At 37.2% G+C, this 144,179-nt stretch overlaps 1 protein-coding gene across 1 annotated transcript; it reads left to right on the forward strand.

Annotated features, from left to right (window-relative positions):
* Window positions 1–38,665: 38,665 nt before the first annotated feature.
* On the forward strand, window positions 38,666–77,916 carry LOC149803664 (uncharacterized). Its single transcript, XM_089953432.1, has 7 exons — window positions 38,666–39,680; window positions 43,520–43,803; window positions 58,909–59,096; window positions 67,152–67,357; window positions 67,958–69,041; window positions 72,884–73,547; window positions 74,765–77,916. Exons 1-7 carry the CDS (start codon window positions 39,488–39,490, stop codon window positions 74,957–74,959), a joined length of 2,814 nt encoding a protein of 937 aa, XP_089809558.1. The 5' UTR covers window positions 38,666–39,487; the 3' UTR covers window positions 74,960–77,916.
* Window positions 77,917–144,179: the final 66,263 nt, after the last annotated feature.

Raw genomic sequence — 144,179 nt, forward strand, 5'->3', positions numbered from 1 at the left:
ACAGAGATGTGTCAGAACTGATTACCAAACATATGGTTATACATTGTGTGTTCCAATGGCTTGCAAATACCGCGATAGAATATTTTACTCTTGATAACACTTTTCGGGTATTATTATTTTGAAAAGAATTTAGGGCGGGATGAAGATAATAATAGTGGGTCAGCTTTGATTAGTTTCTCAACAGAAAATGAACAAAACACTGCGGCGAAACAGTAGCATGTATCCATCCGTACCTAAAGTCCGTCTTTTAAAATCTCTTCTAATTTCGTTTTAGAGCATCAACATATCGGGTCACATTATATAAGCAGCGGTAATTAGCCCAATTTTGCAAATCACCAGCGAGGGATAAATACAATCGACGGTTTCCGTCATATAAAATTCATTAGACTGATAAGCTTGTATAACCAAGTATAGTATATGAATACCAAAACAAACAAAAAATACATAAAGGTGATTATGCAAAATAATGACGATAAAATAATTTTGTATTGATTGTGCATATAGTTTGGTTCTCTAACAAACTTCGCGGTTCAGTGAGGAAAAGTTTACAAAAAATAACACGATTCTAATCGAATCTATGAACATGACAGCAAGTTTCACGTGTGTGTGTGTGTGTGTGTGTGTGTGTGTGTGTGTGTGTGTGTACACGCTATATACGTCGGCATTGGAAATGCAAAGGGAAAGCACACCAAAAGCAGAAGTGTGTGCCTTCTTTCAGAAAGTAACCTTCGGCATTTGATTTAAACGAGACAATTTTTTCTGACCGTATCATAAAAATACCAACCGTAAGTGACAAATCGTCTAGCTGCATTTTAAACTAGTATCACCTATTGTTCCCTCTGGGACCCGATGCGGGTTGTAGAATCGTCTACAAATGACAAAATAAAAGCACATTATTGCTAAAATTTGACTGAAGTGATTGCTTTCTTTCAAAAAACTTAGAATTTTTAAACCAGCTTTCTGTATCTCCATGCAAACACTATCGTATCCATTTCCATTCCAAGTGAACGATCTGGCAAGTGTTAATCAGACGTCATGAATTTAGAACCCAAAATAACTTTTGGTAATCTTGACTATCTTGATCCAAATGAATTCTGGGATTGCTGGATCGATCTGTTTTTGAGAAGGATGAATACTTTTGGAATTAACCATTTTTGCTAAACAATCACTCTGAAGGTATCTGACGGAACTATAAGAAACATCTCACACATGCAGCCGCACATACGATGATTTTTCCATCGCTTTCAAGATAAATAAAAGTCGGACGTAAATACTGACATACATGTTTCGAACTCGTGATGATTAATGAGAACATTGTTTGCACAAAGATTAAATCCAAGCTTCACAAAACTTTGCAAGTTTATAGGAAAAAGACATTTCTACGACACCTTCCTGCTTCGAAAATGCCGCTGAAAGTTGAATTTGGTGACGGTCATAATTATTTGTAATACTGTATAGAATTACGAAATGTGCTCAAAGTTTAAATCATCTCTATAAACCAGCACGGGATAGAGGGTTACAAAAATTTCAAAAGGGCCCTAAATTTCCTCAGAAGTGCACAAGGAGCAAAGGTCTATATGTCTATTTACTCAAAGTGTGTATAATACCCGATAAACTTGCTCAAAAATGAAGCGATGTACGTTTGTGTGTCTATACGGTCTTTTGTTTGTTTTTACGGGGTGGGGGGTAGGGCAGAAACCCTGGAAATCCTTCTGATCCGGCCATGCAACTGCTAATTTGTTAAATGCGTCATCGCATTTTACTGCCTATGTTGATATTAGTTTATCTGACTAATTCCAACCATATATTTAAGACTCAACCTGCATTATATATAATTAAAGACTATTCAACATGTGATTATTCCGCTCATTTATTTACTGTCATCTTCATAAACAAAAAGATGACGTCATATTAATTCCTGGCTAATAATTGCTCTGTCTATTCATCTTGGTTTATGTACACTTATCTAATATCTGCCACGATCAATAATGTAATCTTTCTTTCCCCGTTCTATCCACCTCCCCCTGCCCCGCACCATGCCCGCTTTTCCCTGAATGTTTACATATAACTGTATGAAACCGTATCAATTGTTTTGCCACTATCCATGTAAATTTCCAATCCATTCTAACTGTGAGAACCATGAACCCGACTCAGTTTGTCAACATTTATTTATAAAATATGTTTAAACAGAAATATGTTACTGAATTATTAAAAGATTGATTGATCTGTACAGACGTTACTGTGAAATGCGAACCTAACAACACGGATCTCTGCGTGCTCAATTTAGCTATAATCCCCAGATATGTACTTTACTTCAAACAGAAGGTTTAAACTAGTGTGTAAAGATATTTGTGAGAAAAAAATGAAAAAAATATTCAGACGGGGAGAGACCAACTGATTTATAAAAGAGCTGACAGACAAACAGATAGAGATATCTATAAAGCTACCTCTGTCTATCTTTATATATATCGATCGATCGGTTAATCGATCGATGGATCGATCGATCAATAAATGTGTCGATATATACAACCATTCACTGAGGGCACAATTCATGATTTAAGGGATATTTGTACTGGTACTAGTATTTATTGAGTGGGTGGGTGTTGTACAGCCAAATATCACGTAAGACACGCAATACACTGAAAATTATAAATTATTAACTAACAAAAACAACAACCTTTCATTTAAATGTGCAGGTACAGTTTGTTCTGCGGAAAAGGCCTTTATAAGAACTTTAATAGACATTTGGATAATGCATTTTACGCGCAATAGATCAATATACTAGGAACTGAGCTATTGCATCGTAAGTATTGTGTTGCAACATGACCAAGCTAGATGCAATGAGCGTTGCATTTTTCATTTACACTGCGTACACTGCACATAACAAATAACACGATGCCATGTGACAGGGCTGCCATAATGGTCTTCTTGCAGGCGGTCCAGTCCCCTAAATGATAATTTTATTACACGCATACCTGTAACCCAATAGCTATCCAACTTTCAAATGAAGTACACTTGTATGCAGTGCTGGTAATAGCGACACGGCCGTAGTGTGTGATCACGGGCCCTGGGGTAAGAAACAACCGGGCCTATCCTAGTTCTTGTTCAAACAAAAGATTTCTTTTGCAAAATTAAAACGTGTTGTTCACCCCACCCCCCGCCCATTGTTAGCCCAGAATAGCTTAGACGATTCCTAAACATTTCTGAAAATATATCCTATAAAATAACTTAATTGCTTGTTTACATTTGACATCTTTTTTTGACTTCTTACACCGCGTATAGTTCTGTAAACATTAATCCACCAAAGTTTATATCATCGGGAAGCATCAGTCCATCGTTCTTAACACCCATCTGAAGATAATGATAAGTTCTTGATATCAGCTAATTATCCTAAATAAACCATAAGTATAGGCATGAAGGCATAAAGGCATAAATGGTGTATATAATATATATATATATATATATATATATATATATATATATATATATATATATATATATATATATATATATATATATATATATATATATATATATATATATATATATATATATATATATATATATATATATATATAATTTTCTTGTCATTACGAGATCTGTTATATGTGTGGTTACTGTGGTAAGTATTTCTGACAGTTGTCAGTTGTGTGAGAAGGACATCAAGGTACAAATGATATGGAAGAATCAGAACCAGTAGAGAAATGGACGAAGATAAAACGCAGTATAATAATAATAATAATAATAATAATGAGGACTTTGTATAGCGCCTAATCTTTAGAAGCTCTAAGCGCTTTACAACATTAGACAACACCTATAAGATAATAAAAAAACATATAATAATATTATTACAAAAACAAACACCATGAAATTAGAAAAACATTAAAAGAATAAAAAATATTCTGGATCGAATGGATAGCCAGTTTAGGGTACAGAGCAGCGGGGAGGTGTGCTCTGATCGTGGTACTCTAAGTATGATCCGAGCAGCTGTGTTTTGAACTTTTTTAAGTTTCTGGAGTAGATATTGAGATGAACCAGACATAACTGAGTTACAATAGTCCAGTCTTGAAAGTACTAATGAACACACAAGTGTTTTAGTGGCATCAACTGAAAGATATTTGCTAAATGAGCTGATGCGTCTCAGCTCAAGATATGCAGCCTTGCATATGTTCATGACATGTTGGTGCAATGTGAGAGTACTGTCCAGAGTAACACCTAGGTTTCGTACTGATTGTGTGAATTTAATGTTGGCGTTGCTGATATTTATTGTTTGAGGTAAAGGATCTAAGTCTTTGTGTTGTGATCAGAATGGCCTCAGTTTTATCATCATTCATCTGCAGCTTGTTACATGTTATCCATGATTTCACATCAGTAATGCACCTCTCTACACCTTGGATGGTAGCATCAACTTCAGTTGGGTGGCTACACCTTGGATGGTAGCATCAACTTCAGTTGGGTGGCTAGATTTGTATATTTGGGTGTCATCAGCGTACAATTGGTGAGACACTGGATGATGATATATGACACTTGAGAGCGACTGAGTGTACAAAATGAAGAGAACAGGTCCAAAAACAGACCCCTGTAGAACACCACAACATAGATCAACTGGGCTGGAGTGTATTCCATTTGCAGATACAATTTGTGTCCTGTTGACCAAGTAGGACTTGAACCACAGTAAGGCTGTATCATGAATGCCAAATACATGCTGGAGACGGTGAAGTAATATATCATGGTCTATTGTGTCAAATGCTGCAGACAAATCAAGGAGGGTGAGGACTGTAATCTTTCCGCTATCCAATGCAGAGAGAATGTCATTAACTACTTTTGGAAGAGTAGTTTCAGTACTGTGGCAAGGGCGATATGCAGATTGTACATTGCTAAAAAGACTGTTTGAATTTAGAAGAGATACATGCTGGGATAGAACAACCTTTTCTAAGATTTTTGATATGAATGGGAGATTAGAAACTGGGCGGTAGTTCTTTAAATCGTTATGGTCTAGTTGGTGGTTTCTTCAGCAGAGGCTTTACAATGGCAGTTTTGAAAAATGATGGGAATTCCCCCGATGAGAGAGAGGTATTAATAACATCAGTTAGTGAAGGCAATACTGGATCTAAGCACTCAAGCAGCAATGATGTTGGAATTGGATCAAGTTTTTGAAACAATATATATGTATTTGCCTGTCCTGGATTGATTAATATCAATAATATCTAAATACATTTTTAACACCAAGTTCGTTCATAAAAATACAAAACGACGGACCTAAGAGGGACACATGCAAATACAAAATCTTTTCAACTGGGGTGATTTCTCAAAGTCTTACCAGCTGATATAGCTGGAGTCTGCGAGGAGCCCACACATAACGGACTGCGAGGAGCCCACACATAACGGACTGATCAGTAATGAAAACAAAAGTTTAGTAAAAAGAATCCTTTTGTAGCTTATCCTCTGGATAAGCAGTCATTATTTTATTCATGGAATTTCAGTCTTTTGCAAAATTGAGTTTGGAAAACTTATAACTGAAATTAACAATTGACTCTTTGGTAAAGAATTGAAAGCATGTGTTTCAAACACATGTAAATCCAGAAAATGCCGTGGTTCAGCAGTTTTTCCCTATACGGTACATTTTTCTACACAGAAGCTGTCGTCAAGAATGTGTCTATACTGATACATATAGGTTGGATCACAAGCATTCAGAAATGTAAATTTATTGAATTTTTAATGTTTGTTTTGGGATCATTATAATGTGTGTCACTGAAAATTATTATTACTATTATTATTATTATTATTATTACTACTACTACTAATACTACTACTACTACTATTATTGTTGTTACTATTATTATTATTATTGCTATTATTACACATAAACAACTGTGTTATTGTCTTCATCATAAAATGTTGCTTATGGCTATTTCAGGTTTTCTTACCTTTGCTTCGAAACTATTTGCAAACAGTATGGGCAGAAAAGCAGCCCATGTTCAATTTGTCCAAGTTTTATATATAAAAAATTCCACCTTCCACTAAATGGAATATTCGCCACCTAGCCACTGTGTCTTCTTGTAGTGTGATGTAGGAAAGACGGGTGCGATAATGATATTTAAGATGCATCGCTCGTGCATAATTACCTCAATAATCATTCGAAATTAGTTTGAATGAACATTGCCATAATTATTACCATTTATGATAAATTGATAATTACTCATATTTTAAATCATTAAGTCTATCGAAACCTTTCATGACAATTTCCGTACATTTAAACTTGCTTACGTGCCTGTATAATAAAACAGTTGCTACATACATTTACGCTGGAACGTTCTTCCATATTTATCTCCCCCTGATAACTAATTGTAACTGCAGGTGGCCACCTTTAAGGTCCTGTTTACGGGTACTGATTATGTATGTGCCCGACCCGAGAAAGACTGAATAAAATAAAAAGCAAACACTTTCTGTATTTCTTTAATATAATGAATAAATTTTATTCCTGCAGAGAGTGTAGAATTTGTATTCTCAGGCACTAAAGTATGCAGTTACATTATAATATCGGTAAACAAAACATAAACCCCTCAAACATGACATCAACGTTCAATAAATTCAACTGTCCGTATTACCAAAAAGGCATCGTGACAATACCCCAACTGTACTTTTAATTTAAATAAAAGTTACACGATTATTTTAAACAAATTTTCAAATTTTAACTTAAGTAGGATAAAAGAAATTTGACAAGTTTTCAGTTAAAATGGATAAGTCATTCAGTTCAAACACATGTTGGTCTCATTCTTACGTCTTTAATATATAATCGAAAACCAGAAACAACAATAATGCACATGTTTATTATAATTAAATTTATTCGTTCCTTGATAATTGTTGAAATCCATTTAACAGACTACAGTATTTTGCTTAAGTTCTTTGAAATGACTGCTTTTTGATGCTACTTTGTTATAACAGTAACTTTTGGAAGAAATATATTTTAACACGCTGTTTATGATAAGTAACTTATCATCATTACGACTGCTAACTCAATACAGGAATTCGATAAAAGACGAGGGAAAACAAAAAATAATAAATATATTTTTTTTTCTTAAGCTGAAAATAATTTTCACAATATCGCATACAGTATAGTGAATAAACAACGAACTTTGAAAGGCATATAGTTTATATTTTTTATTTGACATTTGTTTTATCTATGCTTGGATTGATTAATATATTGTGAATATAATTAAGGTTTCTCTCTCTAATGTAAGAAACTATTAAATTCATTACTTATAACTGATATTTCTCTTGGTATATTCATTCAGATACCAACGTTATACGTTTGTGATATTTTCACAAAAACTTAAAGGGTCGATGAACAAAAATATACGTGGTCAAGTTTTTCTTTAAAACAATTTTTTAAATCTGGGCAACTCATTTGGCCTTTTTCTATAGCTTTTTTTATATAAACAAATTGAACACAGATTTTGGAAGATGTAACGTGTTCATTAAATTAACACGAAAAATGTAAGTAAGACAATCTAAGGGTCGTTCAAAGCGATTTTCAGAGAGAGAGAGAGAGAGAGAGAGAGAGTAGTAGTAGTAGTAGTAGTTGCAGCAAGCAACACCTTCTTTTGAATGTAACTGGCTCATTCTTTCAAGTTCATTCTGTGTTGACAAATGGCTTTCAACATTTCAGGAATCACCACTTTCAATAAATTTTCATCAATAATTTCTATCTGTGCTATTACAAATCCGTCACTTAATTTTGATTTATATTATTATTGAACTCTAGTCGCCATACATATTAACCCGCTATGCATTCACAATCTCTTTCTTCCATACCTGTCGCTTCGAAAACATTAGCATCGTTAAATTCTAACGGAAAGCCTGCAACACAGTGACAAAATGTTAGGCTGTGAACATCTAACGATATTAAACTACCGAAAAGCGACTAAGAAGCGCTAATATGATATGCGATTCAACGTGTCTATCACACAAATAATGCCCGAAGTTCTCATCATTACCTACACGACCGTACATTATACGTAAACCTGTTTGCTTGCAAACTTTCCAGTAAATGAATTCCATTCAAATCTATTTGTACAGTATTTTTGTGAAATATGTAAGGTAATATTATAATTATCAACAATATACCTTTCGGATAAGTCATACATATATCGACTATAGCCTTCAACAACAAAAGTTCCGTGTGTTGATGTCCAGGCATTAACATCAGCTTTACGATGAATTTTAAATCTTTACTTGAATCACTTTCTATTGTCACCAGAGACTGCAAGAACGTGCCAAACACAGATTGCCTACTAGATCAGTCGTGTTCAATATAGCATAGACAAACAAATAAATCCAAATTTTGCACAAGTACTGAACCTTCAAATTTACGCCATAATACATTATCTTATAACCGAAAAAGAAGGCATTGTCCAAAACAGATTGGTCTCAAATGTGTACAATTATTCCCACAATGTTCGTTTTCCTTTTTGCTATTTCTTTCTTCAGTTTTCTGTGCACATCAAACGATTAAAATTTGGTAAAGACAAAACGAGACAATCCAAGTTTCTGTAAGAAGAAAAACGTCATTTTTTATAGATATTTTATTTAGCGCTTTACTTTGGTTTTAGCTTAGATACTCTTCCTTCCACTTTGCCAAATTTTGTACGTTTCCTTGTACAGACGGGATTTTCATCACCACAGTTTTCTAGTGCCCTGTCCTATGGTGTCCTGTTTCTGTACCAAATGTTACTGGATATTGTCCTGGTTACAGCTGGTTGCATGACACCATTGCTGTTTTTGTTGATCTATTGTCTTTTATGGCTGACGAAGATGGCGACACATGACCCTGATTAGTGCAGTACATCGACATCGGCTTGTTGAGTAACATCACTTTTCGTATGAGATTCGCGTCCAGATATGTTTGATGATGCGTTTCTCGTGGAATGCTGAGGTGCAGGTATGTTTTCTAGCGCGTTTCTCGTGGAATGCTGGCGTCCAGGTATGTTTGCTGGTGCGTTGGAGTGTAGCATAGATTGAATTCCTGTTAGAAGTAAGGTATTTTTAGGAACAAGTCGAGTGATAGTCCGAGTTTCCTCTGACCCCTGTCACCCCATTTTTGATAATTGGACATTTATGTTTGGGTGTAGGATCAGAGTCCGTTCCCTATCGAAAAGTTGGAATTAGCCATGGTGTCGGCATGGGGTAGCCACTTACTAGCCGGCCCAGAAAACTTGAACGACCTTTCATCGAGACAAATCTGCATGAAATCGATAGGAATATGATTTATTTTCTCAGAAATTGCGATCATAGCATTCGTCATGTCTTTAATCCGCTGACAGACGAGACGAAAGTGCATCGTTGCTGAAATTTGACAGGGATCTTGCTATTTCCATTCCTAGTCACGTGACTACAGAACTTTCGCAACCTACGTGTCCATGACATCAGAGGTCAAACAGTCACGTGATATCAACAATAAACCATTTCTACTGTTCCTGAAGGAAAACAAATCGAACATATAAATGAAAGTCATGTAAAAAAATTATAGAAAAAGGATAAAACAAACTTCTCAAAATATTTATTGTGAAAACAACGACCGAAAGTCTGTAAATGTAGCAATTTGAAGAAAACCAAATTCACTACGCAGAGAGCACATGTCTATGTGATAGTCACGTGGCAACAACAAAAACATCGCTGACACGTGCTCGGTACTTCTTCAAAATGTTTTTTTTTTCACCCTGCTGCGATACCGACAGGTTTTTGTTCGTTATTCTCAGAACAAATATGATGAGAATTAAGTGTGCATTATATTTATTTACAAACATTAAGTTTACTTCTATATAATATGTCCAAATTCTATGTGCAACAACTTTTGAAATTTGTTTATTATCGATATCACGTGACTATATGACGTGTGAGATGTGTATAGTCGTGTGACTCGGAATGCAAATGGCCAGATCCAGGTCAAATTTCAGCAGCGACGTACTTTCGTCTCGTCTATCAGCGGATTAAAGACATGACAAATGGTATGCTCACGAGTTTTGAGAAAATAAATCATATTCCTATCGATTTTATGCAGGTATATTTCGATGAAAAGTCGTTCAAGTTTGCTGGTCCAGCTAGTAAGTGGCTACCCCATGCCGACACCAAATGGTGTCGGCGAATTCCAGCTTTTCTATAGGGAACGAGCACTGGCCCAACACGCCAACATAGATGTCCAAATATCAAACATGGAGTGATAAGGGTCAGAGGAAACTCGGACAAGTCGAGTGCGTAGTACATTATTTGTGTCAGAACTGACTTGAATATCCAGTTGTTTCCCGATGGATACATTGTAAGTATGCTGATGCATCGATTGCAATGAAATAATACCGAAACCCTTGTACATCGTGATCAACAACTTCTACTGAAGTACCCAACTGCTGTTGCATTTATGTTGTCGTGCCCTTCACTATTTCGATACCAGTCACTCGCTCTAGACTCAGTGGCATGCGGACATAGGACACAATTAATTTTACTATATGTTCTCTACATTTGTTTCTCAGTACTGACCTTTCCACTGTGTGACAATCAATACAAATCATATGTTAATCTAAAATACCTTCAAAGATGACTTCACGGTGAAGTTCTTGTCAAAGGTTGACCTGCTCTTTTTACATATGCTGGACTGTCAATATAGCAGCACGTAAACAGAACACAGATTTCACTTCCGGATCATCACCAAGGCCTTATTACTCACTGTGCACTGTCACCGAAATACACACAGACAACAACACCCTGAGCTCATATTATCAAGAATAAACAGTTACCTTTAAATCCCTACCAAAAATGCATAAATAAAACTCTTCTATCACCACCAAAATGAGAGAGGAAAAAATGTTCTAAAAATTGACTAGAACTGCATTCGTGGGTACTGAACTGGAAGTATTAATTGTAAACCGATTCCATGCAGCAAGAATATATTGACTTCATTTTAAACTTAATAGGTTAAAAAGTTATATTTTATTGACATTTTTCGGCAATACTAATTTGCCACCATGCGAACAAAAATTTGTTAGCTCCGTTAGATATCCATATGTTTTTGTAGAATTGGATATAGCTTCTATGCTTGCTTATAAGTCGAGTCAAACTGCAAACAACAAAGATCCTGATTTGCCGAGGCATAAAGCGTTTTCAGATCTGAGTATATGCTGTTTATCCTACAGATTATTCCTATCAAACTGCAAAGACCCAGGTCTGCCGGCGCATATTGCGTCGGCGGATCTGAGTCTGTGCTGTGTGCAGTTATGTCCGTCTTATAAGCGAGTACATATGGTAGTCGATGTGTTTGGTTGTAGACAATCTTGAACGACAGAATAAACAAATATAAAGTTTCTACGTTAGAAAAATACCGAGAGACAACGCATTCGTAATGTCATGAAGCAACATGTATAACTTGCTTCATGTACATGATACGTGTGAAAAGAAAGGAATTTAATTTGTTGCATTGAAGTTTTTCTTGCATATTTTTTTTATTAGTAAGTAGAACATACAAAAATGTTTTATAACCACATAAAGAAGAGCACGATAGAATCAGAAATAAAAGCACACGTGTAATTACAGAAGGGGTAGGTGACTATTACCTTTGCTGCCTTCTAAACGTATACTTATTCTATAAGGAACACATTTATAAAATAAGAGCTGAATGGAAGAACTTAACAAATGTACATAAAATTCCAGAATAATATGAGGCGACGATAAAATATAAGCATGCCTATGAAGTATAAAGAACATAACTGGTTCTGACATCATATTTCATATTTCAATTCTAAGTGAGTTAATTTTTTTAAATTCTTACAAGACATGACTCATCAAGTAACTTAAACAGACCCGATGTTCGAACTTTTCTTTTACCCAGTAACAGTAACACCAAATAAACTTTGGAGATGCCTTATGATACGAACTTTTGCAACACCTCATGTCGTTTATTTGGTAATTTGTGAAACAGGAATGTATTGGGACAAACCCGTCAGCAAGTATATTAATGCAGGTACAAGTACAGATTTCACATAAATAACTTTATCGATCCATATCTCCACACATATTAATGTTGGCCTCCGTAACTGGCAAGATATTTCATAACGTCTCGTGTTGTAAGTATTCAATAGGTTTAAATTCTAAGGTTACATATGAACTCTTCTGGTACATTTATTGTATATGGTCACTTCTATTGTTATAGATATTGGTCGAAAACCTTTTTTCAAAACTTTTGAAACTTGCACAACTCATGACAATTAAACGAAGTTTTATAAATGCAGGGTTGCGTTTATTATTTTTAGAAGACTGGCAAATTCATTGTGCAATTAAAAAGTGTCCTATCCCCTCTATACTGCTTCACTGAACTATTTCTTTATCAGAATACTAAAAATAATTAATTTCATTGTTCCTAATTCAAGAATATTAACATTCTAAATTCTTTCAAATAGTTCTGCAATAATCACAATAAGAGGCGCAATTCAATATCAGCCCTGACATGGAACGTAAATTAAAAGAAACATTTGGATTCACCGTTCGGGTAATGTCGAATATATCTGAAAAGTTCTATTTACAAGTTTATTTATAATCTTCATTGATAAATGTATACTATTTTAATCAATTAATTACGCGTCATATAAAGGGAATTAAAACCGTTTGTCTATATTTTTTATATATATTCTGCCAATAAATAAGAACTTGCATCTACCTACACCGTTTTTGTTGGCGAGTGCAGTTGCACTGTCAATATGCACAAAGCCTCAGCTCACAAGATTCAGTGCTGCGCATCCTCGGCACGAGCATTCAGCAAAGAAAACACTATAGGGGATCAGGTATTCTGTATCTGTTGGCTATTCTATATAATTTACGCGGCTTACGATGAGCACGGTATACACGTTGTTACATTATATCTTTTTGTATAAGTATTAAACAGACGAGCAAAGGAAGTATTCTTCTACTTAAAGAATAAAAGCAGGCCATAAGCACTGGATGATAAAAACCAAATCCAATAAAGGAGCAGGGTTTAAAAATAGAAAGGCATATTGCCCATAAGCCGGATCCAACTGCAAACAGCACGGACTGATCTACTGATTACTAATGACAAATTATATAGACCCTCATTTACTGGTCCATTATGCGACGGCAGATCACGATCTGTGTCGTTTGCAGTTGGACTCTGATAATATAGCGAATAGGGTACAATTATTCTAAGAGCATCTTATCAAAACATTTTTATAAACAAATCTGTATCAAACACATTTTTAAAGAATGGTGCAGTGGTGAATTATGGGATGGACTGTGGTGATACAGTGTGGAATTGTGGCATGGATTATGTGGATATTGTATGGAATTATGGGGTGGCTTGTGGAATACAGTGGGGGAGATAAGGGTTAGATTGTGAGAATACAGTGGGGAATTAAGGGATGGATTGTGAGAATACAGCGAGGAAATTAAGGATGGACTGAATGTAGGATCAGACGGTGACTGATGGCTAATGTGTTTATCGTGAATCACGTAATGATATTTAACATTCTTTTTGCAATTCAAATAAACAAAAAAGATACAGTTTATTGGAGATTTCAAGTTATATCTATATCTATAATCTATGATTTTCTTACGTACGGGTCAGCCAATTTGATATTGCGAAACCAGTCTGTGAAATGAGACAGAGTTTTAGGTCAGTATAAGCTAAAATGGATATCCTCTGCGAGATCATGAAACAAGCTAGAATAGTTTTCCTTGTATAACGAATTTTGTTATTTCAAGAGTACTCGGATGTGAGAAAAAGAAACTTGTTAAAGAGTACCCGGATGTAATCAATGAACTCGTTGGAGACGAATTGGATGTGGTTAATGAAACTCGTTGGAGAGTACTTGGATGTGACTAATTAAGCTCGTTAATACTTGGATGTGATAAATGAAGTTTGTTGAAGAGTACATGTATATGATACACGAAGCTCCTTGAAGAGTACTTAAATGTGATATATGAAGCTCGTTGAAGAGTACTTAGATTTGATATGTGAAACTCCTTGAAGAGTTCTTATATGTGATAAATGAGGCTCGTTGAAGAGTACTTATATGTAATAAAGGAAGATCGTTGAAGATTACTTAGATATGATAAATGAAGCTCGTTGAAGATTACTTAGATGTGATAAATGATTGTTGTTGTTGTTATAGGGTTTAACGCCATTTTTCAGCACAAAATAGGCTATACATGGCGGCCAGTATAAATGGTGGAGGAAAGCCCGGAAAGAACCACCTACCCACAAGAAGCTACCAACAAGCTTTCTCACATACCCACATTGGCTGAGCCCAGTACTCGAACCCACGCATACCCACATTGGCTGAGCCCAGTACTCGAACCCACGCAAAGAGAGAAGAGATGGCAGCGATGCGTAACGGTGAGCGCTTTAGACCACTCGGACACTCGGGGCCCCTAGTGATAAATGAAGCTCGTTGAAGAAAACTTAGATGTGATATATGAAGCTCGTTGAAGAGTTCCTACATGTGATATATGAAGGTGGTGAGGAGTTCTTAGACGTGACATATGAAGCTCGTTGAAGAGTTCCTACATGTGATATATGAAGGTGGTGAGGAGTTCTTAGACGTGATATATGAAGCTCGTTGAAGATAACTTATATGTGATAAATAAAACTCGTTGAAGAGTACTTATTTGTGACACATGAAACTCGTTGAAGAGTACCTAGATGTGATGAATGAAGTTCGTTAATGAGTGCTTAGATGTGATACATGAAGCTCGTTGAAGAGTACTTGGGTGTTATAAACGAAGCTCATTTAAAATTGCACTAAGTAGATTTATAGCAGTATCACACAACTTGAATATAGAACTGGTTCTTTATAAAAGTGTACTAAGGAACTAGTGCCTGTTTAGCAGGTGTATGTCCAAATGACTTGCGCTTGTTTATCCCTTTAACAAGAAATTGAGAACACATTTACCACGATGTTATTGTTCATGGACCAAAGATAGAACAATATTATATCTGAACATTCAAAAAGAATATTAATTGTATGTTCTAATTGTATGTATTTGTGAAAAAGGATTGGTCAGAAAATGACTAATTATGCATTGGCAATTATGATTATATTGCATTCCAAGACTAAAAGAATTATATATAATTTGATCTTTACATTTGATTTAAATTTAATGGTATCATTTTTTTTAAAAATTAAATGAATGTTATATTGAATACTCAGTAGAATACCATCAGCAGTAATATATGTCTGCATCCTCATGTTTGAAGCTATAAACTGACTTTGCAATTAATGCTAAATAATGTGTGTTCTGTTCTGATATATGTATTGTTATATATCAGTAATTCATACATACATACATACATACATACATACATACATACATACATACATAAATACATACATACATACGCACGCATGCACACACACACAAAAACACACACACACTTACATACATACATACATTCATACATACTTACATACATACATACATACATACATACATACATACATACTTACATACATACATACATACATACATACATTCATGCATACGCACGCACGCACGCATGCACACACACACAAACACATACATACATACATACGCACGCATGCACACACACACACAAAAACATACACACATACATGCATACATACATACATACGTACGCATGCACACACACACACATACATGCATGCATACATACATACATACATACACACATACATGCATACATACATACATACATACATACATACATACATACATACATACATACATACATACATACATGCATACATGCATGCATACATACATACATACATACATACATCATACATACATACATACATACATACATACTTACATACATACATACATACATACATTCATGCATACGCACGCACGCACGCATGCACACACACACAAACACATACATACATACATACGCACGCATGCACACACACACACAAAAACATACACACATACATGCATACATACATACATACGTACGCATGCACACACACACACATACATGCATGCATACATACATACATACATACATACATACATACATACATACATACATACATACATACATACATACACACATACATGCATACATACATACATACATACATACATACATACATACATACATACATACATACATACATACATGCATGCATGCATGCATACATACATACATACATACATACATACATACATACATACATACATACATAAACAGCATAGAACAACAACGTAATAATCTAAAACCGCTAAATGCATCAAAGTACAGTAAGTGTATATATCGATGTAAAGATTATTACGAAAGAAGCTGCACGGAATCAACCTTTCTTTCTGATAGTTCCACAGCCAGGCGAATGCGATACTGATTGATAAAGTTTTAATTATTAGGTATCATTGTGCCGATAATCAATGCATCCAATAAAGACACAAAATCCTGCAACGAGCATGGTTAAACGGGGAAAAAAAATAGATAAGCCAATATGTCATTTTTATTAGTCCAATTAAAACCCGCGGTACAAGGTTCTGATACATTAATATTTCTTCTCTCAAACTGTCACTTTGATTAAAATGAACGGTGTCTAAAGAACGTTTAGGTCTGATATGTCTTAAACTTATAAGGGTTTATTGGTTGATGATGATGATGACGATGACGACGACGACACTGATGATGATGATGATGATGATGATGATGACAGATACTGAAGAATGTTTCAAGCACTTTGGAAAACCATTTACATATGAGGGCATAGAACTGGTCTCTGTGGTACTCCAATCGAATCGTTAAAATCCAAGACAGTACCTCTCCAACTCACAGCTTGTTATCTGCTGTTTCACATGATTAAACCCGTCACGATGCGGGTCATGCAACAATATATGAGTATATTTTATATAACAAAACTGTAAGATTAACAGTATCAAAAGTTTAAGATAGGTCTAAAAACAATACTCCAAATAATTTCATCTATTACCTTTCTTGACAAGTGATCAAACAAACCAGTGAGAGCTTTATCGCACGGGCGATTGGGACAGAAAGCTGATTTAATAAGGGGCAATAAAAAAAATTTTTCAAAAGATCATGAAATTAATTGAAAACGCGTCTTTCTATACTTTTGCTAACAATACGTAGAACAGATACGGGTCGATAATGATTCACACTTGATTCGTCTCTGACTTATAAAAGGGTGTACAATGTTTCCAATCGTCTACAAAAATGTTTGCTGTTGCGGTTCGAGTCAAAGATTCAGCCAATGTGGGCATGTGAGAAAGCTTGCCAGTAGCTTCTCGTGGGTCGGTGGTTCTTTCCGGGGTTTTCCGGGTTCTTCCTCCACCGTTAATACTGGCCGCCATGTATAGCCTATCGTGCTGAAAAATGGCGTTAAAACCCCACAACAACAACAACAACAATAAAAATGTTTGTGCCTATGGACGAAAGAAATATGTCAGTGGTTGACAATTTAGACTGTTGTGAGGATAATTGCCCAGGATAATTGCCCACATTTATTTGTCATCTATTTGTCGCCTTTACAGCAAAAACGAATTTTTTTACAAAATACCTTTCCGTAGGTAATGGTTTCACAATAGAACTATGTAACAAAGTACTTGAAATAGATCGTTTTTGAACCATGTTTTTCTCACTTACATTACCTTCAGCATCATCATCAAGTATAATTATGACAAAATAGAACAACAATAGTATTTACTTCTTAATCTGTTTCAGTCAAAATCACTTTGGTTTGTTCAATCTTGAACAATACTATGGCAGGAAACTCAGTTATGTCTAGTGGAGGTGTTTATTTATCAGACGCATTCTACATTAATTTTCAGTGCAGGTTTATAGAGGCATTTCCTCTTATGATTGCGTTTCCTTGGTCGCCATAAATTTATCCAAAAAACAGTGGTAACAGATTTATTCCTCATGTCCGAAAGATCTTGTACGGCGTGTTATAAAGTACACTTGACAATGAGTGTCATCTCTAAATGTTATTACATAGAAATTACTATTTTATCATTTGTACGTAGAATAATAGCTTTATGTGTATTTACAAATTCGTCATTGTGGCATAAACCTGTCTTTTGAATTACACAAGGAAAAGTGCATGTTGATAAAGGAACATTTTCAGTACGTTACAGTTACGGCATCTTCGCTAGCCAAGGTTCCGATAACCCTATCTACACCTAGGCGTATCGAACAGATAGTTCTGTGCTTCGGGTCTGTGAATTTCCTTGGATGCGGCGGCAAGCCACCGCATCCAATCAAAATTAAGTGTTCAGATTTGAACACTGTTCCTACGTGAACGAGTCAAAGGGAGCACACAACTTGAATGGACTGATAAATAAACAATTTTCCACTGTCACCCAGTGTTTGTAAAAATACCTTTTATTCAAATACACCTATAATAGCTTCCCTCTGGTAAATAGTCATACTTTCGATGTTAAGCTTACAAAGTATCCTTTTTAGGTTAATTGCCTCCACCGTTTTCAGTCGATGTACAATGCACAAAGCTATTGGTTAGTTGGCATAACCTACTAAGGGAGGCAACACATGATATACAATAGATGTCACTAGGACAAAGCACCAATATGGGCCCAGAAAGCAGTTAATTTTGCTATATATTTTCTACATTTGTTTCTCAGAACTGAACTTTTCACTGTGTGACAATCAATACAGATCATATGTTAATCTAAACTACCTTCAAAGATGACTTCACGGTGATGTTCTTGTCATAGGTTCACCGGCATCTTTTTGAGAGGCTGAACTGTAAACAAACCAGCGTGCAATGGAACACAGATTTCACTTCCGGATCATCACCAAGACCTTATTACTCCATGTACACTGTTGCCGAAACACACACAGACAACCACACCGTAAGCTCATATTCTAAAGAATAAACAATTGCCTTTAAATCCATACCAAGAATGCCCAAATCTAACTCTTGTATCATCACAAAAAGTAGACAGGATAAAATGCTCTAAAAATAGATTGGGACTACATTTGTGGGTACTGAACCGGAACTATCTATTGTGATCTGTTTCCACATAGCTGTTCGATCCGCCAAGGTGTAGATAGGGTTATCGGAACATTGACTAGCGAAGATGCAGTTACTGAGACTGCGTCGGTTCTCAGCAACGGGAAGCATGCGCAACCAGATCATAAGTGGTTAATTATTTCCCAAGGTTTCTTGTATTTTCCATTGACTTTGTCATGTTCGTTTTAATTTTTTTAATTGCAGTATATTTAAATTGAGTAAGCAAATAAATATTTCAGTTTAAATAAGAAACATAAGTCGCAACTACGTCAGTTTACGTCATCTCTTTCTCAGAATTCCTAACGCTTCGACACAGGTAAACAATAACGTTATATCGGTGATATAATTTTTTACTGAAAACTTCATTTCGAGCCGTACAGTATAGCCGTGAATTTGAAAGAGTGAAAATAGTTTATTAAGGGCTGAACATCCGACAAAATGGTGTCAACTCTCAATATCTGACCAGAATAAAATTCTTACGACATCAAAATCCATTGACCCATGTACCAATATACTATGGGTAATTGTTCTAACTTGCATTCAATGGAGAAATATCTTTTTGTTTATTTTTGTATTGTCAAACATCGCCATTTACCTTTCGGCGATATCATAACCTAACACAGTTAAGGTTACTAGAAAATTTGTTATTTTGAGCCAGTCGTCAGATCGGATATAGATCTTAGATTATACTTTATGTTTGTGTCGCAAGGTAAAGCGGATTAGGCGGAATAGGAGTGTACTTGTCTAGGTGAATTTGATACACACGCTTTTACGCTCCATTGGATATAAAAACAGGCATTAATGAACTTGCAATGGTTGGAAAACGTTTACTGAATAGCTTTTGCTAAGATTTTGATCCTTTGGCAGACAAATTAAATACAGTTTAAAGATATTCTAAAAAGACTTAGACAATCATAATGTATATTATATTACTTATCTCGAAAGAAATCCTATATAATAAATCAACTTGTTACTGTATTTAGTATTTATTTGCGATGCATATCCGTGTATTCACGTTCTGGGGTTTGGTTTTGTGCTTTAACAAGAAACTGGGGTTCACCTTCAGTTGTTGTCTGGATGTGTTGGTGCCCTTAGTTACAAGGAGGCGGAACGGATTCATGTGTGGGATTTATGACTTTTGAGTTGTCATATAGGTTGAACTACTTCTGGTCACGAGCAAAAGAAATCTACACACAAAAATATTATTTGTATTGGTATCATTCAACAACAATCAACAAAAAATCGAATTCAAAGGGTTACTGAGAGAGAGTCTATACTTGTACATGGATATAAACATGTTACCAATATGTCAAACGTTTCGTCCATATGTTATTTTTCTAGCTTCCTCGCTTGGGTTTGGAACGTAAAATAGTTTCGTATATGACAATGCATTTCGTGCTTGCACTCAAGGAAGAAGAAACTATATCCACCCCTAAATCTTGCAAAAGAACTGGTCAGTGAACCCCGAATCTGGCAAGATTTGTAAAGCTGGAGATCCACTGTTGTTAATTATTTGTATTTCAGAATAGAGGTTGTAACGAATGACACTGAGTCAAAATTATCACTATCAGAGTTACAAAGAGCATATATTACAATAAAGGATAACGAATTCAAGAATATTTCATGGCATCATGTAGGATTACGCTCTAGTACTTTAAAGTTACGCTATAGATATATTGGTAGGTAATAGAGTAACTGTTCAAGGATTTAACGTATTACGCAAATTTTATTTTAAAACTTCATTTTATGAAAACGCTTAGATTTGTTAAATTATGTAATTTTTGGCGGTTCTCATTGACTGAAGTGAAAACTTATCACTCATCCGCAGTGCTAAGTGCCGTTTATGAGTTTAATGAATCGTACTGGCCGTCTCACGTACTTAAACAATATTTAAATGCGCTATAAAGTTCCGATTCTGCAGAAGTTTCAAAATCAATGAATAGAACCAGAATATTAACGGAAAGTTTTCTTGTGTTCAGAAGCAAACTGAAAAAGACGAGTGTTTCGAATGTGACTTTCTTCCGTGAAGCAAACAGCAAATAATGGAGCATTAAGAAAATTGTCCTTTTGAGCTACACTACCATCGCCATAGCATGCACGATGGTGGTCTGTGTATGCAAGTGCGAAGGGCCGGATTAAGGGAGGGGAGCAGGGGGCGCATGCCCCGGCCCACTGCCAGTCATGATCCCCCCCCCACCACCACCGTTGCCTGGTTAAAATCACATTTGTTTAAAAAAACTATAATAGATCGAAACCGTCTGACACATAGCATAATATAGCTATATCAAAGTATCTGTAGGCCCATACCCCGCCCCCCACCCCCGCCATCTTAATATCCTAATTGTACCGGACATCAAATCCTTAATGTGTGTGTACCTGTGGTGTTTTTTTATATTCTAACTTTATGTAGTTTTTGTTTGTATCTGCAACTATGGCCGTAGAGAGCAAGCACGGGCCCTTGGGTACGAAACACTAGGGGTCTTGTTCAAACAAAATTTTCTTTTATAAAATGAAAAAGTGTTGTTCGGCCCGGGCCCCCTTATGGCCCCAGGTCCCGGGGATATATCCCCGGTTGCCCCCCTCCTTTATCGGCCCTAACTGCAACTTTATTATGCAAACGTTGTCGCCCTGAAAAAGTTTTAGGTATTAATTATTTATGATTATTAGGATATTAATAAACTACAGTTTTAAAAAAGTCTCTTTCAAATAATAATAGTTACTCATACGATAATCTGATCTGCAATTCGGTAACTATATAAAGGTAAACGGCAAACTGTTCGTTCATGTTTATTGTGTTTAAGTCAACACTTTTCTATCTGCTCAAAACGGGTGTTTCTTCCCACTATATTATGCTATACTTCCTTACGGCTACGTGTCGATACGATTTAATTGTTTTAATGCACCTATTTCACTGATAAGCGCTGTTATCCATGACTTTAAAATATGGACTATATCAGTATTGTAGTTTCCTCGGTCTTATCGTTCAGGCTATAGTTGTAGAATTTCTAAACATTAAACACGGAGAAAGTTTTTTTTTTATTTACATAAAGATAGATGATACACGCATGTAATACATACATCTTGGTACAATATTTCTACCACAAGACATGCATGTATATAGTTCTACACAATATTTTCAATCACTGTGGGATGCAAGGAAATGATGAAAGGAAGGAAGGTAATAAAGAAGAATGAAAATAGAGAATAAAAAAAAAATAAAAAAGAAATAATTTTTACAGAACACATTTTTAGACAACATTATATATATATATATATATATATATATATATATATATATATATATATATAGAGAGAGAGAGAGAGAGAGAGAGAGAGAGAGAGAGAGAGAGAGACCTGCTTGCATATATTTTTATGTACGTTACATCTTCGATAAACCCGTGCTTTGGTATTTTTGGAGAGAATTGAGGGGATATTTTTTAAGACATGAAAAGCCTATGCCATAATTGGAAAGCGAAAATGTACAAACACGCTCAAAACTGCGTAATTAGAAGATTTCAAATTTCTCGTGGACTTGTACCAAAGTCACCAATCTTTAATTATAACCGTTTGTTTCTTTTTATGAAGGGGATTAAACCCAATTTTTCATCGCATGATAGACCTTGCATTGCGGCCAGAATAACGCGAATGAAGAACCCTGGAAAACCCTGGTATGAACCACCGATCCACAAGAAGCTACTGGCAAACTTTCTCACATATCCACAAATGACCGAGCCATGACTCAATCTCGGATGTGATGGTAGTGATCGGTGAAGGCACGAGTTTAGACCACTCGGCCACCAGAGGCTCCGCAATCATAATTTACCATAAGGTGTCATCTCTTCTGCGTTGCACAAATATCATAATCTGTGTTTATGAGGGACGATGTTTAAACGTGAAGGTGATATAGTACTATTTCTGTGTGGTTGGAGTCTTTTCCGTTACAATGGATAATATAATTTAAGGGCCGTTAGGTCTTACACCTCAATGCATTTCAGTATTACCATTAGAAATTGTCGACATAACGGTAGGTCTCAAACTACATTTACTTTTTTGAAATGAAACAATATATATTAAAATGACAGTAATATGCAAAATAATGGACTTTTTTTTTTAATAGCAATCCATCCACTCCCTCTACCATGCTATCCATACAAAAACAGGTCAGTCTTGAAGCAGACTTTAGTCCCAAAGGATGGACACTCTCCTATACCTGACCATGTGCACATAATTCGAACAGTTCAGGATGGAAATGCTTATGGTTATTTCGGCAGTCTAAGGAATTTCAGTAAACTTTGCAAAAATTGTTGCGGAAATTTAATTTTAATTGGCTTCCATGGAAGTGTTTGAATTTTATAGCCATAATTATGTTTCGGTCTTTAAAAAAAAAAAGTTAACCTACATAATTGTGTTGCTTGTAAAAGCTATTTGCAATTTACATCATTCAACACAAAATCGAATTAACTATTGCAAGGTTTACATAACCGCTCCGGTAGCCTAGTGGTTAAAGCGTCCGCCTCGGATGCGGGAGGTCGTGGGTTCGATCCCCGGCCGAGTCATACCAAAGACTTACAAAAATGGTACTAACAGCTGCCTCGCTTGGCGCTCAGCATTAAGAGATTAGTGTTAGGACTGGTCGGCCCGGTGTCAGGATAATGTAACTGGGTGGGACATCATGCTACATGTCTGCGGCATGATGCCCCAGTGCTAGACATCACTGTAAACTGCCACAATGCAGACATCGTAGCGATATGACTGAAAAATTGTTAAAGCTACGTAAAAATTCAAATCACATCACATCACATCACATCACAGCAAGGTTTACATTTGTTTTAGAACGAAGACACAAAAAGTTACTAGATGTTCGCGCTTTAGATAGGAAGTGATATTTTATGGACTTCTCAAATCAGTTGCAGTCAATCTGATTTCTTGTGAATAAAATTATTAAGAACTGCAATTGTAAGAGTTTAATGTCTTTTTCTGAGTTTATCGTGGTATAAACTGTCAGTTGCCAACTCACACAGCTTACGTAACGCCCTTCGGGCAACAGGAAAAAAAAAACAACATCAAACTCTTACAAATACGTAATAGGTCCAGGGTCTAATTATCCAATAGGCACAGTAAGCGTTGTGTCTAGGGCCTACGAAATCATGTTACTGAAAAGTGTAAACACAAGGAGGCAGAGTCATGCCAATGTCAATCGTGTTATCAAATGAGTACCTAGGGCCCATCAAGGACCTTAGTCCGGTCCTTAAAATAACATAGGGTCAGCATCTATAATACAGTACCAATTTTATGTTGTTTTTTTTGTGTGTCTGAAAATCAAACTCTGTTATAGAGAAAATCGGCGCTAAAGTAAGGGATGTACTCAAACAGTTTACTTTATTTATTACATCTGTAAATTTTAGCACACAATTTGAGCCATCAGTTTAGGACAAATCACCCTATAATTTCCCAATTGTTTCCCGCAACGCAAAATTCGCCTTTATTTGTTAGGAGCGCTGAATGTGTGACATGCAGCTGGCTCTTCCTGTTATGACCGCTCGTAAAGGGTTCTGCATTGATCGGAGAAACCTCTACCTTTTCCGTAAGGTTGAAAAAGGAACCTCTCATGTTATTAGCTGCCATTCATTCAGACCACATCGGCTATTAATGCGAGACAAAAGTGTGCATCGGATGTAGAGAAACGCAGTATTACCGATATACCGGTATTTGATTCCAGTGGTATTTACCGCAGTACTTTTCCATTGTACCTGTACATCTGTAGTTTCCGTCAGTATGGCATGTACGGAAAATTCCCGAGTAATCTTCTGACAAATTTAATGATATTAAAAGCATGTTTCATTTTTCATGAGAAAACAACTGCAGTTTATTTTTATAAAATATATATATTTGACACACATTAATTTCGAATGTGTCACCTATGCCATCATGGTAGCCGAACGGAATATTGTGAAAAATATTCAGACCACATTCAAGGTTTGGAAAAATTACGAAATAAATAAGGAAAACAAAATGTCATTGTTTTTAGTTATTTGCGTGCACATGTTAATGTGATACTCCTTTGTAAGATTGTGACACATAATGAGATTTTCAGAAGAGCAGTTGCTTTCTGATTGAATTGTACCTAATTTCTCTTGTCGACTAAATATCGTCTTCTTTTCAGGAGTCAGTATGTTTTCTGTTTACTGTTCCTCTCTGATAAATATCTTGCCCGGATGTTAGCATCCCACTCAACGTTTCCCTGCCGATTATATCAACAGTGTACCTACTAAACTACTGGCTATGTCAACACTTCCCACTGTTATCAACAAGCCCTTTAATGTCAGCACAAGTTCTTTAATGGGGTGTTAGCTATAGTGTAAGCTTAATCATCGCATATTAGTCTCCGATTTCATATGACAACTTATACATCAATTTACATACATATAGCAAATTCACTTACTATAATGTACTAAGGTACTAACCTTTTCATTATTTTTTTTTTGGGGGGGGGCTGAGATTTTCTTTCGTGCAAGATGTTATTTCCTTTATCTCAAGATAATTAATTTGTTTCAAATAATGTAATGGATATAACATGGTGTTACTTTGCTATGAATCTCTGCAATATATTGTTCCAGATATTCGAGAGCCGTACATTTATTTACAAAGTCGCAGGCCGTTGCCTTGGAAATGTAAATTGCTGCTCCCTAATATAATTGCGATATACCGTGGTACGTATCTCGGTATTTCAGAAATACCGCGGTACAAAATCACTCTGCACTATAGGCTCTAAATAAGCGATTCTGGAATCTGATGATTTACTATCCAATTCTGGATATTATCCCTCTGTCTACCAATTCGGAGGTCACGTCTGTATCTTAAGATTAAAAAAATAGTCCCAAACACTTGTGTCAATTTCTTCATTTATATTTATAACTCACTAAAGTCATTCTAATATGTCTCTTATTTATTTTTTAAACTAAGTTCAGTTCTTCGCAAACAAAATATGTTAAACTTGTGTTTTTGCGTAGTGAAAAATTACTGATGTGTAATGGAGCACTTTCATTGTCAAATCTTTAATTCTGGAGGTGCGTACATTTGGACGTTGTTAAGTTCTTCAATTTCGGAGGTAAGTAAATCTTGCATATAGCCATCAATCCCAGATTTCCTAAATAAAAGTGACCAATTTTTAAAAACACCGGAACTTGTAGAGTTTAGGCCAAAAAGAAACAGCAATATATTCGGACCACACCGGCTACTGTTACGACTGAACTGATTGAAAAGTTCTGAATAAAACAAAATTGTACAGTGCATTCACTTCTCGGTCAGTGATTGTTCCCTAAAACGCAGAGGGGATCAGACTGGCATTTATCGGCATACTTTTGAGGTATGATTGGCAGGATTCACCTCGAAGTTGTTAATGACTGACTCCTAGAACTATATTTTGAACTACTTTCGTTCCTATCGCACAATAGGATGGCCGAAGGAGACAAAGTCAGAATCGGAATATCACTGTCCTTTTTTATGTCGCTGAGAATGAGGTGCACTATACCTGAGGCGAATCACTAAAGCCGTGAAATTTGTGCATATTCCTACAGCTACATCTGAGGTTACGAGTATGGAGGAGGATTACCGCCATAATTATATGCATGTAGTTTTCTAATATTCCTTGATGCATTATTGTAAATGGCTGCTTGCAAGTGCTACTTTCATAATTCTATCAATGTATATTGTGTTCTTCATTGATGCAAATTGTACGTGGCAGTTTGCAGGTGTTATTTTCCTTCTGCACTATTATTAGTGGTTGATTGCAAGTGCTACATTCATAATTCTAGTCCTGAATATTATATTCTTCATTGATGCAAGCTGTAAGTGGCTGCTTGCAAGTGCTTAAATCTACTTTCCTTCTGTGTCTTTGTATCTTGCAATTTGCCAACTACTGAATTGATTATGTAGTTTGTCGTATGGCAAATGCTGTCAGTTGTTACTAGTTTTAATATTCCATTTATAAACATGCTAAATCACAAGATAGTTTCCTCTCTGAGGGAGCCACTAGAGGCGAGCCTGGTTTCCTGGAGGGCAGCTATGCTGATATTTAGTCTGGTGAGTTCTCTATCGATGATGGCCGTCTTTCTGGTGTCGTCCACTTCTCTGAGGTCGTCGGAGATGCCTGTACACATGGTGCGCACATTCCAGCTTGCAAATCGAAGAGCTGTTGTCTTCTTTATTGGTTTCTTGTTTCTTTTGTCTGGTGTGGAATTACCGTCTGCTTGTCATACTGAACAACACACTGAGCTCCAGACACCCACTGGAGCAGGCAGACGATGGCGGGTCAACGCCTTATTGACCGGGGGCTGCCCGGCTTGAGGCGGGCGGTAGTTGGCCAGTAGGACACGATGATCCCTCCCAACGTCAAAGCTGACCCGTGGCGCCCCTTCCCTACGCCAATCGGGTGGGACTTATAACCCGTAAACTGTCAGGTTCCGTGTTGTTTCCTCACTCAGTAGCGAGACTGGAGTGTCCTCTCCAGTGCGCAAGCCTGGGCGTGGAGTATGGAGATCCTGGGCTGCCCAGACATCATGATCCCCCTCTCGTCCTTGCTGGCGGGGTCCAAAGGAATGCTGAGGATGGAAGACCGTGTTCCACACAGCGAGATCCTGCAGCGTGCAAGTACCCCGAGTATGTACTCCCTGCTGAGCAAACGCCGCCTGCGATGGATGGGATACGTCCGAGGCATGGAGGATGGAAGGCTGCCAAAGGACATCCTATATGGACAGCTGGCCACTGACATGAGAAGAGTCGGCCGCCCCTCACTCCGTTTCAAGGATGTATGCAAGAGGGACATGAAGGCATGCAACGTTTCACCCGATGGCTGGGAAGAGCTGGCCGAGGACCGAGGCACCTGGAGACTGACGGTAAACAATGGCATATCAGTCGCTGATGCGAGGAGAGGTCAGTTGGCGGCAGAGAAACGTAAGAGAAAGAAGAACGCGGCAGCAACCACAGTAACGCAGACTTCCCAGTATGTTTGCACCAACTGCAATAGGGACTGTCACTCACGTATAGGCCTGCACAGCCACAGCAGACAATGCCAACAGAGATAGACAACACCCCAAGGGCGCTATTCGCATGGTTTTTCGAGACTGAGTCGCCAATGATGATGATGATGATGATATCACAAGATACATATTGCACCTTCTAAAATCATGATTATACTGTAGCATCAAGCATGTTGCAAGTTAGCATCACGGAAGTTAGGATAATATAATGCCTCATTATGACAACAGATGGTGCTGTGACACGTCAGTTTCTTACAATACGACTACTCCCCTGAGCCTAGTAACAAGAGGTTATACCACTTTACGGCATGTTTGGGCGTCTAATTTAAAATATCATCACAGTCAGCTGATTTCTCAGCGTATTAACATTCGGGAAAAAGGTGGCTTGCAAGAAGCACAAAACAAATTAAATGAATCAAACTGTATGCAATTAGATGTATTTACGCAATGTTATATTTCCTCTGACCTTTCCCACACCATTTTTATTTGAACGTTTTGCGGGTACAATTTACCGCTACCGCACGGTGGCATAATAGGGTAGCCGCCTACAAACAAGGTTTATGGTCCTAATTTGTAAATTAAAATGTTTTCAATTTACAGCATAATTATTATTTTAGAGTTGCAGTGCAAATTCTGCTTTTTGTATCAGCAAAGACCTCATAAGGTTTGAGGAAATTGCAGATAACTGAACCTCAAGGCCATACTTTCTCTTTCTTGTTTATTCACGAGAGAGAGAGAGAGAGAGAGAGAGAGAGAGAGAGAGTACATCACAGAGATGAAGATTCTGTTTATTCTCTCATCCCTATGAAATTAAGTTTTACTGCTAATCTGTAGTTTACGGTGGCAGTTTAATTATATATATATATATATATATATATATATATATATATATATATATATATATATATATATATATATATATATATATATATAAGGCCAATATTCAAATTATACAGATTTCTTATATATCTATAGCATGGATGATTGTGCAATAGCCAGCAAGTATTGTCACCCACAAAGCATATACTGCAGCATAGCTATATGCCACAAAAATATGAACTTATTTCATTATATAAGAAAATAAATTCTAACAGTATGAAATATATTTTCTATATCTAAACATAAATAATATTTCCATACATTATGAGATGCTTTATTTCCACAAATATCAAACTGAAAACTACTTTTTCTTAAATTTAAAATTGTATTCATCCATGTGTGAAGCTATATTTATAGTACAGATAAGATGATTGATAAAACATCAGACTCCTTTGGTAACAATTATAAAAATAAAATATATTGAATATAAATAACGTTGCTACTGTTACCAGTAACCAGCTCAATTTATTGTTATTATTACTGCCACAATACAGTACCAAGCTTGCTTGATATATTTGGATATGAAATTAATGTAAAAAGATTAATACAAATTTTTACACGTATCTTCGACAGATGTGATTGTTTTCTGTTAGAAGAGTAATAAACACACACCCAAACACGTAATGTTTTAAAACACTTTAAAAGTTTTTAAGGCTACTTACAGCTCAGGCTGTTGTAGCATCCGTCGTCTCCCCACCCCACCCCCAAAAAAATCTTCATTTGTTTGTGATTTTATCATTATTTGATCCTGTTTAAAATATAAGTTAATACTGTCATGACACCAACAAAAAATATCAGCAAAATACAACTATGCAATAAAGCAAAAAAAATAAATAAAAACTATATTCAATCCTGTGTTTAACTTTTCATAGGAAATATTAGATAAAAGTAAGTATTTAATGTAAACCGGCATTCATAAAAACAATATTGTTAGATGATTTAGTCTAAAACAAAAATTATCATTCAGGTAGGCAATTATAAGGAACAAATACCTGGACTGTCTTGTCCTGAAGCCAAAAAAGTACCAGTTTGTTACTTTTTGGAGACCACCTGATGGACCTGCGCTTTTGATGAGTGGTCAGTGAGCAATCAAATTGTTGTTCCTAAGTAGTATAGACAGGAAATTCATAGTCTAGCTGGTCATTTTGGTGTCAGTAAGACTTATCACAAGATCCTGAATCATTTTTATTTGCCGAAAAGTAAAAGTGATGTTTATAAGTACCATAGATCTTTTCACACCTATCAAATGCTAGAAAATCCCAATCAGAAGATATATAAGGTACATCTGCAACCTATTCCTGCATTTGACCACTTAACAAGCCATTTAGCACAAAAATGGTAGAGTGTCGATTCCTTGCCTAATACCAAGTCAAGCAACCAATACCTGTTGACCATAATGTGTGCGTACTCAATATTTATATAGGCTATTCCTTTTTATGAATATTAAAACAAAGACTGTTCTAAAAGTTTAGGCAATGTTTTTAACAGTTGTTTGCCTCCCCAAATCTATCCAGCAATTTTATGTTTGATTATTTCCAACAACTTATGCACGAATTAGACATCCAACAGTTTAATTTTTCTGCCGATCACCCTGAAAGTCATGGGGCTAGCACAAGACTGTCCGAAAACACTCTCACCTACCCATGATACATATATACAACTATATTGAATAAAACCTTAAAAAAGACAGTTATCAGTAAAATCCTGTGTTGTATACTTATCGAGTAAGAGTTCTTTTTCCCCATGTTTTCAATTATCACCAAATGAAAGACCCCATGATCACCCTAAAACAGCAAAAGACTGTCCCAAAACACTCTCGACTACCCAGGATACGTGTATGCAATTAAATACAATCAAACCAAAATAAAAAGACAGTGATCGGTAAAATTATACCCTGTATATTTATCAAATAAGGTCAGTACAGGTTTTTCTCATGTTGATACTTGCTGAAGGAAAGACCCTAAGACTGTCCCAAAACACGCTCATTGACCCAGGACACGTGTATACAATTACAATAACTTAAATACGCAGTTTTGGTGCTCTCTCTCTCTGTCTCTCTCTCTCTGTGTTTGATCATAGATAATTCACAAAACTACTTTTATATTGCAAAAAGCACCACACTTAATAACTCGGAATCATACGTTACTACATTCATATTTCAAAAATTCTCTTAATTTCTTTTAAATCTTTAATGTGACAAACAGCAACTGAAGAATTGAAACCTTAGGGTGCTATATTTATATCTTTTAAATTCTTGAACCAATTTATTATTTTTAATTGGTTTGATATTGGAAAGAATTACAATAAACAAAAGTAAAATCTCCTGTAACATAATGTCATTGGTCTCTAATTATTTCCACTTATAGAGACACGAGTTTTAAAGGATGCAAACCGCTTTTAAGGCAGTTTTTTTTATAAATACATTCAAAGTTTAATGGTTGAGGTTCTGTACATTAACAATGCAAATTAAGTATTGAAAAATAATCGTACACTAAATCTAATATTTCTAATCGCAAGTAAACAGTGTTATCACGATACGAACACGATTTTCCACAATTTGATTATTTCGGCTTTTGCGAGAACATATCTTCCAAAATGAAGATTGTGAAAAGAATAAGAAAATCCTTAGGAATTCTTAATTTCTTTTTAATGTCATTTTACCTATGATTTTTTTTTATTGGCTAGTGATATTGCTATGAAGTACATTATTCTCCCTTGAGCTTATGTAAAATAGTATCACAGAACAGGGTGGACGTTTGTGAGGTGCGTCAAAATGGGTGACGTACAATACGATCCGTACAACCAGGGGTCGTCTGATGAAAGCTCGTTAAAAAGAGTTACGAGGGAATATATCATTGTCGTTTCTGATCCTTACTTTGGTTAAATAACGTATGTTTCCACCTGTGATTATACATATCACCAAGAAGTAGATTTCTTAAACGGCGAAAGTAAATACTTAACTGCGTCAAAAAAAAAAAAAAAAAACAGGGGTTGAAGAGGATGGACCACACTGCTGTAATAGTATGCGTTTTTGTTTTCGTATGGTGCTACAGATCACTTAAATCTTCGAGAAAACATATGGTTTTAGAGAACGATTAAAACTTCGTTACTAACGTACACCTTCAAAAAAGGAACTGAAAATAGTACAATGTTTATCGACACAAAATGAATGCCGTAAAGTTCCGTGGGGAGCATTGTTTATTTCTGGTGAAGGAAAAACTTTATAAATTTAGAGCGCCGTCTGTTGTCATAATGCCATGCTAATCTCTAGTATGCCATTATGACATCAGATGGCGACACGAGTTCGACAACAAAGACGATAAAGCTTAGCATTTATATTGTTTTAAGGCCAATCTGTATGAAAACAGCAGTTGGAATGATATAATTGTAATATGGCAAGTATATAAACAGAATATAAAAAAAAACTTGTAATAAATGACAGCATACGACAAACTACAGAATCAATTCAGTAGTTTGCAAACCGCAAGATACAATGACGCAGAAGGAAAGTAGATGTAAGCACTTGCAAGCAACCATTTACAGCTTGCATCAATGACGAATAGAAAATTCATGACTAAAATTATAAATGTAGCACTTGCAAGCAGCCATTGACAATAACGCAGAAGGAAAGTAACACTTACAATCTACCACGATCAATTTGCATCAATGAAGAATACAATATACATGGATATAATTATGAAAGTAGCACTTGCAAGCAGCCATTTACAATAGTGCATCAAGGAAGATAGAAAATACAAAAATATAATTATGGCGGTAATCCCCCTCAATATACGTGTGTGTGTGTGTGTGTGTGTGTGTGAGAGAGAGAGAGAGTTTTGTTTGTTTTTATGGATTTAGGCTATAGTCTATACATACATACATACGTACGTACGTACTTGCATGCATGCATGCATGCATGCATGCATACATACATACATACATACATACATACATACATACATACATACATTTGCAAATCAAATGACTTTTATTGTTTTTGTTGCAGTAGTTATTGGCGGATTTGAGTTTGAAGGTTTTGGGATTTTATTCAGCGGGGAGAACGTTTTAAGTGTAACCAGGCATTGACATCGTGTTTTCAATTTACACGACAACACGGCATCCTTAAGATCACGACAGAACTGTCTGTATTATCTTATAGAAACTTCATATATAAGTCCGGTTACAACCCGGACATAGTATTACAATAGAAATCGGATCGTTGGAATCAATAGCGCACTTCTTATGATCATCATGTGGTACAATTGCCACACTTCTTATGGTTTTCATGTGGTACAATTGTCACACTTCTTACGATTATCATGTGGTACGATTGTCACACTTCTTATGGTTTTCATGTGGTACAATTGTCACACTTCTTACGAGTATCATGTGGTACGATTGTCACACTTCTTACAATTATCATGTGGTACGACTGTCACACTTCTTACAATTATCATGTGGTACAATTGTCACACTTCTTACGATTATCATGTGGTACGACTGTCACACTTCTTACGATTATCATGTGGTACGATTGTCACACTTCTTACAATTATCATGTGGTACGACTGTCACACTTCTTACGATTATCATGTGGTACGATTGTCACACTTCTTACAATTATCATGTGGTACGACTGTCACACTTCTTACAATTATCATGTGGTACAATTGTCACACTTCTTACGATTATCATGTGGTACGACTGTCACACTTCTTACGATTATCATGTGGTACAATTGTCACACTTCTTACAATTATCATGTGGTACGACTGTCACACTTCTTACGATTATCATGTGGTACGATTGTCACACTTCTTATGGTCTTCATGTGGTACAATTGTCACACTTCTTACGAGTATCATGTGGTACGATTGTCACACTTCTTACAATTATCATGTGGTACGATTCTTACACTTCTTACGATTATCATGTGGTACAGTTGTCACATTTCTTACGATTATCATGTGGTACAGTTGTCACATTTCTTACGATTATCATGTGGTACAATTGTCACACTTCTTACTATTATCATGTGGTACGATTGTCACACTTCTTACGATTATCATGTGGTACGATTCTTACACTTCTTACGATTATCATATGGTACAGTTGTCACATTTCTTACGATTATCATGTGGTACAATTGTCACACTTCTTACTATTATCATGTGGTACGACTGTCACACTTCTTACAATTATCATGTGGTACAATTGTCACACTTCTTACGATTATCATGTGGTACGACTGTCACACTTCTTACAATTATCATGTGGTACAATTGTCACACTTCTTACGATTATCATGTGGTACAATTGTCACACTTCTTACAATTATCATGTGGTACGACTGTCACACTTCTTACAATTATCATGTGGTACAATTGTCACACTTCTTACGACTATCATGTGGTACAATTGTCACACTTCTTACTATTATCATTTGGTACGACTGTCACACTTCTTACAATTATCATGTGGTACAATTGTCACACTTCTTATGGTTATCATGTGGTACAAATGTCACACTTCTTACGATTATCATGTGGTACGACTGTCACACTTCTTATGGTTATCATGTGGTACAATTGTCACACTTCTTACAATTATCATGTGGTACAATTGTCACACTTCCTAAGATTATCATGTGGTACAATTGTCACACTTCTTATGGTTATCATGTGGTACAAATGTCACACTTCTTACGATTATCATGTGGTACGACTGTCACACTTCTTATGGTTATCATGTGGTACAATTGTCACACTTCTTACAATTATCATGTGGTACAATTGTCACACTTCCTACGATTATCATGTGGTACGACTGTCACACTTCTTATGGTTATCATGTGGTACAATTGTCACACTTCTTACAATTATCATGTGGTACAATTGTCACACTTCTTATGGTTATCATGTGGTACAATTGTCACACTTCTTACGATTATCATGTGGTACGATTGTCACACTTCTTATGGTTATCATGTGGTACAAATGTCACACTTCTTACAATTATCATGTGGTACAATTGTCACACTTCTTACAATTATCATGTGGTACAATTGTCACACTTCTTACGATTATCATGTGGTACGATTGTCACACTTCTCATGGTTTTCATGTGGTACAATTGTCACACTTCTTATGCTTATCATATGGTACAATTTTCACACTTCTTACGATTATCATGTGGTACGATTGTCATACTTCTTACGATTATCGTGTGGTACGATTGTCACACTTCTTATGGTTATCATGTGATACAATTGTCACACTTCTTATGGTTATCATGTGGTACAAATGTCACACTTCTTATGCTTATCATATGGTACAATTCCTGTATTTATTCGTAAACATTTTTCCTACACAATGAATATATAACATTGCTCCTTTGCAATAAAGACTTTAAAAATACACAAATTAAAAAATAAAATTAAAACATTGTGTGTTTCGCATGGTGGGTGAATATAATTTTTCCATTAGCATGTACAGTAGATACTAACTTAGTAGATACTTAATTGAAAAGTATTTCTGGAGTAAACCATCCAAGTATAGGTACATTCCGGTAGTAACTTGTGGTAATTATAAAACAATAAGTTAGCTATCTAAATTTGTTTATCACGTGTTTAAAAGTAAAGATAAATTATTATTTTTACAGTAATTTAACGAAGCGTTTAAAATAAGGGAGAGATTTTTTAATATTTTGCCATCCTCTCTTTTCCAGCTTTTGTTCACTACCTTTTGTGACTTTCAGTTTCAAGTTGTATGTATATCATTTGTAACAACTCAGTGGTTGTTGTATGCTGAAATAGATAAGAAACGTCTTAAAAATTCTCCAGCACAGTGTAAGATCGAAACTTTTAAACTTTGAGATATAATCAGGGTTTTTCGCAGATGTGCAAAGCAGTTTTGGAATGGGATACATCCTCTAGCTGCAATGCTTGAATGGGTAGGAACCCTCATTCATACATGTGTCAAAGTGTGGTTGCGGTGGGTGGGGTGAGGGTGGGTGGGGTCATGCCGTTTAGTTGGAGACATCTCGTTAGATATGCAGCAGCGTACATTTTACTGTACATAGTTTACTTCAGCACATCTATCTCTAGACTGTATCTAGAATTATCTACAATCCATAATTTATTATCATCGTCAGAAAAACTCATTGTTACTCATAGATTTAAATGTAGTTTTTCATTAATAAATAACGGAGAGAACACAATCGAAAAAAAGAAACAAAAACGAAAAAAATGCCATGAAAAATCAAGACTTCCTCTGTGATTTCCGTTTGATTCTGATCTTACTGTCTGTTTTGGTAAACAATTTAGGATTTTAAAATAAAAGACAATTTCATGATCATTGGTAATGATAAATAACAAAATCAGCGTAGTTACTGTTCAGGTACCTGAGCAAGCGGGGGTAGCGGATGCCGGCCTGGCGCGTACAAAAATTTCCCATTAAACAACTTTTTCATTTTTGTTGCGAGAGGGTCCCAGCTTTAACATTTGCCGCGTGAATAGAGGCCGGCATCTTGATACGTCACTAAACGAGATAAGTGCATATTTTGCTCTTTTTTTAAGGCAACGGATATATAAAAGCTCAAACTAATTATTTGCTTTGGTTACTGACATTTCTGACATTTTCGAAAATTTCTTTTGTAGAATATTCCGTGCGTAATTTATTATTTACATCAAAATTATTTCCAACATGTATGCATGTAGTAGCGTGAAAGACACGCATCAAAGGAGTGTCCGTATGGTACCAAGCAAAGGTGAAGTTCAAAAAATGTAAAGTTGAACTGAAACAAACAACAAATGGAAAACAACCCCTTCCAAATAAATGAAATATGAAGTACAACCTGATCAAAATATTAAATTTAGTAAAATGTATGTAAAATAAAATATATTGGTAACACATTTAAAATCCTTCAAACACGTAGTTATTTCCAATACTTTCTCTTTATACGCCATTAATTGGACAACGTGTCAAGTACGATTGCTCGATTTAATTAGAAATTCATCTATGAAATGTGACGGAATACAATTCGAGTCCATAGCGAACCGGTTTAAAACCGCAATTGTCACGAAATCGCCTTGGTTACATCAACAGTCACATCCGCGCTTAACAAAGGACGTTGTCTTCGATCAGCCATACTAATTAATTAGCCATCGTACCGAGTAAATTGTAAAGAGGGGAATATAAACGATAGCCTTAGTCCATGCCTACTATGTGTTTCATTCTAATTGCTGAAAATATCGTGACACTGTAATTTTAATCTAGACAAATGTTCGTAGGAGGAAGCGTCGCGATTGTAAGTTTACCGGGAAAAATCGATAAAATCTTCAGCTTTGATTAAAGTTATGTATGCATGTATGTATGTATGTATGTATGTATATATGTATGTGTGTATGTATGTATGTATGTGGTTTAATTACACCAAGAGCACTATTATAGCTAAATAGTCTGAAGAGATTAACGACATCCCCAAAAAGGCATACAAATCAAAGATTAAAGGAAAAGAGGACAACATGCCGAAAAGACAAAAGCAAATTTGAATATAAACCTTACTCTCGTAAACTGTTTAAAAACCCACCTGGGAGATCATATATAAAGTATCCCAGGGCAAAAAGTCGCTTTTTACTACATACAGGATGTTCCATCGAGCCTCTTTTACATCCCCGCGCCTACGGGTGTGTGGAAAAGACAATAGTTTTGAATTTGCGCGTATCGTTTTGCATAGTAAGAACGTATTTTATATTATCAAGAAAATCAAATCTGGATATTCATATAAAGAAAAAGGAGGAAAACAAACATGAGATTATCGATAGCAAATTTCCGCCACGTTAATCAGCGGAAATACAGTTTTCCGTGCATTGACATGTCTACGATGGATATTTCACCATAAATGAGAAAAACGACCAAATATCCTTCTTATCGGTAACTTAATAGAACGTCGCTCAAATTAAGCTGAAACTCTTCAAACTTTCAAAATAGGGGACACCACGTAGAAACAGCATTTTAGAAATACCTTCAACAAAGGCAATAATTAGTTAAACTAATTTCGTTGTATAATTATTGGTTGATGCATGTTACTTGAACATAAAGTTAACTTATCGAAGAAACGCACTGGACATACAAATATGTTCCACACGCGCTAAATTGTTCAACGATTGTTTAGACGATTATTCATACATGAGATGCCGGCTTGTTTTTGTCACGAATTCTGCCGGTTTAATCTGATATGCTTAATGTACAATAAGCACACACACACACACACACACACACACACACACACACACACATTATATATATATATATATATATATATATATATATATATATGGTATAATGAATAGTGTCGCCATATTTTTAATCCGTGTGCCTCATACGGATTCTCTCTCATTGCTATAATATCTCACACATATCCAGATCGCATGTCTATTATTTTGGTATGTAGCTGTAAACCAATATGTTACGTCTAACTTTAGGTCATTTAAAATGTGCAGGTCTGACAGTAAGGACGTTTGACAGAAGCATTTTCTTATTTCGCACACGCAAGGAACTTTACAACTTTACAATGTATTTATCATGACGGATGCAACGAGGTTATATGTAGCGCACGGATCATTTACGACTGCGTCATAGATAGATTCGGGTTTCAACGCGCGCCAGGAAAGAATGAAATATCGGGGTTTTAATGATGAAAGCTTGCTTGAGTGTTTGAATAAATATATCCGTATACACGTATTGAGTGATAAAGTCTAATCGCTTAAGTTTGTACTATCGATCAAGAGAGAGACACAGTCAAGTTTGTAGTCTGTACATAATTACAACTTCCGTGCTCGTGCGTGCATTAAGAAAAGCAAGTGGAGTGGACGTGACTAGCCGATGAACACAGCAGCACTTGCCGAATAAAATTAAATACGATTACCAATGCATGTGGAGTAGTCCACCAGACGATATTCACAGGAAATTTCCACACGGCCTAGGGCTCTTATTTCAACTTTTTGTCTCTCGTTTAATCATCGCATATCATTTCCTCCCTAGCGCTTTCAACTGGGGTTTGTGTGATCGACCATAAACACCGTAAGCTGCATAGCGAGACCACTGACAAACGCATGAGGATAAACATTCGTTAGAGCCGCGAGTTATTTGCGGAAAAAAAGATCAATTACCGCGCTTAACGGCGACAAAATATATTGAGCAGATATACTTATTTAGTTCACATCGCAAGGAAGCCTACACAAAGAACTCGACACATGTTGGGCCGGCGAGGAAGTTAGTTCTATTTCGCTGTGAAAGGGCGGTGTTGTGACAAAATATTTAGATAAGTGTATACATGCAATTGGCTCATATAAAACTATTTATTGTGTACATGTATGCTCTCTGAAGGTAACCCTTACGCCGCTATTGGCGATTTACGTCTTGGGAGTTGAATTAGCGTGGTGAAGGCGGAATATTTAGTGTGGAGTTATCGGACGATTTGAAAAGTATAGAAAGGTGATTTCTTGACGGATATTTGATAATAATGCCTCGTAAGCGCAGTCGTACGAAGGAAAATGGGGAAAATGTATTGGCCAAAAAAATTAAAACAGATCGCACTGAGGAGGAAGTGTTTGATGAAGATTGTTTCAAACCGATCGAAAAGGATGGAGAAGCTGTATTAGCAATTGAGTGTGGCCCGAACAAAGCGCACATGTATCTATCCAAGTTATATCAAGGTAAGAAAATTTAATTGTCAATTTATTAGACGAATCTATATATTATATTGTGATCTTTAGATGTTACGATTATGCGAAAGTCGAAAATTTTCTTAAAATCGTAACATCGATTGCACAAATATATATATATGTACTGTTGATGTACAAAAACGTTACATATTTGTTTACACACAAGCTATCACTTTCTTATATTATATAGAGGTATATACACGCTTGTCCCAGTTCATACATATAAACTAACATTTCTGCATTGTTTCATTACGAAATAGCTGTTTCAAACATAGTTACAATCGTTTGTATCGATTATTTTATGAAATGTATAGGAACATGTGGGAATACAATATACCTACTTTCGTATGCGGATATTCACTTGTCAATCTACGGTCGATGTATAGACAAGTTATTCAAAAGTCAGACGAGAAGTTTATCGTATGGCGGGCTTTGCTAGCGTGGCGCCGCTTGAGCGGGGTGGGTGGGGCGTTACTCATGTACATGCGGAAGTTGTACAATATTTTACGTTATACATGTCTGAGTCTAGAGTGGCTCGTTACGAACGAATATATTTGGATTGGGAATCAACTGGGAATGGCCAATCAGACATGGTGGTAAAACATCCTACTGATATGTTTTAGATATCAACAACGAAACTTGAAACAAAAAATGTAATCTCCTTTCTCCAAGTGATTAAACTAGTCATCTTATGCTTCTCTAATGCCAGTAACACAACACACACATACACTCTCTCTCTCTCTCTCTCTCTCTCTCTCTCTGTAATTTGTCACGTAGTCCAGGTTTCAAGGAACTGGTTATTTGTTCTTGAACCGAAATATTATTTATTCCTGAATCGAAATATATATTTTTTAAGTACTTGAATCATATTTGAAAATGGGATCCACCCTCTCCCCCATTGTTACCATGTTCGTGAGTAATGTTATAAACATTATTGGTCAAAAACTTCTGCTATAGATATGGTATTGACATGTTTTGCATTTTGTCACTGATACTGTTTATTAAACATTTTTTGTTTCAGTTTTACGATTCTTGTTAATAATTAATTTAAATTTTATTTTTCCCCAGTATTTTGAAAAGAGGTTTCAGGCGGAAATATGAAACACAAAAATAAAACGTTTTGCGAATCGTAAGAAAAATGTTCAGTCAGCTTTGGATGTACTTAACATACTATTTCCACAAGAAGTATTTGTCTGCTCCTAAGAATAGTCACAGACAAGTTATTCTTGACACGTATCGTGTTTACAGGACGTGAAATGGAACGGACTTCGAAACAAAAGCGTTTCCATAGGCGAAGCCACCCAGGTTAACGTCAAAAGAATGCAAGATAATTCATTCGCGGTATCGCAAGTTTGGGACAAAGAATATCCGTACAACCACATATTTTAATGATTACGGCACATTGCAGTTAATCGGCCTACGAGCGAACGCCCCTTTGTGTTTGCGTTTCCGCCACGCTAGGAAAATGTCGTTGGTCTAACATCGTGCATATTTCTAAGTAATCAAATATTTGAGGTAGATAAGTAATCGCGATTCGGCGTTATCCCGGCCGACCGCCTGTAGGGCGGTTTCAGATAAATGAATTATTGACCCGCGTTGGAGCATATACATGTATATAGTTCTATACGAAAACATCAGTTCGTAACAAAGATGTTTATGGCTTGGCGAGAGAGGAGTAGAGTCTTTAAGATTTTGCCGCGGAACATTTGTTTTCAATATCCTATTACAGTCTATCGATTCAATAGTATTCAGAAAAACGTGCTGTTACTAAGCGTTGCGCCATTATCCCTACGATGCATTGATATCTCTGGCGAAAAGATTATCGTTGATAAAACCGTATATCGTCAACGTAGGTATTCTCTTGGTGCTTGTGGCAAATTTTAGGATTTATTAAGACTTTCCGCTGGACTGTACAGGTACAAAGATCAATGACGTTTGTTCTTGTATGGACTCAAACAAAACCCATAGGTTTAATTGAACTGGTATTGACTTTGGTGCCTTGATCGATATAAGAATATTGATCGCGCGCGACTTAAATTTATACATAATATATTACATACATTAATTATTATCGATTTTTGATTAACAACGCAGCTGAAATCGCATTCATTTATTGATTCATATATCGTGAGCCTGGACAGTTTGACTCCGAAAAATGCGGCCGCCAGCTTTAAGTCCTTCGTGAGTCATTTCAACTTAGGCGAACCGATTAGATATGCTCTGGAGACCAGTTACATTCCCGTAGCAAGGGTCATCGACTTTGCGTCATTCTAGTCTGGCACTTAATAGTACTACGATTTTCGTCACACCTGACATAGCTGTGGGTATATACGTATATTGTACCGTAACTCTTGCAAGTTACCTTCTTCGATACACGTTCCTCTTGTCGGTTCAAATCCACGTCACACATTTCACTGTAATACAATGGAGTTCGTGGCACCTACCTTGATTATTATATAACCTAGGTATTGCTCTTTTCATCTCCGCGTCTAGTCATTTTTTTATATATATATTTTAAATAACGCGATGTAAAAGTTGGCAAGCGTTCTTGACAAATGTTTCTCTAAAGGTGATCGGGTGTAGTATTAACCCTGAATAGTCAAATTAGGCGGACATTACCAACCTTTAATCTAAGGACTAAACCAGCAGCTGCTGGCAACAACGTACACTATAGTAATCATTAAAGCTGAAACGAGATTACGATTTTACTTACAAGATTACATATATATCAAAAGTCGATGAATTTTGTTTTAATATGACAGAAGGAAGCTAATTATTTTTCGCCTTCTTGATATCCAGGTGGTTTCTTCAATTCCGTAGGATCTTTTTGTTTTCTTTGCTATAACAATAGAACTAATGTCGCATGCAGCCCCTTCGCGCTGCGTCTATAATCTAATTTGCGTGGAGCGTATTTTTTTTTATAAAATATTTATTTTTATCGCCACAGAAATTCGATAGACTCGTGAGAGATAACGTGTATTCTTTTACATGTCCGCCTCTAAAACCGCCTTCACGGCGACTTGACGCATGCCTGAGAAGAGTCATATTAACGTGTTCAGACATGAAATCATGAAAGCGAATATGAATTTATTAAAATATATAAGTGATCAATACATTATTTTTGGATACATCTGATGGAAGCAATTTTATTTATGATATCCACAAGGTTTCTTTATTTTCGTAAGACTTTTTTTATTATATCATATTAATCATAATTGTTGAGTACTTCAATTTCCACCCCACCAACTTCCAGCGTACTCATTAAACAATTTGAGGCAAACAATATTGATGAAATATTTGTTCTTCAAATAAATGTGCGGGCGTAATGTATGACACCTGAGGTCCAGAAAGTCTTTGGTATGACTAGGCCGGGGTTCGAACCCGACCTCCCGTATCAGAGGCGAATGCTCTAACCACTAGGCCACCGGAGCGGTGGGACGATCGTGAAATGACTAATATTTACATATAACTTGCGTACCTTCTGTTTATATCGAGGTTTAAAGTAATTACTATTTAGGAAATTAAATTAGAGAGATGGTATCCATGAGAAAAACATTTTAAGCAAATACTTTCGTTCCCATTAACCATGTTATATTTTTTCGCCATCAGTTATTTCCAAGCAGTTTATTTATAGGAATCGAACGTCAGCGGAGCATTTATAAATTATGATCACGGAAAATCCTATTAAAACATTTAAATAAATTTTCTTTTCGTGATGACACAAAAAAAGAAAATTCTGCTTCTGATAATTTTTTCAATCTCCGAAGGAATGTTGTGCACCCCAGTGCTCTTGTTCTGATTAAAATCGACCAGTGCTTGTCACTTTTCAGGAAGCAAGGGTTCGTGTGTTTCGTTTCAAGGGTCCTGGTTGACACCCAATGAGTTCCAATACGTCAGTGGAAGAGAATCGGCCAAGGACTGGAAGCGTTCCATCCGTCACCAGGGACTTAGCTTGAAGATTCTTTTCACCAGGGGAATTCTGTCAGTCCGCAAGTTACGCGAGAACGAGGAAAATACCACTCCAACAGGGCAGCAATCTCCCTCTACCAGGGATCAGTCTGGTGTCACAGATACGACCAAACAAACATCCGGTTTGCATAGCCGGAAATCCAATGTAAGCACTTACGTTTTGTCAGTCTTGTAAAAGGGGCTTTATTTCTAGTGAAAAGTTCTGTAGTCTGTAAGGGGGACGTATCTCTATAGTCTGCAGCTCCTGTTTACATACTAGTGGGGATAAAGTCATGCTACTTGTCCGTACGTGTTACAGTACTTGTGTACACGTGTGCATACAATATTAATGTTCCAACGTTAAATGACAATATTAATCAACGAAATGTCATGATGTTGGCCATTTGTTTTTAAAACCCAGATATGTAGGGGTTGATGATTAATTTAGGTTTTTGTATTTATCGCTTTGAATTCAATAACACAGAAAAGGGCAGTGTGATCGCAATCCTGATAAATAATTACAAATAAAGTATTGCGTCCTTTTACGCGTAGTATCCGTTTGTTTTTACACTACTGTATATGTTTCACTGCATGAAGATATACTGGGCAGAGAATGGGGACCAGCATTTAATTAATGCATGATTTCAAAGTTGCCCGTGGTTTCGTAATACAACGATTCCTCACTTTAGCTTTGACACTTTTCGTTAGTTGGAATATGTCGGTTGCTTTCGTTTTTAAAGATAATTCGTTGTGACAGCTAAAGATACAGAAGCGGAAAGCTACCTGCAGTTTAAGAAGAAATATTTCACCAGATATATGCGTAACAACTGCGTCATTATTATTTATGATGGCTGCACGTTTTTATGTATTTAGCACACTTACCCCGCGACCGGTCAGAAACTCCAGATAAATTAGTTCCGTTTCAGCCTTGGACATTCTTGCTGCTGCAGTGTTTTTAACATCACTTATATATATATATATATATATATATATATATATATATATATATATATATATATATATATATATATATATATATATATATATATATATATATATATATATATAGTTTTTGAAATGTTTTGGCCTTGTCTCACGTGGAACTTCATGAAATTTGTCTGATATTTGTACCTTTATTTTCTTTTGTCTCGCAAAGTAAACAGTTATTAATCTGGTTGAATAAGCACAAATTATTCTAAGATATTTTCGTGCCTTTCGGTTACAAGATCGTATAGGACTGCTTGTTGCAGGTTGCCTAGATAGAGTATATACTGTAATCTACCGATTTACGGGGCAATCTTCAGTTGTTTAAATCGTCTACGAGCTTACTCTAAACGTAAAATCATGATCACGATGCTGAATTATTTATTAGAAGTCTAGCTTGTTGCAGCATGTGTCGAAAAGCTTTTTTTTTATAAAAAGAAAGTTTAACTTGGCTAGTACATGTTCGCTTCAGCGCTTTTCGTGTCGACTTTGAAAGAAACAATGAACATGCCAGGGAGAAATATAGTTTTGTTTGTTGAGGTAGCGGAGGTGACAGCATTGATGCTCAACTTAACAGCCATTGCGCCGAGCATACAATTGTGACCTTGATCGACAAATTAAAACTGTGCAGAAGATAATATTTTCGGACAGACTAGAAGCCTTATTTCTGGATCCAATTGGTTGATTTGTGATGTAGCGGTAATTTCAGACAAATATACTGCTAATTATGTATTCTTCAGCCAGCACTTTATATCGGAGAGTGTCTAACAGTGGATGATTACGTTCCAGTTTTAATATTCTTTTTAATATCATAATCTTGCGTAAATAAAGCATATGCTGAAGTTAACTCGAAAATGGCTGAGCTTTTATTATGTTTCTGTCCTTCGAACAATACACTATTTTATTCATCCATTTCTTTTCTTACTGTTGTGATAGTTTTCATCATCGTCGACATCACATGTAGTTTTGGTAAATCGTACTGTTTTCATCAAGGTTGGTTATGATAATAAATTTCGACAACCATATGATGTTCTCATTTGAAAGTCTTGTTTCGAAGCTAAATTACTATCATCTCGAAGTATGTGTAAAAGGAATCTAGTCTATATTTTATTTTTCAACCTCCCCATAACCCCTCAATCAGACCACAAACATATTAGGTGATGATAGCTGAAGAAACATAATATTGAAATCTCGTAACGATATTTATTTACATCTGTGAATCAATACTTTTCTAACTCTTCTCAAACACACGCATCTGCAATTGTTTGCTAATGGGAGATACTAATCTATCTCGGGTTACTTCCCTTTATTCCAGTTATGCAATCTTGATAGTAAAACAATTTTACCAACAACAAATATTCTTTTATTAGATAGACAAACCTTTGACCATGTAATTAAATATCTTTAATATAAGCTGAACATCTAAAGGAGATTTTTCAAATTAACAAGTCTTACTAACAGCTTTTCAAGGCAAACTATGCACCGTTTTCTTATTATTGTGAAAGTTATGAACTATTAAATATGTTGTTAACTCCAAAATTATTTGTTAGGTAATAATAAAAATAATAATAATAATAATAGTAATAATAATAACAAAATATTTTCTTTGTTTTTTTTTATCCCTTGTCTTTTTATTATTATTATTATTATTATTATTATTATTATTATTATTATTATCGAAAAAATGAATTTGTGGGTATGAACAGAAAATGGCATTAATTTTAACATTCGTAAGTGTAAAATTAACACTTCCTATCCCTAACCTTTCCATATCAACGAGAAAAGGTTGGGAAATTGTTACATGAAACACAATATCCAAGATGAACAAAAGATGCTGACGCTTTGACTTTATTGCCTTTTACTGTTTATAAAGCACACAGTTCTTTCGCTTGTATACAGCCAGGGATCAGTGTAAGTATCGTAATATTGTAACGTAAAAATCAGATTAATATTGGCTGCGAAATTTAACGGAAGATTAGTAAAGATAAATCTGTCCTTGGTATTAAAGACATGTTTACGATGACATTAGATGCAATCTAGAATGATATGGACGGGCTATTTCAATGACGCAATCTAAGTGGGAGATAACTAGTAATTGATCCGTCATACTTCAAACTATATAATATTTCAGTACGGTGCGGTGTCTTATTTACGAATTGATTGGCGGTTCTTTCCATTTTGCAGGCATTCCTTCGTTTGTTTGCTTCGGTTTGCCGCGCGTGGTTTGGAGGAGAAAAAAATAGTCCAGATATTTAGATTACTTCTTGGGGAAACAAATGTAGCTAGATCCCTCCTTCCTGATCATTCACTTATCTTTTATCGATGCTATTCTGCGCAAACTATATCATGCAAAATTACCGACTCCGCACACGGTCGAATTATGTCTAGAACGTACTCCTGTTTATATTATTGGTTTATCTGGGTTTTTTTTTTAAAAAAAATTATTTATTTACGCACAGCCTACAGGAGGCTTGTAAGTGGCGTCACATGCATAGTTAGATTTGTTGCTTTTGGTTACGAAGAACTCATGAGGAAACCAGTCTGTTGATACAAAGCTTGTCGTTGAGGATAAAGTTGTGTGAAAAACTTTTGCCCGGTTGACACATATACCTCAATAAAATTATCACCGTCTAAACCTCAGATTATATTTTGGGAAGTAAAACTAATCGTGCTAAGTCTTCCTTACCGAACTTAGTTGCGTATGAAGAAAGTCAATGGTTTCGATTGGGTGACGATAAAGAACTGACTTCGATAGAATGAATTTCGCAGTTAAATGTGGTCATAATTTATTGGGCTACGGTATAATTTCTAACAAGGGCATCGAATGATGCATTATTATCGTGAAAAAGGTCAAAAGGCTAGCAGCTTTTCTGGATTTTTTAACGGAACATCCTGATCGCCCTTGTTATTAGATTTATTTCTTACGTGTACTTTGGTGCTGTTTTCATTTTTGAAGTTATAAAGGGTACGTATTACACATTCTCTCTCAGCTTCTTACAACAAAAGTGCACTGTAAATAGAACGGTGTACCCTTTTCACGCATGATATAGATAAAACAGAGTGCCGGATAATATTGAACTCTGATTTGCTGTTTCAAAGTCAGTCCTACGGATCATACCATACCTAAGATGGCCGAGTGGTCTTAATCACTAGCCTTTACCTATCACTGCCATCTCACTTCTGATTGCGTGGGTTCGAGTCTCGGGATGGGCCATTGTGGGTATGTGAGAAAGCTTACTAGTAGCTTCCGGTGGGTCAGTGTTTTCTCCCAGGGTTTTCTTGGATTCTTTCTCCACTAGTTATACTGGCCGCCATGTATAGCCTATCATGTGCTGAAAAACTGGCGTTCAACCCAAAAACAACAAAATAAAGCTATGCTGGTATTGATCTCCTCGACTAATAAGGAAACAAAGTTTACATGAGAAGTTGCGAATGCATCGAACTATGTTTCATTTCGTAACTTTCCGGTCAATCCTACAATCAGTCTTGCAGTAAATACATCCGAATTCGTCCGAATATATTGCGTTCTTTTAAAAAAAATTGCGGAAGATTATCCCGTAAACAAACTATGATTCTTGGTTTTTAAAAACACTACGTCAAAGGAAAAATTTAGTCTATCAGAAATATCCGAGGGCATTTCAGCTGGGTCTGTGTTATCTTTCTTCAAAAGTTTGATTGACTATGAAAGAAAACTTGTTTACTCGACGCGTGCAACACAAAGAAAACGGTGTACATTACATATTTTTTTTATTCATGATATACCGTCTTTGTTCTTATAGTTAAGGAGGGGAGTGACACTAATTGTACAAGTATTGGTCATTATACTATATTGATATTGAAATAATGGACGTTGGAATTTTTCGTTACAAAAACACTATAATGGATTCATACAAATGTTTACGTAATGACGCCATTATACTTTCGGTATTATTTAAAACTAAACTTGTTGCACGTTGACATTCTCGCTTATATGTGCATTTTAATGTGATCTTAACTTGTAATCGGTGTTATATGGCATAAAGTGTGCTGACGTATCTTGACATCTAACAGACATATACAGTTACCTATATTTGTCGTGTTAAAATTAATATATTGATTATTGTCGGGCATATGGTTAGGACAAGTTATTTGTATAGGTTTGATTGATGAGAAATTCGCTTTAAACAGATGTTAATGACGAAATCTAGTTGTCATTTTACCTGCCGGGTGGCCGAGTTTTCTAATGCGTTCGTCTTTACAGATTTCTCAAACATCTCACTCTCTCCGCGCGAGTCCAAGTTTCAGCTCGACCAAAGTGGCTATGTGAGAAAGCTTGCCGATAGCTTCCCTTGGGTTAGTGGATCTTCTTGGGGTCTTTCTGGGTTCTTCTTCTGCCAAATTTATACTGGCAGCCATTATAGTGTATTATATGGTGAATAAAAAAGGAGTTAAACCCAACAAAACAAAACAAATCATCTTAGATGCCAATTTTTCGTATCAGACGTTTAGGAAGGAAATACATGCACCAGGTAAAATTTCCTAATGTCACGCAGACACTCATTCGGCGACATTTATCACAGTTCGGAAGGCGTATGTCACGCAGTTCAGTTGACGGAAATCCTACGGCGAAGGTCGGAACATGATTAATAGAGATAATAGGCGAACGACCAAACAAACCTACGACACCGAGGCTAACTTTGGCTTTTATCACTGATCCAACTCTGTTGACTTAAACTGTGTTTGTGCATGACACCCATCCAGACCAGCTCGGGTTGGCTTGCTCATTCTGCCGTTGGGACAGATAGGTACTCCTCTTCCATGTAGTGGGGATGGTTCAGTATGGTGTTAAAAGTACTGCAAGCTCAAACATAGACAAAAACGAGCCTGTTTAGCATCACATTTTAATGGGCCCTAGAGAAATGGTATTATCGACTACGCACGACCTGGATAGAAATGCGAGGTGTCACCTCCATGATTATTGAGATAAACGGTGCTGTTTTTGTATGGAAGTATGTTCCAATGCCTTAAATGCAGAGCGATAGATTGCTAAATCTTGCACTGTAACGATTAGCCGTGGAAAAAAACTAATCTTGCTTTCGCATGTCTTAGGAAATTTTTTGTTCCATATTCGCAAATATCAAATTAACTGGAATATTACACGCAATGCTGACAAGCCGGTAGTATATTTTTTTAAACACACAAATGATTTCAAAATTGTCCGTTTTGGAGCTTATGGTATAGAAACCATCTATTCGACCATTTTCTCAGAAGTGTTAATATATTTGCTTAATTAGGGCCATCATTTATTCTTTTTCAACTATATTACCCGATTATATAGTATGCTAGGAAAGCGCCCTCTGCTTTGCAAATCTAACACTCTTGTGCGAACAAAGACGCTAACCACGTCGTTTGGTCTGTTTTTAGCAATAAATATACTAAAATCCGTTGGCATATCGATATAGATTGGTTTCTCCTTGGATAATGGAATTCACTCTCAAATCCTGTTATCCGCCAATAGCTACCTGTTCCCGTGCATGACCCATATTGTAGTAACTCTTCTGCGCGTGTTTCTTCTTTTTCTCTCGGAAGTTGTAATTTCTGAAGCGAAGCTGTATTACTGGCATGACGAATGACAGGTGAATCGCAAATCCAGTAGTGCGCAGTGATGCTCAAATGACCGTACAGTCGCTTTTTTTTTTTACATCATCGTGGAAACCGTGGTTAGATAGAAATAACTCGCAAAGAAATTCGATTCTACATTTGAAAATCACAACTTCCAAAAGCATACAATCTTTAAAACGACGTGTGATGAACACGCTTTCGCAAGAAGTTTCCATTATGTGCCATCTATCAAGTTTGCACGATCCTTTGTATTTTAACTTGTATATTCGCAAAACTTCAATTATGCTTTAATATTGTCCTTAAGTTGACGTTAAGAACAAATGAATACTGCACATTTAAGCTGAAACCATTTTAGGCCTCGCCTAACGTTTGATATTTTTTGACTTTTTGGCTTGTTCAGCTGCGCCATTACCTTTGGCCGTATTGCTCTTTGTTCCGCTTACTGTCAGTACAGTTATTATGGTTTATAATAGTTTTTGTTATAGTTTATAAGACAGACAGTATTATGGCTTACAACGCAGCTGTTTGTATGGCGTACAATACATTGTGACCTTTTAATATAGTTATTGCTTATAATACAGTTGTAGATATAGCTTATGATACCGTTAATATGACTTATATTATAATACATTTAGTATTATGGGTTATAATTGAGCAAGTATTATGACTACTATGACAGTTACTTTGGCTTATAATACAGTTAATATTATGGTGTATAAGACCGTATTATAGCTTGTAATATTTAGTATGGCTTATGATACAGTTAGTATGGCATATTATACAGTTAATATGACGTCTACGGTTATTATGGCTTATCAAACAACTGTGGCATATTATATAGTTGATATTATGTTGCATAATACAGTTATTATAATTGCTAATATACAGTTAATGTGACGACTTCTGATATCATTATTTCTTATAATGCAGTTGATACATTTATTATTGATTATTATACCGTTCATGTTTTTCATATAATGCTTGAAGTCAGTGTTTTTCAAACTTTTTTGTCTTGCGGGGCACCAGAAAGATCTAAAAAATTTCACGGCACACCTGAAAAGATTTAACAATTTTTGTGGTGAAGAACGTATTTATTTTTACATATATATGTAATTTTAAATTTAATGTGAAGGATGTGCCTGCTTTCGAGAGCAAATCAGATTGAAGCGAGGCTCCAAAGTCGACAAACAAGCCCGCATTTCATCGTCGATGTTAAGAAGTCTCTCTCTCTATTTCGATTTGATTTCAGTCAGTGCTGAAAATCCAAACTCACAAAACCACGAAGACACAAATGGCAGAATTACTTTGATTGCTTTTGAACTGATTGCAGGATATAACTTCTTGATTGAGATCCAAAACTCATCCAGGCTCTTTTCGGGAAATGTTGACTGAAAAAATGTATCGTTTTTTAAATCAATGAGCTGTTCTTCTTCTTCGGTTGTAAGATTTGTAGTTTCGTTGTTTCCGAATGGATTGATCACCCATCCATATTTATCACTTGCATGTGATGGGAAGTAATGCTGCAGTGCCGATTGTAGGTCTCTCAGTGTGTCCAGAATGTCGGGGATGAGATCTCGCACAAGTCTCGCGTTACGAAAGGAACCAATGAATGACAGACTGACAGATATTGCGTTTTTATATATGTTACTTTTTTAACTTTTGCGACATTGATTTACCATTTAATTTTTCGATACGTTCAAGGTTTCAAAACGCTAGCAATTTTAAATATTTTTCAAAACTCCCACGGCACACCTGCAAATCTCTCGCGGCACACAGTTTGAGAATCACTGCTTTAAGTAGTATAAGACACATGATAAGTTTTAATGATTGTAGATATAAAAGACAGATTATGTGCTTAATATTAATCATGCAAGTACCGATAAAGCCCATCAGTTTAAATTTCGTAAGCACCATGGGGTTTGATTTGTACCGTATATGCTAGTTTATGAGACAAGTCCTAATGTAAATAACAAACTCTAATTTGCCGTCACATAATTTCCATTCAGGAGGAAATGTATTGTTTTGTTTTTTTTTGCTTTTAACAAAATCTTTATTGATTGATTTATTGACTGTATTATATTGAGGAAATGGGAGCTACGTGCCTTTTCCAAGGGGATACAGAGGCAATCGACACAAGGATTCCTGGGCAGGGTATCGAACCATTGACCTCTGGATTACGGATTTGACGCTCTACTAACTGAGCTGCCGCATCTCCCCGTGTTTCAGAGCCATGTTTCGACAGTAAATTGAATAAAGAATGACTCACACGACTGCACTACCTTAGTTATTCCGTTTATTGGATAATTAAGAATATATAGTCTTTAAGTGACGTCATATTTGAGCCCCTAAAATCACAATAAGTATTCGTTTTCCCTATCTTCTAATATAAAATATAGATTACAAACTGGCTTCGTAAAGAAGACTGAATGAAGTATTTCTAGGAGTTAACGCCATGGATAGTTTATATCAAACTGTCGCCCTTTGATAGAATGTACCTTAGACTGGTTGCCAATCATTTATTCTTGACTTTCTCGCCTGGCAAGTTTTAGTAAGTGAATCGCGGACGTTTAAGAATTGAGACATTTTATATTTTTTTCGGGAAAGTTTGCTTTGTAGAAAGAAAACTTCTCATTACAATAAATACATTGGAGGAAGAACAACATAAATCCCATGTTTACATAGGATGAAGCTGTCAGTAAGTGTTCTATTGGAAGGCAATTATATTTTCTACTTTTCTCATTTTGAATTAAGATTTAATATTGCACAAAAATATATCAGTAAAAGAAGAAGCAGCAACATTTTCGCTCCATTCGAACGTATTGTGTGTGATTTTCGGATAGAAAGTGAAAAGTTAATGCAAGTGAAAATTATCATTTTGATAGTGTCGAGTTTATCTTGAGTTTCAGTTTTAGCATAACAGATTGAGGATAGGAAATACAAAATATTGTGTGAACACGTGCAGCAGTTTATTTTCAATGTTCTGAAACTTCATAAATGTTCATTTTAATAAGGTTTATTGCATACAAAATTTCATGAAGTGCTTTATAAGAAAAGTGTGTAGATTTTTTTTTTTATGAAGATTCAGACTTCATCTTCTCCCTTTCATTTTCCCCCAGTTTTATTTAAATGTCTAAAACAATTTACACCAGTGCACTTAAACATCTTTTGACAACGAAGGAATACCTATATTTCTCGTGTTTGTGACGAAATATATGTGCAGTGTGTTTTACAAAGTATGTACCATGACGGAACTCACCTGGCCACTTCAACATATTCACCGTAATGTTTACAGTGTACATGGACCCTGAGTGGTCTAAAGCGCTCACCGTTCCGGTTCACTGCCGTCTCACCTCTGTCTGCGTGGGTTCGAGTTTCAGGCTCGGCTAACGTGGGTACGGGAGAAAGCTTGCCAGTAGCTTCTCGTGGGTCGGTAGTTCTTCCGTAGGGTTTTCCAGGGCTCTTCCTTCACCAGTTATACTGGCCGCCATGTATAGCCTATCTCGTGCTGAAAAATGGTGTTAAACCCTATAACAACAACTTACAGTGCACTGGGTAACTCTCCGGCATAAATAATAGGGTACGTGTGATATTTGATGGGCGTTGGTAAGGGAGTTTATTTTGTCTTTGTATGTTGGTAATATCACTGTTTTTTTTTTTTGGTTTTTTTTAAAGAATGTTGAATATTTATTGTTATATTGTACCCATATGGTATATATCGGATCCAAATTATTTGAGGACCCCGGTTAGACAATATCACCAAAATATACATTTTATTCCGTGATAAAATGGAACGGTGAGTTGGGCGAGTTCCACTCAGACCGTCCTAGGTCTGTTTCAGGGCAAGCAACTCTATTCCCATTGCTATGGCACGAAATAGCCTTTAATGTACTGGTTAGAGGTTAGAGTGTCATTATCGGATGCGGGAGGTCGCTTGGCGCTCAGCATTAAGAGGTTAGTGTTAGGACTGGTCGGCCTGGTGTCAGGATAATGTGACTGGGTGGGACATCATGATACATGTCTGCGGCATGATGCCCCAGTGCTAGACATCACTATAAACTGACACACTGCAGACATCGTAGCCATATGACTGAAAAATTGTTAAAGCTACCTTAAAAATCACACACACACACACACACACACGCAGTTTAATATCAATCAGTTAAATTTAATAGAGTACTTAATCCATGATAACACATGATATGGTTTACATATGATAATTTCACAAGTTAGCATTCATTTTAAAATGGCGTTTTAAATAAAATATCAATTTATATAGTATAAATTATAGATTAAAAAAATTGTTACTAAAATGTATAATGAATTTGATCCACGTCAAACTTAGACATATAAAGACAGTAATGTCAATCGCAGAAGAAATCGTTCAAGCATGGCCAGGAAGCATAAACTCAAGATAAAAATATAATCTGGAAAGATATTATACTAGTGTTATCAAATGAAAACAGCCGTGCGAGTGAAATTCACATTAATGTCATATTTGATTCTATGAATTATATTTTCAATACAGTCAACATTTGTATCCACCTAAGGGTCCTTTTAGAAATGAAATGTTCGCGAAGTTGGTATGGATGTCTTTGGCAAATAAGGCAGTGGAAAATGACATGAAAATGTACGTGGCACACAAGTTTACCATATATGCAATTTCAAAATTATGTACACTGCAATTCATAGATAATAATATAAACTAATTGTCTATGTATTGGTGTGTACCTTTACAAATTACAATATGTTTGAAATCTGTTACAAAAAGAGCGAAGAAAGGCCAGTTTTAATATCAGTTCTAAATATGCAGATGCGTGATTCACGTAAACTTATGTCCGCTATCAGTACCGTTTACCAATATTTAAGAAAATACTCAAGTCAGGGTCCACTGTTCACTCTGAGTGACCAATGAAATGCCTCGTGTTAGTAAAGAGACTGGTCATTTTTAAACGTCAGTTTATGTTAGCTCTTGATTTGTTTAAATGTTTAGTAGTGCGGTTGTATCCGGCAGTGTTTCCCTTTACGCACATCTGTGCGTCAGGGACGCACGCTGGAGAAAATTGACTCACACATTTTGTTGCCGTGCGGTTTTTTGACGCAAAGGATTCGCATAATGCGTTCAGGATTTATTTAATATCCAATGCATTGGACGAGGGATGGCATCGTGTATACTTCGAGCATAAACATTGAATGATTCCCCGCTTTGTTTGCTCCCTGCGTTGCGCTTCTCTATTCGTATGGCAGAGTACAACGCAGGAAACATAACAAAAAAGGAACCAGACTAGCATATGCAATGCTATGACGGAGTAGCTTCCCCTAATCTCGCGTGCTCTCACGCGATTTCCATCGAGTTCAGCAATATGTCATCTAGATGTTTTAACATCAATGCTTGTTGCACTAGAAAGTGATCTCAGATTAAAACGTCATGCACTTGGAATCATTAGCGAAGTAAGTGAAAGAAGCAGAAAACAAAAGAGTAACTTTGGAACTAACTTTAATGAAAAATGGAGAAAATAATTTCCTTGACTGGAATATGGCGCATCCATTAGGATTACCCGTTTGAATTCTGATCTCGTTATTGCGAAGACTGCAAAAGTGAATAATCCTTTCGAGACAGGGTTTAGGAATTCTAAATAAATTTGCCCTCGTTCGCCACAAGATATCTGGAGAAGAAATTATAACCCAAGACATTCATTCACAAAAAAGAAATCAGTAAATTTGCGGAGACAAATGTGTTATTTGGATTACAAAATCAGCGGGTCATTGCATATTTTGTTGGTTTTTAATTTTGCTGCAATAAAATAAAGCTCTTAAAGTTCAAGTATAACTTATTAGAAAGAAGATGAATCATTAGTCCCTTCATTTTAGGATGAATGTGTTCTAGGACGAAGTACAATGAAACAGATGATAGTACACATTTTATGACAGACAGTAGATACCTGCCATTTGGTTAAAAAGATTTATTTGGCTTTGAGTATTGGCTTGTATGTAATGTGTTGGTCTATAATATTGCTTCAAAAAGATTATAAGGAGACTGTTAAGAGTGCGACTTTAAAAGAAAAATGAACTAATAAAATTATTCTTTGAATGGACAGTGCATTTGTTTGTTAATGGTTCATGTTGGTTTATTTGTATGTTGAGAGAGAGAGAGAGAGAGAGAGAGAGAATGATATGTAAGTTGCAGTATCATATCTTAAGCTGTAAAAGTACGAGTCAGATGAAAATTTGTCAGTATATTTTGACCCCCACATTTTTTATTTGACCCCAGTTCTGACACCAAGTTTTTTTTATGTTACCCTCAATTTTACACTCCTTGGGGAATACACTGGGCTGTATCGAACGTGTAGTAAATTGTTTGCGCGTTCGAATTCGACGTGTGTATAATTTGCTCAGTGAAAGAATAAAAAAAAAAATGGGTTCGTAACTGCATGAAGATAAAATATCGGTGCAAAATATAAGTTTTTCTTGAGTGGGTTGGGGGATGAAGTCCCAATTTAAACCAAAGTGGCACGCACATGAAAGTCATCAATCAAAACTTCATTATGTCGGTCAGAGATGCATAACAGTAACTGGTCTGTAGAATTGCGAGCACGTGTAGTGAGTCAGCCACTGCGTATATTGTCAGTGTGTTCAGATATGTACCTTGTTCCGGTGTGATGTGTAAAAATGATTATGAGTGTAAATTTATATACATGCAGCACTAATTCTGTGGATTGTTCCTAGAATATATTATATTTTCACGATATTCGTTTTTTTTTTTATATAAAAAAAAATGCAGTTTTCTATAAGAATGCTAGAAATAATAGTAGTACACTAAGTATAGAACCAGTTCGATTTTGGGTTCATTTAATAGTTCATATTTGTTTTGCTTTTATATGTTATATTGTTGTACTTCATATTGACGTTTATTTGGAGGGGTTTATCTCCCTTAAGGATTGCTTAATTCTTTGTTGACCTTTTCCTTTAGTTGGCACAATATTGCCACAATTGTGATGGGATGCCGTGAAACGCTACAGTATATATACATACACGCATACCTATTTGGTTGCAATGGAAATCGACGAACACATTATTGACGGTTTTTAAAGCAAATGTCATTCAATATCATACCGGATGCGATGCTTTAATGACAACCATGAAGTATTACGTCACACGCTATGAAAAGCGAAGTGATCATGTAGCGAAATAGGCATATTGGATTTATAGGTCGGAGTCAACTAGCTTTTTTGTGGTACTTGAATTTGTATGACTCATATCCATTCTGATTGTGGTCTATATCTCGGACATCTCGATATGAATTACATTAGACTTTTTTCCCAGTCACAAATGACGACAAAATAAAATATATCCGTGTATACAGACTCCACGTGCATGGTCCGTCCGTTTGATCTTTGACCTATTTACACTCCCGACGTGCTTGTTTGTGTTGCATAACCTGTTACAGTCGCGACATGCGTACTTGTGTTGCATGCAGCTGGGCATGCCTACTTTGTAAGAGATTCCATTAACGTATCCAACATGCACAATATCTACAAACCTTTACGTTTCGATGCAGCAAGATTCATTCATTGAAAAAGTTGTCCAGTTGTGGTCATTTAGGCATGAAACATAACAAAGACATAACCTTAAGTTATCTGGCATTGGTCAAATACGGTCAGCCTCATAGAAAATTATTTAAAAAAAGAAAACACAAATGATGCGGTCAGTTGAACTGTTTTTCAGCTTATACCCAGGTGAATATTTCGTATGGTTCATTCTGAATTTGATGGCAGAAAAAAATATTGAACCTGCGTTCATAAATTAGTTATCGACATAAATTACGTATAGACATGACTTGCTTAAAGAAATAAAGTACTTATAGGCATAAACGAATACTGACGGCAAGCTTGTAATCTAGTTTGGATGAAACACAATCTGGACACCTGTATTATATTTCAAAGCAAAGAAATTTATAGGTCCCCCTCCCCGCCCCAAGCATTACCTATGAAATATGCTCAAAAACAATTCATTTTAATATTAAACATTACGCTGTTTATTAAACAATATGTTCATTTTAAAATGTTATGTTCAAGTGCAAGACTGCGCTGAGATTTTCTCTTTTTACTGTATTGCCGTATTGGATAAACAAAAAACCTCACCAACTGTAAAACCGTCATTAGCCAGTCATTGATTGTGCATGTAGTAATTGATCAGAATACAAATTCACAACGACATTTCAATCTTTGATGAAAGTTACAGACGTGTTTACCAGTAAATTCCGTAATTGACTAATCATGAATCAGCTGAGGGTTGATATAACGAAGATAATGAAATCAGAATGACATGTAGCGGCGTTTTCTTTAGCATTGTAACTAATGTAAGATACATTTCTTCATTTTCATATTTAGTGGGTGGGGGTGTCACCGTTAAGTTACTACTGGAAAAACGGTGAGTGATGGCCGTTAATAGCTACAAATACTCTGAATATACAAACGAATGGGGGTTAAACCAGCTTGGGGTTTTTCGTTTTGTTTGTGTTGTTATTGCTGTTGTTATAGTGTCCTCTGGTGATGAATTCGGTACATTCGGAAAAGGTTTGCATTTATTATCGCTTTTGCGTAAGTCGCTTATTATTTATGTACGGATTTCTGACTGCTTGCGTGTAGATTGTAACTAGAATAATTCATTGCTTCATTACTCTTGGCAGAAACGAGGAAAACGCCGTCACGGAATAACTAAGAAGCTAACAATAAAAGCTGCAGCACTTGGAGTCCCGGATGTCGCCGCTTCCGCTGCAGAGAAATCTGATGGAAGCCATACGGGGGATACAGAACATGTCTTAGAGGCGAAACAAGACCAAGAAAACACGTCTGACGTGGAAACAGAAATAGATGAGTAAGAAATTGCATAGATAAAAACATGATACAGCTGACATAAGAACGCCTTCCGTAATCAAAACGGTCTCGATTATACTGAAATAGACACCGCATAATACCTAAATTATTGAACTTTATAATAGCTACGCATAGAACATAATTTAGCGTCCAGATAAATTGTAATCACATTTTAACCCATAAAATCCACCGCTAAAAGCTATTCAATATTTTAGTAGGCAAAGTCTCAAACAAGTCCAGGTGACTTCTGGTGAAATCACGGACATAGCGCGTGACTGTTGAAATATATCATATGAGCGTTCTTAGCATTTGTAAAGAAAATTATACTATGTTGCACGTTATACATCTTGACTTTTTTAAAATTATTTTCCATTTTTGTACATAAAGTAAAATAACGTGTTTATTCCAAACTGTTTTTTTTGTGATTCCAACAAAACAGTTTCATGTTTCTTCCATTTCGCAGATGTTTATGCTTTCTAATACACACCTATTGTGTCAAATATAAATTACTTCAGCCATTTTGATTTCCTATACTGGTATCGGTCATTAAGTGGTGCAGGCCTGGTGTCGTGTGCGGACGTGGTGGCCATGGTACCAGGATAGCCATATCATTTATAATGCCAGTGTAAACCAAGCAGGAACGTGACAGAATACGCGTAGACTCTGATGTATTTGGGGGGCATTGACCGGAAAATTGATTCACCTCTGTATTGTTCTTTTGTGTTGGTTATTCCAGAATTGATGAAAATAAATGCATTCAGGCTTAGATTTCAGCAAAACCAATCTCACACATAGGTCTGTTTCGTTATATTTACCTAACCAAATTACTAGTTATGAGTGCAAATAATATGTTCAGTTTTGAGTCTCTACTTGTACAGAATTTACAACAGTAGGTATACGTGCACATCGAACTAAACTATTAATGCGATGAGTTATCCATTTAAGAGTTATACTAGCGGTTGTGACTAGAACGCCTGGTGTACACGGGTGATTCCATTTGTTGTCATGGCAACTGCATGTGTAATCGAGTGACACTAAGAGGCGCTTCAGAACTCATATTACATGTATATCAAGAAACAGATCTTTCGTAGTTTTAAAAAAAAACAAACAATCTGGTCCAACATCTTCAACACAGCGGGCCGGATGGACTAAAATGTCAAGTTCATGGTGTATATATACACGCAAACGCTGTATTAGCGTCACCGGTACACACACACATATTCACACACACACTGTGCTATCGTTACCAGTAAACATTAAGCGACAGCTGACACCAGTCAGTGTTACAGAGTTCGCTTTGCGCCGCTCGAGCTGAGACGCTGTTGTTGGATTCCATTCGAATTCAAATTGCTCTTCCTGTCAAGATCAGTCAGGCTCAAGGGATTAACAGTCTCGAGGACGTTCACTGTCACTTTTAATTAGTCCTCAGACAGAAGACTTATCTATGTGGACACAACTTGGAAACTTTTTTTTATCGAAAATGAACAGAAAATGTAAGTCTCCACTTTTGCTGACAAATGTGCTACACTGCGGGTGATCGTGAAACCGCAGATAACAATAATGTTCCATTTAGTGAAAGTACGGCATCTGTATAAGATTTTCCCATGATGCACTGCGCTAATGTGCGTCTATCACTCAGTTCATTGCAGTTCAGTTAAGTTTCCAAACTAGCTATTATGAAATCGACCACACCGACAAACAGTTGGGAGACAGATTTTCTGGTTACTGGCCGGTGATATTGTTTTGCCAGTTGGGAGACAGATTTTCAGGTTACCGGCCGGTGATATTGTTTTGCCAGTTGGGAGACAGATTTTCAGGTTACCGGCCGGTGTTATTGTTTTGCCAGTTGGGAGACAGATTTTCTGGTTACCGGCCGGTGATATTGTTTTGCTAGTTGGGAGACAGATTTTCAGGTTACCGGCCGATGATATTGTTTTGCCAGTTAAAGGAGTGTACCAACGAACGTGGCACTAAGTCACGGAAAGAGTTGTGACGAGACAATGGAGTCAAGCATTCTAAACATCATGATACATTTGACTACTGCACATTTGGCATTCGACCAGTCAGAAGCTGCGTTACAGTCGTACGTGTGTTATAACTGCAGTAAAAGTCCTCAATACATGTATTATTCTCTGATGATAGCAGTGGTACATTTTGAAACAAAACAATTCCATTATCACAACAAATTCCAGTGCCTTCGTTTAATTATAGTGGAAAATATCACCTCATTACAACACCAACGAATTTTACGTTGGAAGCAATCGTGAACATATTTTTTATTCTTCTGAAACCTGTACGATCGTAATAGGTTTATTGATTATCCCTGATAATCTGAGCTGGAATTAATAGGATTATCATACCTGCGTGATAATTTCACTTAAAGCAACACATATCATTGTTTCTTTTTTTTCTTAATTAGCACAATTTTTTGTCGGTACAGGAATGGAGTGATCAGGTCTTATGATCCTAAATGATCAGGTCTTATGACCCTAATAAAGAGGGCCTTCTGATTCAGAATGGATGTACTATTTTTAAAATCCGTTATCTTTTATTCAAGAATTAACAACTGAATACGGAAATGCTAGAAAATAAATCCCCCGACACTAGGGGACAATTAACACTTACAGCCAGACATCAGCCATAATACTTCTATCCTTGAATCTAGGTGAACAAGAAGCATATGGTAAAATTGTTGAGATAATTCCATAAATCAGCAGAAGTTAGGTTTGCTGTAAATAAGTGTATTCCGTTACAAATTCAAACTGATAAGCGTATGCCCGCTTAACCATCACAATTTTACTATCAATACTGCAAATATGTCTAGCCGATACAATAATGGTTCGATCATATTATTCACTTCACCTTCTTCACTTAATATCAAACGGTGCTTGTTAGAATGTAAGCACATATGCAGAACATCCCATGCCTCTGTGAGAAAGATAGTTGTTCGTGTCCGCAACATAAGCTTTTCTTACATCCATATTCAGCGTGATCTTTGTAATGCATCACAGATGTTCAAGGTCAATGTACAGCTGTTCGTCGTCAGTCTCGTTACGATTTCAGTAATGCCATAAACATATTTTTGGGTCTGTCAATAACGAATTCGCTACAACGACTGTATTCGTCGTACCCCATTCACTAGTACTTCACGAGCTTGCTAAAATTGTGTGAAGTACCGGCAATTGTTCTTGGCACTGCAAATGTATAATAAACATAATGTAGTGTGTAGGGCGGCGATCACAATCGGCGAGGTTTCAACTAGAAGTAATGTGTCATTTAAAATCACTATATCCGTAACGAGTTTCCGGAAATAGTTCGTTGTAAATTTGAAATATTTGAATAACATTTCCTCCATGTTGTCATCCCCAAAACTTATAGATTGCTCGAAAACAAAACATGATGTAACATTTGGCACTACGATCGCAATGGGCGGTCTTTTTGCTATCCGTAAAATATAATCATAAAATACATTTACATCATTTTTACTGTTTCCGTAGCGAGTTTCTAGAAATAACTTAACTGTATATTTGAAGAACATTGGTTTAGTAGTCCCAATTCGTATATACTACTCTAATACAACACACAAGAGGACCACACAATTGACATTACTCACATTTGTGCAGTTTTTTTTATTAAACGCAATAACTTCCAAAAGGGCATGCGAATTAATGGAGCATGAAATCTAGCTTTGACAACATATCATTTCCCGAACCATTTCTACCTTATTCCGGATGCGGGAGGTCGTGGGTTCGATCCCCGGCCGAGTCATACCAGAGACTTAAAAAATGCTACTAACAGCTGCCTCGCTTGGCGTTCAGCATTAAGAGGTTAGTGTTAGGACTGGTCGGCCTGGTGTCAGGATAATGTGACTGGGTGGGACATCATGCTACATGTCTGCGGCATGATGCCCCAGTGCTAGACATCACTATAAACTGCCACACTGCAGACATCGTAGCGATATGACTGAAAAATTGTTAAAGCTACGTTAAAAATCAAAATCACATCACATCAACCTTATTCTTTCTAAACAAAACATACGATGGTACTATATCATAAATTAACACAAGCGGTTTTGCATGACTTAAGTGTATGAATAAAAACGCGATCGTAAAGTTGTTAAATATATTACACCAAATCTTTTCTTTTAGTTAGTTTCGTAAACGGATTATTGTCTAAAACCACTTTTCTCAAATATATTCATATTTATCCACTAACCTGCCGTTAATCCTTCCCGATCCCCTACATTTCACATTTTAACACATTCGTCTCCAAATATGCACTGACCTCAGATTTATTGCTATCGGGATTGGAAATGCAGCAGACGCAATTATTACGCTGTCATAATGTTTCCTGAAGTGGTAAAGCCTCGACCATAATGCATACACCAATCCTCACAGCGTCTTCTTTGTTAATTTACTATCTTGGGTTTTGTTGCTATTACGTCGGAATGATTTGATCGTTGCATCTTCAGTCAAAGCAAACAAAAATTTCAACAATACGAAAAGGCTTTAATGTGATGGTACAATTTAAAAAAGTAAGGATGAATTCTGAGTTTTGTCTCAAAACGCAGATTTTGTGTTCTCTATCTTTTCTGATGAACAAAGTTCAGTAAAGTGATACGATCGCATCGCTTTTACCCATTTGCTCGGATTCACCTTTTAAATTTGTTTCGATTACATGTGATGTTAATGTATAAATTGTAAATTTTCATCTCACCATATTCAAAGCCACTTCAATCGATAATTTCAGTTACTGCAACAATAAATTGATAGTTTAAACAAAATGGTTACAATCGCGTCATCTACCTTCCATCAACAGAAACTCCTGCTTACATGAGCGGAGAATGTATATATTTTTTTCATCACAACTTTCTTATTCATAGCTTCATTGTACTGAATGCAGTATTTATCGCTAGTCCACTCATGGCGTTCTTTTCAGGTCTCCCTAGACGGCTACGATACGATCTTAATTTATGTTACCTGCTTAACCATTACCTAGTTCTGTTAAAAGGCATCGTAACGATCTTAACGTTTCTATATAAACGTGATAACTTGGTTGAAGAGTTCTAAGATATTGCCCCTGTTTAGCTAAATCATTTTGCAATGGTTTTACTGGAAATGCTCCGATCCATTCAGAAACATAATCGTAGGGATGCATAAGAAAAACCGCAACATTGGTATATTTCTGCCGCGAACTTTTAAAGATAAAAATCGCTTTGATGATGAAGTTAAAGTCCCATCGTGTACGGTCTCAGTTTTCAGTATCCAACCGAGAGTGGAATGTTGTTGTTTTTGTTGTTGTTGTTGTGGGGTTTAACGTCATTTTTAGCACACGATAGGCTGTACATGGCGGCCAGTATTAATGGTGGAGGAAGAACCCGGGAAAACCCCAAAAAAGAACCACCGACCCAGGAGAAGCTACTGGCAAGCTTTCTCACATACCCATATTGGCCGAAGCCAGAGGTGAGATGGCAGTGATCCGTGACGGAGAGCGCTTTAGATCACTCGTCAAATCGTGGCCCAGAGAGTGGAATGTTGTTGTTGTTGTTATAGGGTTTAACGCCATTTGTCAGCACAAGATAGGCTATACATGGCGGCCAGTATTAATGGTGGAGGAAGAACCGAGAAGACCCCGGAAAGAACCACCGACCCACGAGAAGCCGGCAAGCTTTCTCACATATCCACATTTGCCGAGCCCGAGACTCGAACCCACGCAGACAGAGGTGAGATAGCAGTGATCCGTGACGGAGAGCGCTTTAGACCACTCGGCCACTCGGGGCCCCAGAGTGGAATGTTTCAGCCCGAATTAATTCCATATTTTTAATAACATTTCGCTCTACGATGAAAATGTTAAAAAAACATGTATATTTGAAGATATACTATCACTTTGTCTTTTTAAATGTTCTTTAGAACTGATGTCAACAATGTTCATGGTACGATTACAAGTCTGAGTGGGTAAGCTACTCCCGAAATCTAGTACAATCGCACCGGTTCTCGACCTTAAAACGTAAGCAGTTGGTAGATCTTTTATGAAAGCATTTGGTAGATGCGTTATGAAATCAGTTCGTAGATGCTTTCCGAAAGCAGTTGGTAGATCTTTTCTGAATTGCACCACATATTTTAATACCCGTGACAAGTAGCGCTTATACATTTGTTTCTACCTCAGTCCTCTTTTACTGTGTCAAAAGGATTTCGATCGCCATCTTTTCGCTAAATGAGCCAACAGTCTTGCTGATACGATATATTCATAACCTAGACTACTCTACAGACCGATATTGTAATTATCATTAAATTAGATTACGATTCAGACCGATATTGTAATTATCATTTTTATAAATTAGATTACGATTCAGACCGATCATTGTAATTTATCAAATTCATAACCTATATTACTCTTCAGACCGCTATGGTAATTATTATATTCAGAAACCGATTACTCTGTAGTCACATATTCGGAAACTAGATGACTCTTCCGACCCGACCGCTCCGGTGGCCTAGTGGTTAGAGCGTCCGCCTTGGATGCGGTAGGTCGTGGGTTTGATCCCCGACCGAGTCATACCAAAGGCTTACAAAAATGGTACTAACACCTACCTCGCTTGGCGCTCAGCATTAAGAGGTTAGTGGTAGCACTGTTCGGCCTGGTGTCAGGATAATGTGACTGGGTGGGACATGATGCTACATGTCTGCGGCATGATGCCCCAGTGCTAGACATTACTATAAACTGTCACACTGCAGGCATCGTAGCGATATGACTGAAAAATTGTTAAAGCTACGTTAAAAATCCGGATCTCTCTCTCTCTCTCACACACACACACACACAGACACACACACACACACACACACACATACTCTTCCGACCGATTAATCTAATTATCATATTAAGAAACTAGGTTACTCTTCAGACTGATTATTGTTATTATCATATTCAGAAACTAGAACACTCTTAGACTGATTTTGTATCTATTATAGACAAGGTAACTATTAGACCGCTCATTTAGTCATATTCTCACAATGTGCCAAAAGTAGCAAAGGGATCATCAAATACTTAGAAAAGCGGTGAAGAATTGTTTTACAATCAGTCATACGGTATGCAGATTTGGAAATGATGAATCGGCTTGTTCTTGGCTAGCAGACATGCAATAACCTATTCTAAACTCTAATACTTTTTGTAATTGAAAACTACACAAACGTAGGCACCAGTCTAGTCTCTCGTACACAGTAAAGCGTATCGCGCATGAAATTAGATTTTTACCTTGCCTAATTAAACCGTAGTACACTCAGTACCAATGCTGCCGCCATGGTCATTATTCAGTTGTACACGTACTTTACAAATTTTATTATCACAATTTCCATGCTCTCCAATGTCATTTGGCCATCACTTCAGGAAACCTATTTTAATGTACTTTAGATTCCGTTTAGTCCCTTCTTGTTTGTGTTACCATATGCCATCCGAACAACTATTAAACGAACCCATCAACGAAAGCTCTCACGCGGAAACAAAAATTATAGCGTCTAGACAAAGCACAGAAAAGACTTTGTTTAAATACCAATTTATTGCAGTTAGAAATGGGACAGATCTTTACGATTAGAAAGTTTATCTCGTTTAAGCAATGAATCTCACGTTCCAGTTCAGTTTACGTTATCTTTACAATGTTTCCCCGAGTAAGTACTAAATATTGGTGGAAAGGACATAAAATACTATGTCGTAAAATCAGTCGTTTAGCGTGGTGAGGGTGGAAATGAGGTATTGATTTTAGAATGAAAATACCGTCACATAAAACATTATAAAATTTCAAGATGTTGAATGAGTAAAAAATAACTTGAATATCAGAAAGTAAAATAGCTTTGCAAATGCCACCACAGAAAGCATTCTAAAATCTCACGATTGTGGAAATAGCACAAAAATAACCTGAACGCTAGAGCTTTGTTTCTAGTTACTGTTTAATATGTTTGATATAACATTTAGTCAACTCGCGTAAATTATTCCTAACGTGTCTTCATAAAGTGTAGCACATTTGCTTAACGACTTATGATCTTTCTCATATTCTCTCTTCTAGGTCGAATACGTTCAGTACCGACTTTGTTGAAGGAGAGTCTATGGTAGAAACTGCAAGTAACGAGATGAATCAAATGGAAGGGATGGAGGTTGTAAGCAAGATAGACCAGACACAGGAACAAACAACGACGGAAGATTCATTTGGAGAAACTAAGAATGAAGAAACAATTGATGATAAAACCGATGGAAGTGGTAGTAGATGTGAAGGTGCGTATTAACCTAGATACTCTGGTGCAAGTTTTTGATATTTTCTCCGCAGCAGAAGAATAAATCTAAACGTCAGTGAAATAAATTGCAACTATTATTGGATCGCCTGAGAGAAACCCGAGTGTGTAGACCAGTTTTTTTTAATTGCATATTTGTATTAATGTGCATGTATTTTTATTTTTATTTGGATAAGTATAAGTATGTATTTTTTCTTCTTTGGATAAGTACAAGGTAATAAAGAGAAAAAAGATTTTTGACAATTCGCCTTAAGCCATTGATAAAGGTACAGTGTCAATAGAGACGGTGAGCAGTTGAAATTTAAGCAACAAAACCAAGTGAATTTCCCCGCCAACTATTTACAATCCAGAATGATATGGTATAGTTTGGTGTTTTACACCACAGATACACAATTATTTTTTTTTTTAGTGCCGAGGTACAGTGATGGTATCAGACCCAAACTGACCTGATGGTAGCCACTGAAGCCGGCACGGTAACCACTCAGCCGTGGCGGTTCCACTCCTGAAGGAACACGCCACTTTCGTGAAATACGACTATTAATTTTTAAAAAAAATATAATCAAACGCTTCTTTTGTTTTGCAGGAGAGGACGACGTAAAGAGCAGTGCAATGCCAGTCCTATGCAAAGAGGAAATAATGACGGGAGATGAAATATCCGAAACGGATATAGACATGAAAGCTGTAGTTTTGGGCTCACCAACACAGATGAAAGAAGAGAGAATTAACCCACCACATTTGGACTATTGTTCAAATGCCATGGTCGCAGACGAAGCGGAAAACTCTAGAGTCCAGACAAATCTGACGAATCCATCACCCGAGTGTACAAATACATCAGTTGGGAAACTACATGATGACATCGTTTTGCCTAAATCTCCAGAGTCATCCGATTTACTTACTGTCATCCAGCAGAATTCTCCCTGTGATAGTGTTACATCGTGTGTGCTGCAAAGGTCTGCACCTTCTAAAGCGGAGTCACCAAGAGCTACACAGCCAATCCATTCTGGCAGTATTAGGCCCCATGTGGCAGATATGGTTAGGAAAGCTTCTTGTATTCCCAAGAAAGAGACACAGCCAGCTATGCCAAGTATGCATAAATCCATCGATGACAAGGCAGAAGCAACAGTTAAAGCTGCAGCACTGAATTCTTTAATCTCATCTCTTCACAGATCTGCAGCAAAACAACCTCAGTATTCGATGAAAGAAATGGAATATCAGCAGTATTCAGGAAACAGTTTGAGACAGTCACTGGACTCTAGAAAAAACATCCACACTGTGCCTAGACAAGATCTATCCAACATCCAACATCAGGACAAATCAAGATCCACGAGTTTAGTTAATTCTAAAATGCATAGTCCATCATTAGAGCAACATGCTAGGACTACAACCAGCAAAGGCCTAATTCCCCCTAACCAGCTTGCAGTCGGTTATCAGAACATTACTGAGCCTCACCCGTCAGAAAAACCAAGAAGCAAAGCAGATGTTAAACGCCATCCTACAAACCCAGGAGAACCTCAAAAATCGAGGGGAGTCAGTTCTCCAAAAATAAATCTTGACCAAGGTGTAAGAGGATTTCAGAATGGAATATACCTCCCTGATTACCATGCATTGCACAGCAAGATGCAGAAGGAGTACAATGAATATATGACTCTGCTTGCATCAGCATACAGGTACGATTTATACTCTTACATTCAGGTACCTATATATATATATATATATATATATATATATATATATATATATATATATATATATATATATATATAGAGTGGAACCCTGCTGTTACGCGATAATTGGGGTCCACAAATTGGATCGCGTTCATATGGGGTTTTACAGTATTTTACTTTTTTCATAGAACAACGCATTGACACGTATACGTTAATTCCACACGTGCTCGACGCGAGCTTGATGTTGAGAAAAAACCAATAATCTGAAGGGGAAAAAAAATCATACAGTGACAAAAATACCTTAGATTACCCCTATGACCCATTCTGACATAGGAACCTCCCTGTCATAATATATGAGAGAAGGTACGTAACTTCCAAGTTCTTCGTTCCATCAAAGACCCTCGATTTCCTTCTGCTATTTACGTCTTTAAAGGGACACGACCATACTATATGGTTTGTTTTTCTCCTGAGACATTTTTATATTCATCAAGCCATCTTTGACTTTTCTGCATTGTACCAAACTGAAGTTACGGGTACCGAAACGTGCGATTTTCGTGAATTTTGTCTCTTGGGGCAAGTGCGTACACTTGTGAAAACCGGTGAAAAGATCTATATGTACCATGTTTGCAACTCTACGATGCATCCATTCTTGAATTATAGAACAGTGGTAGATGCAAAAGTAAGTTTGTACTTACCATTAACTCATTCAACTTTAGGAATCCTATTCCACGCAAGAAATAGTGCCTTCTTCACTGCACATACATCGTATACACGCGACTCTATTTTCAAAATAGGTAAACTATGCGGCACACACGTCAACGCCGAAATGTGATTGGCTCAAAAGGTTATACTTATTATCACATGAGCTCGGACTTGTCTCAGCAGTAGAAATTCGCGAAAATCGCACGTTTCAGAGCCTGTACTTTTAGTTTGGTACAACGCAAAAAAGTAAATGATGGCTTTATGAATATAAAAATATATCAGGAGAAAAATAAGCCATATAGTATGGTCGTGTGCCTTTAAAAAAGGAAATAGCAGAAGGAAATCGAGGGTCATGGGTGGAACGAAGTATTTGGAAGTTACGTACCTTCTCTCTTATATATTATGATAGAGAGGGTCCTATGTCTGAATTGGTCATGGGGGTAATATAAGGTATTTTTGTCACCCTGTATGATACTTTTCCTTCAGATTATTGTTTTCTTTTCTCGTAACATCAAGCTCGCGTCGAGCACATGTGGTTTATTCATGTCTAATGTATATGGTGAATAGGGTGTCAGCACCATTTACTATCGTGTCGTCATGGCATGCAATTCATCCATAATGCATGTAATTCCATTGAAAAATTGCACACAGATTTAAAATATTCAATAATTTTTTCACAGATCATTGTGTCTGAATTCAACGTTTAATATATAGCATGAACAGAGTATTATCACCGTTTACTTACTGTCTGATATTGCACCCTCAAGGCATTCATTTAATCCATAATTCATGGATTTCCATTGCAAAAATTGCATACATATTTAAACTATTCAGTAATTTTGTCACGGATCATTATGTGTCTGAATTCGATCGGAAAAATCAACAGATAAATTAGGTTAAGAAAGACGAAGCACGTGTACGGTTCATTACGTTCTGATGTCTATGAGCGGTGTCTGTACGAATTTTATACTACTCAAATTTTCTGATATGCGTTTCCTTGTACTTTTATCCACTGTAAATTCCTAACAATTAACACTTGTCCGCCTATTCATTTGAACGACTATAGCAAGAACAAACAACACCTGCTTTCATCTTGCATATAACTTTTACTTCAGATTTTGTGAATATCGAAAGAAATATGTGAAAAATACTTTTGTAACTGAACGCATGTACAGTTTCATACCCTTTCAATTTCCAGCTAATAAAGTGGACATTATTTACTGGTCAACTGATTGCGTCTAAAACACCGTCAAACTCAGCAAACATGTTGGTGGCTTTCGTTTTTTGATGTTTATTAAATTGTGAGAATCATTTATCAACCACTGTTCTGCTACTTGGTTGTGTATGCAGTTAAAGAAGAAACACATGTCGGCGATTGTTTGAGCAGCGATTGTATACAGAATTAATTGAAGATAGCCACAAAGATTACTTACTGGCTTTACTCATGGATCAGTAATAAGTAACATTTCCGATAATGTTTATTTTGGCATAACACTTCAAGAACCTGGTAAAATTGTTAAATTTCAGAAGCCACGCCACGATCTTATTATATTCGAATTCATACGCGAACTCTTCCCCCAAATGATAATAAATATTTTGCACACTATCTCTCTTACTTTGAAAAAATATATTTTCCGGGTACGAGAAAAATACGCGTACATGTATCTAAAATTTCAAGAACCACGCCACGATCGTATTATATTCGAATTCATACACGATCTCCTCCCAAAAAATGATAATACATTTTTTATACACTATTTCACGTACTTTGAAATATTTTTTTCCATGTGCGAATCAATATATGAAATTTTGGGAGCCACGCCACAACCGCGTTATATCTAAATTCGCGTTATCGCTGGACGCATTATAGCGGTGTAGCATTGATATATATATATATATATATATATATATATATATATATATATATATATATATATATATATATATATATATATACATGCCGATTTAAAGTTACGAAGATGATCACGTCTCGAAATTCATTATTTTTACACACTTCGTTCGTGATACAGTTTAACAAACTTTGAGGAAATGTTGAATTGATTCCCGATTGTTATTTTATCTCTGTCAAACAGCGTGCATTAACGTTGTTTACTTTCGTGAAAATTGAAGCCTTAAATTTCTAAAAAGTTTAATTACTTTTTTCAATCATCAGCAAATTAAAAAAAATTGCGATTAGTCGTTGTAGCAAATTTAATAGGACAATTCATTTAAATATGCAAAAGCATGTGCAATCAACAGTAATCAAGAAAGTGATATTTCTTATTTTGCTCAAAGCACTGTTGATGCACAACGTAAGTGTAATATACTAGGCGACATATTTTTGACGCAAACGATATTAAAAACTGGAATTTCATTGGCAGGTTTTTGTTCATTGTGTAAAGAAATTATTTCTTGTAATGTAGCAGTAAACAAGGACGTTTTTTCCCTGATATTTCCTTAGCTAAAAATGTGTCTATCTCTCTCTGATGGTCCACTTATATTTCCGTAGTATGTACAAATGACAAATCAGGTATATACATTGTACATGTATTCTCGAATGTTTGCCAGACTGTCCACCAGTTTTTGTTCGGCATTTAAATACATTGCCACGAGGATTTGCCTAAAATTATAAATGTCGTACATTGAGACGGTCAATACTTTTCATCTCCGGAACTGTCTTACGGTGCACATTATATGATCTCACTGGGAAAAACTGTCTTACGGTGCACGTTATATGATCTCACTGGGAAAAACTGTCTTACGGTGCACATTATATGATCTCACTGGGAAAAACTGTCTTACGGTGCACATTATATGATCTCATTGGGAAGCATTCTATTGAATATCCGATAATCAAATATAACGGCTTATACACGTTGAAAACAATTATATTTCTGAATGTTTAAAATGCATATTTTTGATACGTTTATCGCATTTGGATATCTGCTGACCGCAATGGTCATTTTTATCAGGAATTTTTAACCACATAATTGATCTCTTTGTCTACAGTTATACCTTTCAGAGAATAAAATATTGTTTCATCATGTAAAAGATTTCGTGTTTGAGATGTTTTATCATTGCTCATTGAAAATTAACCATATATATTTCTGAAACTATGCAAATTGATTTTTTTCTTTCTTCAGGCGGCCATTTCCTTTCATTCCCGTGCCGGTTACAAGTCCAAGTCTTCCAGAGATGTACTCGTATTCTAAATTGCATGAAAACCGTGTTCAAAGTTCATCTCCTCTTTCAAAGGGTATAAGCCCAGTTCAGCCCATTCCACCATATCCGCTAGATTATTCCCAGTTCTATAATCCGTTTCCAGTAGTCAGTCCAAAGCTTCCATTGGAAATTCCTCCTTTCAGCACAGTGCACCCAATACCACCGAATAGTAAGCCAGCGAAAATATCCAAGGAAACAAAGCCAATTCCGAAACCCGCTAAATCGGAACACATAGAATCCAATGTGGTCCTAGATTTATCAAAAAAGAACACACCTCGGTCGGATGCGACCGAAAAATGTCTTGACTACTCTAAGCCACTGGACTTTAGCAGGAAAGGAGACAAGTTGAAAGAAAATGGCAAAATGGATTTTAAATGGAATTCCAATGAAAGCTATGTACACAAACGACACAGATCACCAAATTTGGCCAATTCCTGGATAGAAAAATCAGACTCTGTTTCTAAAGCCAATGACGAAGCTTCGTGCAAGTGTGGTGCTAACTGTTCAGATGACATTCAGAAATGGACGGTAGACCAAGTTTGTAGCTTTCTTTCAAAATTGGAGGGCTGTTCGATGTACACCAAGGTGAATATATATATATATATATATATATATATATATATATATATATATATATATATATATATATATATATAGATATAGATATATATATATATATATATATATATATATATATATATATATATATATATATATAGTCTTCTATAATGCTAATGTTTTGAAAACGCTCCTTTGAATACGTTACTGTGGGTAACGTTTCTGATGCTTCCACATTTAAAAAAGATGAAGCATGATTTGGTCTATTTAACAGGAGCTGAGATGTTATTCAATAAATAAAAAATATGAAAGTGATGGACTTCTGAACAATTTTAAATAAAAGTTGATATGGTTGTATTATTTATATTATGGTACGTATTCCTAAAACAGAAATTTGCCTGTATTCATTTTATAATTATTTAACACATTTAACTCGTATACCTCAGTGTTTAAGAAAGAAATAAACAACCGACGCTACAAAAGCGACACAGAACTCGGGAGATGAATTTAAATGCGTATTTGAATCTCTGGTGTAAGACTAAGTTCATGTTTTGTTTTAAAATTAGATGGGCTATTATGTGAACGACGCAAAACACAAAATATACACTACGAGACGGGGTCTTAAGATGATGCGCCAAGAGCTGATAATTTTAGACTAAATTCCTAACCTGAAATTGTTTGCGTAATTTAAAGGGATTTACCAGTTTCTGTGTGCTTTCGTAGACAAATTGTCGGTTTAAAAAAGGGAACACAGACCGTAGAAAGATCAGTAGAAAAGGATACTGCATTAAATGAATTGAATGTCCGGAATTGAACTGTTGCTGGCAGTTACTTATTACAATACGTAATCGGGCTTAAAAAATCGTAATAAACATGTAAACTAGATTAGGTACGGTGGCACTGTTGATGCTGACATACCCGTACTGTAGGTCTCGCTGAACCTTCAATGTGGTAAAAACAAATATCTTACAAAACAAAATGTTTGCACCAGTATATGATAAGATGTTTTCAGGTGAATTAAAAAAGTCCATGAATATATTAAAACTGTGGAAAAAATTTTAAGAATATTACGAATGAATATTATTGTATGGACTTAAACATAATATTGGAAGATACTTGTAGTCATTTCTAATTTTGTATGCTTCTGTTTGGAATAAATAAACTCTTCGATCAAATTTGACAGAAATCGAGTAGAGAAAATTAGTTTAGTCTATAATTTAAACTAGTCTTTGTTCATTTTTCAGACATTCCGTGAACAAGGGATAACTGGTCATCTCTTACCCTTCCTTACGACGGAGCAGCTCACTCGTTGTCTTGGAATGAAAATGGGACCAGCTCTTTTCTTTGTGCAGGCCGTGGAGAGAAAACTTAGGGAATCCAGATCGTCGTTATCATATAAACTCTGCAATGGAAAAGTGGGAGTGGACGTTCAGATGTGAATAGAAAATAGATTGGTCAGTTGTGTTTGCAACTCTGACCCGTTAGACTTGTTTAATGTAATTCATTTTCGGAGATCGGAATAATTTTGGCCAGATCTCGGTTTTCAAAGGATCGGTTTGGAAATCAGTTTCCATAGGGATCTTTTGTTTCTCAGAATATAGACTTTGTCAAGACTAATCAGGTATCGAAAAGTCAACAAAGATTTCTTGAACGTAAACCTTGTTAATAATCCATATTGGAAACAATCGTTAACATATCACACTCTAAATATTTATTAAAAGTGTACCGTCGATGTATGTAGCTCATCTTTGAAACCCACTGGTGAAACTTTATCTGTTCTCTCTGCTCAACAAGACTTTTGGAGAATGCATATCCTTCCTGTTGTAAAAGTAGCGATATGTGGAATAATGTCAGTGATTATTATACTGATAAATTCATTGGCTTTGTGTTTGTGTGTCAGCTAATCGGAACTCAAGAATCTATGTGACGTATCTACCAAATACATTTTCAGGACTCTGATGGTCATCAGACAAGCATTTTAATCTTTATATGCTCTTTTTCGTCATTTTGGACAAATGTTTCGATGAAATTTTTGTTTTAGGAATGTGTACCATAAACGTTGAATGTGTTTTTTTTATTTCATTATCAACGTGTTGATGGTGATTTATAGAAAGATTCCGACGATGTTATACATTTTGTTCAAATATGATTACATTCTTACGTTTAGAACTTGCACGCTCATGTCTTGGGCCTGAAATCCCTGCATGTTTGAATTTTTTGTACAAGTTTTTTGCTGCTTTTTTTATTTCTTTCTAAAGTTAGAAAATGAGACTAGAGACATTTTTTTATTATTTTAATTCTCGAAAATAGTCTTAGTTAAATCAACCCGTTGAATTCCTTCTACCTTAGCTGGAAACCACACCACCATTTTCTGTCACGAAAGAGAATTGCGTTTTGTTTTATAAATTTACCTATCAATAGCAAGTATTGCTTGCATAATAAACTCTATCATTGTTAGTTTGATGTATTTAGATGTATTTAGATGAAAAACTTCTCCTTTGGACCGAAATTTTTAAAACAAACTCACCGATAACTGATATTTATGTGTAATTAAGCGAGGTTTTTATAGTGCTATGTTATTATTTTTCACTAAACATACCCTGGAAGGGATATGATAAAACGTGATATTTATACCAGGCGAGTTGTAATCTTTTCGAGTTTTTTCTGCATCAAAACTTTCATGAATAGCAGTTTCTTAGTTTGATTTTCTAACAATATTTGCTGCATATGTTCTGCTATTCATCATTTCCAAAAAAAACAATAATGGCAAAAGCGTCACACAGTGAAATTAAAGACGTAGCTTGGCTTATGGGCCACATTTTGAAGAATCTCTTCCTGAATTGTGTGATTTAGAACAATCAACCTAGTTAGATCCACTATACTGAATGCTCAAAGTTTCCCTTCATTTGTAATTGCTAAATCTCGTTACATGACATATAGTCCATTCTCGAAATTGTTTTTGAGCACGTTTTCGGGCTAAGTTTTGTTTGGAATTTTTTTAGAGTGTTTTGCCTTAATTGAACAGTAATTGTCAAAATGTTTGGACGCTTCTCTTTTTGTGTATCATGAATCTGTGCTTTGTGCTAAAACATTCGAGAATAAGAGGTCTTTTCTCTTTAAAGAAATCTTCATAAGAGATGAGAACATCTGCACAGAACTATACAGAATTTTCTAGTAGTTTTACAACACAAGGGCTAGACACAGGTTTTTCTTTACTTGAAAAGTCCATGGATCTTATTCGAGTATAATACGTTTCTTTCAGTTATATGCAACGGACAGGATGATGCGTTCCATTCCTTTGCTTATATGTTTATGTTTATTTATTATCCATACATAGTAGCGAAGGGAAATCGTAATACCCTCCGTCCGTCTCTCAGTCCGTAAGTACATCTAATTAGCTGGAAATTCATCAAAGTGGGTATAATATGTTCATGTGGTGAACGTATGGTTTCTGGGCCCCTTCCCAGGGGTCTATGAGAAGGGGTCGGATGTCAGATATTTCAATTACAGTGATATTTTAAAATATTTTTTTCTTAACTTGGTACATATGCAGGATGAGAAACGATTAACATTATATATAAGCAAGTTTATATTACATCTCGTGGGGGACGGTTAGGAAAGGGGATGGGGGCTGGATTCGCCACGGCGAGCTATTGAATTAGATCTAGCTGTTTGCAGTACAAAAAATGTATCTAACAGTTGTGATTTTCCATAAAAGTCCCTTATTCTACAACAAACATATTATCTATTAACCTATATGGTTTACAAACTTTCCACTGGTCTCTGGAGCTGCTTAATAATTTCAGTTCTCAATGGAACATAATCTCGGAATGTTATGTTTTATACAGAATAATTTTCAGTTCATTTTGTTAAGAGTAGTATTAAAAAGCACCCTACAAAGTATTCTCATTATAGTACATAGAAGAACATACATAAGAAAGAAGATTCATATTGGTATGAAGTCAGTCTCCAGTATTATTAATGTTATATTATTATCCATCAATCACTTACCATTATCAGTGTATATCTTCGTCATTCGTATTTATAATGCATATGTATTATTTTTGGCATCTTGCTGATTTCCGAAATAGGGCATGTTGTTTAACCATACCGGTTTATGCCATATCAAATGACGTATTATGTAAATAAGGAAGTCGGCGGTAAAGGTGTTTGTGTGTGTTTTTGTATGTATGTGTGTGTTCGGAATTGTTTGGGAAGAAGTGATTATATCAAAGAGAGAAAGACTGTCATCATGCAAATGGATTAACGTTGATTTTTCATACAGATCGTATTTTCGGTACTCGTGTCATTTAATGTCGCACACTCAAAGTGTCTTTGACGTATATGTAAGATTCTTTTCGATTTTTAAAAAAAATAAACTTTGTTTTGCAAGAAACTTTTGAGTTTTTCGTTTGGTATTATAAAACCCCTTTACGGATGGCTTCTTTGAATTACGACATTTGCCATTTGCAAATTACCGATAGTTGAAAAGCGAGTACAAGACGTAGGGTCTTTTTTTATTCGTATATTTGTATAAGCATAATATTTCCTATAGCAGACCACAAACGGCCTTATTTTCATCTTTTTAAAAAAAAACAAGTCAAAGACTCGTACCCCCTCCCCATGCAGAAATAATTGGTGAAAACCAATACCATGCCACACAAGATAACCCGTTCTTTTGGACCTTATTCATTCTACCTCAAGCACAAAGTATTTTTTCATTTTCAAAAAGCAACGCCATTTTCCCCAGGGACAGCAAAATAATTTGTCAGAACTAAAATCTACCCCTACAGTACATTCTTTTTGAAAAGAATTCATTGCTGAGCTAGAAATGATAGTTTTCTTATTTTTCAAAACTAAACAGACAACCGCCACGCGACAAAAAATTAAATTTATTACAGCAATGAACCCAACATAGATCATAACCTTTAAAGCAGAAACGAAATCCTACCGCTTTCGAACCCAAGGTTGAGGGCGAGATACCGCCTTTCATGGTTTCATTCAAATGATAGGTTTTGCCCCAGTATGCTAAGCAATGTGTGTGTGTGTGCGTGCGATTTGGATTTTTAACGTAGCCTTAGCAATTGTATCAGTCATATCGCTACGATGTCTGCAGTGTGACAGGTTTATAGTGATGTCTAGCAATGGGGCATCGAGTAGCATGATGTCCCACCTAGTCACATTATCCTGACACCAGGCAGAGCAGTCCTAACGCTAAGCTCTTAATGCTGAGCGCCAAGCGAGGCAGCTGTTAGTACCATTTTTATAAGTCTTTGGTATGACTCGGCCGGGGATCGAACCCACAACTTCTCGCATCCCATCCGTACGCATTAACCACTAGGCCACCAGAGCCGTCATATGCAAAGCAGTAGGTGAATGATTACCAGCCATTATTTCATACTTTTAAATACCTGACATTTAATTGAGCATGTCATAATAAATATGGAATGGGTATCAATGTGTTATTTATATAAACTCAGTTACAGGTAAACAGGGAAGTATACGTAGAAACTAGACGATTCTACTAGACCTGTATACATTACATAGAGTAGGCACTGACGTCAGTAATTACTATGTAGTGTTGGCTATTTTATTATGACAGCATTAATACGATTTGAGTGTGAAAAGCTGGATCATTTGTTGTTGACAACACTCATTTGGTGAACACTTTGTACCAGGCATTTCACATCTAGCGGACTTGAATAAAATATTTTAGATGACGAATGATTATCGATTGTAATATAAACCTTTTAGAAGATCCAAAATGAAATAACACAAAAAATTTTAAAATGAAACAAACAACTTTAAATACCTTAAAGTGTCTTCCACGCAAAAACAACATTCGCAAACCAGACTAGCTGAACAGGAATACAAATAAGTCCAGGGATAACGCAGAAAAACATCAAAGACAAATGGCGTTTATCCAATAATAAAGAGCCTGTAAGTGGTTAGCCGCTTAACGAATTAGTCGATCGTGACTGTAAACAATCTCATGTAAGTCAGCAAAATAAAACTTGCTATCGTGACACTGAAGGAAACATATGCATTGTATGGCATTTAAAAAGGAACCCGATCATTTAGTACTACTTATTTAGTACAAATAACTATCGTTAAAGTCTCCTATTATTTTACAAACCACTTTTCCAGTTTCATTTTTCAAACAAAACGTGCGGATCATTCAGAAAATATGTGAAAATGGAACTGAAATCTTAAGAGCATGCTATTGTGTGATTGTTTTTGTAACCGTATAGCAACCACAACATAATCTGGATGTTTCTTTCAACAGGGATTAGATAGATATACGTGCTCAACTGTGCGTAGGATTGTGAGCAAAATCCTACGCTCTGCCGAGCAATAAAACTGCCTAATAACATATGAGTTATGTTGTTGATCTGTTTACGTCCATGTCAAGCGTTGAACTTACGAAACAATAATTCTTTCTTTATTTTTATCTATCTATATGTGAATACAAATATGGATCAAGTGGTATAATTAAATGAAATGAATATACAATATCTAACAATTATCGTAAGGTCATCTTATCAAACAACAGATATTATTTGTGTGTGTGTGTGTGTGTGTGTTGGATTTTTAACGCTACGATATCTGCAGAGTGGCAGTTTCTAGTGATGTCTAGAACTGGGGCATCATGCCGCAGACATGTAGCATGATGTCCCACCCAGTCACATTATCCTGACACTAGGCCGAACAGTCCTAACACTATTCTCTTAATACTGAGCGCCAAGCGAGGCAGCTGTTAGTATCATTTTTATAAGTCTTTGGGATGACTCAACCGGGGATCGAACCCACGACCTCCCGCATCCGAGGCGGACGCTCTAACCACTAGGCCACCGGAGCGGTTACTTATTAGTACTGAGATGTATAAAGCTTTACGTTATCTTTTTTCACGCACGAAGGAAAATCAGATGTCTCCTACAGAAATGTTTGCTTACTGTATCATTAATATTTAATTATTTAGTCTCAAATATTGACTTCCCATCGAAACTTGTGTAATAAGACATCAGCTTAAAAAAATCGATTTGTATCAAACAAAAATAAATCCTGATTATTTTTTTCTTCAAAATTCTTGATCTTTTGCTTTTATCAATAGACCTATAATTTCAAATTCATGTTAATTATCGTTCATGCAAGTTTCGTGCCTTTTTGAAATAGATAAGAAAATATTCCATGATGTATGAAATGGGCATATCTCATTTCATTTTGTTTGTCGACTATCGTAGACTATTTTATACCATTTAAACCTGAACATAATAAAACATTTTTTTTTCCAGATATACGCATCGTTGCTTTACTACAAAAGTTGGAAATTATTACATACTGGTTCTTCAAATTTAATTTTAGAACAGACAGAAGAACAGGATTTCATACATCTGCTATGATCCATAAAATAGTGTCTTACACAAATACAAATACATTGTGGGAACAAATTAACCGTGATTAGAAGAAGGTAAAATGCTCTGAATTGAAAGTTTGGTTAACTGAGCAATGTACATACACTTTACACAAGCAAGCATGAGAACGATTTCCACATAGAAGGATTTGTGTTGATGAAGAGTGCTAGCCAGACATCGTTGATATGCACGCCTATGAAAATATAACAATTGATACAAATACTTCTTGACAGAGATATTTTTTTTTCAAATAAGCTTGGACTAAACAAGCTAAACATAAAGGGAGAAAGGACAAGGGATCACTGGAGAAAGAAAATACAGAATACCTTTCCACTTTCGTAGATAAAAAAAATTATCTGTGCTAGAAAGATTTAACAATTGTTATGACAAGACTGGTGAAATATTTCACTCAAAATGAAACCATAAAACGATTAGATGTATTACCTAACCTTAGTGAAGGATACAATAAACTTGTCACATATCTGTAGATATGCTCCCTTTAAATTCTATTGACCGTAAAAATAGTTATAATGTATGGACCAACTTACTTGCTTATCTGACCGTTAATCTTTATGAAGCCCCTAAATATATAATATATAAAAAATAAATAAATAAATTGCAAAAGGTTATCATCCTAATTTCATGGAAGTTTACAATCAGGCAAGTGATGTTAGGTGATACTACTGTATATAATTCGGAAGAAATGAAGAAAATATTGACGGAAAATTTCACGAGGAGGAGTTACCAATATAAATATACCAAGGATAAACACAAAGAAATGTTATTCCAGATGATGTTAATATTATTCCGGTCTATACGATTGTTTGTTTGATTGAAAGATTGATCGTGGGTGATATTTTGCTTTGTTTTTGTGTTTGTTTTATGTTGGTGTTTGGTTTTATTGGGTGGTTGGGTAGGGGTTGCATTCGATCAACAGTCGTTACATCAGAAAGTAGACGTGGTACATGTACATCGATTTCACTAATTCTGGTATGCTAGTATGAGCCAGATGTCGGTAAGGTATTAAACAACACCGACGTTGCCGTCCATACTGCCCAATGCAAATGATTTTGCCAAAACGTTATATCACACTGTGATTTGCATCAATTAATTCGATGACCATTGTCAACCTTTGTATTGGTATTTATGCTACATAAAATAATTGACATTCTTATCTCTTGATATATGTTTGTATTTTTCTTTTACTAACTTGGAGCGTTAAAGTGACATTCTCGAAAAGGGTTAGGTACGCTGCTTGTTCTTTTTGAAAAATCTCAAATCCATTACACTGGACAACAAATTTTTACAAAAGTCATGTTACTGAAATAAAATTAGTCAATTCTTATCAATTTTTATGTGCTGAACACGAATATGACAGTCAAATTGCAAAATTGGCTCTAGTTTTTTTGTAATCTGCAAGAAATTAATGTTTACATAACGAAATGCATTCCAATAGTAAAAGGTCAACTGTAATAGCCTACCTATAAAAAATCAAGTCATTGACTACATCTTAGATTTCTTCGCCTGTCTCTTGTACAGCTGTTCGGGAGCATCTCTGAAGAGTGTCCAGCAGTAGTCAGCCAGCATTGTAGTGGACCATTTTCCCTGGTATCTTTGTTCCATTGTTGCGATATCTTGATGAAAACGTTCGCCGTGTTCATCACTAACAATACCACAGTTGCTAGGAAAGAAATCCAAATGGGAATGAAGGAAGTGAATCTTTAGAGACATATTGCAGCCAAGTTTCTTATACTTCATCAACATGTCTTCTACTAGTTCCTTATAGTTTTCTGCCCTAACATTTCCGAGGAAGTTTGTAGAAACTAGGCGAAAAGCATTCCATGCTTGTTTCGCGTTACCTTCCAGCAAGTTGTTGAACCAGTCATCTTTGAAAAGCTCTCGAATCTGAGGACCCACAAAACTCCCTCTTTAATCTTTGCTTCGCTGAGTCGAGGGAATTTTTCATGCAGGTATCGGAATGCTGGCAAAGTCCGGTCAATGGCTTTCACGAAGTTCTTCATCAAACCTAGTTTGATGTGAAGGGGTGGTAGCAAGATTTTCTGAGCCTCAACCAGAGCTGGGTGTTGGATATTCTTCTCTCCAATGGCTACATTCTGCCTGTGAGTCCATTCCTTCCTCATGTAGTGCATTTCCCTTGCTCGGCTATCCCACTCGCATAAGAAACACATGTATTTTGTATATCCTTGCTGCAGTCCCATTAAAAGGGCAACTACCTTCAAATCACCACAGAGGTGCCAGCTGTACTTGTTATACTCAATGGAATTCAGTAGCTGCCTTAAGTTATCGTATGTCTCTTTCATGTGGACAGCATACGCTACTGGAATAGATGGAAGAATGTTTCCATTGTGCAAAAGCACGGCCTTGAGACTCAGTTTCGAAGAGTCCACAAATAGTCTCCATTCTTGTGGGTCATGAGTGATTTTTAAAGCATTCATGAGGCCCTCAATATCGGAACAGAATATCAGATTACTTTCCTTTCTGAAGAAAGGCTCCAATTGCTGGTGGCGCTTTCGATATGCAGTAATTGTGACATCTTCTTCTAGAAGATTCCATTGTTGGAGTCTTGATCCTAGCAATTCTGCCTTGTTCTTTGATAAGTCCAAATCACGAATCAGGTCATTTAGTTCTTCCTGTGTTATTCTGTGTGGGGTTGATGATGCACCACAGTGAAAATCTGGATCACTGCATGCTGATGGACCAGGAGAAGAACAGGTCGACTCACCTTTGTCTTCGTCAGATGAATCAAGAGAATATTCTGCTGGAGGTTCTGGAATAGGAAGTCCCTCACCATGTGGAACTGGTCTCAATGCAGACGGAATGTTTGGGTAGACTATTCTCGACTTCTTTCGCTTCGTTATTCCGCCGGAAAGAGGAGGAACCAAGCAGAAGTAACAGTCATTTAGGTGGTTGCTTGGCTCTCTCCACACCATTGGGACTGCAAACGGCATTGATGACCTTTTGCAATTCAACCACTGTGAAAGCTGTGTTGTACATGTAGCACAGCATATATGCGGAGCCCAAGGCTTGTCTTGGTCACCAACCTTGCATCCGAAGTAAAGATGATATGCCTTCTTCACTTGAGAATTGATACTTTTCTTCTGGTTGGCAAATGTCACTTCCCCACAAATATAGCAAAAATTGTCCGCGGTATTAACACACTTTCGAGGCATTACTGTTCTTTATTGTACGTAAATGGATAAAATAATAAGTTTTATGTAACAGTAGCTTGAACTGTCTCGCACAACGTCTAAAATATTTTAAATGCTGAACCTATCTGATTGGGCTTTATATAGTACACTGCTTACGTCAGCTTCAGCAGCCGCCTGGCATTAGTATAATAGGCCTACACATGTATAGTACACTGCTGACGTCAACTTACTTCAGCAGCCGCATGGCATTAGTATTGCATTGCATCAGAAAATGATGCAATCAACTGTGGATGATGTGAGCATGATGGTATTATGCAATGTTACATCATTATTCCGGATGTTGCTGCAGTCCTACTGGAGAAATTTACACAGTGAAACATAGAAAATGAGGTATATGAATATCTTCAAAACGAGAGCCAATACAAATTTTTCACGGTTATATTCGTGTTCGGCACACCAAAATACTACAGATTAGGGCCTTTTCAAGTCAGTAATGATTTCACTGTTGACCAGTGTTATTTACGTATCTAACATTCTAAGGTATATACATTTCAAAATATAAAGTAACGAACGGCAGGCGGTTATGCATAGCTTTAACATGGAATCGGACAAAGCCTAATGCATATCTGTATTAAGGAGTGATGTTAAGTCTGTTTCGTAACCTTGACCGGCAGTATCTCGCCCAAGTCTGCTTTGCAGCTTTGATAGGCGGTATCTCGCCCAAGCCTGCTTCGCAGATTTGGTATCAAAAGCGGTAGGACTTAAGGTACGTAGTAAGGATTATAACTTCATAGCTAGTTTCATTGTTTTTATCAATCAGTTTAACTCGTGTGGGTCGGTTGTTGTTTGTTTTTTTTTTTTTAAAAAAAAAGGAAAATAAGGTAATTTGTGGCTGAATCAGGAATCATACTGGTTAAGCAAAATGTAATGAAGGCTTAGGTGTTAGTTTTTGAAAAAAAATATTAAGGAGAGATACTTGAGAGTTATATCCCTTGAATTAATAGATGGCATGACAGAAAGTGGGTCCAAAAGTCACCAACCAAAGACTGAATTCAGCATGTAGAAATTGCTAAGGATGGCGAAAAACGGTTCACTTATGTTGTCCATGTGTAGGGATGAATTACAAAGAGGACGTGCAAAGACTTCTGGCTAAAATAAGTAACTTGTTCAGAGGTAACTTGTAAATATAATTTATTATACGTGTCATTGGCAGTGTGCATCTGAACTGGGAAGCAATCATTGCTCGGTTAAGGTTTACGTGCTTAGAAGACATAATCATTATTTACATGTGGTAACGAAATGAAAAAATATAAACGGTTCTACGGTTAATTATATACTGAATTGACAGCTATTGGTAGATCATTTTGCAACCCCATGCGGTACTATTTGAAAGTAGCCATCGAAATCTTACAGTACTTCCACATATGCATGTAGAATTTATTACTATTGATGCAGAATTATGGTTCTCTTTGTGGATAATAAGCACAACTAAAACCTTTGTCTACCCCAGAAAGAGCCTCATTGGTATGGTGCTTTTTTGAAAAGTCGTTTGGCGTGTGGAGGTTGGGTAAGAGAAAATGATTGTTTGAAAAATAAAAATAAGGCTGTTTGCGGTCTGATCTTGGAAGAATTAAGTCTGTGGTACCTGTCTATAAATCCTGAAATGTGCGATATTTATAATTTCAATTTGGCATAACGGATAAAAAACGAGAGACATCACCGAATGGTTCATCACGTTTCCTGTTACTTCAACATATGTCTCAATAATAGAAACAAACCAAGCATGTCCACATGAGTGATATAAAATCTCGTACATAACACGAACTGTTAGTATTACGATTATAAAACAACTTTGATGTGTTGGTGCCTGGAAAAAGGACACGGCCATTATTAGCTACACTTCATAGATCCGGGACAACAACTATGACGTGTATGTGCCTGGAAACAAGACACGGTCATTATTAGCTACACATCATATATCCGGTGACACGTTGGTACCTGGAAACAGGTCAAGGTTATTATTAGCTAAACGACATATCTGATACAACTAAAATGACGCGTAGGCGCCTGGAAATTATGACACAGTCATCAATAGCCGCAAGTCATATATCCGACTTCGGATTACAAATACCAGTCACTAAGAAGCGTTTGAGACATATAAACAATGAAATAGTATTTAAAAAACCTGAATGAAGCTGTCTAATTCTTATATGTACGCATACATTATTCTTGGTGAGGGGGAGATTTATCAATCCACACAATGATTGTAAAGGCAGACTGAAACTGCGCAGTTTTCTATCTTGTAACGTCACAAACAATATTTGGCAGACGTAAGAGACTTATTCTTTACAGCAATACTGTGACGGTAATCGAATACGTACCAAAACATCTGTGGGGAGAGAGCAGACACGTGATATTTGGCACAAGCCCCATCTCATTCAGTCCCTTTATATGATAACGCACGTTTATAATGAAATATTTCGGTAACAAGAGCTTGAGCTTAGAGCCACGGGTTAAACAGGAACGTTACATTTAAGTTCTCTGATAAATGTGTTGTTAAATTAAATCAAGTAATCCCGTTATCAAGTACACTTGAGCATTGCTTATATTATCCTCTTTGTTATGCTCAATGAGCATTGCTTTAATAAAACTTGTATTTTGAAAATACTCACATTTTGTCAAACACTCACACACACACACACACACACACACACACACACACACACACCGACTTTTATTGTTTACATCTCTTCATACGAATTCACTAAGAAATCAAAGTTTAGTTTTTGCCCTGTACGATTTCTTGAAAGAAGAAAACTTTATTATTTTCAATGATCGTAATCCCCCATCCCACCCTTGCTGTAAATATATACCTATTTTGTCAAATATTTATCAAGAATTCAGAATATGAATATTAAACAATCATATTTTGTATGACTTTTCTCCTATATATATTTATCTTGGGATCCGAAGTTGTTTAGCGGTAAAGGTGTTGAACTAATGACCACAAGGATGTGGGTTCGATTCCTACCATCGGATCAGTCTAGTTCGGCTACCGTGGCGTGTCCTTGTGCATGGAAATTTGCTCTGCTTACTAATTACGATTTAGCCTAAATGAACTGTAATTCCGCAAACAAACGAAGACCTATATTGTTTGCAGATCAGTTTCTAAGTGAAAATGCAATCTTCCCATCCGCTATCGTAAAAATACAAGTTTAAGACCACGGTATTTTACAGAAATAGTGCAGAAATGTTATTTTGCTCATGTCATAATCCATCAGTCTTTTCCCCTTTATTAGAGTTGATCAATGGACGGTGATAACTCTGGAAACGATATCCATTTAGTTAAGAAACCGATAAGCTGGCGACCCAAAGCGAGAGCTATACCTCTTTCTATGATTCCGCTATTTATGGAGAAAAGTTATATTAAATGTTAGGATAGGCGGAGATCAATCTGAACTAGTTTGAATCATATCTATCTATTTTAAAAAAAATAATAAACTGAGATAAAAATTTAAGCGACATGTGTGTCAATATGACCTATAAAATATTAAAATTTTAAAAAAATACAGTTAAGTTTTTTTGGTGGAACAAAATGAGAAATGCAAAACTATCACAGAAAGTCAGAAGATTATGTCGTAGATAAGAAGGATCAATATGAGAGTCATTTCATTAATTTTCATTAATTTTCATTAATTTTCTGATTTCACATTTATTAGTCTTTCATGAATTCACATCGGTTTAAGAAAATTTGACAGTGATACGTCGTTTTTTATTGTCACTACTTCGGTACACAGAAAAGAGCTTAACAAATCTTGGGGTCATTCAAATATAAATAATTTTGACATACGAACAACGTATTTAAGTTCAAAATAAGGGCAATAAAATAAATACGCTATCTTTACTAATTACTGCTTTCGTGGTTGTGATCAAAGGCGTATTATCTTGGAAATAGAATACAAGTTTAATATTCGAAAAGCTCAGAGCTGCTATTCGATTACTGAGGCGAAACTATCGTATATCAAAAAGAATGCGAAATGCACGACATTATTTTGAAACTGATTATTTATTCTTTCTTCCCATTACTTGAAGATTAACAGTTGTTACAACGCATACATGCTACGTCTTTAGGCTCTCTCGATTTGCCTCTTTTAATGTTTATTCTTGCGTGATTTTGCTTGTCTTGCCGTTTCTTGCTGACTTTGTGAAGCCATGCGTAATAGAAAATTTTACTTTGACTTGTGTAGTCATGCGCAATAGAAAATTTGACTCTTCTAGGATGAAGACACAACGAGTTAGCGGTTAGCGTGCAGGACTCTCCTATTCATTCAAACACCTGCACAATTCTGCAAGCAGATTTTGGCAGTACACATCGGTGTATCTTTTACACACTTATTATTTCTTGCGACTGTGGAGCTACCGTAGGCTGAAGGGCTCTTCTGGTGATAAGTACATTATATTTCTGGAGCAAATCCTGTGTTTTGTGACTTGTAAATCCACGTGGAATGGCACAACCCTCTGTTCCGTGACCATTTTGAAATTCGAGCTAGATATGACTATTAGCAATTACCGATATGTGTCTAAAGTGTGCGCAGGTTTGTTCCGGAAAAATTTCCATGCAGCAAAATTGGCAAATTTTAAATAACAGGTGATATCATCCCCACATATCGTCCATTATTATCAACGCAGATTGTATTTTGTTTTTTGGGGTTGGGTGGGTTGGGTTGATTTATCAGACTAGACAAGCAGGCCGCCGTGGAGTGTCTCTAGGCAAGGTACGTTATTGCCAGATTACCTCGGCATGATACACAAGCTTTGCATGCTTCACCACAGCCGGAATAGTGCAAACATACATTTTGGCCATTTTTTCTTTCAGTATTTTTTGGCAAGTTTGCGTTAAGAATATGTGTTATGTACACAGCACATAGCTAGGCATCTGTTGGTATTGAAAGCGGTATTATAGACGACCTTGTTTTAACAAACATACCCTTTGAGCAGCTTGTATCCATGTTATTATAGTTTGCTAATATTTGTGACAAAGAGCGTCTCACATGCTCACATATTCCCTGATACTGGCAGAGTACTTTGATTATAAACTCAACCAACCTTAGTAATTAAAATAAATGCAAAACTCTTTCATTGAAGGAGGCTAAAATGTATAGCAAACTATCCCGATTGTAAATAGGCTTCTGGTCCTAATATAACTTTTCATATTAAACACAAGGAAAGCATGCAGGCTCTTTTACCGAGAGGTGTAAGGTCACACGTAGCTGTGACGTCTAAGGTGCTCGCTTTTACAGATAATTCCCAAGTAGTGAATGGGGATACCGTGGGGCATATGAGAAAACAGGGGGTTTGTACCCTGGGGCAATCTATAGGAATATAACATGGTAGGACTATCTGGGGCACTAGATGGGAAAAACAGGGGGTTTGTGCCAGTCCCGGTGATGATGAGGTCTCTGCGGTTTCCACTCTTCTCACTCTTGCCGCTGTCTCTCCAACTCTTCGTCCCAGTTTTCCATCAGGGGGACAGCGGATCTTGGTACTGGTGGTAGTGGTTGTTGCTGTGTGTGTGTCTGACATGGTGGCGGTGGTTGTAGTAGTATTAGTGTTGGTGTCCTGACTACAGGCTTCACCTCACACAATGACCTTATCATGAGGTGAGGAAGAATCCTTTTTTTCTTCTTTCCGTCTCCTCTTCTTTCATTTTGTTCCCTCCTTTTCTTCAGTTCTGGCTTTTTCATGGATTGTATCCATATCAAGCTCTTCTAGCAGGCGCCTGGTGCATTTGGAGTTCTATCAATTTTGAAATTCTACTCATGTTGATACTTCAACGTTGGGTAGCCAGACTGACGAACACTACGCTTTATATACTGCAAGAACGGATGTGAAGGAAAAAATCTCCCTTATGCAGAAACTAACAACCAATCAATCAATTAAAGGATTTAAGTCGCCTACGCAACTAGTGCTTTCGCGACTGGTTAAATCTCGAAGGTCGAGATTTTCAATTGATCGGGATTGTAGGAATGGAGCCACTACAGTCCCGCTTTTTTGTGCGAATGTCGCACTTTTTAATTCATGAACATGTCCGGCCGAGGAAAAGAGACAAGGGGCCCGCGGGACTCAAGTCCAGTTTTACTAGTGGACAGAAATCTATTCCAATGGTGTGTAAGTCACTCGTGTAATTTTCCTAATCCTTTGAGTTGTGTAATTTTTAATTAAAGTTGGAATTTGGTGTACATGGTATACTTTTGATTTTCCGAAATGTTGACAATCAGCTGGGTGTCAGGCACCCTATACATGTTTGGGTCACGCTGTGTTTACTTTCGGTTTTCATTTTGTTGGTGGTATACAAAGGATCGAGTTAGGGATGTGGGTATAGAGCTTATATCGAAAGAAGTCTTCAATAGCCGCAGGAAGAACTTCATATAAATTGGCAATTTGAAAGTCGATGTCCGTTTTCTTCTTTACTCCTTCTTCATTCTGTGATACACTCTTTCTTTCTTCTTCGTGCTGTTGTAGTGTTTTGCTGTTTTGCTCGAGTTTGCTGTTCTGTTTCTACTCGATTCCATTGCCTTAGATCTTGGTTTTCCGACTGGTCTTTTATCGCCACGATTCTTTGTTTAATAGCTATATTGAATTTAGAAGGTATATTGTGCCCCTTTTTGTTGTATAAATTAGTATGTTTGGTCTGAGTATAAGTGTTGGATTTACATGTCGTGTTAATAATTGAGGACTGTGTTGTTGTTGTTGTTTATTTAGTTCCGCAGTGGTGTGTGTGTGTGTGCGTGCGTGCGTGCGTGTGTGTGTGTGTGTGTGTGTGTGTGTGTGTGCGTGTGTGTGTCCTTTTGACTTGGCTTAGGTCACCTTATAGTCTTAAGATGGTTGGGGCCTAAGAATATTTTGTGTTTATTTGTATCTTACTACTCTTGTTGTCGTGTGTATCTGGGCCTGATGGCGGGGGTTTGCCACCTTTATAATATGTATACATAGTTATGAGAATATATGTGTTGTTTTTATCAGACCATGATGGTTAGTATTGTGTTAGCTGCATGCCTACATGAGGGGGAAAAAAATAAAAAAATGTTTATAAAAAAATCCCACACACAACAACAACCATGAGCGTGCGCTTCAGCTAGCAGTCTTACCTTACTGCTTTAGCCCTTCTATTAATTGTTATTATAATTACTTGTGGTTGGATATATATGTTGCCATGTTTGTTAATTTATTTGAGGTACCTTATTATGTTCATGTATGTGGTATCGATGATTTTGTTGCGTACCTTGTCCAAAAATTCAGGGTATGTTGTAGGGGAATTTATTTTCTTTTGGTAATTTTGGAAACCGACTCGTTGATTATGGTATCTGGGACAGGTGTTGAATACGTGGTCCAGTGTTTTTGCAGCAGGGCAATGTGGACAGTTAGTAGTTTGGTTGAATTCCTACCTGAGATGTTTCCCAAAGCTGTTTCGGAGTAAAGTTTTTCCTGTTTTGATCCTATTGATAATTCGGATGTCCACAATTTCCAGGATTTTAGGTGTCTTGATTACCCTTGTTTCCTCTTTTTGCAGTTGGTATAAATGTCTGCCCTTGTTGGTGTTGTCACAGAGCTGCTGCCATTTCTTGTTCATTTTGCTTCTTATCTGGCTATATATCTCGTACACACTGTAATTAAGTGTTTCTGTTACATTGTTCAGGAGATTGTATTTGGCTTTTCGGTCAGCTTTATCGTTGCCAATCAGATTGATGTGAGAAGGTACCCATAGGAATTCGATGGTTTGTTTTTTATCCTCGATCTCCCTGATGGATAACATAGTGTCTTCTAGCATATTTGCTCTACTTTTTGATGTGCCAGTCTCTAAGGATTTGAGTACGCTTAGAGAGTCTGTTATAATGACTTACTGGCTGTGGTTTTGGGTCTTGATCCATTTGAAGGCTTCATTTATTGCCCATAATTCTGCTGTGTAGATGGAGCAGCCATCCGGGAGTCTTGTACGAAATTCAACTTGTTGTTGCGGCATCACTATTTCAGCAGCAGTTCTGTTTAGTTCGTTCGATTTAGATCCATCTGTGTAGATTTTAAGAAATCCAGAGTAAGTTTTTTCGATGATTTTCTGGATTTCTGTTAATATTTTTGGTGGATTTTGTAGTTTGGATCCTAAGTTCTGGGCAGACAGGTTTATTTTGGGCGTGCAGTTTTTCCAAGGGGTAGGATCTTTGATTTTGTATTGTTCTGCTTGAATTCCGGAGAATTGAATTTCAGCACAGAGTGTGTGTACTTTCTTACCTGCTTGGTGGTTTAGAGCTCGTTTTTGCCTGAATGGAATGTTGCACTTTTTAATCATCATTTTGGTTGGGTTGGTGTCTTGATGTATTGAGTTTCTGGTAGCATATCTCAATATGTGCTCTTCTCGTCTGAGGTGCAGCGGTAGATCTGCCGTCAGTATTTGTAGCTCCTCGAGTGAGATGTTAGGTAGGGTCCTGTACATAGTCTAAGTGCTTTATATTGTATGCTGTCCAGTTTCTTAAGCAGGTCCCTGTTTGCCGAGACATACACCTGGCAACCGTAGTCCAGTTTAGCCCTGATTAATGATTTGTAGAGCATGAGCATATTTTGTTGGTCAGCTCCCCACGTTGTCCCTTTGATATTTTTTAGGAGGTTGATGTCTTGTTGGCAGTTTTTGATTAGGTTTGTTATGTGCGTTTTCCAATTAAGTGTTTCGTTAAGTAGATTTGTATATTTTGGATGTAGAGTTTCGGGTATGTAGTAGGTTTTGTTTGTTGGAGAGAAAAGCATTCCTACTGTTTTAGTATCAGATATTTTGAATCCATAGTTGTCTGCCCATTTGCCGATAGCGTCTAGGCTTTGCTGTAGTTGCTTGATGTTGTTTTGGCTGTTGGGGTTGCCTGCCTTCCATATTCTACTATCGTCAGCAAATTGGGACAGTTCGACTAGGATGTTGGTAATATTGTTGCAGAGGTTGTTGATCATGAGATTGAACAGTGTTGGACTTGTTACGCTTCCCTGGGGAGTTCCGTTGCCCAGAGTGTAAGTCGCAGAGAGTGCATCGCCTACTCTGGTTTTGATTTGCCTCCCCGTTAGGAAGTTTGAGATCCAACGGTCCATTCTTCCTGTTATGCCGAACTGATTGAGTTTGAAAATGAGGCCTTTAGTCCAGACCATATCAAACTCTTTTTCGAGGTCTAGGAATACCGAAATTAAGTGCCTATCTTTTTTCCGTTTGGCACTGAAGGCAAGTTTAATGCTGGCTTCTAGTCGAATTAGCTGATCAATGGTGGAGCGCTTGGTTCTAAATCCACTTTGATTTTCAGTAAGTAGGTGGTTTTGTTCCAGGTGGTGCCTTAGCCGGTTGTTGATCATTGTTTCCATGACTTTGCAGATGGTGTTAGTCAAGGAGATGGGTCTATATGATGTTATGTTTTTGGGGTCTAACAATATCCAGACCATAGCCATAAATATGGAACACGCAGACCTCAAAGAAACACTAACGTTCACTTTTTGTACCTACACACACACTTTATTATCACGCATACATATAAAACACACAATCTTACAAGTCAGGGAAACGAAGTATTTATAGGCACATTTCTATTTTTTACATGCAGACAAAGAAACACACTATCTAACCAGCCAAGGAAACGAAGTGTTTATAGGCACACCTCTATTTTGTTTTACCGACAGACAAACAAACATGCACAAATATATGACAATTTGTCAATAAATCACATCTTTTCTAGATTTTTGGGGTAGTCCTGAAAAGGTCTGTTTTGTTTGGGGTTTTGGTAATCTCTGATAGTCTAAGATTGCGTCCCCATCTTTCTGCAGGCTTTTCCCCACAGGATAGGGTCTGCGTCTTCGGAAGGAGAAGGATTGCTCTTTAGTGTCCACACGGCAGTCCTGAAAACCTCTGTCTGGCTCCTGCTGTTATTGCTGCTGTTGTTGATGATGTTTACTCTGCTGTTTCTGAAGTCTGTACTTCTCTGTCCATTCTTCTTGCTCCTTTTTTATTTCTTCTTTAAAGACCTCTTCTGTCTAGTCTTGAGCCACCTTCAGCATCTTGATAATCTCAATCTCATAAGGCTTTGGTATCAGGTTTTGCCTGTCACGATGCAAATGGACGTGTGCTTCGTTCAGCTTTGCTAGTCTTGAAGACATCATCACAGGCTGACGCTTGAACAATGGATAGTCAGACTTGAGACTGCCTCTCTTTATGTCGCAAGCGCGAACGCGATATAAAACATCCCTATGTTGTTTTTTTTTTGTATTCACGCTATAGCTCATCTCATGTTGAGGGATAGAGAAAAATCAAAGAGCATAGATAGTGATAATTTAAATAAAAACAACCCACGACCAATATATGTTGGATAACATTTTTTTTATTCAATCAACAAAGAACCAACAAATAAATAAATCACATTTGTTCTTCTTTAGATAACCAATTTTTGACAAGGTTAACAACATTGTGAAGTCAAGATAGACTACCACTGATGAATTTCATTTGACCATTGATGTATACAATACGTTTCCTAGCTAAAGACAAGATATATCCATAATGGTCACAAAACCATCTCTCTATCTTTTGATCGTTTCAAAAAGAATCACCATCAAAATAAGTCACTAAATGTTCAAAGCGATATCCGAGACTGCTTTGATGAAGAAAATACACACAATATTGTCCACACACCATGGTATATGTGCCTTGTAATTTCACATTATTGAATTGTGTCGTCTGGGCATTTCTTATCATAAAGTCGATATTGTCGTCTTCCAAGGTCGGTAATACATGTGTCCAGTTCTATGTGACTCACTGTTATGCATTGGGGTGGGGTGCTCCCAATATTTATTTGAATTACTGTGGAATTCCCACCCTGGCTCGTTTTTGTAGGAAGTGAAATTAGTGATAGAGAGAGGTAAAGCTCCGAGCCCCCAGTCAGCATTACCGACAATTAAATCATTAAGAACACAAGGGTGAAATCCAAAAGAATAACAATTTAATACAAATTAAACGATTAAGTACTCAACCAATCTGCTTCCTCTCGACCATGTGACAACCTATTTCATCACGTGATTTTAGTGTGAGATGGCTGTCCCTTGTACTTGGTTTCTACTCATCTGTGTTTACTACGCCAATTGCTTTCCTCCTTCCGGCGTTCTCCGATTCTTCCTGTCCTCTTCCCCTTTTGTCTTCTTTTCTCCTCCTCCTTTCTTTCTCTCTTTCTCCTTCAACGAAGCTTGTTCTCCACCTACTTCTATCCTGTCTCTCTGAGACTCGGGACTTGACTACTCTGTCCCCAAAAGCTACCTACGAAAAACACAAGGACGTTAGCATTTGTGTTAGCCATCTCGCTCACACTAAATCAACAATCAATCAATCATCAGATCAAGGTTATCTACATCTTTGGTCACGCATTCGTGCACATCGAAAAACACACACGTTCTTATAGAAACAACGTTGCAATAAGAACGGTATCCTACTTATCGTAAAGAAATCACTAAATTGCGTCACATCAATATATATATTTCCTTAATCTCATTATTCTCGACAATATCACAATAATCCGACGCATTTCTGCACATTACACTCCCACAAGTGTACACAATATTCAAATATTCATATTATTTAAATTTACACACTGCAGCCATTTTACAAGCTACCATTTAATTCACAATGGCAAAATCTAGAATATCACATGAATAAGTACACTAGTTTACTACGAAGTAACTAAATAGCGAAATACAATATTAATTCTGACGAGCGAGCAATCTACATAATCATAGCTCATTTCTCAAGTACGCATGTAAATTAAACAATCAAAGGTAATTCTACGTACTAACGATTCTAGTAAGTAAATATACATACTGCACTTAATTACAATTACAATGCCGTAACATTCTGCAACAATCGAGCAAATAACTCACTGACCTTTACGAAGCTTTCTGTCCTTAGAATGTACTAAGAGTTTTCCCGCCAAATCACGAGTGGCTCCCTCGGAATGAGTATATTCTGCTTTACCAGTACGACGGCTTACAAATCACTAATTCGTTATTAGTTCAAATGACTGTTAAGTTCTGGTTCGAATTGATGGCCCCACTCTTCCTCAGTTCTGATTGGATATCAATTCTACCCCCAGTCGGTTCAGGTTAACAGACGAGTCTCAGGCCATCTGTCTAAGCGGGGAGATTTACAATAGCGTTGAGGGTCCTTTGTTCTTAGAACAAAGCTTCTAACATCTATATGCTAGTGTTAACACCTAACGGAAGGGGAGGGGGGTTCTTGTACAAAGAAAATCGCCACAACAGTGCAGGGTCGACATACCCATTGCGCTAACCCATTCCTTTGTTCCTGACTTACGTAATCGCGGGCAGGCAAACGTGACAACATGCGAATCAAAATATTCCATACAGGCATCGTGGGGAACGTAGACAGCTACCCAGTGGGTTCCTGCGAGATATAAGCTTGATGATCTTTAGATTTGCGATGAGACAGACACTCATGATATGATTCCAAGAAGCGGTGTACGAACTGTTTTGTCAAAAGGTAATAGCGTTCGCAGATATCCATTTTATTTTGTTTCTTGTTTCACAGGTAATGGTAAGTCATCAATTCAGTCCTGACTTTTTGCTTAAAAAACTCTGTCAAGGAAACGTCTCTTTGCTTCGTCTCCGAACTATGTGCCAAGAGATATTCTATGCGACGGATCTCTAGAGCAGTCAGTGGAGGGGATGAATGATCATACAAGCCTTTATACCACTGATACATCATTGCTTCTTCCGAGATGAGGTCCTGAGCGTCATCCAGATAATCGTCAAATTTGTCTTTTTTACTCATCATCAGGCTTTTAGCGTGTTGAATTTGACTGGGATAATCGTTTTGACACCCATAGCAATCTTTCTTGATAACTCTGTACTTGTTGCTGCCAGGTGTTTGGGAAAACAGGACACTAATTGTTGTTCTAGTTCTGTCCATCTGGACATTACCATCACCTCGTCGTCTTTGTCTTTGGTTCTGCTTCCACGATATCCTCCCAATCACCATTCAAAGAAGGATATGACTCTTCCATAGCTTGTAATAGTATAGAATTACTTCTCTAACACTTTGATTTCTAGAGTGCTGTCTGCATACAAGATGACGTTCACCGTCTCGGTAAGAGCTTCCACAAACTGCAGTTCCACACGCAGATGACCGGACTTTATAGGATAGGAATGTCCCTAGTCGCTGCCTTTGTCTGGAGTGAAATCAATGACCCATACAAAGGATACTTGACGGTCGTTCTGCACGAAGTGTGGCTGATGTCGTTTCCCACTTTAGTTAGCAGTTCCACGCGTCGTACGTAGGGTCTGGCTTCTTGGATTATGGTTTTATACTCTTACTGCTATTACTAGTTAAAGGTACTGCTGAGATTCAGTCTCATGCGGATATCCACTCCGTTCAGCAAATACCTTTCTTGCATCCACATGCCCACATGGAAACGACCAGACAGTTCTAAACTACGTCCTTGCAGGATTTTCTTTCGGCGGTCGTTAAAGCCCACATTGTGATGACTGTCAGCTGAGTTCGTGGCATCAAGAGACGTTCCAGGTACGCTGCCGCTGACTAGTTTGTTATTCAAGTACAAATCCACTTCTCTGAACAAAGAATGCATCAAACTGTTTAAGTGAGTTATTCTAGTATCAGCTCCCGGAGTGGTGTCGTCCGTTTCGATCAGTTTGACTTTCAGGTACAAGTAATTAATATTCAGATCGATGTATACTTCGAGTTGTCCTTTGATTTCAAATTCGATATGGGCTGTAGTCGTCAAAGAGGAGATGGGATGAAATTCTACCCATTGGTATTCTTGCAGCTTCATCATAGTAGGTGGCATGGCAAACAGATCCAGTTCCGATGTGGAACATTTGCAAGACTCTCGGTGCATCATTTTCTCTCTCTTATTTAATAACCAAACGTCTAATCCTTGGACGGTTCTTCTTTTCTTTGTCTTTCAAGCTTTGGGTGTGTGAAGTCCACTGTAGGACTGTCTTCGTCGTCTCTTTCTGTCTTGTCCTTTCTGTGGTGTCAGGAAAGCAGGAATGCCCGATTGCTAAGCGTCCAGAGCATTTATAGGAGTTTCGCTTCAGTTCAAAATGTCTTTGCCAGTTTGAAGCAAGACAATTTTACCTGCTCTCAGGAAGGCTTCTTTGGGGTTTTGTTTGTCTATGATGACATTTTGGAGAAACTCTTTGCCTTGAGTCAAAGCGACATCTTTCAAGGCGTGCAATCATCGTGTCACCAGTGGTTATAAAATGGGGGCCACCGAACGAGACCCCTATTTCAACATATCTCCTGAACCATGTCCTTGCTGTTGAGCGACTCCTCTGTACACAGGATACATGATTTGCAAGTCGTTAGAGAATCGTTTTTGAAAATGGAGTATTGCTGTGACTTTCCCTTTAGAGAATGGACTATATTGTCCCAGATCACCTTTTATACCAATGCGGACCCTGTCGAAAGACGACTTACTCACGGGCACATGATTAGGATGTACAAATTCGCGGTGAACGTGGCAGGTGGTTCCACCTTCCTCGTCTTTGGTCGTGGCAGAATTCACTTTGAAAGGAATGACTCTCAGTAACGGTGCGGATGTGTGTTCCATCACGTTGTACTCCACCACATCAGAGTACACTAAGATCAAATTTAATACTGGTTTCATTTCTACAGGGTAACGAAGATCTTCCCAAAATTCATGTTGTTGGTGACCGGTGGTATGAGTGAACCCTTGACCATCCTGAGGTCTCCAGCCAAAATATCGGACAATTCAGGAAAAAATGTAATGGACAATGTTTTGACATCAGAAAATTTCATCAGTATGCGACGAGCCACTTTATGGTACTCGATGGCGACACTTCGTCTGGATTTATCCAAAGCTTTGCCAAACAGCGCATTGAATTTGAAAACAATAGTGCCCACCAGATGTTGACCGCGAAAATAATAACATGCAGGAATTTTCAACATATAGTTGTACCGTGGGGTATCGGGGGAAACTGGTCGTTTCATAGAGGCATCTACAGTTTCGTTTCGCTTAAGTCTTATTGCACTTGGTCGTTCAGAACTTCGACTCCCAAATTATTTTGATTTTCAGTGATGTTTTTGATTTGTGTAGGGTGAATCATTTCGACCAAAGCCACTTCCCAATGGGCTTCGTGATCCAACTGGATGGCGTGAGGTAATTTGGCTTTGAAACAGCACAAAGTATTGTGGGAAAACACATCCATAGAACTGTCACCGGGTAAAGTTAAGTAAAATTGGTTATTTATAATTCCAGTGTTCTGCTTGTCCGATGGGTCACTGGAGATCAGGGAAGTGTTTAAAAGAGGATTGTTGTTGTAACTGTTGGGAGGGTGACTGACGTTGGTCGCAAGACTCCCGTTGTTACCGTTAGACTATCTCAGGGAAGGATTGGGATGATTGTAACATATGCAAATGCTCAGTAGATTGATCTACAATTGTTTGCCTCATTGTTGCAAACACAAATTGGCAATGGCAGCACCGATGACACAATACACCACAAAGATTTGGCAGAAAAAGACGGATTCCGTTTTAGGCACACGTTCTCCAAACCACACCCACAAATGTTGCTTTTGTAGATCTTGCAGAGAAGAACTCGTTGAAGGAGTGATCACTGTGGTGGTTGAGGTTGTGTTGAATGGCATGATAGTCACTTCTTTTTAAAGTCGACGACTTGCGAAGCCTCGACCCAAGAGTCAAAACTCGGCGGACATCCTTTCAAATGTACTTTTACTTCTTTGACACGACGTTTTCCCACTTTTCCGGTCCTTCGATCGAGAATGCTTTTGATGTCGTATACTTCGTCTTATTTTTTTGGTCACTCGTTGTAACTTGGGCAGGTAAAATTTTCTTTAACACTTCCTCGTTCATGTCTTCCAATTTATAGACGGTAGGATGACGGCCACGCACTCGGCCAATGACACGAACCAATTCGGTGGTCCAGTTGGGTAAGTAACTTTTGTCGGATGTGCGTTTGGTTTTGCCTATGCGCACCCAATCTCAGGTCATCAACACTCCACTTTTCTTGGGGGCAGTCGTTGTCGGGTACGTACCAAACCGTTGCTCAAGGACGGCGACTTCGTTGTCGGGAGTCACTTCTTGGGGGGCACATCTGATGCTCCGATGGTAAAATTGGCTGTACGCTTTGACCAGGTGCGGTAAGACGTCGATTTATTTGAGAGTGTGTTGATGAGTAAAATATTTCCGCATGCGTTCTTTCAATGTGCGTTGAAAACTTTCCACGATTCCGGCTTTGGTTTCGGGATTCTGTCTCGTTTCTTCAATTCTTTTTGGAAAGCTGGTTCCGAAATTCGGTGCCTTTGTCGGTTTGCCATAGAAGATGGTGACGACCACTTTGTTTCATCACCAATTTTAGGGCTTGCACTAAATCAGTGGTTGATTTGGAAGTCAATGGCATGATCCGGGTATATTTGGAAACGACGTCGATGTCACAAAACAAATATGTATATCCACGATTGTAGGTGTACAAATTAGAGACATCGGCTTGCCATTGATGACCGATGAGTCCTGTAATCATTGTTCCCAATGTTCCTTTCAGCAATGTGATAACAACAGGTGCACAAAGCGTCCTCGTTGAACCAACATCTTTTTCTTTTGACGGATGAATATTTTCTTTTAGACCATTTGGCGAAGAACCTGTCGATGCTTGGCTAAGCATTCTTCCCGATGTTGTGGCAAATGTATCGTTCCTTTAACGACATTCAGGGAACATTCGCACACGGTATCGACGACGTTTGTCTATCCATCGTATCATTTTCATGACAGGCATCACTCGACGTTGAGGGTTTCGTAACGGACTAAATCGGGACAATTCTTGCTTTATAAATCCAGTAAACTCTGTAACATACCCGAACTCTCTTGGACTTTTTGTTTGGGTGGGGTACTTTCTTAGTAGCTGCTACAGCAGTTAAAGAGGTGGTAGCTGTCACCGCTGGGGAAGAAGTTCCAGGAGACACGTGTTTCCTTTTTTTCATTCGCTAAGGAAAGACGCGTGGCAGATTGGATTTGGCTCGCATCACCAGCAACGGAGTCGTGGAAGAACCCGAGGCTTTTGTAGATGCGGTCACCGTCGCTCGAGGACATGGTTTGATGATGTAAGGTTGCGTCCTGACAGAAGAGACTCTCTTGCAGGTAGAAGCTGATTTCTGGGGTATTTTCTTGGGACTTCTCTTTTTCTGGGCACTTTTCTTTTTCTGGGGCTGTGACCTGGTCTTGACAACACTGCTCTTTTTCTTCTGGTTACGTTTGGGTCGGGGAGGGGCTTTTTCTTGGGGATGACTTTTGAGGCATTGAGATCCCATTTTAAGAGGGAGAGAAAGATGACACCTCCTAGAGAACCCCTACCTCCATGTTTCAAAATGATTTGTTTTTTGGTTTGAGCGTCGATGCGAGGATCTGACTGTTCCGTCAAGGCTACTTTGTTTCTCTTAAAAAAAGCATTTGGTTTGATGAGGGATGTGAATGATGCCTTGCAGTAATTGAGATGCTGTCACCGTAAACCATCGTAAGACTTCTCTGAGATGGCTTCGAAAACACCAGCACGTATTTGTGGATTTGTTTTGCGACTGAAGCCGTACAAGGCACGAACCAATTTGACGGGAAGATGAGGCTTAAGGGACGTAATGTTGACGATGTGTGAGACAGACCAAAAGTGTCTGAGGATTTTATAAAGTTGACGGGGATATGAACACGACAGGCTCTCCGTTTTGGCACCAGTTTGTGAACAGATGGGTACGAGATTGCAAATACTTGCGATTTATCTCGAGGACTTTTAAACAAGACCACGTAATGAGCATAGAGGTTGATGGTGCGATGGGCTTTAATTTGTTAAAAAATACATCTTGGGTGATGTAAATGACACTGGCATTACGATGACGCCCTCTACGCGTGAACCAGTTTAATTTCTTCTTCGTCTTCGCCTATCATGTCGTCGAAGATGACCAGATGGGTTTGACTGGGGTCAGACACGATTCCCGTCGTCTTCGCAATGAATATATTTCGAAACACGATGCAGTCACCTTGAATTTCTCACAGGAGGCTGTACTCTGATTGCCATTCTTTGTAACACCACACGATATCTTGAGGTGGACGATCGATCAGATGATTTTTATGTTTGATCAAACAATTGACAAATTCGGTTTTGCCTGAACCGGTCGGTGCAGCAATTAATATGTTAAAATGGATGACGAATATACAAAGCCTCCCAACTGGCACAAAGTTTTCTTCGATGGTTTTGAAAGTGGAGGAAGAGGAAGCAGACACAGCAGAGCTGCCATAGTGAAGGGAATGTCACTTTTGAATCTAAGACAGAAGAGACAAGATTTTTTATAGTTGTTCATCACACGTTTTTTTTAAAATAAAAACAAAATTAAAACTGAAACACGAAAGATAGAAATACATAAAAGCCACATGCCAAATGGTTAAGTACATCGATAAAATACACATGAAAACGACCAAAGTGGAATTTAAACCAGTCACTGTACAACAATTTAGTGACGAAGGTGTGGTGCCCTAGAGACACTGGGTAAAGTTCTTAGAGTCTTTACACTTGGCACAGTCACACAAGTATCCTCCCTGAATGGTCTTTCGGGAATGTCCAAGTCAGTGTCAGTCCCGTCCTGAATGGAGTGTTTTTTCTCGATGTCGGGTTCTTCTTCTGATAATGTGGCTAACACAGGTCTCAAAGTTACTTTTTTCACTGAACGTTTGAATTTATGATTACAAATCTTGGGCATAATTTGCCACTTCTTTTGTCCAAGCCTCGAAACCAAGACTTTTCCAGTGACGTACATCTTGCCAGTGAGGGTGTAATTCACAAGCTATACACACATAAATAAATATCAACAGTGACCAAAGGTTGACGAATCTTATTTTTTCCCTGAGATGTAGAGAAATATCGAGATAAAAGCGCAAAGATTTTAACAGCATGAGTCTCCCGTGTACATATATACCCCACTCATGTTTTTGGTAGTGGGTACTGTTCGTAAATAGTCCACAATGTAATCGGCTGATAAACGAAATCCCAGAAAGGAAGTCACTAAGACACACACCACACGTCGACCCCAATTCAATGGACAGAGTTCTCGTAATCAGCGTTGGTAATCCTCCATAGTCTGGATAGTGTCATTGATTTCCTTCCACGGAATCTGTAGTATCACGACTGATAAAGGTCGTGGCATGGTAGCAAGGTTTTATACCCTCTTTTGTTAAGGTAGTAAATGTACCTTTTGAACAGAAACGGCTTTATTTCAGTATCGTTCCAAATTGTTTAGTCACTAACTCACACACCACACGTCACACAGACGTTTCCTTTTGGTAATCCCCTAACTCTTCCTCTGGAATTCGGTGAACTATGGCCACCTTGTAAGTAGAATGAGTGGCATCCACAACTGTATCAATCTCTCGTGATTCATTAACGTCTGACCATTTGAACACTTGCATATGAATCAGTCTTATGATACCATTCAGGTACCAGTGGTTCCAACATCGGTGACGTAGAGGATGCAGTTGCTCTCTGAGTTTGACTTGTATTTTGATAAACTCTCGGTAAATACGGTCTCTCAACCCCACAGGCAAACCACGAATGTACTCTCATAAAGTATCCATCAAGAGATTACTGAGGTCGTCCCACTAAAGGTTGGTACTGACATTGCGGAGACCATCAAGCATGTTCCAGGTAAGCCAAGTCTTTCTGCTCCCACTCGTGAAGTGAGACACCGCAACTGAAGCACTTAAATTTGTCACCTTTACCCATGTAGATAAATCTGGCTCCGGATAATTCTTCAGGGGTAGATCCTTCCAGATATTTATGCTACTTTTTTGGAAGGTTTGGAGTCGACTTTAAAGTCGCAGTATTCAGACAAACGCACAGGGAATGAATATTCTTCTTTCACAGGTTGATTTCGATGAGGAGGGTAAGGTAAAACCCATAGTAGTTTGCTCAGGCATGAATGACATCCGTAGGGTGGTAGTTGCATGGCTTTAGGTGGATGATGACATTGACAATGAAAACCAGTAAAGATTTAACGATAACGAGTGACATCGCTTTCGCATCCGCCAGGTTCACACGCACAGCATCACTTTCCATGGTTGGTGTAGTAGTAGTAGTAGTAGTAGTAGTAGTAGTAGTAGTAGTAGTTATAGCGAAATTCCCATTATGTTGTGTTGAATCGCTCTGGTCACAGCGTGCGGAATCCCTGCAAGTGCAAGTATCAGCATCGCACTCCACTTGAGAATCACCGAACTTTTGTTGTGTCTGTTTGTTAGGGTTCGTCTTTATCGCTTGGTCGTGGTAGTTACAATGAATTATCTGTCTTTGGACGTTTTACCTTTTATATGCTGACCAATATCTATGTGTCCTTAAGGTAAAGTTAAGTATTTGGGAAGCCGCACACGCTTCTGGTACATGATTTGGTACAGTTTTTCCAAATGTCGACTAACGATTTGATGTGTGGCTAATTGCACAATCTTGTGAGACTCGTATATCGTCACTTTAAAATGTTGATCTTCTCCAGACTGCAAGGTGTCTTTCAATACCAGAATGTTCACCACTTGACTGGTGCGATAATTGAGAGTCAATCTTTTCACTTGACACTCCACGAGCACTTCTCCTTGTGGGTCCCGGCATTCGAAGTCGTAATTTTCTGACCGCCACCAGCAAAACTTAGACTGTTATCGTCGGTGTGCTCGTCCAACCTGGCTCCTAAACGGTCTACTTCGATGTCAGGGTGATCGATGTAGATGCAACTGTCCGTGTCAAAATACAGCACAATATCTCCTAATTTGTGCAAAGCTTCGTAAAATTTTCAGCGAGCATGGGTTGTCATATAGGCTGTAATGATTACATTTCCAATTTCGTCGGTTTGTACAAAGTCCGTTCTTCTTCGTAATTTACCAGGATCAAGTCTTCACGAACGACGCCCACGTGTTTCATGCATTTGGTTTTGTCGTGAAACATCTGAAATAAGCGGGAAGGGTCGGTCAAATATTCCTTCTTGGGTACACACGGTTGCTGTACCATTTTTCACATAAACAATTCAAGTTCACTTTGGCAAACGATCGTCGTCCTTCGTTTTTCTCTACGTGGTCTAAAGTGATGCCTTCCTGCTCCAAGCATTTCTCTTTGAATTTCTTTTGGTCCTCGGGAGTGTGACACCAGGAAGGATAGCCACTGACTTCTTGTTTCAGTTTCAAAAAGGAATCAACGTAGTCTGCGAAAATGTCTTTCTGCGTCTCGTTGTCCGTATGGTACTGTTATGTCTTTGGAAAGTGGTAAATTTGGTAGACTTTTAACAATTGGTATCTTAGATGCAGAGCTTTGAACGACAATTCAACGCTGACACACGTTCCTGTCAAGGCACGTTCATCCTGAGTGTGCTGACAAGGTTTGTATTGGTTGCACGTTTCGGCACAAGTACGGCACAAGGGAAACATCAGTTTTCCTTGGTAATAGTGAGGTAAAACGGGATGGTACAAGTTTGTGGGAGGCAAGACTTTACATTTGATCAATCCTTCGTATTTTCGAATGTTGTCCGGGTGGATGTGGTCCGTCAGCAGTTGTGTGTGCCCTGCGGAAAAATTGACAGCATTTGCACACGTAAAGATACAGCAAATACACGTCCAGGTATTTGATTTATTCTCCTTTCTCCTCGTCAGCGTGGTACAGCAAGCATGCATGTGGTATTGGTCCGTCCTCCATATAAACCGACCCGAGGGTTTAGAGGGTCAAAATTGTAATTTTCCAGAATTCGTTTAAACTTGGGATCTGTTTTCAAACGGTGATCGTACTCGTGTTTCCACATTACCACCACTTGGTATCCTTGCTGTTCTATCTTTAAGCGTCGCTGACAAGTGGCCTCGTTGTAAAAACTGATTTTGGGTGTACCATTGATGGTAGCAGATGGGACATCCAGGAAATAAGCAACCGTTAAACTCGTACACGATCTTAGAGTTTTCTAAGTCCCAGCCATCCACCGAATACGTTCCGATGGTCCATGCACCTCCGTTTCGGGTGTGTTGGATCAATTTGTCTTCCTTGTAATTCAAGTAATGTGACAGCGTAGGGCTTTGACCGATTAGTGACATTTGACAAAATTGGTCGTTTGAGGGCGGATGACAGCCAAGGTCTCCTTGGGCATGAATCATTTGCGGTACACTAGGGAACATGATCTGGTAATGGATCGATCTGTCCGTGCTCCATGAAGAATTCACGAAGATTTCCACAGCAATACCTTAAAATGTCGAAACGACAAGTCTTTAACATTCCTTCCTGAAAGTCAGAAGGGTCCTAGGCGTGATTTTGGTACCAAGCGTAAAAAGCTTCTCGTTGTTCGGTGCACATGTTTTCGGTGCCATAGTAGTGATCATCAGGCAAATGGTGTAAAACGGCATGTTGATTGGCTTCGGTATTGAAAAAGTCGTGAAGATAGTCTTTGGTCATTTCTGTCATTCCAAACGTTTAAGGCATTCGACTCAATGTCATGGACAAGAAAGTCATCGATCTTTAAACTGCACTTGTCCTACTTGCATGGAGATGATTTTGGGTCCATGCAAAGTGGGTTTAGGACGTTCGGTACTTTGTTTCGTATAGTATTTCAGAAAAAACTGTCCATCATACCCAGAGCAATTGTGAACATATCACCGTGGCATAGTGGTGGAAATCTCCGTAGTCCTCTTGACTCCACGTTTCGTTGATAGGGTCTAAGATATATTGGGCGAAATCGGTCAGCGTGTTCGGTCCCTGAAATATTTTTTCACGTCCTCCAGCAATTGTGCAACAGTGAGGACAATGGAAAAAGACAGGTTCCTGGATGCACTTCTCGCACGCAGAACTTAGGAATGTGAATGCCGGTCTCTTGCATGCATTCGAGATCGAAAAAGATGCAATTCCCTTTCTTATTGTGGTCATCTTCTTATTGTGGTCATCTTCTTCCTCCTACTGCTGGGGTTGGTATTTTTGTATATAGAATTCTAGTTCCAAGTCCACGATTTTGTAACAAATGTGATATCGTTCTTTCCTGGGCAAACGTGTGCCTTGGCACTATTGGTACGTATGACTTGTCGACAAGCAGAACATTTCAGGAGCTGACAAGCACTTTTCCGCGATGAAACTTGCGTCTTGAAATGTCGTTGGTAACAAGCAGGGCTAACGGAAGTTCGCTGACAAGCTGGGCAATGCACTCGTTGCTGTCCTTGGTCAAGACAGGGTTTAAAGTCCAATCATCCCTCACATTTTGATCCACAGTGCTTGTGTTGCTCTCGATTGTTATAGCCTTAGTCACATTTTTCACAATGTTAACCATATCACAGAAATGCTGTGATACTTTTAATGACATCGAAATGTTCATCGTGATGATAATTATGAATGTATTTTCCGTCTTTGAAATGTTTGACTCGAAACAACAGGGCCCCACGCACGTCTTGAGGGTACAATTTCAAGGTGTAGCGTGGAGCCAAGACGTCCTGCAGTTTTAGTATTTCAGGAATGCAACAGAGCGTGTCTTTAGACAGGCCAGCTTGCTGTAACAGGAGTTCTGCTTATCTTCATTCTTTGGTTCGGGACGACTTTTGAATAGTTTGCCAGGCTCTTTCCCATTCTACCGTGTCTTTAATATCGGTAATCGGTCGTCCCACCACGATGGCGTGTGCTAAACACATCTTGTCCTGAGTGTTGTTAATCTGGGCGATGCTGTACTTGATGCTGCAAAGGTCGTCCACCAGTAACACCTTTTTTATGAGCGGATCCATTGGAAAGAGAAACGTGGACCATGTTCAGCGGCGCTTTTTCCATCAGTGATGTGAAACTTGTCGTTGGGCTGCAGAACGTGTTGAATCTTGTCGATGGCTATGGAAGGTGTCAGTTATGATGGGCTGCGAAACTCGATCCAAACGGGGGACTTCAGACTGTAATGATAAATGGAAAGTGTCAATCGATCGTCTTCGTTAGCTTGACTTTGCCGTTTCAGTGTGGTTAAAAAATAGTCCCACAAATTCGTGATGAACCCATCTGCGTTCTGCAGCGTACGTCTGACTTGAAATCTTTACATTTCACCGTTTGCGCGTAGGCAGTGTTTCCAAATTTTCCAGAGCAGCATTTATCTGTCTCTCGAATGTTGTAGTTATTTTCAGGGCTTACTGGTGGTCTTCTTTGGTCTGACGTAGACACTCTAGGTCTGAATTCTGGCTCACTAGTGTCATCTTCACAATCTCTGGCATGGATATGAGCCAATACTTCAGCTACTGTGCGAGGCGGTAGGTCACGTTTCTGCCTCTTACTTTCTTCTTCACCAAATGATGATATCGTTTCATCTTGATTGCAAAATGTCTAATGACTACATTTTAAGCGTCATGTGCCCCTATATATCAATGTAATGTCAGTGTCTTTCTATATAAAGGGTCAGTGTCTTCCCTCACAGCATTCATTTCACTCTCAACTCTACCAGAAAGATGGAAGCGCCAACACATATCGGCCTTCTGATCAGAGCTTTGCGAGGTGTCAAAAGAATGTTTCTTCAGAGAAGCCGACGGACTACTTCCCCTCATTTCGAGATAAAATTAAAGATGCTTGCTATATCTGTCAGAAGAAAGGGCGTTGGTCTTCAGAATGTCTACAACGTCAAAGCAAGACATGCATTAAAAAAGACAAAGGCCAAGATACCCGTTATTATTGTCAAGAGGAAGGACATTGTTCTTCAGATTGCCTTAAGAAACAACAGCAGCTGGGTGGAAGAGAGGGGTTCGGAACGGGAAGAAGAGGTACCCTCTGAAAAGGAAGAACCCAGAACGTTCAGAAAAAGAAGAAAAGAGGACGAGAAGAAAGAGAGAGGAAGAAGAGGAAAAACCTGTGAGAGTAGATAAATCCATAAAAGGGAGAGAGTAAAAAGACAAAGAAGAAATCATTGAACTTTACAAAGTGTTGTGTTGTGAAATTGGATTGTAAAATTTTACAGAGAATATACCAGAAAGAAAAACGTAATTGTCTCTTGGTTTTGATTTTTTGATCATATTAAGGAGCTACATTCACACACTCACACACGTCCATGATGGGGAAAAACGGGATTCAAGTTTTATTTGACTTTGGCAAAAATTCAGTAGTCTCTCTTTTGAGAGAGGTAAGTTGCCTTGAAAAGGACAGTTGGGTGTTTGCTTTTTTATTAACAATAACACACTCTGGAACGGGAAGCAATTAGCTTTTACTGTCTTATCCCTTTGCCACGGTCAAGGCCTACTTCTGGACCTGTCGCTGTCGATGATTTGATTGAAATCATAAGTGTTGGTATCTCTGGCGCAGTGGGAATGTTAATGGGGTTGGTATGTTTGGCTCAAGAAGGTCTATTTCTCTTGGGTCGTATTAAAGAAGACTGCTAGATTTCTTCCAGACTCCATAACTCTGCCAAATTGTTTAAGAGAAAGGTTTGTTCTGCTTCTTTCTGCTGCTGAAACATTTCTCCAATTCTTTATTCTTCATCTGTTTAAAAGCTTCGACGTAAGGTAAGGAAGGAGAAAGCGGCGAAGGTACTGGAATAAATTCTTAAATCCGCTAAATCCCAATTAAAATCGTTCTCTTCTGGAAGTAGGACTGTGGTTATTTTAGTAGCCGCTGCCATGACATCACTCCTCGTCTCCACAGCCGGTGCACCCCAATTCATATTCTTCGTAGTTTCCATCATGTGCTAACTCTGTCGCATTGATTCACTGCGTACATACGCTAGCGCACCTATATATGGAATGTGATGTCACAGGCAGCTCTCTTCGAATTGGAAGACAGACTCCGCACTGTGACTGAATTTTGTAACGCGTATTAGGATTGGTGAAAGAACGCAATCCGTTTCGATCCTCTCTTCCACTATAAATAACCGCGGTTCACCTCATTCTATTCACCTGTCGTCTACCCTCATATCGTTGATGCTGTTCAACCCGGACTATCCCATGTATGTCAAATCATCATGGGCAATTACCAAGATCACACAGACAGCCTTTGGAGATGAAGGATCTATGTGGAGATGCAAGGCGGTCTGAAGCGAGTATTAATCTACGGTCCAGAGGTCAGACGAGGTTTGAGGAAAAGAAGAAGATACTTGCGATGCCTTTTATGTTAAACGGATGGTGTTAGCAGCAAAACCAAAGACCCTTTTCATGTGCTTTCTATTGTCTCAAGCCTAAAAAACATTTTAGTCGATTTTTATGTGTGATAGATTTATGTCCATAAATCTGTGTATGTCTATATCTCTGGCTATGTCTCTAACTCTGGCTCTAACCCTGTCTCTAACCACGTGTCTGTCTATGTCTATATTTGTCTCTAGAGCAGCGCGTATTCAGGTCCGCCCCTTACCACAGTTTCGCCAATTTGAGGTCAGCCCACTTGCAACATTGATGCTATTGTTTCCTCTTTGTCCAGTACCGTCACTTCACATCTGTTCAATTTCCCTTGTCCCTGTACAGTCCCGTAATGTCCAATTCCTATCTTGTGCCCCAGATAGTCCCACCATGTTAAATATTCATAGACTGCCACAGGGTACAACCCCCTGTTTTTCCGTATATGTTCTTATATGCCACACGGTATCCCCATTCACTACTTTCGCATCTCACACTTGTCCGACTCAGTTCGAGGGTATCTGAAAAAGGGTTTGCCAATAGCTACCAAGTCTTAATCTGAATATTTCGTTTCGTTTTATTTTGTTATATTGTTTCACCTCCAATTCGTGCATATCAAGCGTAAGGTGTTCGCAAAAAAATTAAACATCTTATCACCCTAATTTGAGAGATCAATCAATATCTTCGCTGAAAAAAATCGTGACGTGTTTAAAGTTTCCTGCATTATTCGATATTTGGCTTGAATTATCTGAAATGGTAACCGGAAGAAAAGCTAAATGCGAAACCGAAAGATAAGATCTGTCATCGTTCCGGTTAATTGTTCATCGAGATACGTATCGCGTATAGTAAGTAAGTACAAAGAACACACGCCTCGTCATGAACAGGTTTCCTTCGGATCTTGTACATTCAGTGAATGACGGTCGCCTTTGTTTGCATTGTTTCGGCCGATAATTAGTTTTGCTTAAAGTGCTCAGCGCAATAGAAATGATGGCAAACATAGCGTATCGTGAAACCGGATGAGCTTAAGTTCAACGGATCATTTATTTCATGTATAAATTCTGTCCCACCTTTGCAGATAGCTTTCTAGTCGAACGAGTTTGCGTGACACGCACAATGAGAACCAGCACATATGTCGCCTAATAATGGTCACGTGATATGGCTACGTTTTCCGTAGTACATGTATATTATATCAGGTAGCTATTAGAACAAATCTCGGTAAAATGATGAAATCGATTTCAACAATGTACAGTGTTTTTTTTTTTTTTTTTTAAAAAAAAAATTAATTTGATAACAACTCCAGTACACGTTTGATTTTTAAAATCTTGTTTCCTCAGCATGCATTCAAACTGTACCAGCAATTAGTGCTAGAAAATCAATCTACGATATTTATATTTTATGTTGACCTGTCTTTCATTTTTGAAAAATGGACAATTAAAGATGTAATGAATTTCATCAGCTAAATAATTTTCCTTCCATAATGTAAACATTTTTTCGTTCCATGAATATTTTACCATCTACTAGTTTAAATTAGTAAACGATGATTTGAGGTTCTAAATTTAGAGTGTATAATCAAAAATATTTTGGTTAATTATCTTCAGACTGAAAGTTTATTTTAAAAAGCCCATAGGTATCATCCTTGCTAGTTAATTTTTTCTTCGTGTTTTATGTATCAAGATATACGTTCTTTTGTATGTTTTTCATAATCTTGGTGAGAAATTTTGTACTAGGGTTACCAAATGTATCCAAATCCACATTCTTCAAAAACAGATACAGTTTATTCGCCAGATATTTCTTCGTAAAAAATATTAACCGCAGTCTACTCGGATTGACCGATAAGTTGCGAATCAGAACAAATATCGATTATTTCGCAACTTCTAAGTCAATCATTGTTTGTAAATAGCCGAGATTGTCCGAAATGGCAGCTATCGACATACGCTCAATGTATGATCCATATGACTGACTGAAAAGATCCGAATGAAATTGCTTGATTTGTTTATTTTGGGGGAAAACGAAAAGCCAAAGGTACAAAATGCTTGCTCAACAAAGTATAATGCAGTCTACGAGTCTACGAGCTATTTCTTGACGATATCTAGACAAAGCAAAAATCCAATATATTGGTAAATGAAATTTATCGTTTAACTCTTTCTTAATAAATAAATACTTTGGTTGTATATATAGTTAAGTATTATTTTGTCACGTGATACCGTCACATGATAAGTTCGTTGTTATGATGACATTTAAAGTGACTGCATCTGTGTTACGACTATATGGTCTTAAAATAAATAACAGAAAAGAGAAAACCTACAAGTTTTATAAAATTCAATAAGTAATATATTTCCTTGAATACAAAAGTGAAAATTAAAAACAACTTGAAGTGTGGTGAATGAAACCTTAAATAGTCCTAAATGTTCCGTCACAAGTTTAAAAGTATATAGTACTCCAAATGAGCTCCAGTGGTATTCCGAATGAAGTCAAATATATTGTGCTGATGTGCCAGTTGTCTGGTTTAGTTTGACACGCTAATATTATTGATGTGTCACAATTATATAATCCTTTACATGAATTCAAAGTAATTCCAAAATAGTGACTAAGTACTGAAGCTTATGAGTACCTTGTAATTCCAACGAACAGTTCAAAAGAAACAAACCCTCTCAAACAATAATTGAACACAACTAAATGACTCCACTAGGACTGGTGCTTATTGTAGGAATAATTAACTCTCATGTAAATATTCAACAAAAACGAAGAGCTTGAAGGTTGACTATACTGCGGTAATATCGGAATTTCTCTGCGATTGACCTTTAAAAATGAACTCAGAATTAGACGCATCGTCGAAGAATACGATGTGATGGACATCGGACCTTTGAATCCCCTAGACAGTTTGTTTCAGGGACGGATCAGTGCAACACGCTTCTTTTACTAGGTAGATGAATATAAAGTAGAACCAATACAATATATTAAGGTGTGTTCGTTGTACCCTTGTGTTTGTAAACATGCTTGACTTTCAACGGGTGTTTTTACACGTGTCTCTCTGTGTGTATGACTGTATTTCTCTAATTTCGGTTACCTGTAGATTCCTTTTTGCAAATGTATCACCATTTTGTGATCAGACACTAAAAGCTTTATTCACGAAAATTTAATTGGGTCGAAAGTCATGTGATTGATAAACGAATACAAATCTGTTAATGTGTGAAGAAGATATTCGTTGTACCTTATCCACAGGTCACACTCGCCAAGATTTATGTGTCGCTGGTCATGTACACAAGTACAGTGTCCTGGAAGAATGTAAGTGACTGGAAAATCTAGGATTCCAAAGTTGGAGATGAAACTTAACTCACCATTCAAAAGTAGTTTTTGACTGTTTACAGGGCTACCCGTCACAGCAACAAGAAGAAGACGAGCCAAGGCGACGGATCTTGCTGTAACACCAAGAAAGGTAAACGAATTTGTTTTCAAATCGATGTGACAAAGTGCTTGTCTGTTGCCTCTTTTAAGGAAAAGATTACGATTTTGTTTCTGTATAAAATGTATTTTTGTTATCTGTTTCCTTTCAGAATTCCAAAACTTTAAGAACACGTTATCGGGTCTCTAGTCAAACTTGTCTCGTCACCTGTTATATAACGTTGAGGAACAAATTACACTTTGATTTTCATGAAAAGGACACCATCCCAACGCTAGTGTTATTTAAACTGCCAAACATTTACTTCAGCAGAGTAAAACTATCGGATCATCAGTCTCAATGCTTTATATAGATACAGCATAGTCCAATTGTTGTCTAAACAATTGGGAATGCCATGGTTGAAGGACGCCCAAGACGTTACATGTTCCACACGCGTATTTCATCAAATAAAACCAACTACTTCAGACCATTTGAAATTTCGTGGAGTCACGTGGATGGTCTAGTAATTTACATGTCGCCCTCATCTTTCGCATCTGTCTAATAAACAAAGCTTATAAACTATGAATTCCCAACATTACTGAATATGACCTCATTATGATCTCATTCTTCTACCAAATCGATTTGCTTGTTGATTGATTGTATTTTTTCGCTAGATAGGCGCACATGTATGTTAACGTTTGCTTGAAACATGTCTCAAAAAAGTGTACCAATGATTTATTCCGACGACACGTCAATTACTGCAAGGCATCATTGACATTTCTCATCAAACGAAACACTTTTTATTTTTGAAACTCATAAAGTGACTTTTACCATCCCCACTCGCCCCACCAATATTAGATACACAAACCATGATACATATCGTTTTGAAACCCAGTGGATGTAGATCAATAGAAAGAGTAATTATCCCTTCTTAATGGAATCAAACACAGCAGCCATATCTAAAATAACAGAGAGGAAGAATAATACACCCCCCCAATCTTCTCCCAAGAAAATCAAGACGACTATGAAAAAGAAAGTCACTTTCGTCTAGAATCCAAAGAGATCTAGACCTAGAGTCATACCTATATCCGCTGCAGCCCCATCCTCTCCAGTGTTGATGATTCCAGCAAACCCTGATTTAAGAAACGTGTTCACCAATCTACTGAAGACAATTCAAACATGTACACCCGTTTTTAAAGTGACTGCGAATCCTCCAACTCCTTAGCCTTAATCTGCTCCTCTGGATGTTGCAGCTGCTGCCCAAAAGTTAGCACAGAGAAGGGTATATTACAAAGTTTACTGGGTTTATGCAAACAAGAATTTCTCAATTTATTTCCAGTGAGATCGACATCGTTGCCGCGTGGTCTGGAGTCAAATGTTAAGTTGTTACGACATCACGACAACATATAGACACGAATAACTGTACAAAAGAAGAAGCTTGAACAGGAAATACCACAGTTCTCTGGACAAGATGTCCTCCCTAGATGGTTCACATTGACAACACGGTCCTCAAACGAATCATTAAAGCAATGAAAACATGTCACCTTTCCTCGTTTACAGTGTCAGTGGGCACCACAGCGAATGCATCGCAGCAAACAGCACCTAATTTGAAAAGCTGCTAAAACAAATCATAGAAGGCACATAAACGGTGCTTAGGACAAGAAAGACAACAACGGTTACAATATCGAAAGATTCGAACAACGGACATGTAAAGCGTCAAAACGTCGCATCAAAACAAGTGAATGTACATTGGAGAGGTTATTCACGGTGTATCCATTCTTGGATTGAAGTTTCGCAACTCATCGGATATAAAAGGAAGATGTTACATGCATGCTTTTCAACACAGAAGAACTAAAAACAGTGTAGATGACGTGTCCCAAAAATTCTAATTTTCTTTTTTCTGTTGGTTATTCGTGTTGTATTTAATATGTGATTGGACCAGCGATAGGAAATTTGATTTTGCTACGTAGGTGTGATCACTTCTGGACCATTTTTCTCTAAAGTTGCATTGGCTAGCGTCGTCTTTATCTATCGTTGAACTTTACCAACAGGATCTAAAATGGTAGTCACAGAAGCCGGAGTCACAACCATTCGAGAAACACCAACCCTGTTGAACAGTTGGAAAGTCTTTCTTCTTTGACATTAGGTGACTATTTATACACTTTTCAACAAGAACGACTGATCTCTGACTGATTAATTGTATTTTACTTTACCAAGCGACTGTTGTCTGGATATGTTTCACGACAATACTTTGTCTCGTCTCTCGGCAAAATTACCTCAAATCACACAACTGCACCAAGAAGCTCATTGGAAAGTGGCTAAGGTAAAATCATTCGTCGTACTCAAGCGTTGCATATTAACAGCTTCGTCGTAGAGATACAAAATCAACAAGTACAAAATGCTGATATTTACGATGAAAAGAAAACAACAATAAAGAAACAAACCAGCACCAGTGAATGCCCAATATAATCGTTCTGAAATAACAATTCCTGGAGGATACTTTTGAATTGTGGTCATTACGTCAAACGTGTTTATCTATCCTCAGCGCCATGTTCGGCTGGTACTCGATAAACTAATATGTATGTGTTGAACAACTAAAATCCACCCAAACATCATGAAAAAATTGATTCAACACAAAATCTTTGTCTAGCATATTTCTCCATGTCTGTTTGAAAATTCTGTGTGGAAACACAGACCTCTCTCCAATAAAAGATATGAACAATAATTAATTCTTCAAGCATTTTCTGTATCATGTCAAGTTGACTCAATATTTAAAAGGGACCAAATTGTATGTTTGTGTACTAAGGTGTAATGAATGAGAGTCAGTCCCTTTAAAGTGGAGTCTGCAGTTAACGCAAACAAATAAAAGGAAACACATATCAGGTTCACCATGAATGCGTGGATCTCAAATTCATCCTATCAGTAAATTGTACTTTGGCAGTTTGAATATCAATATAAAACGAGATATTGGACAAGATATAATATTATCGAACGGAAAATTCGCAGCGAAACTTTCTTTTCGAAAGCGATTATCATCGAATGGTTTGTAATCCATATTTCCCGTGAATCTAGAAGTCCCTCAAGAACGAGGACATGGTTTGAGGTCTGTTGTCATCGCTCTTTCGTACTGTGGTAGGAGCCTTGAAACATTTTGTTCATCAAGGAGTGCGTGCCTTGAAAAATGCCGACATGTCACAAAATATGATAAGCGTCTAAGAGAGTCCCTAATGAACTGAACGCGGGTAAAATCATTGATTCAGACAGGAATAGAGTTCTCTGGACCCCATAAATATTCATACATTTACTTCCCGTTACTGTCGAAGAAGCAAATTTATCCTCCACACATCAGCAACAGTAAGACAGGAAGAGGACACAAAAAAGAATAAGATCCAACAGACACGGCAAGAATTAAAATACAGAGAGATTCTTTCGATTGTTCCAAGACAGAACTCGATGTGTTTGTCATGACATCTATCACGATGACAATGCAAGAATCAGAGTGGCTAGACGTTTATCCCGTGTCGTGTATTGCAATGGCCGGTTCCATCGAGTTTAAAATCAAAGGGCAAACTGTAGCCTGCATCAGTCTGAATAACAGGTATCTGTACATCGGCGTAAGAGTCATCAAAACCAACAATACAAATCTAGGTGTTGCTGCTAGTGTGACTCCCGTCAAAAGTTTCATGCATTTTATATCAGCGAAGTGGATTTGTACTTGAACAACAACGCAGTCAGCATTAGCATGTACACGTATCCTTACTGAAGATTCTTAAAATATCTAATGACGTACAGAACGGAAACAAAGAACACACACTTTGATGTTTGTGTGGTGAGGAAACATGACACGTTCCATGGGTTCAGTGACAGAGAGTTGACAGAAGATGACGACCCTCAGAATGTAAGATTTAACGACCGACCAAGAGGAGCTGAAACAAGATGTAGTTTAGAAATGATTCATCATTTATACTTGGCTCTGTGGTTACACTACAAGTATTTATTGAACAGAGTGGATGTACATATGAGGCTGCATCGAAATAGCATCGTTTTCTATTTGTTGGCTAGCGCTAGCAAATACGAACTATCATCTGAGAAGTCAGACTGAATGTGCGAAGTTTTACCTACAGTTCTAAACGACAGCAACCAGGCTCTGACCAGACCACGGTCAATTATCCCATACAACGAGTAAGTCAAATCTTTCATCATAGATTTTTCCAGTCTCTTACATCCTTACATCTAGGGTCAGCTCCCAAACTGTTTTGTCATTGGCGTCTTGAGTAACGCATACCTCAATGGAGTTATTGATCAAAACACTTTCCAGTTTCATCACTACAACATCTAAAAGATAGAAGTCACATTTACTTGACGTACTTTCACTCTATAAAATGAAGACAATTCCTTGTGGAACTTCAGTTTGCACTAACCCCTGAAAATAAAGTGATCGCTGTCTTTCCTGCCGAATTATAATACCCTTACATTCAAAAGTCTAAGAGAAGTTACCAAGGACTATTAAACGTTTCACTAATGGGCCACTAAATGATTGATATAGACGATCAATAAAAGTAACCATATCATATTTTCAAAGTAATGTAGAACAAGAAAAGGTACTAGCACGATGGCTGGAAGAAGAGAAACTTTTCTTGAAATGTTTTGCTAACTAATTGACGAATAGAATAACGCTCGTGCTGATTCATTACTGTAAAGTCTCGTCAAGAGGAGCATCCCAGTCAAGTTGGAGGATTATCTGGAAGAGGCACGCATTCTCATCCAAGACGAGAAATTCTTAAACGAATGGTATAAAGACTTCTCATAAAATTCAAAAATCTGGTTGATTAGGACCGAGATCAAACTCATTGAAGCTCTAGTGCATCAGTACATGGATGTTTTCCATATCACGCCCTAACTGACAGACCAATTAAGAGAAGAAACAAAAATCAAGCGTGAAATGCTTGCCTATCTTCACCTGCAACGTGTGTGGGTCAACAAGAATGAATACCTGGGGACTTTGTTATCTAATGTAAAACATTTCGTAAAAAGTTCCATAAAATCTTGTGGCCTATACCTAATATCAACCTTCTCACCAAGTCCCTAAAGGCGTTAGAGCGTATCTCATCAACACTGATGACAGTCACCGACCAATGACCCATTGTCGCTGTCTACTTTTCCATCGAAATCATTCGTACGGATTAGGAGTCCGTCAAAGACGATATTACAAACTTTATGAAAAGCAATGTTTCCACCAGTTCCAGAGACCACAAAGATAAGATTCGATAGCGTGTGCGCAATATTGCGTGTATTTTCTTCATTAACAGTCTTACATTCCCTTTATTATACTTATTAAACTTGTTTTTTTAAATCTATTTTTGTTAAATTTATTTTGAACTTGTTTATTAACTGTTCAATTTCTTTGGACTGTATAATATATTTTGTTTTCTAATTTGTTATAATTTTTAAAATTATATTTTCAAATTAATTTATTAATTTTATTTTATTATATTTAGTGTTCAATATTTTGTTTTCATTTTGTACACTTTGTAATGTTTTAACTCGCAATTTATTTTATTTACTATTTTTAATTTTGGACAATATTCATTTTATTTTTCTCTATGTTATACAATACATTTATTGTCTACAATGTTTTTATTTGCTTTTGAAATTTGCAAATATTTTCCAATTTTTGTCAACAATTTGTTCATTTTCAATTTTTGTTGCAGCTTACTATTGTGCTTCCAATTTCTTAAATTTTAACTTTCTTTTGCAATTTATAAATTTAGAAAGAAAATTATTTTACAAATATTGTTACGGTTATTTGTATTCTTTAAAAAAAAATATTGGTTCAGACATTATATATTCTGGTTTGTTGTGGTCTTCCCTAAATTCCATGCATCGAAACGTTGGCTGCTGGCTGAGGTACATTCACTCAGTGTGTTCCAGTCTAGTAGAAGTATTCATTTGGTACAGTCAACATGTAATACATAACAAGTGCCATATAAGACATAAGACAACATACACGCAGTATACGTGGGACACTTATCAAATGAGACAATACATCTATAGTAATACATGCAAAGACATCATACAAAAGAGGTAACAAATTGCACAAGTTAAGCATAAATATGTGTATGACACATGGGAGTATTTCTAAAATGGTATCCCAGCTGTGGTTCAAGATTTAGGGGACAAAAACAATATAGCCTGGAACGCTGTATTATCGCTGGACTTAATTTTCTTATCGGTACATATTAAAAGTGTTTTGTTATTGCTGCTTACTTATAATTTGTAAAGTTTCAGTGACTTTCCGTCTTTCTATTCCTTTAAAAAAAACAACCGATGCTCGCGAATATAAATAAAATAGCATCTGGTAGCTGACCCAGATTAACGTACCGTATCGGGGTGGGGTGGGGGCACTCTATATTATCGCGGTAGTGGCCTAACTTGGGTATGGTAGCACACAAGTATTGTATATAAACATAAATTGCAACTTGCCTATGAGAAGGAATGTCCATGCTTGTACTGGCAAAATATTTTCACAATAAACAAAAGGATCCAATCATCAAATTGAACACACACATGTAATTAGAGTGGAAATCCATGAATAATAACATTACAAATTAAAAACAATTATTATTTAACTTTATATGAATTCTAAATGCAATGTGGGCAAAGAAATTTAAAAATATAATAAATTTATTATTAATATCATTATTGCTATTATTATTATTATTATTATTATTGAAATATTACTGATTTTAAGAAAGTTTAACTGTTCTTGTATTCTTATTTACGTACGAGATGCATGATCATAAGCAATCTTTTGTACATTTTGGTCCATATTGGCTACCATGAAATGAAATTGTAAGCTTAACCTTGTAAGGACACGTATGTCACCCTCAGTATATGACCTATAATCATCAAACATCAGACGATACACTGAATATATTTCGTAATCAAAGCCAATGTAGGTATATCAAGTTCGACTGGAGTTTTGTATATGATAATCAACGTAATTGCATGCACCTTACCAAAAAGTGACGTTCATTCTCTTTCAGTGTAAACTTATCCAAAATGTTGACAGTTTAGAGGAAAGTGTCCTTATTTACGTCCTTACTGGCTACAGCTTTACATCTGTAAACAACCGCTAGACATCGCGTGTAAAAGATTAATCGGAAAATCCAGTTTGCCGCGATAATATAGAGCCGGCGATAATACAGCGTTGGAGTATAATCCGTTTAAAGTAATTATCTATATCTACATTACCGGTCTTTACAAGAGCTCGATTTTTCTGTATCTCATGATGAATGAATACATGTATAATTAAACAATTTTATTTTTAACACTTTTATTTTTATATATATATAAAATATGCAGGAATGCGAGTCAGAAGTTTCTTTTGGCTATCGAAAGTTTGACAAAAGGTACATTTCTGACGAAACCACGCCGTTTTTAAACTGGGGGAACGATCGAAGGTCGCCCGCCAGGGTTGTAATATTATGACTGTACACACTGCATGTTCGCGGGAAATTGCCGTTGGCAGTAAGACTACATGTAGTGTGGCACAATGATCCCATATCAAACCGTGCTCTACAGAGTCTTTCTACGGCCTAAACCAATACACTGAATATATTTAAGTAAAAAGATAAATAATAAAACAATATTTGATTTTATATGATAAGTATAATACAGCAGCACCTCACTTAGCGGACACTTCCATATAAAGGTCACGCTCTAGTACAGGACAACATGTTAGAAGCTTTAAAATACGCACGTCTTTAGATGATACAGTTTCATAACCCATTAAGTATATCTTTTACGCAGGTTTCGCTGTGAATAAAATAAAAGGATGTGTGACAATTTCAAGGAACAGCGAGGGTCAGTAGAAGCTATATGTGTCAATAGCTTTGACGTCAAGTTTTAAACCTTGAGATAATATGTTTATCAAGCATGTCCTCGTGTGCAATAACTAAAATTAGGTCTAATTGACGCGATCATTACATCATGACGTTATCAATATGGAGTCAGTTATTTTAAATTGCTGGGAACTGTGGCAGAGAGCGGACTTGAATGATGTGGTTACGACTTATGTCTCTTTTTAAAAAAAATGTATTTACAATTTGAATAATTGCACTACCAGTCCTGTGAAATAAAATTATACGGTCCACGCAAAGTATATCAGATCCTGAAGAATATTTAACCATTTATGACATGCCGTTTGGGGTCCGTTGTGGCCGTGATCTAAGGCGCTCGCTTTGCCGATCACTATCATCTCGCCTCTTTCTGTTTCTGTTCGAATCTCGGGCATGGCCAACCTAGGTACGTGAGAAAGCGTGTCAGTAGCTTCCCGTGAGTCGATGGTTCTTTCCGGGGTTTTGCCTCCACCAGATGCACTGGCTGCCACGCATAGCCTATCATGTGCTGGAAAATGGTTTAAAACCCACACCAAGGACAACAATCTGCCGTTCAACAGTGATGAACTTATGGAGAATAATTCAAAGTACAATTTTTCGTATTTTTCTATGTAGTAGAGAAAAACAATCCGCACCAACGTCTATTGTTTTTTAATCTATAGTGCATGGACCCGGAGTTATGTAAAAACCACCACTTTTTCACAAGGTCAAGGTCCCCAACATTTCACCAGCAATCATTATTAAACGGTGTTGTCATTTAGAATTTCAGCCAAAGACAAATGCTTCTATTTACAAAAGGATATTTTCACAAATCAGTTTTCACATTGGATGAAATAGAAGAAAACCAAACGTTAACTCATAATATAATTCCAATACCGTTCCGCATAGAAGAATGTGTTAAGAAGTTGGTATATCTGACGTATTCAATAATTTGTCATAAAAGTAGATACTTTCAGATGGTGAAACTGCGAATGGCTCGTTAAATCAGAAAATAAAATGCAATTCATTTGCTTATGTTTGCAGGCTACTCACAATTTTAAACGTTTTGATATGCATAGATTTGTAACTGCTCATTTTTATTGTTAAAAATTCAGTCATAGCCTTGTAATATTTTTCGCAACGAGAGAACATATTAGATACAGTATATCTGATGTATCAAACAAATCAAGGAATAGAACATAACAAAAAAAAATTCATTTGTTTATGTTTGCAGGTATATAAAATATATTAAATTGTCTCGTTTTAGAAAACCGAGTGAACAAATTTCAACTTCGTATCATCCCCTACTTTTCACGTGGACATCGGTCAATAACAGACGCCGAAAAGCACGTGGGTCAGACAGAAATGTCACAAAACAGTATTAAACATAATTTTGAAAATTACATTTAATTTACTTTATACAGTATTAACAGAAAAGCATATGCCTCTCACTTAAATAAAGTTTAAACAATAATTTAAATCCTACCTAAATTCAATTATACAATCTAGCCAAAAACACTCACTATTGACTAGTGAGTGTGACTCATCAATACCAGTCCACGTGCAATGCAGGCTGTTGATTTTGTAACCCGCAAGAAAGATAGCAAATGAGGGGAAAACGACTCGGTATTTCGGAAATTATCTAATCGCAAGCGATACGACCTTGTTAAATGTATTAATGGAATCTCGTGTCCTGCTATACAGGAGTCTACGGCTGGAGACATGGATGGATATTACATCACAAATTCATAAATCTTTGTGTTTCAGGCTTTAGAACGCAAGTAGTGACATCAGCGTTTAAAGTCAAGGCAGATATATAATAGGTTGGGTTTCTTATATAAACTCAGTTGCAGTGTATTCACAATGGAAACACGCTATTTCCGGCGGAAAAGCTAACATTTTTGCAAATGAGACCCCACCCAAATGCACAAGAAAATTACATTTGCAGTTTTCTCCTCGGGATGCTGACTCATTAAAATATATCAGATGTACTTTTTTATGCCATAAACTTTGTAAATTAAACTGAGCTGTTTCTTAACTTGAGGAGAACGCTTATTATATCTGTAATATCGTGACTGGTTTATTTGCCATGTCTTATTGCCCCCTATCGTCCCCCTCATTCGATCACCTTGTGTATTTGCTGTACTCATCCATTTTTTTTTTTTTTTTTGGCGTCAGGCATGCCATCTCGTATTTCGTTTCAAGCTTTAGTTTTTTTTTTTTTTTTTTTGTTTAATTTTGGTTACTCCTGGAGAACTACTATTTCAGTGGACGGTTTAGAAATCAGTAGCCGATTTAAGTCAATGCTGTCTGTGCCACATGACTTTGGAAATTTTTAACCGCTGGTCACACCGCTCCGGTGGCCTAGAGGTTAGAGCGTCCGCCTCGGATGCGGGAGGTCGTGGGTTCGATCCCCGGCCGAGTCATACCAAAGACTTACAAAACTGGTACTAACAGCTACCTTGCTTGGCGCTCAGCATTAAGAGGCTAGTGTTAGGACTGGTCGGCCTGGTGTCAGGATAATGTGACTGGGTGGGACATAATGCTATGTATGCGGCATGATGACCCAGTGCTAGACATCACTATAAACTGTCACACTGCAGACATCGTAGCGATATGACTGAAAATTATAAAAGCTACGTTAAAAATCCAAATCACACACACACACACACACACACACACACACACACCAATGAGTATTTATGGAAAACTCTCTAATATTATCATTAGTCATGACTATGTCCTGGGGTGAGGAGACCAGTTTTCGAATGTATTTCCCAGTAACTTAGAGTTGTTTTCAAAAGATTTCTAGCGTGTTTGGTAGAGTTAGAGCCTGAGTATTGGAGGTTCAGTCTCTCCCTTGATATTAGAACAGTGCTTCAAACCCCGCATGGAATTTGTTCCGCAACTTGGTCTGCGTTTATTAATACATCTTTGCGTCGATTTCAGTACTTAAGCATTCACTCAACGTGTAAATGTTATAAGGATCTTTCATTTTTTCTTTGTACCGCTGTAAATGTCAGAATGCTTGTGCCAGGTTCGGGTATAATTGTACGCTACGGCTTTTCGCTAATTCCACCACAGAAAAGTCATGTTCGTCAAGCCCCAGTTGGGTGCTGAATACGTCCAGGCAACATCTGCATGAAACTTTTTTTTACTGTGGAAGTTGGAACTTGCTGTATCGGTTATTCAACCGGGAAAGATGTTTTATCGTCACGTAATGATACATCGACTCTGATCCATTCATGTCGCTTCAAAGTTAAGCCTCAGCAGATAAAGCTAAGACTGCCGAAATCATTTTTTTTTTGTTGGTTCATATGGTGATGGGTGAAACATTTAAAAGCCTTTATACCAAGCGTACACGTTAACGGCGATACCAGGACTCAATTTTTCAAACGTTTTAATTAAGGTGTTAGTAACTGTACACGGAATTCAATGTTACCAAACTTAAGTTAAACCAGGTATTTTGGTTTTGCCGGGAAATATCCACGTCGTAATTTGCATGATCTAACGCGGACAAGAGCGCCCATTAGTAAGAGTTATTGTCATTGTTTTCTACGTTTATTACCGGCCGCGGAGGAACATATTTTAGTGCGTTGATATAGTTTGACCCGGAGAGCGTTATGTTTGGAGAATATTTCAGTTGAACTGCCAAACGTATGTCAAGAGTCCATCAGCATCCTGTCTTGGTGTATTTTTTCAGCGTCTCAGGAATTTTTTTAAAGCCAGTGTCAAGTTCATCATTAATGGCAACGGTATTTTTACAGTTTAAACTTGTACGAGCGCCTCTGTTTTCCAAGTTGTTAGAATTTTTCACTTAGTATTTTCCAATGACTTACGATGAAGCACATAATTAAATGTACACCGATTATAATGTCCGCCTTATCCCTGTAGGTGGCTCGAACGCTGAAACGTTGCTACAATCATCGGACGCATCTTTGATAAACGTTTTTATCATCTTTGCTCAGCTAGGGTCTGGGTTTTAATAATGCCAGTCTTCAAATTTAACATGGTGTTTCTGTATCTCAAATCAACCACTTATGCTTGTTGACGAACAAACTCAACTGCCTCAGCGACAATAGTAGTTCCAATGCGTCTGGTGTTTTGTTCATCCTCAACTATGCGTGCAATTGTGGCCAGTTTGGTTCGTGGAGACATTTTGATATTTAATCGTGCTGCTGTTGCACGAAGATGCCCCATAGTCTGATAAGGTTCTGCAACCCAATACTGTAAATGAATCTGCTTGTCTTGCACCTTTTGGTCTTTTTATTCCACGTTTCGCACGGATTGTTTCAGTTGATGTGTAATTGGTGCAACCAAGTATGTTTCATCTGGTGGAAGTTCTTGCACACCTGGTTATAGTTCGTTTGCGTCTCGCAATAACTTAAGTAAATCATCTTTCCCATACCGCATGTTATTTGTACCCCACACTCTCGCGCGAATTGCCTTAATTTAATCACAGTCGGTATGCTGGTATATAACTAGTTCCTAATTCCGTAATATATGTTATATATATATATATATATTGAAAGTGTAGCAGTTTCACTAATTGTTTCAATGTCATCCGTATCGTATTTACTACTCCTTTCAATATCTCAGTGACTTTAAGTTTTATTGTACGATATCCTACAATGATTCGTCTTGGTCTTTTTTTTATAAGCTTGTTGTTCCAGTGCAAGCCTTAAGCCGAATATCTGGACATGTATTTGAAAAATCGTACATCTTTTGACCCTCCTTAATAATTCTGCACGACGCATTTAAGTGCAATAGTGATTTAATCTTTCATGTGACTTTAAAAACAAAACCAGTGTTTGGGGAATTAATTACCTCATTAGATGCGCTCAGATCCTTTCAAAGTACTATACGCCTCAACCGCTGAAGATCTTGCCGTTTATGCAATATTTGTTGAAATAGATGTTTAACATAATACACAATATCTACAAAATATATTGTATATAAATATAGAGACAATCGATAAGAAATATTCTCACAAAAAAAACACCATATCAACATCATGTTTTATAGATAATGTAGTCATGATCAATAATCGCATTCCTGTAGTGGTTTGGTCTCACACAACATGAATATTTGCACAATAAGTTATATCCAATTTAGTTACAATAGATAATTGTGCATTTGTTTTACCTATAGCACCTAGCAAATTCTACCTCACCAAATCGTGTACGCGACCAAAGGGTAAAATCGTATACGCTAGATGCAAAAACAATGATTACCCACAATCATACCATATGTACAAATATACAATCATACCATATGTACAAATATGAAGTTTGCTACACCTGCTGAGGCAGCGTTGTTGTCGGTATCGACGTGCATTTCCAAAGAATTAGTGATGTTATTACCCAAAATTAACAATGGCTTTACGCTTGCCTCTCTTGCTATGCAAAATCGTTGAAGCTAGCATTAGAATAATTTTACTACCGAAATTTTAGCCACATCGCATACACTCGCGTATGACCAGCGGTGTGTGTATGTGTGTGATTTGGATTTTTAACGTAGCTTTAACAATTGTTCAGTCATATCGCTACGATGTTTGCAGTGTGATAGTTTATAGTGATGTCTAGCACTGGGGCATCATGCCGCAGACGTGTAGCATGATGTCCCAACCAGTTACATTATCCTGACACTAACCTCTTAATGCTGAGCGCCAAGCGAGGCAGCTGTTAGTACCATTTTTGTAAGTCTTTGGTATGACTCGACCGGGGATCGAACTCACGACCTCCCGCATCCGAGGCCGACGCTCTAACCACTAGGCCACTGGAGCGGTAATACGCATTGGTAGTTCTGCAACAAACCTTTTAGTTTCAATGAGGAAAAATATATGATCACTGTCATATTACTGGCACCTTATGTGCTGCTACTAACGCAGCAACCGTTCCGACAAATTCTTTGACCAGGTCAACTGGCAAAAGCAGTGGTCCATGTTAGCGGCAAACGTGTATAAAATACGTCTTAGTGCATTTACGACACTCGAGGAATCTTTGGACGTCAGCGGTTCCACTTCCTTCTATCTGCATGCAACATCTATAGTGGTTTACGCGCACTTGTATGTGCGTCCCCGTATCCGATCATGTACAAGAAAAAAAAAAAAATCAGCCATACGAAATTCATTTGGTGTTCTCACATCGAATCACCCACGGGATATTTATTATCCTTTGTGCTGGTATAGTTAAATTTGCTACAACGTTTGTTTTTGTCGTTTCTTATCGATGTTTGTTAGTTTAGTATATCAGTATATTTTTTGCAATGAATTAATTTTGTCCACCACTAAGTAGCGCACTAGCGACCACCGAATGGGGGCCCCGAGTGGCCGAGTGGTCTAAAGCGCTTTCCGTTACGGATCAGTGCCATCTCACCTCTGTCTGCGTGGGTTCGAGTCTCGGATTCGGCCAATGTGGGTATGTGAGAAAGCTTGCCAGTAGCTTCTCGTGGGTCGGTGGTTCTTCCCGGGGTTTTCCCCCGGGTTCTTCCTCCACCATTGATACTGGCCGCCATGTATAGCCTATCGTGTGCTGAAAAATGGCGTTAAACCCTACAACAACAACAACAACAACAACAACCACCGAATGAATTCTTTGCCATCATGCCTCTTGTGATGATTCGTCTGACGGTTCTTTCTCCGAGTGTAGGACTGACCTCATTAAAATCATGGATGAGATCTATTCACAGCACGTTGACACACACGGAAGTCACCTGATGCATGTTTCAAGAGATCATGTCGGTAACGTGCAGCATCGACGCGGTTTATAGGCTCTTCTAGAGGCGTTGGTCGATTGTTAGAGTCCAGTTGTATATCCAGTTGTGTTCCAGGCCTGGAATAATTATATTCGGGCATGTGTTTAACACCAGGGTATTTACTCCATAGTGTTCCCGGTATCTTCACTAACGCAGCAGCGACATCGCCGTCGACCTTTTGTTAGATCCACATTTTGGTTCACTGGTGCACCTGGAATGTTTGATAAACGTAAAGGTATTTGCTCGACATCGGACGCTAGTTTCAGCAATCGCTTCGGATACTAAGGGGCACGATACCAGTTAGATATGCAGTACGTGTTTTCACGCGGTATCGCACACAATGTAAAGGCATCGTAGAGTTATACAATGTGGAGGTTGCTACTGGTGGTGTTGTGAAGCTGTACCTTCTTACAAGGTGTCCGCTTTATTTTGTTCTCGTTATCTAGAGGGTGATTGCCGTCGGTGTTATTGTCCGGATCGAGTAAATATTAATCTAAAGTGTGAAACTTATAGGTGGAATAAATAGAGATCTGAGCAGATATATAGATCAGAATGACACGAGCCCCCGTAAATAAAATAAAACAACAATTTAATCAATCACATAAATAACTGTGATAATACATTGCATTAGGAAGATACACTTCCTTTTTAAATAAGTCTTTCATCGAATTTAAGACACAAATATATTTATATAAACAGCCGATCAGTTTTAAATGATATAATTGGTTCATCATAGAATCGATTGAAGAATCGAAGTCGTTGCCTTGTACAACTTCATAACCTGCTTATTCCAGTCCACTCCAACTTCATTGTGGTTGTTCCTCCAAGTCCTTCGCGTTTCCCCTTCTCCAACTCTCTAGCCTCTTTTCGGCCCTCAAACTTTGTGTCGGTAGGTGGATACGTAAGTACGTAGATACGTATATGCATGGATCATTAGGTACGTGGATACGTTAGTGGAGCTATTTCCCCTTTTAAAATAAACAGAGAAACAACCTAAATCTTCTGTCAGTTGTCCTACTGGAAATATATAATTACTCCCCTCTCGTTATGTCTGATATCGTTCTGTCGGAATTCAGACAGATACCAAAACATGACAGACCATAAACAAACCTAGTTTCATAATATTAATGTACTTCCTAATAGTTATTCGATCCTGACTCCCATTAACAGCATACGAGACATAACAGTTCTATTCTCGTCTCAATTACACAAATGAATGAATGATATTCATTATATGTTAACTACGTTATTTACAGCGAATACACACATTCGAGTCTTTAGCATGCATGAAATCATCCAAGATCGGTGAATTCAAACGGATTCTAGTAATACACATCAACTAAAGTAATGCATGAAATTCTTAGGTTCCTATAACAATCAAGACGACGAATTCAGTCAATGCGTCAAACGTATATAAAGAATATCATTGTACGAATTCAGATAGATGAACTCAATACAATTATTTCCATCTCAAGACAGTTTATCTACGAATTTAAAAGAATAAATTGATGCAAATCATTATATTGGTATCAACGGATTACACGAGATTGACGCAAATACCCTGTGCTCTCAAGCTTTGTTCTTTTCTACCGCCGAAGTGTGTCCGTCGACTTTCCAGACATCCGGTCCCTTTGACAAATGTTGTACGAGATAATTTCTTCTAAATTCAATCTCGGAGTCTCTTACATTTTCACTCTTGCAGGAAAAATGCAGACGATTTAGATTTTTCGATGACAGCAATTTTAAAACTAGGAAATTACGTGTGGGAAGCAGCCCCGTATTTAGTGTAAGCAATCAGGATTAAATATAACTACTGCTTTTTATACCTAGACGCCAAAATTGTGGCCAGCCTGGATTCTAGTTTTCCAAATAACCGATTCTGGTAAAACTAAACTCGGACAGTTCCGATATAAAATCGAAGTTAACCTTCCCTTTTCTAGTCGTCTAACGATTAAATAAACGAAGGCTTAATTAAGAATCACTTCCTCTCCCGACACAAACATTATAAATCATTGCAGTATAGCGATTTAACGAGCAGCTGTTCCAATGAATCTAATTAATTGTCATCTAGCCCAAATTAATGTGCTCTTTATAAATCGACAGAAATTTGCACCCTTACATACAACAAATGATATTCAACATGGCATCATAAAAAACCGATTGTACCCTCACTGACTTCCCTACGCAGGTAAAGCCCATCTCACCCATGCACAGTCTCGTGTTTCTAAACTCATTTCACGAGATAATCATTGGTCCTGCGGGGTTAGGGACAACTTGATTGTTGTTAAATCTGATTATGGAATGGCTAACGTGGGATCAATTGCATAAAAGTGTGACATCGGAGGACCACCAGCCGTGCTTTAATGTGCTCACGTTTTTCATGGAAGCACTTACGTCTTCAAAGACGAGAAAGTCATCAAACATTGATTTCTTTTTCGCAGTCGATAAAGTCCATTGACGACATTGATTCGAGCTTGAATGAATTTGTCCTCTACAACGGTGTAATGCTCGAACATCAAAACAAATCCGCCAGAATATTTTCTCGAGGCCGACACAAAGGCACAGATATTAGCTATGTAAAACAACGATAAGCAGTTATCCAAAGTGATCTGAGAAACTTTAATATGCTGATGAGATTTCGTCGTATTCGCGCATTTTGGACTTTGGGTTGTCAAGCGACAGTATAGGTTTTTCACGTCTGACTTGACTAGAACCCTTAAGTTTACTAGTGGAAAAAATGTTGAGCTGGTTTAGAGAAAACAATTTAACAGCTATAATAAACATATTGAATGTCAAAATCAGCCAGCGATGCCATAGAAGAGGCTATCGAACAACGTCGCAAAGTCGTGCGTGATCAGTTAGAACGTCTAAGTGACCACAAAGGTGGACGTAAATATGGCAAAGATATGTTTCAGTCGCTACAGGCTGCAAGGGAAGGCACCAGAAGAATAACAGACATTTGAACAGCTGATTAAACCAACCTAGAGATTGCTGAAGACATCAAGGAAACTGAGAAACAATGGACGAAAGTCGCTAGTAGAACAAACGATGAACCTGGTCCGATCAAGCGTGAGCCAACAACAATTAGAACCAACATGCAGAAACATTTAAAGGGCATACAAGAGACTGCAGGAAAAACATGTGTACGTGTTCTACAATAAAAATCTAAAGTGCACATATCAGAGCTGAAATTAATGGTTAAAATATTTAATCAAAACGCACGACAGCTAATCTATCAAAATCCCATAAAGTTTTCCGCTAACGTACCTCGCAGCCAGATATATAACAAAAATATATGTTGGAGTCTCAATCGCCGGCTTAGATGAACCAATTTTACCTCAATAAGTACTGGTCAACGGGAGTGGCTGGTACGTCGAGAAAAGTAGTAAAGATGCTATGCAAAATGACTTTGAGAAGGTTAACCTCTATCAAATCATACGCGGAAAAAAGTGCCGACCCACAAAGTCAACAGGAGAAAACGTGAATACTGGCATGTTAAAGAACCGGCGATGTCGATTTTATCCAGGGATTAATTACAGGAGCCTCAGGGTTGCTCAGCGCCTTGGGCTCGTGCGCTGCAGCGATCGTTAACCAATGTGAATTGGGAGTTGTTGATAACATCAAATACGTAGATGCGGATGGGTTGAAAATTATGGCATTGCAAGCGATTCGATCGATTCGAGATCGTCTACATCAGTTAGTGACTCGAATACCATCAAAAGCGGTTACACTTCCACAAGAGTTACACTTTCATTGACATCAACAATTCTCGTATTAGTTAGTAAAATTATCAATGAAACTGCTCAACAATTACTCACTGATACATTAACTGTAAACTCGGCAACGGGAAACGGATAAGAGTTATGCACTAATCTTGGACATGAGTGGTGAAGATGTTTCAGATGAAACCGATGACGTATATGAGCACAATCATTTATTTCAAAGAGTAACCCGATACTGAGTTTGACATGGACGCGTCTGTGAAGATAGATCGAATAAAATAGATTTTCAGTATTATTCGTACCCGACTAAGGATCCTAATCATAAGACCGAAATAGAATTACGATTGCAAGATTCGTCTCGATATTTTCTTCCGAGTGAGGCCTTTTATAAACGACGATCATGACTACCATGATAATTCTAAAGTTCGATTTCAATAACGCCATAATCGTGGTGATCAGTACAGCACGATATTAAATAGATGGAATAGAAACTGAAGAATTTTGAGCAACACTGACGTTGCTATGATTATTATTGAACTCGTCAGATATAATGATGACTATGCAAGATCCGCTGACCCGTCTATGGTGTTTCAGTTCAAAGCAAATTCATACCAGGTATACCATTAGAAACGTTAGAAAAGAGATAGGAACTGCCGAAACGCCCGCTGTAATTGGTGATAACCAGAACTATAAATCTGTATAAGCACAGCGTTGAGGACAACATCATGAAGATTCGTTGAGGTTTTAGTGTGCAATTCCAGTCAAATATCTGTGGTTTTGCAGAGATAATCGCAAGGCGATTTTCAGAACCAAATACACTGTCACAATATACGGAATGGGTGACAAAAATGGTGCAATTTGGGGTGATTCGTGCGTCCATGACGGTAAGGTTGATTCGTCGAAATAATATTGTTGATGGCAGTGATAAATTCCATCAATGGCCGCAGAAACACGTTTGTTGTCGTTTATGAATCCTTAAAGCACATCACAACCATCATGTCTCGTACGCAAAACAGACACGATAGAGGTCAATGTTCAACAGCCTTCATGAACAACGTCTCCCCAACAAGGTGTCAGTACACCAAGACACGTGGTTGTGGCCTTTCAAGAGATTGCCTTGGTCCATGGTGGAATGCTTACTATTAGATTGTTATTTGACCGGATAAGAGTGTCCAATGTTTCCTTGCTGCAAAAATGATAATCAGGAACCCTTCGAACAAATGCAGGTTGACTTCGAAAATAACCATATTGTACGTGCATAACGCAAGCTGTTATCCTTCATAGGCTTGGGACAAAACATTGACACAGGTCTGCACATTTCCCAGAAGAACTCATTGAAACCCGATTTATTACATTTAATTGGAACATCTGACCTGTACAGGCAGCATGTGGTCGACAAGCACTTTGATGCAAGTGTTAGTCGGGGTTTCTCCGCCGCTCTCCCAGTCCCTGGAAATTACTGCATTGCTGTAATTCTCTCTGATAATATGCTGTTGTAGGAAGGCGGAGGCGGTGGAATGAGGTTTATTGGCGTGCCAGTGGGAACCCAGTAATTGTTGTAATTGAACATTATAATCTATCACAAAGTAAAGGTTGACTTTAACCCAAAGCAGTGTGCGAAAACTAGAACTGCAGTAGGAAAATAATTGCGGGGTCACACTGAACATTCCGCTACACAGTTAGCTGAAATTATCCATATGTATTTGACCCAAACACATCTTAGTCAAATTAAAACAAGCAAACAAACGAATACATCGGTGTCAATAACGTTGACACAATCGGAGGTACGCAAAACGCCAAAGACTGGTGGAATAGTTAAAATCCTCGCAGCCACTTAAGCATTGTTAACCGCTGCTGCCCCGCTGTTGCAAAAGCTGCTTTAATAGTTACCATCAGAAATGCATCCGGGATGGCTCTGAAAAAGGTGGCTGGAGGCCGTTTAGCGTCTTGTAAACTTATAAGGAAACGGTCTTCAATCGATTATCCAATCCGAGTCAAAGTTTCCTGACTGGATGCAGTCTTCAATATTGGCCTCGACGTTGACGCGTCCAGTAATTAATTTTGTTTATTCGCGACGAAAAAATAACCAAGTGGTTCTGAGTTATCTTTATGTGATATGAACTTGTATTTATGATTCCACGCAAGTAGTAAACCAGCATCATCAAGATGGATTTTATACCATGATCCTGGAATGCAGTTGGTTGGTTACGTGATAACGTCTAGACATAGTTTGTATTTTCACTAATACGAGCTTGCATCGCTACTTGAAGCTCTTAATTATTTATATGGTGGCTTTCCACTAGACGACAACATCTGTTATATTCAACGCTATATACGGACGCCGCAGCACAATGTCCTGATGTGGATCTGACATCGTTTGCCACCAAAGAGGATTTGACTGAATTTACGTACTGGGTTCTTGTTGACATTGACCCAGGCGAGTTTGTGCTTTTTTTCAAGATCAAACTGAAAAACTGTACACGAATCTCGTGACATTCAATATGTAGTTGCGATTTGCCATCGTAAAAACAGCTAGCGGAAATCAACGAAATCAGGAGGAATCATAGAGTGTCGATTTCGTTTGTCAAGAATTACATTGATGTAGTCGAGGCTGCAGTGAAACAAAGCATAGATGTTGAGATTGCAGAGCTGCCCTCGCAACCACGCGTACTAACAGCATGGGCACAGATCATTGAAATAGCAACCGCGGAAATATCACCCTCATAGGTAGCAAAAAAGCCATCACAAATGGTAGACTTATAATAAGACCTAATCGTCACATCGTAAAGGTGAGCAAGTCTGCATCATATTTATTCAACTGAGAAGCATTTCATTGCGGTTGGGGTGTAATACACATATCGATAAATTATATTACTCTCTTTTTACCATCAATAATACTTACTATTAGATGTGACGATATTCTATTACACATGGGATATCAGTAAAATTAGTCGACAGAGATCAAATCTAGTTCGATGGATTCAACATTTATGCGGACGGGTTTCGCGTTTGTGTTTAAGATAAGATTTTATCATTACAGATAAGTGAGGGATTCTGATCAAGGTGATGAGGTTGAGGAATTTGGCGACATCGTATTGGATCGCCTGACCAGCGCTTTTAATTTTGGAACATTAAGTTTGCTCCACTAATTGACGAATATTTACTTCAAATGATTGTATTAAAATACCATCGTATACACTGCAATAAAATCGTGTTATGGGCCAAATAGAAACCAGCAGTTGAGATCACCCTGATGTGCCTATACCACCTTGAAGCCAGATTGGAATCATTGCATTAGCACGCGAAAACTATGTCACAGAATGCAAAACCAGGCATAAAAACAAGCGAGGAAGTTCACCGACAAACCCAACCCAGATGCGTCCGCCATTTATTGTGTTGTGCCAAAACTGACTCAGTTAAGAAGAGAAATGTCTGTGTAACAGTTTTTGGTGAAAAAAAGAACGATCAATTCAGATATCATTCAATGGCGTTATCAGTATGATTCTATATGAACGTGGTGCAAATCCCCCAGAAAGTACGATAGCCGGAGATTTAAATATTTTCAAAAGTAGATATTTTCTATGATTGTACGACTGTTGTACCAGTAAAAAGGACAAGTGATTGAAAGAACTATGAATGACCCTCAAACTTATGGACGCGAGTAAATAATTCAAGTGGAACAGCAACTACAAGATAAAGTCACCAATAGAACCGTGTGTGTGTATGTGTGATTTTGATTTTTAACGTAGCTTTAAAAAAACCTCAGTCATATCGCTACGATGTCTGCAGTGTGGCAGTTTATAGTGATGGGGCATCATGCCGCAGACATGTAGCATCATGTTCCACCCAGTCACATTATCCTGACACCAGGCCAACCAGTCCTAACAATAATCTCTTAATACTGAACACCTAACGAGGCAGCTGTTAGTACCATTTTTATAAGTCTTTGTTATAACTCGGTCGGGGTTCGAACCCGTGATCTCCCGTATTCGAGGCGGAAGCTCCAACCGCTAGGCCACCGGAGCGGTCATAATATAACCAAGCTACTCGTGAAATACAAAAGTACGTGTGTGTGGTATTAGATGATATTTAAAGAATCATCACCGCAAGCACTGTTGACCTTGGCGCTGCTGAAAATCCAACCACAGCAACTATCATAAGTGCGCCAATGGGATTTGTAAGAGGTGTATTGATAGCAATGGGTGATACAGGCGGTGCTGGTAAAATAATTTCAGTATGGCTACACGAATATGTATCTATTAAGAATTTCTAGTGGCGGCGCAAAGCAGTCTCAATATTAGGACAGAATTTTTTAGATCTAATAATAAGATTGAAATTGTCTCTAAATTGTATTAAAAGCAATTTTTGACTAAATTATATTAAAAGTAAGTTTTGATTAAATTATATTGAAAGTAATTTTCTATTAAAATATATTGAGATTAAATCCATTTATTTCGGTATTACAATTATATACTTTTTAATAAAGATTGCGCCCTTATGAGAAAAACGCAAAACCTTCTTGTACATACATTTTCCTTGTATCATAAGTCAGCAAAAAACTACATTCGATAAGTTGTGTAGATAGATGAACTAGACGAATTCTAAAGATATTTCTAGATGGGTAAATGAACTGATCTTGCAGAATTGTCTACCTAATGACGTACATAGACCCATACGATAGTCTGTAAGAAACGATGAAGCCTCACTCTGAGATTCTGGCGAACACAAGAACTAGACGCATGGTCATATTTGGCTTTGTCCTAAGAAACTGATATAAAAAGCGTCAATCCACGGGCATGCCAATTCTTTCGTCAGAAACGCAAAGAGACGTCTGTCTTTACAGGTAAGAATATCGTCTATGTACAATTTTTCATATAGTATAAGGATTTTTAGTGTTAAGATGTTAATCTAACATCAGAACGTTGCAACATTGGATTATTTTAATATTTCTTTACTATTCTTTAATATAATGTATTGGAAAGTTTAATTGTTTGAAGAACTTATATTTACTTGTAATTATATTATTGATTATAGCAAAAAGCAACGTTCGCTACCAACTTCATATTCAGTAATAGTTAATTTAGAAATAAAACACTCTTTAAATAATAGAGTTTAATATGTTGACATTTTAGAATAAATTCAGTAAAATATATTTCAATTACGGTATTAGTCTGAAATATTGAATTTTAGATGCTTTAGATATCGTGAATCTATTCGATATTTAATTATCTGTATTATATTCTAAAAGGCAGAAATTATACAAATGTATGATGTTGGTAAGTGAAAGAATATCGTAGTTTTATATGTATCTCTTATATCTGTAATTTAAGTTTATGTAGATGGATACTGGAATGTAATTTTTTATGTTGAGTATTTCAATAAAGAGTTCTTCGCCAGAAATTCAAAGAGACTTCTGTCTTTACAGTCGATCCCGTACCTTCGCTTGTCGAAATTCCCCAGATGTAGCCATATCTTCGTTGTCAAAGTGCCTCTCTCTATCGGGTCATGGAAACGGCTTGACCAAGAGTTTATGAGACAAAAAATTCCTCTTATAAAAGCTGATACATAAATCTCTTTTCATAAAACCAACACAAATTAGTAAAATCTACTCTATAGATTTCAAAGTTAAAACGATTAGCATGGTGGAGTTCTATACTACTGGGGAAAAGGTAAACCGCTGACGATTTCGTGCACAGATACAGAACCTACCAAAACAACAACAACAACAACAAAAAACAGGTCATCGACTTTCGGGCAATTAAAGAAATCGAGTAAGTGCTTGCCCTAGTATTTACCAAACTCAATATTGTACTGGTCTGGCTTTGGCACCTAGTATCGTACGCTTATGGATTACAGCGGGTGTAATATGACGTTTTATGCTAGGAGATTTTTTTTTCGGGACCAAAAGGTAAACATGTTTACGCTAGCCGCAAACTTGTTGAGTGTCCGCAATGACACCGCATATACAAAGACGCAATTATCTGTACTAGCGGTGGCATCAGTGTTGCCTATGCTACTTTGCATTTCCAAAGAACCAATAATTGAAGTATTTTCAACGATTTAGAAGTTGGATTTCAAAAGATTTAATATTTTATTTCCAGAGATTTAGCAATTGTATTTTCAAAAAATAGTAATTGTATTTCCAAATATTGTAATCATATTTACAAAGATAATTGTATTTCCTGAGATTTAGCAATTTTATCTCCAAATAATAAGTCATTGTATATCCATGATTAGTAATGGCTACATCGTTTTACGAAAGCCGATTTTGCAATGCGTTAGAATTATTTTTACTGTCCATGCGCTCGATTGTGACGAATGGGTAAAACATTTGTAAAGTCTTGGGGCATAGATGGCCTTGACCCAAATAGGCTACCGAAATCTAAGCTGCCGATTTAGATACTGCTTGATCTGTAATAACTTAAGCAAAATTGTCGGTAGCATTTCCTGTTGTATCGTAAGATTCTACAGTTAGTTTCTTCTTTGTTCCACTGCTAATGTCTTTCCTCAACAGACAAAAATAAATAATTTGACACAATCAGCTTTAGATTAAAGAGAATACAGTGATAAATGTCTATATGGATCGTGTGCTGTATGCGTGAATACGATAAGAAACGGAAATGGACCGTGAACTTTCCATTTTAGTACAGGACTTAAAAACAGGTCTGGTTTAATGGCAGGTATCTTTCCCATCTAATATCGTACTACATATGTGAAAATGGCCTACAGCTATACATATCGTACGAGAAAACAAAATTATATTTTTAATAGTTAGACACTCCACCCCCCACCCCCATTGTTTGATAAAGCATGCTTTTGATCATGCTATTGTGCTTCGATCATTTGAGTGGTTAACAATATTTTTTAAGACTCGATTTGGGGATGGAACTGGGCTTTATACTAGCTTATCAATGAATCCTTGGATTGTTGGAGTCTGTCATGGGATCGAAAACTCGCTTTTCAAGATGGAATTACCCAGGCGAGTTAGAGACATCATCAACGTTATAACTAATGACTGTCTAATACGCATTGCAATCCAAGACCAAAACTGTCTGAATACGGAGGAGCAGAGAGAGAGAGAGAGAGAGAGAGAGAGAGAGAGAGAGAGATATGCTGATCATCATTGCTTTAGAGGACTCGATTCACAATAATGAACTTGTTCCACTTAAAGAGACAAGTCTTAAAAAATGTAATACATAGCATCATTTCCTATTATCACTGTATATATCAAATAAAGAAAATAATTCCAACTTATTTAGTAAAAAAATGCTTATTCTAAATCTTATTGATTTTTAATATGGCAGAACGATGTTAGCTAATGAATTTAATGACATTTTACATTTAGTATGGCAAAACGATTCATGCTATTAAACTTAAGGTTGCGCTCTGCAGTTTCGCACCTTACATAGGGTTTAATTTTTAAAGGAAAATAATTTTTTTGCTGGTTATCCTGGCTATTTAAAAATAAATCATTGCGTATCTTGGGTATTGTTTTAATTTCCTTTATTGTGGTGTATGATTGATGATTGTAATTTGAATTATACAGTATACATCTTGGTCTTTTTTCTAGTGTGAACTTATTAAAGAACTTCTAGCTCCACGTTGTTATATTTACTGGACTTCAAAGGTAAATTTAGAAAATAGAAAATTAACTGATAACTTTCTTTTGCTTTTTATATATTTTGTAATTCATTCACCCAATTCAGTAGCTAATATCATGCACGTATAGTAAAGTCAGTTCCTGTCATTCGAGAAATGTACCTATTTCTTTTTGTGTCTGCTTATGTCACCATATTTTGTCTTGTATTTCAATTCCACGTGACATCTAAAGACTACAGACCATAAGCTCGCTGAAGAATCAACTGAGATGTTCTTCCTGTACAATTTCTCTAAATGCCGGGTTTGATTGCAGTCGTAGTTTTATATTTCTTTAACATGAAAGCTGGTGCTTGCCATTATCTACATGAGAAACATTTCATCATGATTATACAAAGAATTTTGATTTCTCTCACGAAGACAACCATTGACTGGATTAACAATTTACACCCTACTTTGTAATTGAAATAATCCCCCAGACTAGGTATTCTTTGAAATCTGATTTTTTTTTTACCTACTTAATTATTTAGCAAGTTAGATATTTTCATTTTGTAGTAATGTAATTGACATTTTTATTATCATGACTTTGATTTTCACAGTAATTAAACTGTTAACTACAATTCTATTATCGCGCACAAGCCACATTTTCTGAAATAAACCTAACACTTAGAATATGTCATTTTCGTATGAGCTGCTACATTAGTCATTCAGAACTAACGCAGTTAGAATTTATGGCCATGTACGCACTTTTTTTTTAATATTTGTGTGTAACTTTGCAATAATCCACTTATGTATCTGAAAGAATAAATAATATTTGGATTAAAAGTGGAAGATAAATGGCGGTAATGTCGATGACTATAGAGAGGTGACAAATGTAACCTCTCATATTAGATCACAAATTTTATTTTCAGTGAGTATTATCCAATCAGGCTATCGGGTGGAAAGTATTGTGTTGGAGGTAGCCAACGTTCTCTGTTATGCACATGGTGGTGGTGGGTGTTTTGACCTTCGATCTGATCCCATATGGATCCGTCACCGCGGCTGTTACAATGAAACAAATTCCAAAAGGGACGATCTTCTGCTAGCGAAAATGAGAACGGTGGCGCCTACCGTAATTTTACGATTGGTGACAAAACAATGTATCAACATATTGGTGGATCAACCTACAATATGTGCTGGAGACTACGTATCCAATACTTTTTTTTATAATACAAATGAAGCGCACGGCAAAGCGATTAGAAATTAGGGTTTTATTAAAGGCAGTTGTTTGCTTAATAAATAATGATAAAGCCCCAAAAGAACGATTTCGAAGTATTTATAAGGACATTTGTGTAAAACCAATGCATCCATTATGTATTTATTTATCAGTAGGCTGGTACCATGTTTTCCTGGCTGCGTTAACCTGCTGAAAACGGCAGGATTCCAGACAACAAACTTATCATGAATTCCTTAACATACGGCCCATGATTCGTGAAATTCTAGTTCCTTCTAAGATAAAGAGACATGGATAGTCAAGCAATTTTCTAGAAGAGACAAAACTGAAACGCAAAAAATATTTTTAAGTAAGTGTCTCATCGTAAGATGTGTACGTAGATGAGAAAACGCCCACAGTGCGGAACATAGTCCGAGTTTCCTCTGACCCTTGCACCCCATTTTTTATATTTCGACATTTATGTTGGGGTGTAGGGTCAGAGCGCATTCCCACTCGAAAAGTTGGAATTCGCCGACACCATTTGGTGTCGGCATGAGGTAGCCTCTTAATAACCGGCCCAGAAAACTTGAACGACCTTTCATCGAGATATACATGCATGAAATCGATAGGAATATAATTTATTTTCTCAGAAATTGAGATCATAGCATTGGTTATGTCTTTAATCCGCTGATACACGGGACGAAAGTACATCGTTGCACAAATCTGACAAGTAAGGGATGGTCGGCAAGCGCTACAAAACGGAAATAAATAGATTGGAGAACTAAAAAATAGAAAATATGCAAGTGCACGTTACGCAAAAGTTACGTTAGCCACGCTTACGAAGTTGCAAAAGACATCACATGGGCCGTAAAACTATGTTTTTAGCAAAATTATGTTATGTCACTAGAAATATATCTAGTTTTGATAAAGAGAAAGGGACAACAAGAAACAAAAAAAGGAAAGATGTCCCCCGCCATTGCTATAATTGTCAGAGATTTCGTTTAGAAGCATCTTGTGTGAAATACATCATGTACATTAAGTAAATATGCCATTATGGGCGCTGCTTAAGTAGTCATTTTGATCCGCTTTAGAAAGCGATTTGTTTTAAATAACGCTTACAAGAATCCAGATTTTCAATACTGGAAGTTTTGTAAACTCTTCATTCACCTAAAGTTTGCATGCAGATTAATTGGAATGAGAGTTGAAATTGAAAATGACTCCGAACGTAAAGTCTTGTTCCATAAATCAGAACTCTTCGATAAATTGTAGTTATTACGAATTTTTACATTGGCGACGTCTACGCCAATCCTGAAGAACGTACCTCGAATATGTGCCTATGGTTGCCATTAGCTGAGGTTGGGACCATCTCTTCTTTTTACCAGACATGGATTGACCGAAAAGCTGATAATGCATCGAACTACTTCTCCATTCGAAACTTCTCAGTCAATCCTACGATCAATCCAATGGCAGAAATAGCCCAGGTAGACAGAATAGATTGCTGATTGCTGTGTCGTTTTCTGCGACTAAAATGAACGATATTTATGTAAATTATTGTGCCGACATACGTCCGAGGCGTGTTATTGTCTCCTAGAAATAGCCGATGTGGTCGGGATGCAATTTCCACTCATAATGGACGCATAGGGTGTGCATATTTCAACTAGTGTAACATGCTGGAATATAAAAATAGTTATATGTGAGAGGGAAAAAAATCAAAGCTATATCCGATGTATGACGGTGATGTTTCCTTACATAGAACGGTACTTGGTGCACGTATCGCAATGGATGCTTATCTCCAGTGTTATTTCCCGATGTCAGTATACTTTTCCCATCATACGACGTCAGTCAGCTGCCGTCGCTACCTAATATTTATCTATTTGATAATAAGTAAAACCTTTACGGTTTCTTAAAAAATTATTCGAAACCGCCCCGACTGGGTCTACCCCACCTCCTCCCTGCCCCATCCCTGGATTGCTTGGTTGCTAAGCCACTTGTTTAATTAGAATATTGTATTAACATGCCATAGGAGATCAATTATTGTCAGTTACACAGCCGCATATTTTCTCTCGGGAATCTCTAACAATGAGTTGTACTCGCGTTCTTTATTTATTGAAGCAGAAAGTCAGGAGAAAAACTGCACGCAATGTTAATAATTATTCCCGGTTTCTTAGAGAGATGAGTAACACGTGTTTAAAGAAAGATAAGTTCGGGCGTAGTCATTGACGTCATTTGTGCGGGCCTTTCAACTTTGATGCCCATGAAGGTTCTCTCAAGATTCAGTTTTACGTCAAAGAGTTGAATGCAGTGTAAGTGATGAAAACCAATGTAATTCTGAAATCGAAATCGTGTACATTGCAGGTCATCTATTTTTTTTATATATATAAATTAGCTTGCCATCGACTTATTTGCGTGACACAACATTTGCGCACCGTTATCGATGCCTAATGGATTGTCACCGGAAACCGCAGCGTACATCTATTGCGTTTTTTATTTTTATTTTTTATTTTACATAGCGGAGACAATGTGGCACAAACAAGACGATTAAATCGACACATTGTATGAGAGAGACGACTTTCTTACAAATAATCTGTCTAGATTTGTTAGGCAAGATGAATGTATATCAATAGACGCCTCGAGAATGTATGCCTTAAATATTGCATTGGATGGTCAGAGTCCATTATTTCTTCAGTACAATATTGTTAAATAACCCTTTTGTCTACATCCATTCCTCATGGGATTCTAATGCAAACATAACACGACAATGGTTATACTAGATTTTTTTTTTTTGGGGGGGGGATGCCGATATTGGACTTACCTTGAAATATATTGTGGACCGTTGTTTTTGATATTTTCACAGAAAATGTATGAAGTTTAATTATATACCCACTGATATGCTTCTTCTCGTAAAGTTCATGGCGTCATCGTTTCTAATAGCAAAATTCACAGTTTATTTCTTCCTTCGAATCAAAATAGATGTTTAAGTAATAGGGGAAAATATGGACTGAATTAGAGCACGGAATTAGATATTTTCGAAACAAAATATATAGATTACGTCGAGCGGCACCCAAAATAGAACCACGTGGGTCTATTTCCCACAATTGTTACCACGAATATAATGCTCTCGATGATATCTTGGCTATCCAATCTGGTAAATAAACATGGCGGACAATTAGCATCTGTTCTCCAGCAACATAATTTTAGCGTACTTCCTGCTACATGATTTTTCAGTGTAATCAGATTCAGAGAATGTTACGTCATCTTTAAATCAAAGAACAAATAATAAACCAGGATTATAAACATACTTTACCGACCTTTTTTTCCTTATGTTGACGTTCATGATACTTGAGAGACATTCGTGTTAAATATATTACCGCTGATG

Source organism: Sinohyriopsis cumingii, chromosome 3 (assembly GCF_028554795.1).
Source record: "Sinohyriopsis cumingii isolate HCF-2022 chromosome 3, ASM2855479v2, whole genome shotgun sequence".
In the NCBI taxonomy this organism is placed as follows: domain Eukaryota; kingdom Metazoa; phylum Mollusca; class Bivalvia; order Unionida; family Unionidae; genus Sinohyriopsis; species Sinohyriopsis cumingii.

Excerpts from the sequence above, each read along its gene's own strand:
- LOC149803664 (XM_089953432.1), top strand. The coding sequence starts at position 39,488 with ATGCCTCGTAAGCGCAGTCGTACGAAGGAAAATGGGGAAAATGTATTG. Across the intron at positions 43,804-58,908 it reads TGCATAGCCGGAAATCCAAT|AAACGAGGAAAACGCCGTCA; the intron begins GTAAGCACTTAC and ends TACTCTTGGCAG. Across the intron at positions 59,097-67,151 it reads GTGGAAACAGAAATAGATGA|GTCGAATACGTTCAGTACCG; the intron begins GTAAGAAATTGC and ends TCTCTCTTCTAG.